Genomic DNA, 110,260 nt, shown 5'->3' with positions numbered 1-110,260 from the left:
AACTCCCAAACACTAAAAATGCCTAGCACTTAAGAGCACTTAGAAGTGTGAAATCCTCCCAGGATAGCACCTCACAGGCTGCGCTTCGGTGCAATCTGTCACCGTTTGTGACCACTGGACATAGCCGATGACTGATCACTGTACCGACCTGCTAACAGTACCATGTGATCACTGTGACCAGTCACAGCAAATCACATAACAGTTGTAAACAATGAATGGCTTCTTTTCATGCCATTCATAACTTACAATTGTGTTACTAGCTGTGACTGATCACAGTGATCACAATACAGACAGGGCCAATCACAGCCCATCCGTACCATGCGATCAACTGCAATATCTACTGAATTAATCAGTTTCATTCAGTAAAAATGGTTGTTTATACCATTGATCATACTGTGTAAAAAAAACAAAACAAAAAAATAAAAACCTAAACACTTGCCCAGAGTAGTACAATGCTACTATGATAACATTGTATTGCTCTAGTCACAGGAGTAAAAAATAATTAAATAAATAAAAAATTTTTTAACATACTGTCACCAATCAGTGTCTCTGATCACCACCACACCAGTTTTATGAGGACATTGGTGACAGTATGTAAAAAAAAAATTGTAAAAAAATGTCCCACCCGCCATATAGTCCAATGAAGGGTGCAAGGTGGTTCTCTCGTTCTGGGAGGACGTCATATGACGTCCTCCCACTCTCGCCGCGCATGCACAGCTCAGGGAGTGCGCAATGCGGTGATCGGCGGTGCACTGTGTCCTTCGGACACAGCGGATCACCGATCCCCGGAAAGAGCTGAAGATGTCAGCTCGGTCATTTGATCAGCTGTGTCCAATCACAGCTGATCGCATGTAAACAGGGAAATGCCGGTTATCAGCATTCCGCAGAGGGGACATGTACACTGATCATCAGGACACAGATCGATGTGCCAGCAGCCTGAATCGATTGTTACTGGGTCAGGTTAATTAGGCAATTAACCATTCACACTGCCACCACCTTATTTTTATTCAGAGAAAGAGGAAACTTGACGTTCAGCTATAAAACTATAATGGTTGATATAATTGACTGCATAACCCGGTCATAATACAGGCCTGTTATACAGAGGGTTAAAACAAACAGTAGCGTCTCTTTAACCACTTCCCGACCGGCCGTTGTATATAAACGGCCGGACGGTGGCACTGCCGGGTCGAGTGGCCGTTTATAAACGGCCTCCCCGCACCCTGCTTGTGTGCGCTCCCCAGGAGCATGCAGCACCGGGATCCAGTGCCTGCTGTGTCCTCCGGACACAGTGAAACACTGATCGTCGGACAGACCTCTGTACGAGGTCCCGATCATGTGATCACTGATTGGCCAATCAGTGATCACATGCAAAGTAGTAAGCAAGATGTCACTTGTGACATCATTGCTTACTACGTGTGAAATGTGTGAATGATCACAGAGGTCACATGGTACAAGGCTATTCACAACAGCCTTGTACCATGTGACAAGCTGTGACCAATCACAGCTCACTCAGTAGTTCTCAATGACTGCAGGAATGCAGACAGAGAGAAAGAGAAATGATTGCTTTTACATCCTATATGGGTGTAATCAAAAAGCAATCAGTGTAAAAAAAAAAAGAAATCTTCATCACCCCCCAAAAGTAGTACAGTGTCACCATGGTGACACTGTACTGCTAGAGTGACAGTATGTAAAAAATAAATAAAAATAATAAAATAAATAATATAAAAAAAAATGAAAATGTAAAAAAAAAAGTTTAAAAATTATAATTTTTGGTTATAAACTAATTTGGCTTTTTTTTTTTTTTTACTAAAAAGATAACGGAATACATTTTGGCCAAGGTTTATGATGAAATATTATTTATTTGCAAAATTTTATAAGAAAAACACTTTTTTTCAAAATTTTTGGACATTTTCATTTACATAGCAAAAAAAATAAAAATCCCAGCGGTGAATAAATACCACCAAAATAAAGTTTTATCGGTCTCAAAAAAATGGTAAAAGATTACTATGGGTACAGTGTTGCATGACCGCGCAATTGTCATTCAAACTGTGATAGAGCTGAAAGCTGAAAATTGCCCTGGTCAGGAAGGGGGTAAAAGTGTCCGGACTGGAAGTGGTTAAAGGCAGGGATTCATAAATTGCAATTAAGAGCTATAGAAACAGTTCAACACTTTCAGAAAGAAAGATTTATTACTAAAAGGTCAAACGGGTGCAATAAAAATATTTACAGAGAAGACGTAACTAAGATATATACATATACAGAAAACAGCATAGCACAGCAAAGAGATAACAGGGGGAAGTTAAAGGGTTAAGTTCTTGCCATTAAGTCTGGATGTAAACAGATCACGTTTCAGAGCGAAAGGCACAGGTCTCCCCAGGTGGTATATTGATGTTAAAATGGGAGATGTCTTCAACTACTACTCTTAGGCCTGTTTCAAAGTTTCCCAGCAGGGGGTGGTTCTGAAGTAAAAGACCAATCCCCTGTTTAGGGAGGGATCGTCAGGCAGAACCCTAAACTGGAGCCAACATCTTTCATAACTCATATTCTGGTCCATAAGGGGAGAAATTGATTTGAGAAGTGTTCATCTAATTCTGTCACCTACGCTGAGCTAGGTTATTAGCTCAGAGTCCCTTTCAACTCTTGGGAAGGCTCTGTTATGTTTTTACGAGGTGTAAAATTACACAGGTACTTTGGTCAGTGAGACTCCAACTCTCTTGGGAAAGCTGCCTTATCTCTTCCTAGGTGAGAAAGGATACAGCTTCCACAAACAGCTCGGCACCTAGCTAGAGATGCCTTGGCCGGCCAGTGACCCATAAACAGTACACACACACTGGCCATGTCTCCTCTCAGTGAGAGGGAGGGGTAGGGGAAGGATAAGGGGGATACCCTTAGCAAGATGGAGTCTGCGTCAGTCTCTGTTGTGCACATTTGCGACAGTAGGTAAGGCATAAAATGCAGGGGTCAGGAGTGTGTAAAACAGACTGCAGGGATCAGGAGTAAGGCACAAAGTGCAAGGGTCAGGAGTGTGTAACACAGAGTTCAGGGGTCAGGAGCATGTAAGAAATAAAGTGTGGGGTCAAGAGTGTTAACAGAGTAGAGTGCAGGGATCAGGAGTAAGGCACAAAATGCAAGGGTCAGGAGTGTGTAACACAGAGTTCAGGAGTCAGGAGTATGTAACAAAGAGTTCAGGGGTCAGGAGTAAGTAAGAAAGAAAATGTGAGGTCAAGAGTGTGTAAGAGTAGAGCACAGGGATCAGGAGTAAGGCACACAGTGCAAGGGTCAGGAGTGTGTAAGGCAGAAAGTGTGTGTGCGTGTGTGGGGGGCAAGTGTATAACAGATACAAAGTGCAGGGGTCAGGAATGTGTCAGGCAGGAAGTGTGTGTGTGTGTGTGGGGGTCAAGATTGTATAACAGGCACAAAGTACGGGGGGGTCAGGAATGTATAAAACATGAAGTGCAAGGGTCAGGAGTGCATTAGGCACAAAGTGAATGGATAAAGAGTGTATAACAGGTACAAAATACGGGGGTCAGGAATTTATAAAGCACAAAGTGCAGGGGTCAGGTGTAAGGCACAGAGTGAATGGATATGGAGTGTATAACAGCAGAGTGCAAGGATCAGGAGTGCGTAAGGCACAAAGTGAATGGGTAAGGAGCGTATAACAGCAGAGTGCAGGGGTCAGGAGTGCGTAAGGCACAAAGTGAATGGGTATGGAGCGTATAACAGCAGAGTGCAGGGGTCAGGAGTGCGTAAGGCACAAAGTGAATGGGTATGGAGCGTATAACAGCAGAGTGCAGGGGTCAGGAGTGCGTAAGGCACAAAGTGAATGGGTAAGGAGCGTATAACAGCAGAGTGCAGGGGTCAGGAGTGCGTAAGGCACAAAGTGAATGGGTATGGAGCGTATAACAGCAGAGTGCAGGGATCAGGACTGCACCATACGTGGTTCACTTGAGCCTCTCAAATTCATTTAAAACTGATACAACATACCAGAGTACAAACGTTTCCGGTATATATACATGGTTGCAAGACGCCATACTGTAAACTCAATGACAGGCTGAAATACACAGCAGTTGTACACCAATATACGCACTTTCCCGCAGTACACATGTACTGCTCACACACACAGACTGCACTCAGGGCAGCACATTTCATCAAATATTCATTTTTTACTGATTATGGCCCTTTCAGGCAGGGCTCTCTGGGAAATTGCCCCTTCTACGCTCTTATAAACCTTGCATTACCCACTGCCAATGAATGGCCAGTTCATGTCACACAGACTGCAGTAATAACAATCATCATAATAACAGAGACAGCACGGCTGCAGGTAAACCGAACGCATGCTCTCCTCACTAAGAGAAGACTGAGGATCGCTGGGAGGGAGGGAAGGGAGAAGTGTACATTCGGAGCCTGCCTTCACATACGGAAAGAGACGAAGTTTAGGCGGGAAAAGTTATTCTCGAGCCAGACATCTTCCCTGAATTACAATGCCTGTGGCAGCGGAGGAGACCGCGTCTGTCCGCCCCAAGGACCAGGTATGGAGGGGGATGAATGGGTCGGTGTGTGCTGTGTATATATTCCCGATCTCTCCGTTCATCTTTCACAGGAGCCACCACGTCATGAACATTCCCCACATGACGAGGAGCAGTATCTGGATCAGATCCGGCATATCCTCCACAGGGGGCACCGCAAGGAGGACCGGACCGGCACCGGGACAATCTCCGTGTTCGGCTTGCAAGCTAGATACAGCCTGAGAGGTGAGAGAGGGACTACAAGTCCCAGCATTTCACTAGCATTCACCGAGATATTCAGCCGTGTCTTATATCCACTGAAGGAGGAGGAGGGTGTGGGAGAGCTCTGCTGCTGTCATACTGAATGATGGCTGCAAAAATATGAACCACTTGTCCTCCTGAGGATTCCCCCCCCCCCGCAGACCATCTTTTTGATATGGCCATCGTTACTTTGACAATTGCACGGTCATGCAACGCTGCACTCATATTACATTTACGTCCTTTTTTCTTAAAAATAGAACTTTCTTTTGGTGTTATTTGATCGCCTCTGCGGTTTTTATATTTTAAAATATAAAATATAAAGAAAAAACTATAATTTTGACTTTTTGCTATAAAACATCCAATAAAGAACTTAAAAAAAAATCAAATTTACGCCAAAATGTATTCTGCGACATGTCTGCTAAAAAAAAAAATCCTAATATGTGTAAATTGATTGGTTTATGTGAAAGTTACAGCATCTACAAATGGCGGTATAGATACTGGAATTTTTATTTTTTCTTTCTTTTTTTTTACACTAGTAATGGCGACGATCAGCAACTCATAGCAGTGCTGCAGTGGGCATTCTGACACTGGGGGGAACTAACTGCCACTGACATCCCCAGTGACACTAATACAGTGATCAGTGCTACTAAAAAGGAAGGGGTTAACATTTGGGGCAATCAAAGGGTTAGCTGTGTGTGTTTTACCGTGTGCACTGTGTTGTGTTTTACGTATCTCCCCTGTCAGCTTTACCTGATGGTCGCCGAGTACCAGCTGGGCCCCAGTGCGTTGCCACCCCATCCCTAGCCACCAATAGCGGTGCAGGTTTGGTGGCACTCGCACCCCCTAACCAATGCAAATCATATATATATTATGATATGATTTTGCGCAGCCCTGCCACTCTGTAGCAGTACTTCTGCTATAGAGCGGTGAAATAGCGGTTAAAGAACGTCAACCCAACCTTTTCATATTCCTTTTATGTGCCCACTGTACCATGTACTTGTATAAAAAAGTATCCTGTTCTCTATGTATTGCATCCTTTGTGATAAATCCTGGGTGTTCCAGCTAGTCCCTCTGCTTTCCTATTATAAACTGACCACACTAGGCTTGAGAGCACAGTGTTGTCAGTTCTGCTGAAAACTCAGCCTGCCCTCCTCCAATGATCAGACTTGTCTTGACAGCCCCCCCCCCCCCCCTCTTGACGCACACTGGGAAGATCAGTGTGCTACTGTAGCTCTTATGCTGCCGAGAACAAAGGGTATGATCACTAAGGTCGCTTTCTTATGGGTGTCGTTCTTTCACTCACATTTTTGCCCCCCCCCCCCCAACAAAAAAAAATTAGATCCAGCGCCAATTCGCACTGGCGCTAAAATGGATGTACATTTCCATCCATTCTGGTCATGCACTGACATCAGTTGACATGCATTGTAGCATGCGTCAAAGCATACTGCATTTTCAAAGAATATCCCGTGAACTATGTTTAGATCCACTTGCATACGTTGTGTTGTGTTAACATGCATACATGTTGTATTTCTGCACAATGCAGATCAGTGCAGCATTATGTGAATAGGACACGCTGGAAATTGTTTTCAGATGTCCTGTTAACCCCTTGCTACCAGGCACTTATACCCCCTTCATGCCCAGGCCAATTTTCAGCTTTCAGCGCTCTCACTTTGACAATTGCGCAGTCATGCAACACTGTACCCATATGAAATTTTTATAATTTTTTTTTCACACAAATAGAGCTTTCTTTTGGTGGTATTTAATCACCGCTGGGTGTTTTTATTTTTATAAACAAAAAAAGAGCAAAAACTTAAAAAAAAAAAAAAAAAAGTTTTTCTTTGTTTCTATTATAACATTTTGCAAACAGGTAATTTTTCTCCTTCACTGATGTGCGTTGATGAGGCTGCACTGATATGCAACAATGATGGGTACTGATGGGTGGCACTGCTGGGCGGTACTGGTGGGTGGCACTGCTGGGCACTAATCATTAGTGTCCTGATGATCCGTCCTCTGATCCGTCCTCTGATCCGTCCTCTGACAATTGCCGCTTATCGGCAATACTTTCCTCACGCTGTGACAGCGTGAGGAAAGTGCAGCTGATAACCAGCAACTGCATTTACCGAGATATGCTGTGTCATTGGACACAGCTGATCATGTGGTAAAAGGCCGCTGTGGTTGGCCTTTTTTTCACATTGTGTCATCAGCTGTGTCCGTAGGACACAGCGATCATGGAGATCGGGTGTGCGCCCCCGGGGGCGCATAGGAGGGTGCATTCTGGAAGGACGACATATGACTCCTTCCCAGAACTGGACAACCATGCTGTAGCCGTCATTCAGCTATAGCGCGGTTGGCAAGTGGTTAATCTGCGTTTTTAAATCTGCGCTGAAATGCAGATCAACGCACTGGTGTGAATTGGCCCTCAGTCACCATCCATCTTCCATTTACATCTGTTTGTCATCCTCTTACATCCTGTGCTTTTTGGCTTCCATTTTTTTTTTTTTTTTTTTTTTTTTTTGAAGTGGGAAAAAAAAATGCAGACTTGCTCTGTTCTAAAAAATGGACCTGAACAGAAGGGGGCAAAAACTGATTTAAACGGACATTTGTTTACATTTGTTTGCCCATAGGAATGCATTGCTGTCTTTCTTCTATATATATTTTTTTGCTATTCATTTTCTATCTTAACCGCTTACCCACCGTTGTATAGCAGATACGGCGCCCGGTGATTACCGGCAATCACCGACGGGGAGGAGAACTGTTTTGTTTACAGTCTTCCTCCCTGTCAGCTCGGGCACACTCCTCAGGATGGCAGTGAACAGCACAGCCATCCCGATAAGTGTGCTCACAGTGAAACCCCCCCCCCCCCATAGTAAAAAACAGTTAACTCTTTGACCACCCCTCACATTAACCCTTTCCTGCCCAGTGTCAGTACATTATCAGTGCTGTTTTTTTGCACTGATCACTGTATTGGTGTCACTGGGGATGTCATGACACCAAGTTAGTTCCCCCCCAGTGTCAGAATGCCCACCGCAGTCCTGCTAAAAGTCGCAGGTCGACAAAATTACTAGTAGGGGGAGAAAAAAAAAATCCCAGTATCTATACCACCATTTTGTAAACGCTATAACTTGTCATGTAAACCAATTAGTTTGCACGTATTGGGATATTTTTGGCAAAGACGTAGCAGAATACATTTTCGCCTAAATTTATGATGAAATTACTGGACATGTTTAATAGCATAAAGTAAAAAATATTTTTTTTCCTCAAAGTTGTTGGTCTTTTTTTGTTTATAGTGCAAAAAATAAAAACCGCACAGGCAATCAAATACCACCGATAGAAAGCTCAATGCTTGGGAAAAAAAGGACATAAATTCCATCTGGCGTTGCATGTCTGCGCAATTGTCAGTTAAAGTAACACAGCGCCGTAATGCACACCCACACTGCCCCTACCGCAGCCGGGGTGGCAAAGTGCTCCAGCAGCTCTGCATTCCCATGTGAATTCACCATACATGGAACTGATGTGGCGAGTGCTACCTGGATGTGTTTGTGGAGAATAAAAGGGGAGGTGTGCACGGGCACATAAAAACACTGCAGCTGACATGCAGTATCTTGTGCAAAAGTGCTCTGTACAAATGTTTGCACAACCCTTTTTTTTTTTTTTTGAATGCAGTGCAAGTTTGCTGATCTTTATGCAGTTGTGTGCATGGCCCCACACAAAACAAATGTGTTCTGATCTGTAAACAGAAAAATGTTTACTGATAGAAATACTGCATTTTTTTTTTTCTTGCCATGGGTGGCAGGAAAGAAAATTGTTAAATTTTTCCATCAACACAGTCCATGTTGATGGGAGGAATCCCTCACATGGTGCTATTACATTCTGAGAGTGTCAGAATACAATGATCACTGCAGGTGGCTATAGCCACCGGCAGTGATTAAATGGAAAAAAACAGGCTGGTTGTATTGAAGTTGATCAACACAGCAAGCAACATATGTAAATGCTTTGCAGACTGATACATGACCAACCCCTCTCCCCCTCCCCCAAGCCTCCTTGGTCAGTGAGCCCATTAATCACATATACAGTGGGGATCGAAAGTTTGGGCACCCCAGCTAAAAATTTGTATTAATGTGCATATAGAAGCCAAGGAAAGATGGAAAAATCTCCAAAAGGCATCAAATTACAGATTAGACATTCTTATAATATGTCAACAAAAGTTAGATTTTATTTCCATCATTTACACTTTCAAAATAACAGAAAACAAAAAAATGGCGTCTGCAAAAGTTTGGGCACCCTGCAGAATTTATAGCATGCACTGCCCCCTTTCCAAAGCTGAGACCTGCCAGTGTCATAGATTGTTCTCAATCATCATCTGGGCAGACCAGGTGATGTCAAGCTCAAAGGTTTTAAATGCCCAGACTCATCTGACCTTGCCCCAACAATCAGCACCATGGGTTCTTCTAAGCAGTTGTCTAGAAAACTGAAACTGAAAATAGTTGACGCTCACAAAGCTGGAGAAGGCTATAAGAAGATAGCAAAGCATTTTCAGATGTCAATACCCTCTGTTCGGAATGTAATTAAGAAATGGCAGTCATCAGGAACAGTGGAAGTTAAAGCAAGATCTGGAAGACCAAGAAAAATATCAGACAGAACAGCTCACAGGATTGTGAGAAAAACAATTCAAAACCCACGTTTGACTGCACGATCCCTCCAGAAAGATCTGGCAGACACTGGAGTTGTGGTACACTATTCCACTATAAAGAGATACTTGTACAAATATGGTCTTCATGGAAGAGTCATCAGAAGAAAACCTCTTCTACGTCCTCACCACAAAAATCATCGTTTGAACTTTGCAAATGAACATATAGACAAGCCTGATGCATTTTGGAAACAAGTTCTGTGGACCGATGAGGTTAAAATTGAACTTTTTGGCCGGAATGAGCAAAGGTACGTTTGGAGAAGAAGGGGCACAGAATTTAATGAAAAGAACCTCTGTCCAACTGTTAAGCATGGGGTTGGATCAATCATGCTTTGGGGTTGTGTTGCAGCCAGTGGCACAGGGAACATCTCACGAGTAGAAGGAAAAATGGATTCAATAAAATTTCAGCAAATTTTGGATGGTAACTTGATGCCATCTGTGAAAAAGCTGAAGTTAAAGAGAGGATGGCTTCTACAAATGGATAATGATCCTAAACACACCTCGAAATCCACGGGGGATTACATCAAGAGGCGTAAACTGAAGGTTTTGCCATGGCCTTCACAATCTCCTGACCTCAACATAATTGAAAATCTATGGATAGACCTTGAAAGAGCAGTGCATGACAGACAGCCCAGAAATCTCAAAGAACTGGAAGACTTTTGTAAGGAAGAATGTGCAAAGATACCTCAAACAAGAATTGAAAGACTCTTGGCTGGCTACAAAAAGCGTTTACAAGCTGTGATACTTGCCAAATGGGGCAGTACAAGATATTAACTCTGCAGGGTGCCCAAACTTTTGCAGACGCCATTTTTTTGTTTTCTGTTCTTTTGAAAGTGTAAATGATGGAAATAAAATCTAACTTTTGTTGACATATTATAAGAATGTATAATCTGTAATTTGATGCCTTTTGGAGATTTTTCCATCTTTCCTTGGCTTCCTTATGCACATTAATACACATTTTTAGCTGGGGTGCCCAAACTTTCGATCCCCATTGTAGCTATTCTCTTGCCAACAGTTTACGCAGTGCTTTACAAAATGAAGGCACAGTACAGCTACAATACAATTTGGTATAAGAGCAATCAGAGGGCCCTGCTCGTTAGAGCTTGCAATCCAAGAGCTATTGAAACTTCGTTAGACAAGCTACACATCAATTTCAGTAGCAGAATTAAGCTCAAAAAAATGTTACTAATTGCTGATGTAGCCATTGGTTTCATAGGAGCTGGAACAAGTGGCATCTTTCAAGCCAAGTAACTGGCAATAGTGATCATTCTCTCATGATCAGACAGAACTCCGACAAGTTGAACTAATCTGATTTACCCCATCCACACTTTCAATGTAGATGAGTGGGAATCCTCCCTGCTGTCTCATTGTAATCTGCAAATGGAGAGACCTGCATAAAAATACAGAATGGCTCTGACCAAGCGAAAATATACTAGCAGGACTGTTAAACAGAAGCCAATTGGTAGATCAACTTCTGCTCAATCACAGTGGCCACACATGGATAGAAATTCATCTGGTCCCTGCTGAACTGGCCAAATTTCAATCCATGTATGGCCAACCAAATTTACTCACTGAAAGAATGAGGTAAAAGCAGCAATAACATGCACATGGTGTGCTTGTACACATTCATTGTCCATAGTGACTTGCATATTTACTTGTTTTCCCCTCAGATCAGTTTCCTTTGCTTACAACAAAGCGGGTATTCTGGAAAGGAGTGCTTGAAGAGCTTCTGTGGTTCGTTAAGGTAACTTTTTTTTTTCTCATAACGTTTTTGTTACTTCGCTCTGAGAGGGACTCCCCCCATCAACACTGACTGTTGATGGGGTAATTGAGCAATTTTTTTCTTTTCTGCAACCAATTGCATTGCCTTTGGATGTCTTAAGGCTTCATTCGCACAAGTGGCTGGTGCACAAAACTAGCTGCATGAACACAATGGCGTTGGCTTGCTAAAGGCAAATAGGCTATTTACTCAGCAAAGGAAAGGCAGTTGGAAAACGCAGCATTTTTTATTGCGCATGATTGGATGATGAAGACAGCACACTTCCCCTCTTTCATTAGGCTCTGGAAAATTCCCTTGCACAGTGAACAGCCTAATCAAGTAATGTGTGTATGTAGGTATATTGAACCCTACTATATTTGCGTTTGTATACCATTCTGAATAACTTGCATTAAAGTGCACGGCACAGTAATGTGCGTTACATTTTCACAGTAAAATGCAGTGTCCTACTGCAATACAGTATTGGGGGGGCCTTAACCTATTATTCATCATGATCTCCTATTGTGCTTGAATATTTGCATTTTTTTTTTCAGGGTTCCACAAATGCAAAAGAGCTTTCTGAAAAAGGGGTGAAAATCTGGGATGCAAATGGTTCCAGAGAGTTCCTAGATAAGCAAGGCTTTACGTCACGAGAGGAAGGGGACCTTGGACCTGTATATGGTTTTCAGTGGAGGCATTTTGGTGCAGAATACAAAGACATTCATACAGGTACACATAAAGGCTGCATGTTTAATGTATGCTGTATTAGCCCATTTAATTTATAATAAAATGTAAAAAAAAAAACCTCTTCTGAACAGTCTCTCAGCTCTTCCTGTTCCCACTTCACTTATTTGTTTTTGCTTACAATCATTCACAGCCCGTCTGTTGGTTTACCAATTTGCACAGTGCCCCACAACCTGTGCTACTGCATAATGTGTGCAATGGCTTGTGGCCAGTACAGTCATGTAACAGCTGACCAACAAGGGGTCATTTCTTTTGTCCAGGAAGTAAGCAAAAGTAACCAAGTGGGTTTTTTTTTTTTTTTTTTTTTTTTTTTTTAGATGTCCTTTCAACATGTACCTGACCCATTTTGGCTAATTCTGCTCTAAGACATGTCTATTCACATCTCTGCATTCTAGTGTGTTTACAATGTTGGGGATCTCTCCATACAATGAACAGTGTGTGTTAACATGCACACAGGTTGTAATCCAGTCACATTCTGCTCTTTTTGTTTTTTTTTTTTCTGTTTTGTAAATCAGTTGTGTGTTTTTTACCTGCAGATTACACAGGACAGGGAGTTGACCAGTTGCAAAGAGTCATTGAAACAATTAAGAACAATCCAGATGACAGGAGGATCATAATGTGCAGCTGGAATCCGAAAGGTTGTCAAGTTTAAACCCCCTTCCCTTTTTAACCCCTTTCATTACCCCCTGAATATAAACTGTATCTCCTAGATTTTGATAGTAAATGTGTTTTTTTTTTTTTTTTTGTTTTATGAATGAAAAGTTCTAGCATCTAGTGAAATTTTGGGTTAAACAAGGTTCATCCAATCGGACAAGCTTAGGATTGCAATTTTTATTTATTTTTTCCCTTTTTTGTAGATCTCCCTCTGATGGCACTTCCCCCGTGTCATGCTCTTTGCCAGTTCTATGTCATCAACAATGAGCTGTCGTGTCAGTTATACCAGCGATCTGGCGATATGGGTCTAGGTGTGCCATTCAACATTGCCAGTTATGCTTTATTGACCTATATGATAGCCCATGTTACAGGACTGAAGGTAATGTTGAATAACATTGGATAACACATATGATTATTCTGTCTAAAGGTAGTAACTATAGTACATGTATTTAGGTGTGTTGTAAATTGTTAAATTTGGCCTATGCAGGCCTGGTTAGGGTGCTTGAGAAGAGCCTGCTCAGGCACTCCAGCTGTCACTTGATGATGGAAATAGTCAGCTCTGTGTAAGCTCTGACTACAATCAGTTTGGAGCTCACAAATGGTTTCTCACGTGTCATATAATTTTTTTTTTTTTATGTATAGATACATCTATTTTTTAAATTTTTTAATGTTGAATTAAAAATAAAGCTATAAAGAACAATGTTTTTGTTATATAATGACATGTCACTGTTTCTTATTCCAGCCTGGTGACTTTATCCATACACTGGGAGATGCTCACATATACCTCAATCATGTTGAACCATTAAAAACTCAAGTAAGTTTACACACAAAATGTGTAGTGTACTACTAATATCCAGCTGAACAAAAGATGCATAGTCTGTGGTACTTAACTATATCCCTGCCCCCTGCTAAATATATTATCTGTAAACTTTGAAGGACTAGGGTAAATTGCCCACATTTCTTATGGAAGTAAATTTGAAATAATTTCATTAGGATTATCAGATGGGTTTGCAGCTGAAACTTTTCAACCCTGTATTGATGAAAATGCCTGGGCTTCTAGGCTACCAAAAAAAAAATATCCATCACATGCACCAGGAACATTTTAAAGTAGTCTCTAACAGGTTCTGAGTTTACTCAACATGTTTCCTTGTCAGTTCTGTCTTTAGCTTTGTGCTGGAGCACACAGACAGGCAAAAGGAGAGAAATTTGGCTGTGTGAATTTGACAGATGAAACTTGTATGCAGCTGCCCATTGCCTGCTGCTACCACCCAAATACCTTTTTTGTTCTGTGACCATAGAGTGGCACAAGAATGCATATTAGACTTGATAGTCCCAGTTATGACTAAAGTAAATTTTGAAAGCAATTGTCATTTAAAGCGGAGTTTCACCCAAAAGGGGAAGTTCTTTTTTAAAGATTGGTTCCCCGCTCCCCATTAAGGATTGGCACCTTGTGGGGAACGGGTACCCGAATTTGACAGATACCCACTTCCAGTTCCGCTGCGATCGTAAGCAGAAGAAGTTGTCCTGCCCTCCCTCCCCGAAGTCTTGGACACGTGACAGGTTCCAGAAGACGATGGGGCCATTCAGGAAGTGCAGCGTTACTTGCGCATGCACAGTGGGCACCCGGCTGTGAAGCCACAAGCGGTCACAGCCAGCTGCCTACACTGAAGATGCCGGCTCCTGGAATGCAGGACAACCGGTGAAACTGGCTCAGCGGGGGCAACACAGGATCGTGGGACAGGTGAGTGGATGTTTTTTAAAAGTCAGCAGCTACAGTTTTTTTTGTAGCTGCTGACATTTATTTATTTTACAGAGTGAGTGGAACTCTGCTTTTTAAGAGTTTAAAACTTTTTATAGTCGGAATGTTTCTGGGTATAAAACTGTTATACAAAAGCTGACTGTTTCTCTTTTTTGCTGTATATTCCAGCTTCAAAGAAAACCTAGACCATTTCCTAAGCTGAAGATCCTACGCCAGGTGAAAATAATCAATGACTTCAAAGCAGAAGATTTCAATATTGAAGGTTATGACCCTCACCCTACTATCAAAATGGAAATGGCTGTGTAATGTGCGGGTTTAATTGTTTGTTTTATACAATAGTCTTTGTATAGTAAACTAATATTTGCAGTTATGTACTAAAGGTCCAAGTTTGTATATCATTTTTATGTGGCAGAATTCTGATGTTTTTATTAAAATTTTAGCAATTAAAGTATAAAATGATTTAAAGAGAAGTACTCCCCTCAAGGAATCATTCTGTTTTATGGGTCTTCGGATTGCTCACAAGGAAGCCAGTTAAAGCCCACCACCTGTCTTGTGGCCTCCTTTACGAGGAAGTAAGTAAATAGAGCATTATGGTCCAATCATGACATGGGTATGATGGAGCAAATCCTCTCCGTGTATCTACACATTGGCTTTGATGTAGGAGAGTACTAAAAGCCCTAGTGTTGGTGCCTGTATTACAGTGAAGTGTAGAGTTGGTCATGAATTTCTTATCTAGGTGTGGGGTAAGAATGGTGTTCTAATAAGTCCAGGGCAATATGGCTGTTCGCAGGTTAGATTCAGGTGGCATGTGTGTTTAGGCTGAATATTAAGTTAGCATTCCCTGAGTGGAATAGGTGGGTATGAGGAAGGGGTTCATCTGACCGGACAGTTCTGTTGAGATAGTAAATAGAGGGGTGGCATTAGTTCAGTTCCGTAGTGTCTTCACTTGGGCTTTAAACGGTGTTGAGGTAGGCACTTGATAGTGATAATGCCAATTCCCAAGTGATTCCATATATAGGAAAAATTGGAACAGTCTTACTATATGCTTTGTATTAACCATTCACGCCTCATACTCCCAGGGATTCAATATATCAGAGCTCGCAACTTTGGTGGAGTAAAGCCCCAGGTCCCTGAGGCATTCTTTAGCTTTTGTTCGCATTGTAACCATATGTTGCTTGCCTTGATCAGGGGGGAAGATCATCCTAAATAGCTCCAGCAGTGCATATGCAGCTTCATTTCAGATCAGTTTTGGATTGTAGATGGTGCAAGGTAAGCAAAAAGCCAATAGGAATAGGCTTGGAATAGAAGAGTGTTGGTCTGTCTGGCCCCATCCATGTGGTTTTCTTTGGGGTGATCGTTATGAAGTTTAACCATTCCATCCCTCAACAGTCAATCTGGAGAATGCCTGGTAAGAGCTCTATGAACTCTGCCTATCTCCAACCATTCACATGGGACACAGTTCTTTTAAACAAGGCTGTGCTCATCACATTAAAGTGTCACTAAACCTACAACAGTAAAATCAGTCTGTATATGCAGTAAAGCATGCTTTTTATACTCGCTGTGGAACTTAAGGGGCTAATCCTCTGCATTGTGTAAAAAGGATGTTTGATCCTGTCTTCTCTGATCCTTCCCTTCTTCCACATTCAACCATTGCATCTCCTGATAGAACACAGCCTAGGGGACATTCTGCACATGCTCAGTTTGGTGTATACTGCTAGAGCGGTTTCTTTTTTCTTGAGAGTGTGCATGTCATCAGCACAAGGCCAATCCACACTGTCCAGAAAGAGGTTATGCAATCTCATAGGACAGTGATGAAAACACCTACAAGCTTTAACCAGTGCTTAACTGGACATTGATAGAAGTCACAAGACTGCTCTAACTGCTGATGAGAAAAGGTATTTTGCAGTTTTTATATTGACTAAAATATTTGCATTTCCATGTAGTGTGAACTGTGGGAGACCGGATATAGTGAACCGGTCCTGGGTTTAGTCACTCTTTCAAAGTAGAGCTCCACCCAGAAGGGGAAGTTCCACTTTAAGACATCCTCCCCTATTTTTGACAGGTACCCACTCGGACACCATTGGTGGCTACAGCTGTCGCTCACCGGGTCGCGGCTGGAGATTCCCCCGCTGGCACCCGGGGATCGCCGATGAACACTGACAGAGCAGAGGTCTATATGTAAACAATACTGATCTCTCCCCTGTCTGCATCAGCACGCTGCTTTGTATTGGTCTGCATAGCGTACAGCGTACTGAATTCAAAGGCACCCTGAAAATCAGAGGGAAAAAATGATGCAGCAGGCTCGTTTAGTTTGCTGAAATGTAATTGCAGCAACTCAAAATGGTACTCGGTAGTTTGTATGGCCGCCACGTGCGTGTATACATTCCTGACATGGGGGCATGCTCCTAATGAGATGACAAATGGTGTCCTGGGGTATTTCCTCCCAGATCTGGACCAGAGCATCACTGAGCTCCTGGACAGTCTGAGGTGCAGCCTGGCGGCGTTGGATGGACCAAAACATTATATCCCAGAGGTGTTCTATTGGATTTAGGTCAGGTGAGCGTGGGGGCCATTCAATGGTATCAATTTCTTCATCCAGGAGCTGCCTGCATACTCGCAGCACATGAGGCTGGAAATTGTGCACCAGTAGGAACCTACCTGTCTTCTGGAATCTCCTCCATGCTCTTGAGACTGTGCTGGGAGGCACAGCAAACCTACCAATGGCACATATTGATGTGCCATACTGGAGGAGTTGGACCTCATGCTACCAGTAGTGACACTGACCCTAGCCAAATGCAAAACTAGTGAAAAACAGAAAAGATGAGTAGGGGAAAAAATGTCAGTGGCGTCCGCCTGTAAAACCATTCCTGTTTTGGGGGTTGACTTATTGTTACCCATCTAGTGCACCTGTTGTTAATTTCAACACCAAAGGAGCTGAAACTGATTTAACAACCCCCTCTGATTTTTAGCTGACCAGATCAATATCCCAGGAGTTTAATTGACTTGATGCTATACTCTGAAAAGTGTTCCTTTTTAATATTTTTGAGCAGTGTATGTTACTGTTTCTGGGATCCCCCTTATCTGAAGGGTCAATTGCCTGGATCTGTTCTTGACATCTTCCGGTTTAAATTGATGGGTTTTGATCTCTAATTTTGAGGGCGTAAATGTTCTATTCATGGCTATACTTTGGTCACATCTTTCCAGTTGTGTGTGGTATAGCCTGGCTTGCTGTTGCTGCCCCCATAGGTGTGTTTTGTGTTTCTGATCTATTGGCACCATCTTGGCACTTGCTCTGGCCAGAACCTCCTTCCTTCTTTAACCAGGTGGGTTTGTGGTTTTTCTTGAAGGTACCAGACATTGTTCCATAGTGTGGCAGGCTATTAAGTAGTGCTCGGGAGCTGATAGTTGCTTAAAGCAGTTGTAAACCTTTTACATATACCCAGTGAAGTGACTGGCCTCAGGGGATACACAGAGATGAAACCAATCCTCCTACATATGTTGTACCTCTTTATCTGCAGTCTTCTCATCTCTACATCTGTTTAAATGCAGAATTTAAAAAGCTAGTCTGAGCTGTCAAAAAAAAAAAAAAATGGCCAGAGAGCTGAAATTTACACACTGCAGAGTTCAGTGAGGAGAGTTTTGAGAGTTGATTGGAGGGAAGAAACACACCCCCTTCACACAGGAATAGAGCTGAGGCTGTCAAGCAGACTGTGCTGGAGAACTGTCCCCTATCTCCATTTTTCTCCTGGTGTCAGGAAAACTTGTCAGAATTCACTCCTGCAGATAGCGGAGCAGGGCAACAGCCATAACTGACACTTATTACTCTGGATAAAGACAAGTACACACACACTATAGAGGTTCACAACTACTTTAAGTTCTGTTTCATCCCCCAGGTAGTGCAGGGCTGGTCTAGATTGTGACCATTCCCGTGTGCGTGCGCAACTCCCCCAGTAAATGTATTTACTTTTTTAACACTGTAGCCTTTGCTCTTTATTTTGAAGCACAGGGCAGAATAAGCATCCATCTCTGTCACATAAGCAAGTCCTCCTCTCAGTGCCTGTAGTTCATGGGGCTAACTTTATGCCACAGCCAATGATTTGGCTGTTGCTGGTCTCCTTACCCATTAAAGCCTTTCCCCAATTCTCACATGTGGAGCTGGCATGAAAGATAAGCCCACATCAATTCCACATCTTGCTTAGTCTAGCCCTGAAGGTGTGAGGCACTGTAATCCCTAACACTTACGGCTAGCTGTATACCTACACAGGTTCAGCTGAGTTGCTGAAACTCAAGTCCATTCCAGCCCTGGCTTCAATAGAATCCAACCAAAGTATCAATCTAATTTGTTTGATAAATGTCATAACCCTGCACCTGTATTTTTGGGCAGCTAACTGTGATAGATTGACAAAGGGCTGTTACATATTTATTACTGAAGTTGAGACTTTGTAGTTATTACTTCAAACATGTCCAAGTAGGAAGTGGTGGGGCTCAGGTTTTATTTTGGTGCAGTTTATTGTGAATTTTAACCTTTTAGTAAATCTGTCTCACTGCTCCTGTTTAGCATTTCCTAGCTGTGTGACAGAGTTGACGAATGTCCCTCAGAGTGTTTTTCTTATACAATAGCACACATGTACATTAAAAAGATATACATTTACAGATTGAGCTTCGTTATTTGGTGTTAGTGATATGAAAAGCAATTTTATTTGTTTTAAATAACAAAATTGTTATACTTACCTGCTCTGTGCAGTGGTTTTGCACAGAACAGCCCTAAGCTGCCTCTTCCCAGATCTCCCACTTGTGTTTCTTGACACCCCCCCCTTCCCTCCTGCCAAGTGCCCCCAGAGCAAGCAGCTTGCTATGGGGGCATCCAAACAGGCTTGCTCTCGATCCACTGCTCTTGCTTGACCATTCACACACAGAGCCACAGTTTGGTCCTGTCCTCATTGACTCACTGGCTGTGACTTACAACAGTGGGAGCCAATTGCTCCTGCTGTGGTCTTAGACAATGAGAAGGGAGAGTCCCCCGGAGAGCTGAGGCTCTCATGCACATGATTGGATCGCGATGGAGCTCAGGTAAGTAGTGAGGGGGGCTGCTGCACACACAAGGTGTTTTTTTTACCTTAATGCATGATTTTGTAAAGTTGGGGGGGGGATCTAAATGGGCTTTTCCCTGTAACTACTGCAGCCAGGGCTGTTCTGTACAATGTTTAGATACAGTACATCTCTGAAGGTGTTTTGTATTTGTAATTTCCTGCACATCTGAATGACTCACTATTTATCCTTTTCTCCTATTAGAACACTTGGAATGATCAAGTGCTTATAGTAGGTAGACCCCCCCCACTCACTGCCCCGGAAGGAAGAAATTACTGGAATGCATGTTAGTATTCACAGAGCTGAACATGTAAAAGTGGCCATACATGGATTGAAATTCATTCACTGGGGCAGCACAGTGGCTAAATGGTTAGCACTTCCGCCTGGCAGTACTAGGGTCGTTGGTTCAAATCCCAGCCATGGCACCTCCTGCCTGGAGTTTGCATGTTCTCCCTGTGCCTGCGTGGGTTTCCTCCGAGTACTCCGGTTTCCTCCCACACTCCAAAGACATGCTGGTAGGTTAATTGGCTCCTGTCTAAATTGGCCCTAGTATGTGTATGTATGAATGTAAGTTAGGGACCTTAAAATGTACGCCCCTTGAGGGTTAAGGACTGATGTAAATGTACAATATATATGTAAAGTGCTGTGTAAATTGATGGCGATATATAAGTACCTGTAATAATAATTAACATTTGCATATCTTACAACTTTTTCTTCAAAGCTGGAATGGCCCTTTAAAGACTCAGTCTGCCCAAATTGGCAATTTCAGTTGTAGAAGCTGGTGAATGTTATCGTCTGCTAATTTCTTATAACTTTCAGGAATTGTTGAGCTACTGTATGTATATATATATATATATGTAAAGCGCTGCGTAAATTGACGACGCTATATAAGTACCTGAAATAAATAAATAAATCTGGTTCAGCAAGGATTAGCTGAATTTCGACCCATGTATGGGCAGGCTGCTTGTACAGAAGTCGATCTACCGATATAACTTCTGTACAACCAGCCTGTCAGGTTTTTACCTAGTGATCAGTTGTGCTGGCAACACTGATCAGTTTGTTCTGATGGTGGGGAGGATCTCCGCCCTCAGAATACAAAAATACAGCGGGAGTGATTACCCCATCCACGCTTAGTGTGTGAATGGGGGATTTTTTTTTTTCAACCCTCTAGTTGAACAAAAAAAAAAAAAAAGTCTAGAAAGATGAGCTAAAATTCTTGCAATGGTTATAACGCACCTAAAAAGGATAACTTTTTTTACGCAACACAATTTACCACATTGAGCATAATAAAATAAATATTTCCCATTTCTTTAAATTATTACCCCAGCATTTGCATTAAATGACCTTCAATGCTACAGGCTGCTGCTGTCTCAAAGAATTAAAAGTGGACAGAGCCAGGCTATTAGCTTGAAGGAGGGAGGAGCAGAAGAGTGCCTTGTCATCTTAGGCTATGGGGCTGTGTGTTTCTATTGATGTACACAGTGCAGGGAGACAATTCTAATCCCTGCATGCAAGAATGGTTCCATATCATGCTGCAAGATTCAGGAGTTACCCTGAAACAGGAAACCTGGGGAAGTCATGGCACCAGTTTAAAGGATGAGTTCACCTTTTGATAAAAAAACAAAAATAATAATAAATGCACCTTTTATTTGCAGGTAACGAATGTGCATTTATTATTATTTTTTTCTGCTGCAGGATCTTGACAAACATTGCACCAGTGATCAGCAGATTGCTGGTGCCATGCAGGTCGCCTGCAGACTTCTCAGTATATCTGCTTGCCTGTATGAGATGTACGGGGAAGCGGATATACTGACAGGAAGACTGAATGAACTACCACAGTGCTCCACAGCGCCATAGTAGTTCATTGAGAAATACAAGCCCACAGCCACTAAGGCTGTCGGTATTTGTAATCCATTCATTCACAGAGGAGTGACATGGGCAGAACCCTGCATGGACACTTTTTTTTTTTAATTTGACAGGAGGGGGGAGAAGATCCCCCCCCCACTAGCTGTCAAAGCGGGGGATCAACGGGGCTGCTGCTTTCATAACATGTTACACCCTGAATATTGGTGTAACATGTTATGAAAGGTGAACTTATCCTTAAAACAGGAACAGAGTCAAGCATTAAGAGATAAAGAAGCTGCATACTCAACAAGTGATTGAAACAGCTACTAAAAATGCTTAAAAATTGAGGATTTACTATTACTTTGATACTACTGTACTGTGATATATTGGGTGATAAGTCTTAGTTGGACACCTTTTGTTTTGAAAAAGATTGTAAGGATAATCTCTAGAAAAATCAGCAGATTCTATGGCCATAACAATACAACCCGTAAGTAGCTGAATTGTAGCTGTTGAAAGCTGTATCATCTTTTTTTTCCCATCAATATTAGCTAGGCTTTTCTAGTCATTGTATATTATCTTATATTCTAATACAGCCTTTCTCAACCAGGGTGCCTTGTCAAAATGCCCCAAAATTGCATACAAGCCAGCAGGTGGATCAAACCTGCCTTTTAGTACACAAAGCCACAGGTTTCATTGTGCACTTTTCTGACCTTCTAGCTGCCAGCATCCTAACAACCAATGACATTATCAGTTGATAAGGAGGACATCAGATGCATGCACATTATCCTTGTTTGCCCCTCTCTCTGTCAGCACTGGGGTCACATTAGCAGAGTGAGGGAGAGAAACAGAGAGACACACTGGAATAATAGTTAGTACCACTGTGCAAAGGTGTATTTGCTTTGGAAGAATAAATCACCTCTAACGTTCGGTGTACTGGATTTGTGTAGAATCGTTTTATACATTTTAGAATGGGGTGCCTTGAGATTGTGCAGAATTTTAAAGGGTGCGTTGACTGAAAAAAGGTTGATAAACACTTATAATAGTACAGGTACTGAAAAGCATTGTTTGTTGAGGTAAAATGAGACCCAAACCATTATTATAAGTAAGGGTGCTATATTTCAATCCTTTCCTCACTGATTAGCTTCTGCCAAACATCTCCATCTGGGAACTGGTACTGTGACACTGATTCTGATTTCATTTCTGTGGAGTAGCCAGGATGCTAAAAGAAACATGACAGATAAAATGTAATTACTTATATTGAAACAAAAAAACCTACCGGACACATGACTAAAAGATATTGCTGTTTTTTAATCACCTATTTAGCTAATAAACAGAAATAGAATGAATAACTTGCCAGTAGTTCCCACATAATAAGTACTGTTACCTTGAACATGTCTTTTAAAAAGAAACTTTGCCCAGAACATACAGTATTTTAGGTAGATTGCTGCGCAACTTACTTGCCTTATTCTATCAGTCAGTCACAGGCAGCTGACTGGTGGATTGCATCCCCTCTGCTGACTCATGCACAGCTATACAGGCAAGCGGCTCGATTGCGTAGCTCTGCAGCGCTGCTCCCTCCAGACCCTCCTCACCTCGCGGGATGGACAGGAAGGGAGGATTGGAGGAGGGGCCAGTGCGGAACAGTGCCACAGAAGAGGACTCGTCACAGCAGTTTTCTCTGCAAATGAAGGAGACCACTGTGCTGCCATTTGCCCTGATCCCATGTAAGGTGCTCTGATCCTACATGCCCTGTGTCAGGGCAGGGCTGTGGAACGAACAGGTAGGCCTAGTGGCAGGGTAACACACTGGCTGACGACAACCACCACCAACAGACTGAAGTCCCTCAGGGCGCGGAGTCTAAGTCCCAGGCTGCCCTTCACCAGGGCCCCTGATGGTGGGGATGGACTTGACGCAACCAGGGACCAGGTCGCGGCCCCCGAGACACCCCAACTGCGGTAATGGCCGCCGCCAATGGCGTGTAGCTGGTGAGAATGACAATAGCGTAGTCAGACAAGCCGGGTCAATAACAACGGGACAAAACAGTACAGAACAGTAGACAGAGAATCACAGGTCACGGGCCTGTTTCAGCAACGGAAGGTCAGATCAAAGGGAAACACAGAGAATGGTCTTAGTACAAGCCGAGTCAGAATACCAGAAGAGTCACGAGCGTATACACAGAGCTGTAGCAAGACAAAGACACAAGACACAAGTGCAAAGAGCATGTGCAGATCCCAGGCTTATATGTACTCAGCCACACCCCTCTGGGGGATGGACCTCAGAGACCTGAAGGCATAAAAGATTCCCATCATGCTCAGCAGAAATCCAAGATGGATGCTAGCACATGGAGTAACATAACCTCTGGGAAAAGGTAGGACCTTGACAGTACCTCCTCCTCAAGGGCCCCACCCCCTCCGCGGCTCAACAAAAGGTTTCTGAGGAAAGCGGGTATGAAACGCGCGGAGGAGGGCAGGAGCATGGACATCCGCGGAAGGAACCCAGGAACGCTCCTCGGGACCATAACCGCGCCAATGAACCAGGAACTGTAATCGGCCGCGCACCAACCGAGAGTCCAGGATCCGGCTCACCTCATACTCCTCATGACTGTCAACCCGAATGGGACGGGGCCGAGGCAGAGAGGTAGTGAAGCGATTGCAGATCAGAGGTTTCAACAGTGATACATGAAAGATATTGGAGATCCGCATCCCAGGTGGAAGGGCAAGAGCATAGGCCACCGGATTCACCTTGCGGAGAATGCGAAAGGGACCGACAAAACGGGGAGCTAGTTTGGGTGTGGGCACCCGAAGATTGAGGTTACGAGTCGACAACCACACCCGATCGCCGACCTGGTATGAAGGAGCGGGCAACCGTCTGCGATCAGCCTGGAACTTCTGACGCTGAGCCGAGTCCCTCAAAGCCCTCTGGATCTGCCCCCATGAAGAACGCAGGGCAGCAAGATGGTTCTCCACAGCCGGAATGTCCTGTGGTGAGAACCTCTCAGGTAATACCGCGGGTTGGTACCCATAGTTGGCCATGAAGGGGGACATCCCGGAGGAGGAGTTGACCGCTGAGTTCCTGGCAAACTCTGCCCAAGGCAGGAGATCGGCCCAATCGTCCTGATGGTCCGAGATATAACACCGAAGGAATTGTTCTAAGGCCTGATTGGAACGCTCCGCAGCCCCAATGGACTGCGGGTGGTAGGCTGAAGAAAAGGAGAGACTAATGCCCAACTGAGAGCAGAAGGCGCGCCAGAATCTGGACACGAACTGACTCCCGCGGTCCGAGACAATCACCTTGGGCAACCCATGCAGGCGAAAAATCTCCCTGGAAAAGACCGTGGCCAGTTCTTGCGCTGTTGGTAATTTCCTGAGTGGAATACAATGACACATTTTGGAAAAACGATCGACGACCATGAGGATGACCGTATGGCCCCGAGACACAGGGAGGTCTACAATAAAGTCCATGCCCAGGTGTGACCAAGGACGCTCCCCATTGGGAATGGGTTGCAGAAGACCCATTGGAAGATGCCGTGGAGATTTATTCTGGGCACAGATCGAACATGCCGCTACATAAGAGGCGATGTCGGCACGGAGAGTTGGCCACCAGAACAACCGAGAGACGACCCAAGACAACTGGTTCCTCCCCGGATGCCCGGCAGTTTTGGAGTTATGGTAGGTACGCAGCAGACGGGTGCGCAACCCCTCGGGTACAAAACATCTACCCTCCGGTCTCTCGGGAGGAGCGTCAGTTTGAGCCGCCAAAATCTGCTTCCCAAGGGGAGAAGTCAGACTGGTACGAATGGCAGCCAGGATATGATCCGGAGGTATGACCGAGGTTGGCTCAGAGTCCTCCCTGGACAACTCAGAGTATTGCCGCGATAATGCATCAGCCCTGACATTCTTGGAACCAGGCAAATAGGAGACCACATAGTTGAACCGCGACAAGAACAAGGCCCATCTGGCCTGACGGGGTGTCAATCTTTTGGCCTCCGAAAGATAAGTCAGGTTCTTATGATCGGTAAGAATGAGGACCGGAACTGCGGAGCCCTCGAGCAGGTGCCTCCATTCCCTGAGAGCCAGAATGATTGCCAACAACTCCCTATCTCCAATCTGGTAGTTGCACTCTGCAGAGGAAAGCTTCCTGGAGTAGAACCCACAGGGAAGTAGGGGTCCATCGGGCGACCGACGTTGAGACAGGAGAGCGCCTACTCCCGTCTCGGATGCATCAACCTCAAGGACGAAGGGCAATCCAGGATTGGGATGAGACAGTATCGGAGCCGAAGCGAAGGCGGATTTCAGAGCCTCAAAAGCTACGATGGCCTTGGATGGCCACTCGTGAGGATTGCTGCCCTTCTTGGTTAGGTCTGAGAGAGGTTTCGCCAGCGTGGAGAAGTTCCTGATGAACTTCCGATAGTAGTTGGCAAAACCCAAAAAGCGCTGAATGGGCCGAAGACCATTGGGACGAGGCCACTGCAGAACTGCCGAAACCTTCTGAGGGTCCATGGAGAATCCCTCCGCAGAAATGATGTAGCCTAAAAAAGCAACTTGGGATCGATGGAATTCGCACTTCTCAAGTTTACAAAAAAGTTCGTTCTCACGTAATCGTTGCAGCACCTGCTTGACATCCTGGATATGGGACTCCATGGAGTCAGAGTAAACCAGGATGTCATCCAAGTAAACTACCACGCACTGCTGCAACAAGTCACGAAGGACATCATTTATGAATTCCTGAAAAACTGCGGGCGCGTTACACAACCCGAAGGGCATCACCAGGTATTCGTAGTGCCCGGTTCTGGTGTTAAACGCGGTCTTCCACTCATCCCCCTGTTTGATCCGTACGAGGTTGTACGCCGCCCTAAGGTCAAGTTTGGTAAAGACTGTTGCCCCCTTAAGGCGGTCGAACAACTCAGTAATCAAGGGAATCGGGTATGCATTCTTAGTGGTGATTCGATTGCGACCCCTATAATCGATGCAAGGCCTCAATTCACCACCCTTCTTCTTTACAAAGAAAAAGCCCGCTCCTGCTGGGGAAGTAGATTTACGAATGTGCCCCCGGAAAAGCGCATCCGCAACGTACTCCTCCATGGCCTTATTCTCCGCAACCGAGAGAGGATACACCCTGCCACGCGGAGGAGTGGCACCGGGTTGCAAGGATATGGCGCAGTCGTAAGGACGATGAGCAGGTAAGGCACCAGCGCGTACCTTATCAAACACGTCCTGGTACTCCCCATAATCAGTGGGCAACGCAGAGTCCGAGGAGGCACACAACACCTTAACCGGCCCACGGATGCACCCGGCCCCACACTGTGGAGACCACGAGAGAATCTCGGCAGTTTGCCAATTGAAGGTTGGATTGTGCATCTGGAGCCAGGGATACCCCAAAACCACCGAATAGTGCGGAGAAGAAATCACCTGGAAACAGGCCAACTCCCTGTTAACAGCCCCAATAGCTACTTCAACTGGCATAGTCTCGTGGGTAACCTGCGGTGGTTGCAGGGGCCTGCCATCTATCGCCTCAAGAACCAATGGGGTAACTCGAGCCTGCAGGGGAATGGAGTGCTGGGCAGCAAACGAGCTGTCCATAAACAACCCGCCGGCCCCAGAATCTACCAACGCCAGGGCCGTCACCGAGCCCTCCGCCCAAGAGAGGACAATGGTGATCAGTGGCTTATCTCTGCGGAACGCCGGGGACGAGGAGACTCCACCCAAGATCTGTCCCCGACAGGATCTCAGGTGCGAGCGTTTCCCGGACGGACCGGACAGGACTGCCGAAAGTGCCCACCAAGACCACAGTACAGGCAGCGACCCTCCCGACGCCGAGCGGCCCGCTCTCCCTCGGAAAGGCGAGCAAACCCCAGCTGCATGGGCTCACCACCAGACAATCTATCCCCAGGAGGCGTGGGAGGAGAGGGAGGAATGGGTGGGATAGAAAACGCAGGTGCCAGTCGATTGGAAGGCCTCCGCAGGCGTTCCTTGGGTGAAGGCCTCTCCCTGAGCCTGGTATCAATCAGGATGGAAATTAGTGCTTCCAGCTCCACAGGCAATTCCTTGGCAGCGATCTCGTCCTTCAATGCATCAGAAAGACCCTGAGAAAACGCAGCCACCAGAGCCTCATTGTTCCAACCCACCTCTGCTGCCAGGGTACGAAACTCTATGGCGTACTCGGCCACGGTCCGTGAACCCTGATGCATAGACATGAGCAGCTTGGCAGCCGAGGCGGAGCGAGCCGGTACATCGAATACCCTACGGAAGGCATCGACAAAACTGGAAAACTCGTAAATCACTGGGTCATTCCTCTCCCATAAGGGATTCGCCCAGGCCAAGGCCTTGTCTGAGAGTAGTGAGGTGAGGAAACCCACCTTTGACCTCTCAGTCGGAAAAGCGTAGGGGATTAATTCAAAGTAAATCCCCACCTGGTTAAGGAACCCACGACACTGACTCGGCTCACCCCCAAAGCGCTGTGGAAGAGGGGCTGAACCGGTCATACCTCTGGACACCGCGGGTGCCGCATCAGCCGCGGCGGTAGGCACAGCAAGCGGAACAGCAGCGGAAGTGACCACCGGAGTGACAACCGGCCTAATAACACCAGGAGTAAGGTGCGCGGTGCGTGCCAGCAGAGTTTGCAACGCCTGAGCGAACTGATCCAACAGGAGATCCTGTTGATCCAGTCTGGCGACCAACATTGGAAGTGAAGGCGTACCTGCACCGTCAGGATTCATGGCACTTGTGTAATGTCAGGGCAGGGCTGTGGAACGGACAGGTAGGCCTAGTGGCAGGGTAACGCACTGGCTGACGACAACCACCACCAACAGACTGAAGTCCCTCAGGGCGCGGAGTCTAAGTCCCAGGCTGCCCTTCACCAGGGCCCCTGATGGTGGGGATGGACTTGACGCAACCAGGGACCAGGTCGCGGCCCCCGAGACACCCCAGCTGCGGTAATGGCCGCCGCCAATGGCGTGTAGCTGGTGAGAATGACAACAGCGTAGTCAGACAAGCCGGGTCAATAACAACGGGACAAAACAGTACAGAACAGTAGACAGAGAATCACAGGTCACGGGCCGGGTTCAGCAACGGAAGGTCAGATCAAAGGGAAACACAGAGAATGGTCTTAGTACAAGCCGAGTCAGAATACCAGAAGAGTCACGAGCGTATACACAGAGCTGTAGCAAGACAAAGACACAAGACACAAGTGCAAAGAGCATGTGCAGATCCCAGGCTTATATGTACTCAGCCACACCCCTCTGGGGGATGGACCTCAGAGACCTGAAGGCATAAAAGATTCCCATCATGCTCAGCAGAAATCCAAGATGGATGCTAGCACATGGAGTAACATAACCTCTGGGAAAAGGTAGGACCTTGACACCCTGTAAGGAATGCCATGCAGGTTTCCAACAAGGATGATCAGATCAGTTGGCAGTACCCTAAGAAATCAGAAACCAGGCTGAATGAAGTTTATTAAAACAAATAAACTTCCAACACCAGTAAACCATAAAAAATAAAAATTGACAAATAAACATGAAATTGCAGCAACCAAAATGACAACCAAGTAGGACAAGGTCATGACAGAGACAAGAAACAAGGGGAGCAGGGTATAGGAAGCGGGTCTCAAGGATCAAGATCAGGCAGGCACATGGCTCACAGGAAGACCACAGTAACACTGAACTACAGTGAAAGGCAGGATTATATACAGTACTCCCAGCAGCCCACATCAGGTGCAGCCTAATTACCCAGAAAGCATGGCTTCTGGGGGACACCCACTGGTGGCCACCGAAACTACACCCTTCGACTCTCAGAACAACAGTGCCACCTGTAGATGACCCAGGTAATGAAACTTGTCCTGACATGCTCTGATCCTATGTGCTATGATCCCATGTAAGGTGCTCTGATCTCACATGCTTTGATCCACTGTAAGCTGCTCTGATCCTATGTGCCCTGCTTAGAGATGTAAAATTTCTGGGGATTATAAAGCCATGGGAAAAAAAAACGTTTCCCTATTTTTGTCCAGAAGAAATTGGAAATGTTTGGAAAAATGTAAAAATATTCAGTGTGGAGTAGTCCTACAAATTGAAAGTTATTTTCTTGCACTGCAAATTGCAGCTTTGCTCTCAGCTGAAATTACACTGTGGACATGTTTCTATCTCTAGAACCTCTGGCAAAAAGTCTGAGATCTCGGACAACCCCTGAAATTATTTTCATATGTACAGCTCATGGAACATTAATGTGATATAAGAACAATTATTCTTAAAGCATGAAACAATAGAATAAATATTAAAACTTACCTCCTTGATGTGAAGCTTGTGCTTGCTTTTTTTTGCATACATGCTCAATTCTGAGTCAAACTTGAGATCAACAGTGTGCAGGCGGTCAGCAGGGCAGAGCACAGGTAATCCAGGAGAGAACAGTATAGGGGAGGGCCTGGAGAGAACTGTACAGGGAGGCAGGAGGGAACAGTATAGGGGGGCCAGAAGAGCACAGTACAGGGGGGCCAGGAGGGAACAGTACGGGGGTCTGCAGCGATTTTCCTCATGCAGAGTAGCTCAGGAAAGCTGCTGGATCATATTTGGCACGCTGATCCCCACCTACCCTCCTCTCTCATTCCTCCTGAGTGATGTCACACATAGGCACCTGGAATGGACAGGAGGGGAGGGCCTGCTGAAATCAGCGCAGTGAAGTTGTTTCCCTCTGTGGCTCTGTAGCTTGACTGTCAGCCATGTGGGGATGCGATCTACCCATCTTCTGCTTGTGATGGAAGGGCTGATTGTGGCAGAAACCATGGGGACCTCTCGTGAAACCCCTATTGAAAAACATTTCTCTAGATGTTAGTCTCACCATTTTACTGAGAGGAGGAAAAGAAACACTAATTTACTGACCAGACTATATGTAAACAAGAGGATGTTTTAAAGGTTGTAAAGATAAACTAATGTGTCAAATTAACCCTCTTTTGGGACTTTAAATATTTGAATGTGGATAGTGGTGTACTGGAACTTTTGATGTGCACCCAAGTGCACTGCACATCAATAATTTTATGTTTTGGTTTGAACCAGGTTATATTAGGACTTATGTCCATAATTGTTGCACCATTTGCACAGTATTCACGGATGTAGCACAGTTTGTTATTATTTGTTTATGCATGCACGATATTTAGGAATGTCTATTTCCCCCTAATCATAGGGATGTACTGAGACCTCGGGGAGGAGGAGCACACTTTAAGCACATCATGTTTTTATATGGTATATAGTTACACATTTATCTGTGGACCACCATCACATATGTAGTGTGGTGGATTTAACCACTAGTGGCAGCGCAGCATTTATTTATGTTTGTACTCCATAATGTGCCCCATAATGTGTCCTGCCCCAATGTAATGTGCCCTGCTGTCCTCCATGTAGTGTGTCCTGACCCCCTGTGCTTTGCCCTGCTGCCCCCTTGTACACTGCTTATCTCAAGTTTGACCCAGAATTAAGCATAAGCAAGCACAAGTTTTACAGTAAACAGGTATGTTTTAGTATTGATTCTATTATTTAATGCTATTTCTTACAATAATTGTTATATCAACAGCTCGCTGATCAAGCCAATATTCACTGAGCTGTAGATCTGAACATTACTTCAGGGGTTCCCTGATATCTCAAACTTTTTGCCAAGGGTTCCCCCAAGAGAAAAAGGTTGGGAAACCCTGGAATAAGGAATGTGGCTGAAATTAAATAATTACCAAGAATTGTGTAGCGTGCCATTACTAACTTCTCCTTTTAAGGTTTTAGGTTGTCTGGCTATTATCCAGTGACTATAGTGTTTTCTAAGGCACCAACTCATAACAGTTATGCAGAATTGGAATTATTACTCCACTGGCTCCATATTTATTGAGGGTCAGTGGTTAAAAAGCATTGAAGGCAGAGATAGCCAGCTAGCTACGATTTAGCCCTGTTAATGGGTGAAATGCTTCAAAGGATTTTGGTAGGGATGTGTTTCAATCACCCTAATCAATAAAATGGATTGCTAATGCTGGAACAGGTGTGTGTGGCAGTTGCCACTGTCGGAAAGTTAGGTAATTAGCATTTTCAAGAAAAGACCAGCAATGAAAGCCTACACATTCCTTAAGTACAGATTACCTTTACAGTGTAACTCTAGCCAACACATTTTTCCTTTTTGGAAAAAGTGCACGACTGCTATAAAGGCAACCAAGTACGGTACGTATTGGGTATATTTTCTCTAAGCTCTCATCCAAGTGACCACTGTCTCTAAGAAAGAAAGGGTTCCGGAATGGAATTTCCTGAACAGGGACTCTTGCAACCATATAAACCTGATGGGTCCTAACCCTACTCCACTATAATATTGCAACCATATAAACCTGATGGGTCCTAACCCTACTCCACTATAATAATGACAATGTTCTTACTGATGTATAGGTGCCCTCTCAATTGCTGTCTTGGTGACCTCTGGGACAAGAATTAAAGTGATTCTAAAGGTTTTAATGATAAAAAAAAATAACAAACATGTCATACTTAGCTGGTTTTGCACTGAGCAGCCCTAATAATTTTTTTGGGTCTTCTGCTGGAGGTCCTGGCTCCTCCCCCCTGCTAAGTGCCCTCAATAGCAAGCCTCTATCTATGGGGGCACTCGAGAAGGCTCACTACCAAGCTGTGCTCCTGTGAATGGACATTGTCCATTCACACATAGAGCATGGCTCGGCCTCACCCCTGCTCTCCCCTTATTGGCTCACTGGCTGTGAGTGACAGCAGCAGGAGTCAATGTCTCCAACTGCTGTGTGAGACAATGAGGAGAGAGAGACGCTTGAGAGCCGTGGCTCCCATGCACATCACTGGATCAAGATGGGGCTCAGGAAAGTATAAGGGGGCTGAGGGGAGAACTACACCCAGAAGGTTTTTCTACCTTAGGTAAAAGGTAAAAAAAAAACCTGCCTTTAGAACCACTTTAAGGAACATTTCTACCACTAGAGGGTACAAAGAACAAGGAAAAACTGTTAGAATATATGAAAGACTTAGAATACCTATAAAAAAAACCCCATTTGACCAGGAGTTCCATTTATTGTAAACTCCATTAATGCATTTGCCCATCAAATAAATGTATGTAGTAAGCTTATGTGCACAGACCTACTCCTAATTGTGCATGGCATAGTTTGTATTTTTATCAATAACGTCAAGCGCTTTTACATACCATTATGTTTTTGTTGTTTATTTTCTCTGTGTTATTTTTATTTTTTGCTTAGTTTTCTAAAAGAAGATAAATTAGCAGCTACCTTTGGAGGCATATAAGAAGCATTCTGGATCACCACTGGATACTTAAAGTGTTCATGGAGGTGATCCACGTACTCACACATCCTGAAACCAACAGATAAAAAACATACATAAAAGAACATATTTTACATCTAGTATCACATATCAACCACTTGTTTACTTTTAGTAACATTTGGTCATAAACAGAGCTATATACATAGATCTTTAGAACAGTTCCTATTAGTAAAGTAAGATATCCCATGCAGTCTTGGAGGCAATAAAGTTGTTTGTAGTCATCTTAACCATTTGAAGACCAATATATTAACTCCCCTTCCCGTCCAGGCCATTTTCAGTTTTTATCACTGTGATACAAGGCATTTTTCTTGGTTCATGTGCATTTCCCTTATTACATGGGGGAGAAGTCAATACACAACACAACACAAGACCCTTCTGATACTCCTGGAAGATCTGATAATTGCAAAGCAGGAGGAGACATCTCAGCTTAAACCCAAAGTGCACGGAGACCTTCTTTTAACAAAAAAGCCATATTAATTTGGTGAGTAAGCACTTTTACCATTGGGTGATCACTTCTGCATGGTTGGTGTGGAAGAGTATAAAATCGCATCTGTGCACCTTAGCAGGATCTACTGGTTTGGGGGACACATGGATGCTTAATTTTAATTCTACATGTGAATGGATTCACAATATTTTTGGACTTTTGACTGGTTTTGCTTGTAGTCATAAGATTTAAAATGCCATTTTTTTTCATGCATTTTTCAACAGAGATTTTACCTGCCTAAGCTGACAGTTTGATTTGCAAGCATCTGATCTGCATATGTGGTGCATAGCAGTAATAACTTGGAGATGGCATACACAGAATCACATTGATTATGAACTGTAGTAGGTCATACGTGAATATTTTGGTAAAAAAGAATACAACATGGTGCACTCTCCTTGTGCATTACCGCGATAAAAAATAATTTATTATAAAATGATAAATGCATACTCACAAACCAAAAAGGTCATAAAACAGAGACAAAGGGCCAAAGATGACGGTTCCAGACAGCAGAGGTCCTTAGATGAAAAAAAAACAAAAACGTTTCGGGAGTCAAACTCCCTTCCTCAGAGCTCTTTGTGCCTTTGTCTCTGTTTTATGACTTTTTTGGTTAGAGTATGCATTTGTCATTTTATAATAAATTCTTTTTTATCACGGTAATGCACGAGGAGAGTGCACCATGTTGTATTCTTTTTTGCTAGTATCAAGATTCCCCGTTCTTTTGTGGGCTGCACCTCAGCGAGTGACAGATGCCGTGTGTTCCTCTGCTGCTTGAAGATTTGAGCGCTGGTTTTAGTTTAGTTCATGTTGTGGATATTTTGGTATATCAGCGAGCATATTTCCTGACCACACGGCTACAGTATATCTAATCATTATATGCTTTATGTTTATCAACTTTATGTTCCCATGTCTATAAGGTTATGTTCTTTGCTTTTAGCAGATGCTCTCCTTGCTCAGACTGTGCTTCATACCACTTCCTTGATTTTGATTTTTGAATGTCGCTTTGCTGTTGGTTATACTTAAGCTGACTGCTTTGCTTTGCAGAATAGGACTAATGATACCATCTGTAGGTTTAACATGTTGGCTATTGGATGCGATCTGTTCTACATAGCCAGTCGCCTTATAGATGCTATGATGTGCATCAGTACAAGATACCAACATCAGATGAATGGGATATATTGTATGCCTAAAGGCTCCATTCATCTAATACTATCCAGCACTTTATGTTTATATTATTATTTCATTGTTATTTATCTATAAGTAATCAGGTTTTTACTTACATGACTGACATGTGGATTACAATGAACTGATTTTCTATCATAGGATTCAGCAATCTAAGTGATGACATTTGACAACCTCACCTGGAGTTGATTAGTAACAAGTGGTATCTCTTAAACAGATCAGTGTATGGGACTATATCTCCATAAAACAGATTGCAAATGTTTATTATTGATTATCAATATAATGCATTGTCATTATTAATGTAGGCATTAATATACTTTACACTTAGGAGTAATATGTTTGGATTATCGTCTACTGGGTCAGATTGATACAATGTATATGACCAAATGTTCTAGCAATAGGGCCCTGCTGCTATGTTACTTTATTGTGGTTTGTTTTAGGGTCTCTGTGCAACACCGTGTGTATGTATGTGTTTTAGAATATAAATCAATAAATACCTCATTTTATTTTGGCTATTTTGTGAGTGTTGATGTACCAGCCTTGGTAAAAGTCCTTTATGGTTTGTTCCCTTGCTAACATTTCATTTTAGCTCTGAGTTATTAGTGAAGACAGAGCACAACATTCAGTTAACCAACCTGTTTTCTAGGCTTCCCGACACTGAAATGTAGTCAAATATAATCAAATGCTGTACCAGTTCACAAAGACCAACTCCACCGGCATGAGGGCAAACAGGGACTAAAAACAAAAACACAATTGACACATACCATTGATTACTACCAGATTTATACAAACTGATTAATAGAGGTCTCGTTTCTATTGTGTATCAAAAAGTGATAAACCATACAAAAATTATAAAAGTGCCTACTTCATGCAACAAAATAGCAAAACAAATGTGATCTATATGCTGCCTAAATAAAAGTGCAGCTGCTTCTTTAAGTGTATTCACACACCTTTAAATTTAAAATTTGTCAAAGTAAAGTGATCAACACATTATGTGCACAACAAAACTATAAAAATAAATATTGTGCCCAGGGTTGGCACCAATGTAAAGAGCTTTGTATAGGTGTCGGCCCGCCGTTTCACTCTCTGAATGGTGTGCGCTCCAAAGACCAGAAGTCTGGGCCCAGAAGTTACATTAATAGGAACTGAAAGTGATGGTGTCACGGTTCAATGCGTTTTGCTGAACCAGTGTCTTCAGGAAGCTCCTAAAGACTTTGGTTCCTATTGACATCACATACGGGCACAATAATACGTGGGTGGGCATTTGTATTGTTGCTTTTAATGTATACCTAAATAAAAATATACTACACTATGAGCAATTTCCTTAGGCTTGGTTGACTGAATATGGGAAAGCAATAGAGCGCAGTGTGGAGGAATGAATTATCAGTGGAAACCATTTGAACCCTGACAGATGACATCTTTATTGAACAGCGCTATATGACCTTTATTTATTTAGCGGTTATGGTCCTGTGGGGAGTGCGTGGTCTGTATGTGATGGTGGTCGTTTGGTGCACAACACAAAAGGAGTATGTGGAAGAACTGAAAGTGTCCTGGTGGTTCGCTCACATAAATTTCTTGTGTTTATTTTTATAGTTTTGTTGTGCACATCATTTGTTGAGCACCTTACTTTGACATATTTTACATAGTAAAAGTGATTCTTTTAAGTTTTTGTGGGGCTTGATAGTTTTCAGGAAAGCCTTACAGCAATTCTAAAGGTTTATTTTTTTTTAAAAGAAAAAAATAACAAATATGTCTATACTTAACTGCTGTATGCAGTGGTTTTGCACAGAGCAGCCCGGATCCTCCTCTTCTTGGGTCCCCCGCTGGCGCCCCTGGCCCCTCCCTCCTGTCTGGTGCCCCCACAGCAAGCAGCTTGCTATGGGGGCACCCGCTGCTCTGAGTGTCAATTCACACATGAAGCTGGAGCTCAGCCCCGCCCCGCTACCCTCTCTCTATACACTGGCTGTGATTGACAGCAGTTGGAGCCAATGGCTCCCGCTTCTGTTTCAGCCATGAGAAGAGGAAGTCCCAGGATAGCCAAGACTCCAGTGCACATCGCTGGATCAAGAGGAGGCTTAGGTGAGTATTATGGGGGTGATGCTGCACACAGAAGATTTTTTACTTTCATGCATAGAATACATGAAGGTAAAAAACCTTCAGCCTTTACAACCACTTTAAATTTATCTGATCCTTTCAGTTGCTTCAAATATAGCAAGAATATGTAATTATGGAAAAACATAGGTAAATTATTCTTTTAAAAGCCTTAAACTTAACTCCAAGAAAATAGCTAAATGCATAACTGAAATACTGTACATGTGTGTGACTAGTTTCTACTCCCAAAACACTTATAATTTTGCTCACCCAGTTTTGTGATAGAGGCACTTCTAGCCATCCCAGCCAAGTCAGTGGCCTCATTTTTCTCCATTAAGGTGGTTGACACTGAAGAGCCTTTCTTCCTCGATCTGATTGTCTGTCATCTACTCTGGCCGCCTTTAGGCAGTGGTAAAAACTCATCTCTTCAGGAAAGCCTATGCCACCTCTTCCCAATGCCTGAACTTTTACTTTCTCTCTTAACTCTTTCCCACACAGTTATTACTTTTGTATCACGTGCCCCTCCTTTTTACATTGCAAGCTTTCATGAGCAAGGCCTTTGCAAATTTCCTGTATTGTAACTGTACTGTCTCCCTTTATATTGTAAAGAGCTGTGTAAACTATGGCCAATATTTAAATCCTGTAGTATTATAATAATAATATTCTACCCTCCTCTAGGCATGTTTTCAATGCTTTACTCATTATATAAAGAAACAGAACCTTTACTGGCTCAGTGCGCTACCCCAACTCCCAGTTTGAATGTTATGGTGCAAGAGATTACAGGAGGATGAAATCAACTGAGAATTCAGGTACCCAGAAAGGCTGAACTATTACACATTAATGTATTTGCAGACAATTTTGAAAAAAAAAACCCTATATTTTTGACTTTTTGCTATTATACATGTTCAGTAAAAAAATTAAAAAAATCTAATTTCTTCATAAATTTAGGCCAAAATGTATTTTGCTACATATCTTTGCTAAAAAAAAAAATCCCAAATTCATGTAAATTAATTGGTTTACGTGAAAGCTATAGTGTCTATAAATGGCGGTATATACAGTCAGGTCCATAAATATTGGGACATTGACACAATTCTAACATTTTTGGCTCTATACACCACCACAATGGATTTGAAATGAAACGAACAAGATGTGCTTTAACTGCAGACTGTCAGCTTTAATTTGAGGGTATTTACATCCAAATCAGGTGAACGGTGTAGGAATTACAACAGTTTGCATATGTGCCTCCCACTTATTAAGGAACCAAAAGTAATGGGACAGAATAATAATCATGAATCAAACTTTCACTTTTTAATACTTGGTTGCAAATCCTTTGCAGTCAATTACAGCCTGAAGTCTGGAACGCATAGACATCACCAGATGCTGGGTTTCATCCCTGGTGATGCTCTGCCAGGCCTCTACTGCAACTGTCTCCAGTTCCTGCTTGTTCTTGGGGCATTTTCCCTTCAGTTTTGTCTTCAGCAAGTGAAATGCATTCTCAATCGGATTCAGGTCAGGTGATTGACTTGGCCATTGCATAACATTCCACTTCTTTCCCTTAAAAAATTCTTTGGTGGCTTTTGCAGTATGCTTTGGGTCATTGTCCATCTGCACTGTGAAGCGGCGTCCAATGAGTTCTGAAGAATTTGGCTGAATATGAGCAGATAATATTACCTGAAACACTTCAGAATTCATCCTGCTGCTTTTGTCAGCAGTCACATCATCAATAAATAGAAGAGAACCAGTTCCATTGGCAGCCATACATGCCCACGCCATGACACTACCACCACCATGCTTCACTGATGAGGTGGTATGCTTAGGATCATGAGCAATTCCTTTCCTTCTCCATACTCTTCTCTTCCCATCACTCTGGTACAAGTTGATCTTGGTCTCATCTGTCCATAGGATGTTGTTCCAGAACTTTGAAGGCTTTTTTAGATGTCGTTTGGCAAACTCCAATCTGGCCTTCCTGTTTTTGAGGCTCACCAATGGTTTCCATCTTGTGGTGAACCCTCTGTATTCACTCTGGTGAAGTCTTCTCTTGATTGTTGACTTTGACACACATACACCTACCTCCTGGAGAGTGTTCTTGATCTGGCCAACTGTTGTGAAGGGTGTTTTCTTCACCAGGGAAAGAATTCTTCGGTCATCCACCACAGTTGTTTTCCGTGGTCTTCCGGGTCTTTTGGTGCTGCTGAGCTCACCGGTGCGTTCCTTCTTTTTAAGAATGTTCCAAACAGTTGTTTTGGCCACGCCTAACGTTTTTGCTATCTCTCTGATGGGTTTGTTTTGTTTTTTCAGCCTAATGATGGCTTGCTTCACTGATAGTGACAGCTCTTTGGATCTCATCTTGAGAGTTGACAGCAACAGATTACAAATGCAAATAGCACACTTGAAATGAACTCTGGACCTTTTATCTGCTCATTGTAATTGGGATAATGAGGAAATAACACACATCTGGCCATGGAACGGCTGAGAAGCCAATTGTCCCATTACTTTTGGTCCCTTAATAAGTGGGAGGCACATATGCAAACTGTTGTAATTCCTACACCGTTCACCTGATTTGGATGTAAATACCCTCAAATTAAAGCTGACAGTCTGCAGTTAAAGCACATCTTGTTTGTTTCATTTCAAATCCATTGTGGTGGTATATAGAGCCAAACATTTTAGAATTGTGTCGATGTCCCAATATTTATGGACCTGACTGTATACTGGAAATTTTTTTCACTAGTAATAGCAGCGATTAGCGACTTATAGCGGAACTGGGGCGGGCATTTTGACAATGAGAGGAACTGACTTGGAGTCACTGTCATCCCCAGTGACAACAATACAGTGATCAGTGCTAATAAAATGCACTGACACTGTACTAATGGCACGGAACATGAAGGGGTTAACATGTGGGGCAATCAAAGGGTTAACTGTGTGCTGTTTTACTATGTGGGCTGTGTGTGTTTTACACTGTAAGCACACTGCTTTGTATGACTCTGCTATGCAGAACCATACAAAGCTGTGTGCAGGAGCTGACAGGGGAGAGATCTGCATTGTTTACATACAGGTCTCTTCCCTTGGAAATCCTCAGAGATTGGCGGGGAATCACCAGCCAGGTCCCAGTGATTGACAGCTGAGGCCGCAAATACCTGGAACTGCTAAATCATGTATATATACACATGATTTTGCACACCCATGCTGCCCTGTAGCAATATTTCTGCTATAGGGTGGCACAGAAGCGGTTAAAGAGTAACTCAATTTTTCTTCCCCTCCAGATGTTCACTGTATATTCCAAGGATTTTTAACAAGCTTTGTTACAGATTTCTACCTTTTTCTGATCTGTAGAACTAGTTCTTTGTTAGATCATGTCTTGTGCAGGACTGATTCTGGAAGGGAGTGATGTTTTCAATATTGAACAGCTGATATACTTGCAGGGATTTAATGAGGAGACTGGTAGGGTCTGCATTCCTTTGGAAGTAACCCTTTGGGTGCATCTCATCAAAAATGACATTTTTTTTTGCAGAGAATGCCTAAAATCTGACTTGTATCTTAGTGCAGACTTCTGGAAAAATCAGTGAGCCAATCAAACAAGCAGTAAATTACATCTCTTGGGGCATTCTATACACCAAGTGTGTACAGAAGGCCTCTAGGTTGCCACATTGCATTGAATTTTACATTACAGCGCCGCAGACTGAAAAGGAAAGGTAAATTTCAATACCAATAAATTACAATATGGCTTGTGTTGCAATTGTATGCTATATTATTTTTTTCAATTGCAATATTTTTTTCTCACGAAAGTGGAGTTACCCTTTAAATTCTTGGGTGGTAAAGATGGCAGCAGACAGGTCAGTTTTCATGAACAGTCATAGAACACAAAAAAAACCCAGAATATCACCTTCAATAATGGGCAAATTCCAGTTTTTGAGAAAAGAAGCAAAATGCAAGGCACATATCATAGCTAGATAACTAGACAAAGGTCTACTGAAAATAGACAAACATGAACAGAAAAAAAACAACTAGAAACACAAGCAATTGTGCATTAAAATAGCACTGCTTTGTGAAAAAAGTAAAAAAAATAAAAAACAAAGATTTCATGAGAATATTATATATGCAATTATGCACATGTTGATAATGAACTGATAGTAACTGTGTTCACATCTTCCAGGAATGTTTTGAGAAACCGTTGTTGAATATGTTGATATGTGCACATAATGAAAATAATACTATGGAGGATACATCCTAACCCTTAACACTGCAGAAAATAAAAGCATACTTGTGTACTTTAGGGCTAACAAAGGCTAACATTTGTCATTAAACATATTTATGTCTCAACAGTTGTGTGGTTTCTGGAATGTGTATATAGCCTTACCATTGTATTTCTTTGCCATGAGAAGAACAGAGAGGTTTTCATTCACACTTCCCAATCTGCAGCTGTCAATCTGAAGATACTGGAGAGCACTGGCTTGTAGAAACTGTTTAAACATTACTCTGTTCTGACACTACAGACCAAAAAAAAGTTTAATCTTAATGTACATAAAGAAGCAATGGTAAGGCCACATACAGTAGTCAAGGCAAGATTAGAAATAAACAGATAGTTAAATATTCTTGGAGTCTGTAATAGTTAGCATTTAAATGGAAATGATAGTGTCATTTTATTGAGCACATTATGAGTTATAACAGTTCCTGAAAATATATTGTGATATCCACACGTTACATGCCTGCATATTTTTATTTTTCTATTACATGTAGAGATTTGTTGCCACTAGAGGCAGTATAGATAAGCTACAAGTGTTACTTCCTAAAAACTGTTGAAATAAGATAAGACCAGGGGCGGACTGACAACTCATGGGGCCCCCGGGCAATAGGGGATCATGGGGCCCCTGTGCCCTTCCCCAAACTCAAAAAAGCCTATGAAAAAGGTACCAGGGGCATCTCATGGGGCCCCCTACTGACCCTGGGCCCTCAGGCAGTGCCTGAGTTTCCAAATGGTCAGTCCGCCCCTGGATAAGACACACAATATTTTCATGTTTTTTAAAGAGTTGGTCAACTAGTAGGCTTGCATTGTGATAGTTTTGCTTTGTTTTCAGAGAAGTCATTCATAATGTGCTATTATACGATGCTTACTAGCACATTATGCTCTTAGCTTGCAGGGAGAAGATTTTTTAGAATTTTTTTTGCAGTTTACTACCTTTATTTTCTTAATCAACCCTAAAACTTTTAAAGCATTAACACACACTAATGAGGTTATAAATATTATACTCATCTTCTTTACATGTGTAAAAAACATTTTAAAAGATTATACATTCCTCAGTAAAATGCACTGGTCTGTGGATATATAGATAAATGTCATTCCTTTAAACACTCTGTGTGCCTGGTTGCTGCCGAACACGGCTGTTACAGGCAACATTTGATCCCACTAACAAACGGAAACCAATTGGAGTTCCTAATCATGTGGTCACTATGTCAGATATGACATAATAATCAAATACAAGTTAAAGGCTTTATTCAGAAAATAATGATTTCAGCCTGCAGAGGCAACTGAATCCGACGTGCCTCTGTTTAATACTGTAATTGTTTTATACAAAAATAGTAATAAATAAAAATGATAAATACAAAAACATTCTAATGTAAACAAGGAGCTGAAGCCTTCTGTTTACAATGAAAAGCTGGAGGGCTGCCAAGTCACCACAGGGAGAGAAAAGTGATAAAGCTGCCAAGAATTCGACTACAGCTGGACCAGGGAGCCTTTCTTAGGAATGTTGAGGACACATTTCTTCACAGTGCCTGAAGCTACAGAGGTCAGAGTTTATTTATTCCTTACTAAGAATATATCAATACGTGAAGCTTTATAGTCTGGTCACAGGTGCACTTTAAGGCCCCACCTAGCTATTCTGGGATGGTATTTTAAGTTACTATTTTCCAGTGCAAGCTGACTACTGGATTGTGACAGACTAATATTGTTCCTAACTATAGTTGTAAATTTCATTAATTTTGTGTCCAGGATACATGATAAAAAGCTGAGAGGACACTACATAGCTGTGTGCAGCAGCAGCTTTATTAGAGCACTATACATGCTAAAAACTCCATACATTGATTTGCCAAAAGATTTTTGGTTAGGTGAGAATTTAATAAATGATGGTTGATAGTGTAGAGAGGAGTAGAATTAAGAGGAAGTATGAGTTACTGTATTTCAGATTTTTTGTTCTAATGCCTATTTCTCTTTCTTCACTGATACAGAACAGAACAGAAAAGCAGAGGCAACAAACATAAGTCTTTCTACTTGCTAAGTTACTTGTGGATTTAAGTTTGTAGTCATCAGAATAGACAATGATCTTGGTGGTTATTGGTACTTTCAGCTGTAAACAGGCACCCCTGACTTGACAGGTCTTGGGGAAAAAAATGGATTTGGGCAGCACAGTGGCTAAATGGTTAGCACTTCTGCCTGGTAATACTAGGGTCATTGGTTTGAATTCCAAACCATGGCACCACCTGCTTGGAGTTTGCATGTTCTTCCTGTGCCTGCGTGGGTTTTCTCCGGGTACTCTCTCAGTCCAAAGACATGCTGGAAAGATAATTGGCTCCTGTCTAAATTGGCCCTAGTATGTGTATGTATGAATGCAAGTTAGGGACGTTAGATTGTACACCTCTTGAGGGTTAGGGAAAAGTGTGATACTGTTGTATCTAACATTTCTACTTCAGTTTTAAAATCAGAAAGCAGCAGTCTTATATCTTATGCACTGAAAATCCTTGGACCTCTGGCCACTCCTTTCACTATATTATGCCAATAGATATCAGAGCAGAGCTGGGGGAGGGGGGGGGACTTATATAACATCATAGGAGACAGATCTGCTCAGTTATAGGAGGAGGAAAAACTAGTGGCCACAAAACTTTTCCTTGTGATCTTAGCTGCTCGAGGGATAGCGGTTTTCCACTCAAGGGGTAGTTTTTTTTAAATAATATTGATTTCTGAAACAGAATTTTGTTTTAGCACGTGCTTAGTGGACTTACTTTTTAACTAGTTTATGAGACACAAAATACTTTTTTGTTGTCCTTTATTAACCCCTTTTTTTAACCAAAGTTTGTACGATAACCAAGTCAAATTTAGCAGTATCAGTAAGGCACAGTTAATTTTAAGAATTACATGACTAATTTGTAATTTTGAAACTCAGGCTGAGAATTAGGAAAGTGCACTTCCTAATTCTCTGCTGTAGTGATAATCAGTGTTTTCATGACACTATGCATTCCATTATGAAACACTCTTGCTGGAACTGGGATCTCTCATTATTTTGATTTTTAACAATCTTTGAACTTACAATTTGACTGGAAGCAGTACATGGCCATCCCTTGAGTGTGCAATATAGACACATGAAAAAACACTAAAAACTTACTTGCTCTCCTGTGGCAACTCCGATCCCTTGTGGAGCTAAAGCCTAAACGGGAAATAACACCATTATGAAATATGTTTTTACTGTATGTATTTTGATCAGCTACATATTTTACAGTGTATATGTATATAATAGGTAAATATGATAAAGTTGATTTATATAGGGTAGATATTTTTCAATTATGTCATTTTAAGCTTAAATGAAATCTCAGTGTGCCATGAGAAATTGCACTAAGGGCTGTGAACTTTAACATCCCCAGTGACCAACCAGACTACTAGCTGCACATAGCTTGTTGCGAATTTGAATTTCAGTTTACCTGCCCAAATCATCAACTGAACCATGTGAATCTACCCTTTCTCAAAGTCAGTATTCACATTTCCAGTCCTATCTCAACACAAATATCAATGCTCAGGCCTGGTGATAGGTCTTCCAAACACCACACTGGACACTGTGTGCCTCTTGTTTTCATACCCAGAAGAGGGGTTTTTCAGGGATTTGAATGAAGCCCTGGGAAAGCAAATTATAACAGTAAAGGGGTGAGATTATAGCACCGGGGTGCTCAACCCATGGCTAAATGTCGCCCACGGAGCCCTCTGATGTGGCCCACAACCTCAAACCAGTATGGCGCATGTCCATGCTCTGAGATGGAAAACGCAGATTGTGATCAATGGGTTGTGGACCCCCCATCCCAGAGCATCAGAGATGGCAGTGGAGGAAGCAGGAGGCCGCAGAGGGAGCAGGGGCTGCATAAGCCAATGCTTCCTCTGTAGTGCCTACTCCTTTCCCAGGTGATACCAAGTGTGTGGGACCTTTCTTGCAGCCTGGAAAGCGATGCAAGCAGAAGCTGGAAGGGGAAGAGGTCAGTGTATTGAACATCACATAAACTGTGCTTTTGTAATGGGAATTTTAGCAATTTTAAAAAAGGGTTATTAGGTTGCTTTCACACTGACCCACAGGTGCAGTGAACCTGCGGCTTTACTGCAGATTAGCTGCACTGAGCCATAGACTTCTGTTACTGTATATTCTGTGGCTTTGGTGAGCTTTCAGAATGTGCACCACACCCGCAAGATGTAATAAAAGTCTATGGCTCAGTAGAGCTAACCAGCAGGCAAGCCGCAGGTGCACGGTGCTGCACCCGCAGTGTGGTGTGACAGCTGCCTTATAAAGGGGCTCAGGACAGTAAAGGCTTATTTGCATTTCCAGTTTGGTGGGCGACTGGTTAACAAATCACTTAAATGGCTCTCACTCTTCAAAAAGGTTGAGCACCTCTATTATAGCACTTTTCTTATAGCAGCCATAACTGTAACACCCTGCTATTATTCAGACTGCAGGATGTTAAAAGAGACACAAGGTGGCAGTGTCCTGAAACTTAGTGGCACACATCCTGGTGGAAAGCTTTATGGATTTTGTAGGCTGAACCGCAGGACTTTGTTGGAAGGCAGCGAATTGGGGTACTACATTTCCCAGAGGAGCTGGCATGTCGGCGGAGGCATATAAAAGGTAGAAGCCTGGAAACAGAGGCAGGAAGTGAGCTGGGAGAGAGCTGGAAGGAAGGTGTGAGGAGGAAGCTGTGCGGAATGCTGGCGGACTGGAACAGGCCGCAGAGTGGGAGAGCGGAGATAGAGTGGGAATAGCCGACTGCTGACATCGCCAAAGAATCTGGAGGACTACCATGTCGACCAGAGACCTGGGAGGCTGCTGTCACCAACAAACTCTGCAAGAGAGACCACAGGACCGCTGCCCCTCCCAATCTACAGCGAGACCACCAGTGACTGATGATACCACAGATCAGGTGAGAGAGTCCCAATCTCCAGACACGTAAATTGTCACTGACATTCTATAGAATCAGCCATTCTCTATACAGTTACACAAGTTGAGGCCTAGTTCACCAGACCTATTAGCAAACACTTCTCCAGCATAATCCAGTCATTGGAGTCAATTGCAGTGTCTGCCCTCTGCGGGCCAAGCCACACCACTGTTTCCTCTTCAATTGGTCTACATCCATCAAGGGACACTTCTCATTGTTGCCATTTGCTAGAAAGGAATTAACCCTTTGCCAGTAAGTGCTTCTGCCCACCTTGGAAACCTTTTGCTGAAAACTTGCATCTCATCTTGTGCCTTAAAGAGGTACTGCCCAAGTTAAATACCAGTTAAAGAGATAGTGTCTGTGCTGTCCTAAATCCCTTTGAGGACTTCCACCTGTTGCAAGCAAGGAAATCTGAATTCTTGTAGTGCACCAGCTGGGCCCCAACAAGCATGCAGAGGATCTTTCACTGCAGTTAAAAGGACTTTAACCTTCCTAGTTAAAGAGCTCTCTTTCTTTATCTCAGATTTGAACCTTGTAATCAGCTTCTGAGGGCCCAAAGTAAGCCAGCCTTATTCTTTAGTAGTTTTTTTTTTCTTTGTTCACTGAGGTCAGAAACATCTCAGAGTTAAGGCCCTTGATTAAATTCTGACTTGCAGGAATTCCAGAACTGACTGAGATTTTTGCTGCATGTGTTTTTTTTTTTTTTAAATTATATATTTTGAATAAGTTTATATTATAAATACAACACATTATTCAAACATTACAATCACATAATCTCCAAATAAAATTTTACAAAATCCCTTCCCCTCCTTCTCTCCTAACCCCCCTGTCACCTCCTTCTATTTTCTCTTTCTTCATCACACCACTCTCCTTCCCTACCTACCAAACAACTTAAAAAAGAAAACCATAATTCTATCTTGTCTCTACCCCTCCTTTACAGTCCGATGAGTTCTAAAAATCTCTTGGATGTTTTAAAATCCTTCCACCTATCCCAAATATTCCTAAACTTTTCAATTTTATCCTCTTCAATATGGTATAGTTCCTCCATCCTATAGATAAACTCCACTCTATTTATCCAATCTTTTATTTTCAGGGTTTCCTGCATCTGCCAGAATTTAGGGATCAATCATTTCACCGCATTTATTAAATAAAATACCATCATGCTATTATATTGTGCCACCGTCAGCTCAGATTTGTGGAATAAGCAGACCCAGGGATCTTTAAGTATACTAATCCCTGTTATCTTGTGTATTTGTTGTAATATTCCTTGCTAAAATTCCTGTATTTTGGGACAATCCCACCATATATGTGCCATTGTTCCTTTCACCCCACACACCCTCCAAAATAAAAGTGAACTCTCTGCTCATTGATTATATGCCACACTAGGTGTAATATACCATCTTACTAAACATTTATAATTAATTTCTACTGTATTCATATCTATTGCACTATGTGTTAAATTAAATATTTTCTTTTTTTCTTGTTCACTTAATTTTGTCCCAAGCTCATTTTCCCACTTTTCCAAAAACAGTGGAGAGGTTGATCCATATATACCAGTAAGGATCTTATATACTGTATACACGAGGTAACAAGGTTTCTTATTGTCTCCAAACTAAAAAAACTGTTCAAAGGAATACATGTCTTCCACTGCTCTTAGTGGCTGCAGGAGCACTGCAACAAAATGTCTTAATTGACAATAACGCCACTCATCCAACATAAAAAATAATTCTCTCTTGTTTTTTTAAATCTAAGAAAGAACACAATTTCCCCTTATTAGTGATATCTTTTAAACATGCATTTCTATATTTGATCCATTTACCTGCAATATTTTCTTTCCCCGGAGGGAAGAGTTCTGTTCCCCCCAGTGGTATTAACAGTGAATTATACACCCACCCCCTTTGTTTATGAATTTTATCGCATACCCTAAAAACATTCAGTGTTAGAACACTTGTGTTCTCAGAAAAAACTCAAAACTGTTGTGGAAGCCAATTAATCTTATCTAATTGTGACTCACTCAAAGTGCTTTCTATCTTTACCCAACTTTCCGCCCGTGAATTATATATCCAGTCTGCTATTCGTGATACCAGCACCGAACAGGAATATATCCTAAAATTCAGCGCATTTAAATCCCCATTAATTCTATCTTTACACAGAACCTCTTATTTAACTCGTGTTTTTTTATTTACCCATATATATTTAAGGATCATCCCTTTAATTGTCTCGAAGAATGACCCCGGTAAATATATTGGGAGCATATGAAATTTGTACAGGATCTTTGGGACTATCACCATCTTTAGCATATTTATACGGCCAATCCACGAGAGTGGTCCTATTGATATTTTCCTTAGTTTGTCCTTTATCTCATTTATCAATGGAATATAATTTATCTGTTATATATCCTTTATGGAAGTGGTTAACTTTACACCTAAATAACTCAATTCCTTTTCCCTCCATAAAAAGGGAAAGCATTCTGTAGTATCTGTTCTATCTTCGGAACATTAATATTTAATATCTCCAACATCGATGGATTAATTTTCAAGTTTGATAACTCTCCATAATATTTTAAAATTTTCATTAGGTTGGGTAAGATTACTCTGGGGTTTACAATGTAAAATAACATGTCGTCTGCATATTCTGCGACCTTATGTTCCACGTCTCCTATTGAGATTCCCTTAATATCTATATTCCTTCGTACACTCACTAATAACGGTTCCAAGGATATAACAAAAAATAGAAGGGATAGTGGACATTCCTACCTTGTTCCGTTATAGATTTTAAAAGACTGACAGTGTACCAATAACCTTTACTGCTGCTGATGGACAACTATATAACCTTTTTATCCATTGTACCATTTTAGGACCAATTCCTAGTACATCCAGTGTATCAAACATAAATCCCCAATCTACCCTATTAAAGGCTTTTTCAGTATCAATCGTCAAAACTAACATCGGGTGACTCTCTTACTTTTTTGTAAAAGAATCTATGATCTTAATCCATTATTCTTTCCTTCTCTCCCTAGGATAAAACCCACCTGATCTAAATGTATTCACTGCAACATCAGCTCTTTCATCCTATTTGCTAAAACCTTTGCGCATAATTTTGTATCTATATTTAATAATGACATGGGTCTGTAACTGGCACACTGAGACAGGTCTTTCCCCTCTTTCGGTTTGATTGTAATATATGCCTGCAATGACTCCTCTATCATTTCTGTCCCCTCTCCTAATGCATTCAACGTGTATCCATCTGGTCCAGGGCTCCTTCCTGCAGCTGTGCTCTTTAAAGCAGCATAAATTTCCTCTTGCGATATTGATCTATCTAAGGCTACTAATCTCTTTCTCTAGTCTAAGTAGTCCAGCCTCCTCTAAGTACACCCACCTTTTTCCTTTCTTTCTTGTTCTAGCTCCATCAGGTCTTTAGATTTAATTTTATATAGTTAACCATAGTATTTTTTAAATGTTTTTGCGATATCAGTAGTTGAATATACCATTTCTCCATTCTCATATTTATTTTTTCTGTATAATTTCTCAATTGTTTTTCTCTTAACCTTCTCATTAGATATTTTGCTGGTTTATTCCCCCACTGATATCTTTAGCAATCCTGTTAAAGATTCTTCTCGTTTCTTGTTCCTTTAAGTCTTTTAACGCTTCTCTTTTTTGAGTTATCTTCTGTTGCATCTCTATTTCTAGTTTCTCCTTATGTAGTTGTTCTAAATCGTGTAGTTCCTCAGTTAATAATCTTATTTTCTTTTCCCATTCTTTCTTTTTTCAACCCCTATTGAGATCAGAATTCCCCTGATATATACCTTATGTGCTTCCCAGACTGTACATCTTCAGTCTCATTAAATGTAAAATATTGCTCTAGTTCCTTCTTTATTCTTTTCTCCATCTCAACGTCATGTATAAGTGTCTCATTTAATCTCCACATGCTACTTCTATTCCCTTCCCCTCCCCACCTTAACATTGTGACAGGTGCATGGTCTGATAGTGACATAGCCTGAATTTTGGAGTTTACCAAAGACTCCAACAGTCTGTATTTTATCATTATATAGTCCAATATTGAATACATCCCGTGCGCTGGAGAGAAGAAGGTATAGTCTCTATCTCTTGGATGTTTAATTCTCAATCCATCAGTTGACATTGATGCAACATTTTTTGACCAACTTTAGATTTTTACTACCATCCCTCTGCGCCTGCGATGTGTCCATCCAATGATCCATGTAAAAATTAAAATCTCCTGTCACAATCAGATAACCTTTTTTAAAATCCAGGAGTTTTCTTAACAGACCCACCAGATATACCATTTAATTCTTATTAGGGCAATAAATATTTGCTAATGTACATTCTATTCCTTGTAATTTCCCTTTCAAAAATAGAAACAGGCCTTCCGGATCAACCATTCTGTCTTCCATACAAAATCTTATATTTTTTGCTAGCCCAATGCTACCCCTTTTGCACGTTTTATTGGTGAATCTGCATAATACCACATTGGGTAATGTTTAGAATATAGCTTAACATTAACATACTGAGATAGATGCCTCTCCTGCAGAAACATTACATCAATGGAACATGATGGATTTCTCTTACTATCTTATGCCTTTTAATTGGAGTGTGCAGACCTTTCATATTATACAGTGAAGGAAATAAGTATTTGATCCCCTGCTGATTTTGAATGTTTGCCCACTCACAAAGAAATGATCAGTGTAAAAATCGAATGGTAGGTGTATTGTAACACTGAGAGACAGAATAGCAACAAAAAATTCAAAAGAAATGCATGTCTAACAAATTATGCACTGATTTGCATGTTCATGAGGGAAAGTAAGTGTTAAGGACCGACTGGCGGTAGCCTCTAGCGACCCACAGGCCGGAATCCCTCAGGGTGCGGAATCTAAGCCCCAGTCTGCTGTTTCACCAGAGCCCCTGATGGTGGGGATAGACTTGAAGAAGCCTGAGAACAGGTCGCGACCCTGAGTTCAACCAGCTGTGGTAGAGGTGGATTTGCCAGTGGTAGGTACAAGTGAGAGCCAGATGTGAAGGGGTAGCATATAACGTAGTCAGATAGGCCAGGTCGGTAACAGCAAAGGCAGACGGTACAGATCAGCAGGCAAAAGGATAAACGGGTCACAGGCCAGGTTCAGCAACAGGAGGTCAGGTAAACAGGAGAAAGCAGAAGAATGGTCAGACAAGCCAGGGATCAGGGCAGGTGAGAATCACGATAATCCGGGTCAGGCAGGTTCAGCAACAAAGGCAATCTCAGGTACTAGGAACAGGAACACAGGAATAAGACCATACGGCAATGTGAGCATTGCAAGAGCTGGTTTAAATTGCCAGCCCGGCACTGACAGGCGCGCCTGGGTCCTAGTGCCTACCAGCACTGTCATTGGTCACAGGCGCGCCTGGGTCCTAGTGCCCGCCTGCCTCTATGTCTTGTCGGAATCCTACGCATGTGCAGATTCATGCGTCGTGGCGATCTTCTCGTTCCCTGACATTGCCCCCCCCTTATGGGCAGCCTCCGGATGCCCAACTGACTCCTCTTTTGTGGATGGTTCCGAAAAAATTTTTGAATTAGCCTGGGAGCGTGGACATTTCGGGCTGGTTCCCACGAATTTTCTTCTGGCCCATAACCTTTCCATTTTATAAGGTACTGTGTCTGACCCCCTCTCTTCCTGCAGTTTAGAATTGCTTCTACTTTAAATTCCTCCTCTCCCTGAACGTCTAGGGCCACTGGTGGCTTTGATCTACGGTCCAGGAACGGATCTGGAGTGGCAGGTTTTAGCAGGGATACATGAAACACTGGATGTATTTTGAAAGACTCGGGCAGAGCTAATTCAAAAGCCACTTTGTTAATTTGACGCTTCACCTGAAATGGGCCCACGAACTTGGGTGCCAATTTCCTCAATGGGCATGCCATCTTTAGGTTGGTAGTTGCTAACCAAACTTGATCCCCTGGGTGCACGACCAATTCCCCCCTTCTTCTTTTATCAAAGGCCCTTTTGCTATCTTCCAGAGCCTTTGCCATTGCCTCCTGTAACAGTTTGTTGTTGGATGCAAAGAAATTTAAGGACTCTTGAGCTGCAGGAACCGGGTTTTCTGGGATCAAGTCTGGCAAGAAGGTGGGGTGGAAACCATAATTGGCAAAGAATGGGGACTGCCTGGTGGCAGAGTGATTTGCATTGTTGTAGGCAAACTCCGCCAGGGGCAAGAGTGGCAACCAGTCGTCCTGTAGGAATGAGGTGTAGCATCTGAGATATTGTTCCAGCGTTTGATTGGTCCGCTCAGTCTGCCCATTCGTTTGCGGGTGATAGGCTGAGGAAATGGACAATTTCACTTCCAGACTTTCGCATAGCGCTTTCCAGAATTTGGAAGTGAATTGAACAACCTGATCTGAGACTATATTTTTGGGTACACCATGCAGTCTCACTATTTCCCTGATGAAAACTTGTGCTGTCTCGGAAGCAGACGGGGTACTTTTCAGTGGAAGGAAGTGGGCCATTTTTGAAAGGCGATCCACCACCACGAAAATTGCAGTATGATTCTGCGATGGTGGTAGTTCTACTATGAAGTCCATGGAGATCATGCTCCATGGTCTGTCTGGCACCGGTAAAGGACGTAACAGGCCCCAAGCCTTGTTCCTGGAGGGCTTATTCCTGTTGCAGACTGCACAGGTTCTTACATAGGCCTCGCAATCTTTGGCCATACTTGGCCACCAAAATGTGCATTGCACCAACTCTAGGGTCTTGTGTACTCCGAAATGGCCCGCCAACAGATGGTCGTGGCAATAGCCCAGGACCAAGGTCCGAGCTCCTTCCGGTACCATGATCTGTTTCCCTTTCCATAAGAGACCCTCCCTACTCTGTATTGGAACTCCAGGTAAGTTGGGGGGCTCCAGGGACGCAGCCTGTAATTTAGACAGGAGCTCTGATTGTAGCAATAGGAAATTACCTGCTGGCAGGATGGTATCTGGTTTGGGCATTTCCTTGGGGTCCTCATACATACGCGAGAGCGTGTCAGGTTTTGTTTTCTTGGACCCTGGTCGATACGTAATGTGGAAGCTGAACCTCGAAAAGAATAACGCCCACCTGGCTTGACGCGGTCTGAGGCGTTTAGCTGTCCTCAGATATTCCAAATTTTTATGGTCTGTGTAGACCAGAATGGGATGCAAGGCTCCCTCCAATAGGTATCTCCATTCTTCTAGTGCTGTTTTAATGGCCAACAATTTCCAATCTCCGATGTCATAATTCTTCTCTAACGCGGTAAGCTTCCTGGAGAAAAAGGCCACCGGATGCATCAGTTCTTTTACACCCTTTGTGACAGGATGGCCCCCACTGCGTTTTCTGATGCATCTACTTCCAATATATAAGGTAGCGACGTATCAGGGTGACTTAAGATGGGAGCTGTCGTGAACAGCTTCTTTAGGGATTCAAAGGCGGCCTGTGCCTCTGGTGTCCACTGAAAGCGTACTCTGATCTTTATGAGTTGGGTGATAGGAGATACCAGACCTGAGAAATTCTTAATGAACTTCCTATAAAAATTGGCAAAGCCGATAAATCGCTGAACCCCTTTCTTATCTGTGGGTACCGGCCATTCCAGGATGGCCGAGATTTTTTGAGGGTCTATAGCAATTCCAGTGGTGGAAATAATTAACCCCAGAAATGGGATGCTGCGCTGCTCAAAACTACACTTTTCTGCTTGGGCGTAGAGCCCATGCTGGCGAAGTCGTTCCAACACGCTCCTGACGTGACCTCGATGTGCCTCCAGAGATGATGAAAAAATCAGGATATCATCTAAATAAACTATCACAAAGATGTCCAGGAAATCTTTGAATATGTCATTCACAAAGTGTTGAAATGTGGCTGGTGCGTTACATAGCCCGAAGGGTATGACTAAATATTCAAAGTGCCCGAACCGAGTGCGAAAAACGGTCTTCCACTCATCCCCCTCGCGTATACGGACCAGGTTATATGCACCCCTGAGATCCAGCTTAGTAAAAATAGAGGCTAATTTCAACCTCTGAAATAACTCGGGGACTAAGGGCAGAGGATAACGGTTTTTAACTGTAATCTTATTCAGATCCCTATAGTCAATACAGGGCCTCAGGGATTTGTCCTTTTTCTCCACGAAGAAGATTCCGGCCCCTGTCGGTGACGTGGACTGACGGATAAATCCCTTTCGAAGGCTTTCATCAATATATTCCTTTAAGGCCCCCAACTCCCGTTCAGAGAAGGGGAAGATTCGGCCGAAGGGAATTTCAGATCCCGAGAGAAGGTCAACTGGACAGTCATACGCCCTGTGCGGGGGAAGGATGTCTGCTCCCCGTGGACTAAAAACGTCAAGGTAGTGGAGGTATGCTGTAGGAACCGTTTGTGCTAGCTCAGTGTCTGTGTTTATACACAGCAAAGTCTGGGTGTCTGGTGGTGACCTGGGGTAGCAATGTTCCTGGCAATAGGGTGAATTAAACTGAATTGACCCAGTCCTCCAGTTAATTTGGGGGTCGTGTGCACGTAGCCAAGGAAGCCCCAAAATAACTGGGAATAGTGGGGACGCAATGGCATCCAAGCAGAGGAGTTCTTGATGATGACCAGCCATTATAGTGCATATAGGAGGGGTCTCCCGATCTACCAACCCAGACTTAACTTGAGTCCCATCAGCCAAGAGGATGTTCAAGCCATGCTCCTTGGTCAGTAAGGGAATCTGCTGTTGCGCTGCAAAATTGAGGTCAACAAAACAACTACAGGCCCCTGAGTCAATAATGGCCGTCACCTGTACGGTTCTTCCAGGGAGTTGAAATGAGATTGGTATGGCTAAGTGAGAGGGTTTATCTACACAAGCAGGAGTCATAGAAAAAGTAGGAGAAGAGCACTTACTTAACCTCCTTGGCGGTATTCCCGAGTGTAGCTCGGGGTAACATTTCAGTACCAAGAGCGGTAACCCCGAGCTACACTCGGGAATACCATGCAGCACTGCTCCGGCATTTGTTCTTCACTTACCTTACCCTGCGCTCCCACGATGTCCCTCCTGCAGCGTCCCCGGCCATCTCCTTCGGCCGATGCCGGCATCCGGTTTCTGTGTCCTGTCCCTGTGACGTCGGGACGCACGGGCGCCGCCGGTGGCGGGAAATTTAAAAATTTTAAATAATGTCATTTTTTTTTTTTTTACATTTTACATAGTAAAACATTGCTGTCTCAACCAATTTCACATACATTTTGTCCCTAGTGCTTTGTCCTGTGCCCGCCTGCATTTTGTCTGTTCTTTCTGCCTGGAAACTGAGAAGCGTCCATGGAGTCCAAAAAGTGTCCCTTTAGGTCAAAAGCGGTTTAGATCAGCTAGAGAACAGCGATAGCAAATCAGAACCACTTGCAGAATTGAGTAATAATGATTTGTGGGGAAATTCGTCATCAGACACTGAAAACGATTTTGCGACTTTGCTCAGCAATGTGCGAACTTATTATGGCGCTATATTTCAAATTTCAGTGTTTTTGGTTTGATTATATTATTGAATTAACTGTATTATTATTATATTATTATTTTTTATGATTATTTATTAAATTATAATTTATGATTTTGTGTTTCAATTTCTATCATACCCGGGATGTTTAATAGACTCTTGTTCGGACAGATTTCAGTGAGTTATTCCTAAAAATTACAGCCTACAATAAAAAAACTACATATTTCCATGCAAAATAATGGTACCGCTTTCAGCACCAAAAATCTGAAATAATCATACCGCCAGGGAGGTTAACTTCTCCGGGCAGGAACGTACCACATGGCCTGCTGCTCCACAGTATAGGCAAAGGTTGTTTACCCGGCGTCTCTGGCGCTCTTCAGACGTTAGGGAAGGCCGCATCAACCCAAGTTGCATTGGTTCGGCTCCCTCTGCTGGTTCCGGATTCCGAGTTTGGAATGGTCAGAACCCGTGGTAGCATCCATGTGGGTTTTAACCCTTGACTGGATCTTTCAAACCTCCGTTCCCGAAGCCTGCGGTCAACCTGAATTGCCAGAGTTATCAATCCTTCCAAGGAGTCAGGTACCCCTACTCTGGCTAGCTCGTCTTTTAGAGGTTCAGATAGGCCTAGGCGGAATTGGTGACGCAAAGCTGCGTCATTCCACTGGGTGTCCCCGCTCCAGCGCCTGAATTCTGAGGCATAGTCCTCTGCTGCCCGGCGACCCTGCTGCAAGGTATGTAGCACTGCTTCAGCTGAAGCAGCTTGTTGCGGGTCATCGTATAATTCTGCCATTGCTCTGAAAAATGAGGAAACTGAGTCCAGATGCGAATGGCGACTCTCCAGCAGGCGGTGGGCCTAGCCTTGGGGTTCCCCCTGCAGTAAGGATATAATGAATCCCACCTTTACAGATTCTGACGAAAAAGTCTGTGGCTGTAGGTCAAAGTACAACAAACAGGAATTCTGGAAGGCCCTGAACTTCCCTCGATCCCCACTGAACTGCTTGGGTTGGTACTCGAGGTTCTGGCGGAGGCATGGCGAACACTGCTCCAGCGGAAGGTTCTGCTTGGCCCCTGGCCGGAGGAGGATCAACTGGAGCTGATGGTGTGGTTGCTGGCGTAGTTAGGGTCTGAATACGTCCCTCCAGGTGGGTGTAGCTTTCTTGGAGTGTTTTGACAGCCGCCACCTATTGGCATATCTCATCCCAGGGTGAGGGACCTCTTCCCGGCTCAGTCATGGCCGTATGGTTCTGTTAAGGACCGACTGGCGGTAGCCTCTAGCGACCCACAGGCCGGAATCCCTCAGGGTGCGGAATCTAAGCCCCAGTCTGCTGTTTCACCAGAGCCCCTGACGGTGGCGATGGACTTGAAGCAGCCTGAGAACAGGTCGCGACCCCTGAGTTCAACCAGCTGTGGTAGAGGTGGATTTGCCAGTGGTAGGTACAAGTGAGAGCCAGATGTGAAGAGGTAGCGTATAACGTAGTCAGACAGGCCAGGTCGGTAATAGCAAAGGCAGACAGTACAGATCAGCAGGTAAAAGGATAAACGGGTCACAGGCCAGGTTCAGCAACAGGAGGTCAGGTAAACAGGAGAAAGCAGAAGTATGATCAGACAAGCCAGGGATCAGGGCAGGAGAGAATCACGATAATCCGGGTCAGGCAGGTTCGGCAACAAAGGCAATCTCAGGTACTAGGAACAGGAACACAGGAATAAGACCATACGGCAATGTGAGCATTGCAAGAGCTGGTTTAAATAGCCAGCTCGGCACTGACAGGCGCGCCTGGGTCCTAGTGCCTACCAGCACTGTCATTGGTCACAAGCGCGCCTGGGTCCTAGTGCCCTCCTGCCTCTATGTCTTGTCGGAATCCTACGCATGTGCAGATTCATGCATCGTGGCGATCTTCTCGTTCCCTGACAGTAAGTGTAGGATGGTGTCAGCAGGGGTTGGGCTTTCAGAATGGGGTCAAGAATGACAAAGAGCCCGAAAATAACTCAGCGACCCTTAAGGGGTAGTGCTACATATGCTAGGTTGTTGCAGTCTACATTGCAGGTGTATTTTAAACTGTTATCTTTTGCCCAATGTATTGAGATCATATATCCATAATGTTAAGATGGTTCAAATAATTATATTTTGAAACATATTCACCCAATATTTTTATTTGAAGAAAAAAAATTACCTTGGAGATTGTTGCATGGCCAAGAATATCATCCGGGGATGTGGGTTCCTCAATCCAGAGAGGTTTGAAAACAGCTAACTCTTTCACCCATGAAATGGCTTCATTCACTTCCCACCGCTGGTTTGCATCAAGCATCTAAATGTAATGAATCATATTTAGCATCAACTTGTATATTTGGCATGTCTAAAAATATAGTGGGTCTAGAAGGATTAAAGAGGAACTAAAAGAATAGAAATGTAATCATAAGTAGAGATTTTTGTTTTTTTTTAGAAGATAGGTAAACGTTAGGTTAGGTTATAAAACTTTTCTTTGTATTCACTGCCTCAGGCACAAAAACAGTGCAGTCCCAGCTCCCTTCTAGCATTCTGCATGTGCAGGACTTAGATCATCATCAGCACCCCAATGGCCAAGGGATGAGAGATGATGCCTGACTGGGAAAAGATGGCAGCAACAGTGGACAAAATGATGAGAAGGAGCATGGACCTATCATTGCTGAAGGGCACACTAGGGGATAAGTGTACCATAATATGCATGCTTGGACATAATGGCAGTAGCTCTGGGGCAGCTGTAGATTTAGCTCACCTTTAACTCAGCTCAGTATGTCTCTCAACTACTCAACAAGCAAATAATTTGGGTTCCCAAACTGACATGTTGCTCACATGTACTCATAACTCATTTGATCCAATAAACATAGCCCAGGATGCAACAATAAGAGAGAAACGTTTTAGCTTTCATTTTGTCACTTAAGGCCTTCTATATGAAGAAAAAAAAGCAAGATGCTGACAGGGGGGTGTGTTTTAGAATTCATCTCTTGTATCACAAAGACTTCTCAGACCACAAGATTACCAACAAAAGGGATGCCTGGATTAAACATTGGTGTACGGAGCAGGTAGACTGCACACATTTCATTATCAACTTCATTTTTGTTTGTAACTGGAGTGTACCTTTTTGCTGCAGTTCTTCATTAACAATAGGATGTCACAGATTTTATTTGTCACCTGGAATCACCCTTGAACTGTCCAAATTGCATGCTTGCAATGAGAGAGGTTTCACTGAACTGAGTAAAATCTAAAATAACTCTTGGTCCCATTAACACTAAGGACCCATGGAATTAAGACCATTTGAGTTAATGGATTGCAAATTAAATGAAGCTTATCCTGAGACAAATATGTAGACTGCCTTTGTTGGCCTCTTTATGAATACACTAGGTGCGTGCTCTCTCTGGCTTCAGACCTTCCGAGTCACTGATCTGCAAAAATGATGCAGCCAGAGGAGTCAGCAGTCCATGTTTGTTCTTGGTTAGTAAGGCTGGCCATACACTATACAATTTTCTTACAGTTTCTGTCCAATTTCCTTTAGATTTACCTTTAACTATGTAGTGCAAGGGCTTGCCTAATTGGATACAGTTGAAAATGTTGTTTAGGTTTGACCTCATATTATATGGTTTTTGGTAAATCTAAATTCTCAAGAAAATTGTATAAAGTATGGCAAGCCTAAGTCTGAAATCACTGAAGTGGCATGAAAGCCAGCCATATAGCATCTTCAGGAAGATAAATAAATAGTAGCCATATACTTGCATTAAAATTCAATTGTACCTTTCTTTATCCAATTTAAAACTAAATTAGTTCACAATATATGAGCATTGTGTAAATGGTTAAAATACATTTTGATTACTCACCAGTTTATTGTCAGGCCCAATCATTTCTCTAATAAGTTTGCACCTTCTAATATCATCTTGTAAGTCTGCCCCTACTTTCACTTTAAATCTAAAAAGGATAAAATGAGAAACAAAGAATATAAATATGAAAGTGCTGTAGCAGGTTGATATCAGTGTTGATAGTACTTCTAAAACCTGCTGGCATCATAGCAAATAGAAGCTAACTTTACTTATCCAGGCAAAAAGGGAAACCATATATTCAGAATATACATGTATTTCTGGTATGTTTACCTGTCAGCATTGGTTGCATCTCCACTTAAACAAGAATGGCAAAATAATACCTTAGGGGTCTATGTGTAACACATTTGCTGTACGAATGTGTCAATCATTTGAGCAGACACAACAAATCTTCACATAATTTGCTTAATACATTTATTTCCTAAAATTATCAGTACCATCTAGTGGCAATAATGCACTATTTTATTTTTTTAAATCAGTCACAAACAAATACCAAAATTATTGCCACTGTATGGAAATAAACATATTAAGCAAATTACGGCAAAGATTTGTTGCAAATGACTGACATTCACACGGAAATTTTTTTTATACATAGACCCCTTATTGGCTAGATAGATAGCAATGATGCTCAGAAAACCTGCGGACTTGAGTTTAATTCCCCCAAGGTTTATTTGGAAGGAGTTTATATTTTCTACACACTTAGTGATGCACGTGAATGTGATAGTTTCCTTAACTTTCCATTTTACGTGTGCGTTGATGTATACCCATAGTAATGCTAACTCCAGACAAAAAACTTTTTTTTGGTTTTCAATTGAATAGGGAAGGGTTACAACCTTTTCAGTGTCATCTTGTTGAACAAACTTCTCCATACATCCTATACTTCTGTCACCTCAACAAGAAGTTAAAGTAATTAACAGAGATTAAACTACACATTTAATATAGAGCGGAAAGGATAAGATCATTTTCAGGATTTTTTTGCTGTCTGTGTCCATATTGGTACACAGTAATTAAAACTTGACAATGATTTTAACCCTTCACTAATCTATCCAAATGCAAAGAAAAATGTTTTGGCTACAGCAGAAAAGTAAAACTGGACATAAAATGACAAATAAATAAATAATATAAAATTATATGTCATAATAGTTATATATTCTCTGGAAAATTGCAATAGCTGGGTGCTGGCAAACTCCCAAAATGTTTAACATCATCTATAACATACAAATTTAGAAAATAAAATATTTAAAAAATACCTTGTCCACCCTTCCTTCAGTGCATCTGTACACAACTAGAATATAACAGCAAATGTTAGAATTAAACCTATACAATCAATGCTTTGAAAAAACAATGACCTATAATTAAAGCAGTATTAAACCCAAAAGCAAACATTATATTGCAGCTTACCAATTCTTAGATGCGATTACTGCATTAGTTTTCCTTTTAAGCTTTCTTTCCCTTAGTTTCACCTGTTGATCAGTAGGCCAGTTGTTTTACAAATGAGCTAGCTCCCTTGTAGATGTAGTAATTAGAGGCATGAGGAAAAGCATTTAACACTGACAGGGGTGCTTACAATGACTAGCTTTTATTTATGTAAAACCTTTATCCCAAAAGGAAAAAAAAGAAACTGTTGCTGTAACTACTTATAAAGTGTGAGCTGGAGTTTGGCTTCACTTTGTTAATGTCTACATTTGCTAATACATCTAACACTATCCTTCCTCCAGACTGACAATGCCTCTGTCCAAAAGGTGCCCCCTGTGCTCATTAATCCAAAGTGGGAGCAATTTAATAGAGGAGGTGTGTTACTGGGATCACCAGGAGAAAACAGGGAAAACAGGCCTAAAAATAGAAAACGAATGCAGCCACCACATCCCTGTAATATATATATTTTTTGGTTTGTTTTGAGTTTAATACCGCTTTAGAGACAATATATATATATATATATATATATATTACCAGCATTTTATTTTATCTGGTAAAAAGGATACCTACAGTCTCCATGCACATGCTTTAGATGTCACTGTTCCTGCAGGAACAAATTAAAGGAGAGACTGTACCATGTTTGAACCAGTATGTTCCATTTATTGAGGTCTGGAAGAAGCCTAAAGTAAAGCCATTGTCCCAAGAGTTCACTCTAGTGCTGACCAAAAGACTTTCTAAGCAGCACTGGCGGACTCTTCAATGGATATCTTCAAGAAGAATGCAGGGTCTCATTTAGTTTTTGTGTTGCCTGTAGGGGATAAGGGTGACAAAAATCCTAACCAGTTCAGGATACACCTTGAGCATACAAGGTTCACCCTATAAAAATTATCTAAATCCCTAGGTGTACTTCGTACTTTTCCCCCACAACTTCTAGTATACAGTAATCAGAGAACTGGCTACACTGCTATTTTTCTCAGGAACTGCTGGAGTGGTTTCTGTATATAGAAATGTTGCAAAAACTGTCTACAGCTTCACTGATCAATATCTTGTAGCAATATTACAGTTATATTATATGTAGAGAGGTTATTTGATGTGCACATCAGATAAATGTCTACTGTACTGCACATATCATCAGTTAATAAAACCTATTTAACCTAGTATTACATTTGCAGTTAACTACTAATCAGCCTAAATAACTAAATTTTTTTTCTTCTCCCGTTAGGTATATCAAAGTAGAACTATAATTTTTTTTATTTTGGATAGAGCAAGCACTGTCAGATTTTTTTTCTTTCATCATCTGTGTTCCATTGCAGAGATTTCCTCTCACTTCCTGACCCATAGTAAGACAGGAAGTGAGGGGAAATCCCTGCAAATTAAGGGAATTTCTTGGGAACACCCACATCACCAGAACTAGTGTCCCCATTGGAAGATTACTCTATTACTTTTCTGGGGACAACCCAAAATTTGGGATTTTCAATAATAATGGTAAACAGGCCAAATAGAGAAGGTGAATCTCCCTACTTCTAATTTGAATCCATCTCCACTCCATCCACAACTAAAACAAAGTTTTGTCTTTAGTTACACTTTAAAGCTGATTTCATTTATGTATAATATTTTTTTTAATCATTCATATGTAAACTTAAATATCAATGGTAAAAAATATAGTGTTTTTTTTAATCACACACATTAGCAAAAAAAAAATCCTTTATTGTAAATCATTATCCTTCATTGTAAATCAATTATAATGCTCTGTACCTGCTACATATTTTCAGTGCAATTTTAAACAGGACAAATTACAGAATTAAATTTGTATTTAGAATAACTCATGCAACAAATACATCCATAAATTTAACAGAATCTATCAAAATATTTTCATAAGCCCCCAAAAAATTAGTAATTAAGGTCACCCTTATCACCATGCCAAAATATTGGTGGCTGCCTGCTATGTTGATATGACAGTAATCACTGGGCAAGTGTGTTAGGTGGAAAGGGCCCCAAAATAGTGTGGGACACCGCTCATTGTAAAAAAAGAAGCTGTTGCACTGCAAATGGATCACTACCCCCCCCCCCCAAAAAAAAAATGAATAATGGAAACATATGGGAGGTTTATGCCCAACACAGCTGATATTGGTAACCCCCTGAGCCCAGTAAGCTAATAAATGGATACAATTTTAAAAATAAATAAATAGATACTGTAAGCAATTTCAGAAAAAAACAACAATATATAAAAAGTAAGAGGTTTTAAATACATATACTCTCTCTTTGCAATACCTCCACACTTCCTCCCCTACTTTTCGATGCTGGGAATGTAAAAATCCTTATTACCCAGGAGAACCATGAAGGTTTTTGAAGGTGCCCTATCTTTCTTAAAATTCCAGCTTAATGCTGAAAGGAATAAGGGTCAGTGTCAGAAAAATACAAGTGGGATACCCTCTTGTTTCTATAGTTGAATAGAATTTCAGCTTGTATTTCTGGGGCACCAGGCTTTTTGATGAAAGCCTTTTAAAAAAGAAAAAAAATTAGGGAACAGCAAATTTGAACCTGGTGGCAAGGAATGCAGGAGTGCATTGGGCAACAACCAGCGAAGTGGATTTTTAATCATTTACTCATTTCCCTTAATTCAGTTAAAAAAGTTATTTTGGGGATTCTATGAAGTTATTGTATTTAAGCAATTCTACAATGATCACACTAAAAATAATGGAGGATATACAGGCAAAGCAAGGAACAGATAGATCCCATATCACTAACTCAAACCTTTTTTAGTTGTTCATCTGGATAGCCTAACCAGGCACATGATGTGGTATATGCAGGGTATCCATTCTTTACCATGTACTGCTCTAACAACAAATAAAACACAACCCTATTTACTTTATATACTGGTAAATTTTGTAATTATCATTATAATTTTATTTAATGTATTACTATGTGTATCGGTTTATCTATCCACAAATACATATAATAAAGTAACATCTAATCAATATCAAGTAATGCTGTTATACTGTATACAATAATGGGAATTACCCATAAATCCTAACATCACTGGAAAAAAAATGAATCAGTTATTTTTCTCTGTGGCATAAGTTCCTAGAAGAAAGATGAAGGGCAAGGACCATGTGTTTTTAATTTAAGGTAGATAATACTTGATGCTGGAAGTGTAAAAAAAAAGTATATATATACAGTATATATATATTTTCATTTTTTTTTAAAGAGTCAGATGGATAGTTATTTCCTTAAAATAAAGCTCACGTTTAAAAAGTGTGGCTTTTATATTTAACCTTTCTATTTTGCATATTAGTTTTTGGATAAAGGATCCAAAGGACCCTTAAGCCCAATCATTGGGATAGGGTAGCAACGTACCTGGTGTCTGCCTACACATGGGAACAGGTAAGTTACAGATAAAACCCAGTTTCTCTTTTGGAATCTCCCACTGGACCCATGGGTGTGTGTCATGATGATGGATATACGAGCTGGTATGAGTGTGGTGGGAGCCTATACACATGCATCCTAATTTTCTATACACACGAATCTTTGATTTTAGCAGTGATTTCAAACTTAGGTACGGTATATTATGACCAAGCATGACAGAACAACGAGGGTGCCTTAGCCAACACAGTTTTCCTTATCTAGGCAATTACTCAAGCCAGCAAAGTTTCTTCCACATTGCCCATTCTTTTTCTCTTTTTATGTATTTTTTCATCAGATCTACTATAATGGATCTTGCCGACAGAAACATTAAAAGTGGGACAAGTCATTTTTAAGGAGTCTGTAATTAGTACAAATGTGGAATAATTGATTTGTAAAGAGACAGTAATAGTAGTGATCTCTAGCAGTCTCATGTAATGTGTCTCCATCTTATGACTGACTGTCTCCTGAAACATATCCCCAGTCTTCAATAACCTCTATAGCATATTTGCAGTCTCTGACCAACTCCTGCTGCACGCTCATAGTCTCTGACAGAGTTTTTTGTAACATTATACTCAACTCCTAGATTGTAAGCTCCAAGGAGCAGGGCCCTCTAATCCCTCTTGTATTGAACTGTATTTGTACTGTCTCCCTCCATTATGTAAAACGCTGAGCAAACTGTCGGCGCTATACAAGTCCTGTATAATAATAATATGTGCTTCTTTTTGGTTACATAATGAATAGAGTGTATTTTGACAAATATAGATCATAAACACATGTACAAGTGCACATAGCAGCTTGGAATGGTTAATGATTTACCTCTGGTTTCTTGTTCTTGTTTCCCATTTTGAAGTATTTCTGCAAAACATTATTGCATATAAAATATTCCCAGTGTGGTAAATATAATATTTTCATATTGTGACCCTAGTGTACAATGTGGCCTACCAAGAGCTTCTTCCTCTGTCAGTGCATCTGTTATGTATCTGAAATCAATGCAGGATACCAGCTGCTCTGGAGTCTGTTGGATACAAAAGAAAAAAACCCATGATGATTAACATATAGTTGTAATGAAAATGAAACAGCCTGCCACAAAATTAAATAGCTCAAGGGGATGCTGAATCCCAGGCAGATATAAAACACATACATTAATGCACATCTGTATTCATACATATTTACATGTATTTTTGCACCTGAATTTGATTTAGTATCAGCCTCTTGCAGTATTCGTACAGTAGAGCTCACAGTAGGAGAGGAAGAAACAGCACAATCAGTTCATGTAGTGAAAAAAGCATGCTGAGAGGAGGAGAAAGTAGAGATCCAATTTCATCATTGTAACTTCTCCTTTAGGGTATGTCAATGACAACCTGAGCTCAGAGGAAGTGAGTTGAATGTTGCTGGCCCTCATTCAACTTAGAAGACTGGGGACATATAGTGGTGAAAAAGAAGTACTGATGTGTACAGTTCCTGGATTGAAGGAGAGAATTGTTGCAAAAGCAATTTATGTTGTCTTTAATGGGCTATTCATTTTTTTTGTTTGTTTTCTTGATTGTGAAGGTCTGTTTTAAGACTAAAATATAACAGACTAAAAGACTATAATAATATAACATCTCATTCTGGAGCTCCACCCTGGTCCTTAGACAGTGCCACTATTCTCAGTAAAGCTATATCCGAGGTGTAACAATTTAATTTCTGGAATTCCCGTGGTGTAGTACTATTTTGGGGAGTCACACAGCCATTCGCACTTGACCGTGTTCTGTCATGTTCTAACTTGCACTCTCCTGGGTCACAGACTAGGTGATTCAGACTTTATGGAGTAGTAGAAGAAATAACGTGTGTGTGCATTCAGCTTTTGGCAGAAAATGAATGACAGGACTCTGGAGCAGGGGATTAACATCAAATTTTGCCTGAAAATTGGCAAAAGTGTGAGTGAAATTTTAGGTCTGTCACAACAGACTTATGAACATTCCATGAAGAAATCAAGTGTTTTTGAATGACATTGGTGGTTTAAGGAGAGGCGGGAAGTTTTTCATTATGATGTAAGAAGTGGGCAGCCAAAAAAGCAAAGGACGAATAAAAATGTGGACAGAGTTTGAGCCCTCAGATTGATGCAATTAATGTCAGAAGAATTAAACGTGAAGAGGGAAACAGTATGGCAAATTCTAACGGATAATTTGGGAATGAGAAAGATTTCCACAAAGATGGTGCCTCGAATCTTGACAGAAGATCAGAAAGAGTTTCATCTTCAATTTTTATCTGATCTTTTGAAAAATGCAGAGGTGTTTGATAGGGTTATTACTTGTCCATTCCAGGAATTAAATTGTTGCACGTTGTACATTCAGCTGCACTGCTTTAGACCAAGTATATGTTTCAAGAACCAGAGAATAAGGTAGATATTAAAATACAATCTAGCTAGGTAGTCATTAACAGTTATTAACAGGGCTGGGGCAAGTGAGGGCAGGAGGGGCAGCTGCCCTGGGTGCAGACAAACAAGGGGGCAAAGAATAGATTCAAGTTGGTATACCTATTCTATGACATGTACTAACAGTCGGGGAAGGGATGCAATTCTGGATCCTTGCCCTGGGCGCTGGACGAATCTGTCCCAATACTGGTTATTAACTGTATTTGTATATATCAGCATAAATACTTAAATTTGTTTTGCTATCAGCCTCTTGTAGTCCTTTGCATAGAAGCATTCTGACAGGAGTACCTAGATCAAAACACTGGCTGCACAGAACCACAAAAACTGTATTTAACAATTTACCTGGAGTTGGGCCCTGCAAAAAGCCTTACCATGTCAACCAGCAACTTCCAGAGGGGCTAGAACACAAAAACAAAACACAAATAATTATACATGTAGTAATAATAGATTGTTTTTAATATATTTATTGCTCTTTTCTCCATTCACTCATTATATTCAGAGACTAATTGTGTTTGTAGCAAACTCAAGGACATTTGCTTTGCTACCTGTTATGTAGATGTGCAATGCAATTGCTTCACTATGCAAAACAGACATTTTCACCTTTCTGGAAGAGGGTAGCTGAAAGAAACTTCAGGGAGACATCCTTTGGATTCTTTAGTCTGATTCTTTTGTTTGGTGCCTGTGGGACAACACAGGAAGGCTGGAGAGAATTCCAACTCTTTCTTCTGTTTGCCTAAGAGGACTGGGGAGAGCTGGCTGCTGCATTGTAAGTGCCACAGGGTTTCTGTAAAGAATTTTCTAGTGCTTCACTGCTTATCGCTCAGATTTCTAGAATTGCATAACTCTGTTGCAATATTAAATGGCCATATCTTCATCTATTTGTTCATCTCTTCAGGAGATAGTGTAAAGAACTGAATTACATCGTCAAGGAAAGACTGTTCAGCCACATACAAAGGATAAATAATTGTTTTACAGCAGTGTCTGCTGGATAAACTATCTAGGAAGGGAGTGTCAGGGAAAACGTATGCATGGTCGTGTGCGAAGATGTGCGCATGCTCATAATAATTTGAGTGACAACTAGACATGCCCTAACTCACGCGCCCTTCCCTTTGCAGGTGTGCACGCGCATTAGAGTAAAACACGTGCAAATACTTGGTGCCCGCTTGCCTATTTAAAGTGGCTCCAGAGACTGGAGGATTGCTGAGTGGTTGTCAGCTGCTATCGTTTGTGACCTGATCCTTGTTTTGACCATGCTTGTTCCTGATACCCCATTGCTGATTCTGGCTTGTGACCTGACCCTGCCTTCTGCCTGCTATTTTGGTACCTTTCCTGCTCTACCAACACCAAACTGCCTCTGACTGTTTTGGTTCCTGATGCTGCACCTCTCTTGCCTGGCTGATATCGACTCTTGTCTGTGTGACAACCTGAGATCCTGCACATGCCTGCTTGCCAGCCTAATGTTCTGTACCTGCTACAGTGCCTTCCCATCTGCTAGAGCAGTGTTTTTCAACCTTTTTTTCAGTCAAGGCACCCTTTCAAATTATGGACAGTCCTGAGGCACCCTTTAAAATTATAGACAATCTTGAGGCACCCCATTCTAAAATATGAAAAACTATTCTAATAGTTTTATATAACACAGCAACATCCACACATGTAGGATATCCAACATTAGAGGTCTTTTATTCTTCCAAAGCAAATACACTTTTTCACACTGGTACTGACTAGTATTTCAGTGTTTCTCTTCTCTCTCAGTTTTTCTCCATCGCTGAACTAATGTGACCCCAACACTGATGGAGAGAGGCAGGGGAGAGCAAACTAGGATGCTGTGTAGGCAGCTAATATCCTCCTTATCAACTGATGATGTCATTGGTTGTCAGGATGCCGGTGGCTAGAAGGTCATAATGGTGCACAATGAAAACCTGTGGCTTTGTGTAAACCTGTTCCACCCGCTGGCTTGTATAGAAGTTTTGGGCAATTTTTAGACATTTTGCCAAGGCACCCCTGAAGAAACCTCAAGGCACCCCAGGGTGCCTGGGTACCCTGGTTGAAAAAGGCTTTGCTAAAGTATCCTACATCTGCCTGCTGTTCTGTACCTACTACAGAGCCTCTGCATCTGCCAGAGTATGTTACATCTGCCTGCTTGCCCGCAGTTCTGCACCTGCTGCTGTGTCTTTGCATTGGCCAGCTCATCAGGTCGTCTGGTGCTTGGCACCTGCTGCAAGGTTCTTCTTGCAAGGATCTCCTATAAGGCACCCGTGCCACTCTGTGTCTTGGTATTCCCTGTCACCACCTCCAGGAGAAACAGGACAGGAGCTGTAAGAGAAAGCCCTTTCATCAGCTCGGTCTCAACCAGGTATGTGACAGGGAGCTTCTCAAAGTAGATTACCCTTAAGGGACCGCACATCTGTTTCTTTCTGTGTGTAGTATCTTAATAGGACAGTACATCAATTAACACTTTGTTGTTTTGGAATTAAATTTGTTAGTGTTACTAAACCCAGGATCCTGCAGCCACTATATCTGGTCTCCCACAGTACACACAACATGGAAGTGCAATTATTTTAGTAAATATAAACTGCTAAACACCTTTTCTCATCAGCAGTTAGAGCAGTCTTTTGACTTCTATCAGTGTCCAGCCCAGCACCAGCTAAAGCTTGTAGGAGGAGTTTTCTTTCTGTTCTAGGAGGATGGGAATTCCCTGACCTCTGTCTGGACAGTGCTGATTGGCCCTGTGCTGATCCCATGCATGCTTCCAAGAAAAAAACCTCTATAGCAAAACACACCAAACTGAACATGTGCATGCCTACGGTTCAGTCTGAAGATAAGTGGTGGTCGCTTGAAAAAGGGGAGGAACAGAGAAGAAAGGATCAAACAGCCTTTTTACACAATGCAGAGGATTAACCCCTTAGGTTCCAGAGTGAGTACAACAAAGCTTTACTGCATATACAGACTGATTTTACTGTTGTGGGTTTAGTAACACTTTTACTGTGCAATTTTTCAAAGCCCTAATACAGACCTGTGAGCTAACCAGCAAAGTTTGGGACTTATATTATAGCAAGCTTAGCTTGTTGATGTTTAAATGGCAATATTGTGATTTCACTTTTAATGATTGAACTTGTTGCCCTGTTTGTACTGGATGTTTTTCCTACTTCCAGTGTTCAACTGCTGAATAACATCGCATATTATTTACAACAGGACTAAACAAGTCCTCATTTGGACCAGATTTTCAGTTAGGAGCTATACCTGCATGCTTATTAAGCTCAACACCTATGGGTAAGGTATAAGTACATACTTATACAGTGATTATGCAGTCGCCAACTGTCTGCCAAGTCAATAGCTAAAGACCTCCAAACTTCGTGTAAGATTTCGTAACTTCGTTTAGATTAGCACAATAGTGCGTAGAGAGCTTCATGGAATGGGTTTCCATGACCAAGCAGTTGCATCCAAGCCTTACATCACCAAGTGCAATGCAAAGTGTCAGATGCAGTGGTCCAAAGCACGTCACTACTAAACTCTAGAGCAGTGGAGACGTGTTCTCTGGAGTGACAAATCTTGCTTCTCTCTGTTTCGCAATCCGATGGACGTGTCTGGGTTTGGCGGTTGCCAGGAGAACAGTACTTGCCTGACTGCATTGTGTCAAGTGTAAAGTTTGGTGGAGGGGGGATTATGGTGTTGGGTTGTTTTTAAGGGGTGGGGCTTCGCCCCTTAGTTCCAGAGAAGGGAACTCTTAAGGCATCAGCATACCAAGACATTTTGGACAATTTCATGTTCTCAACTTTGGGGACAGCCCCTTCCTGTTTCAACATGACCGCACACCACTGCACAAAGCAAGGTCCATAAAGACATGGATGGGAGAGTTTGGGGTGGAGGAACTTGACTGGCCTGCACAGAGTCCTGACCTCAACCCGATAGAACACCTTTGGGATAAATTAGAGCAGAGACTGCGAGCCAGGCTTTCTCGTTCAACATCAGTGCCTGACCTCACAAATGCACTTCTGGAAGAATGTTCTAAGATTCCCATAGACACACTCCTAAACATTATGGACAGCCTTCTCAGAAGAGTTGAAGCTGTTATAGCTGCACAGGGTGGGCCAACTCAATATTGAACTTTACGGACTAAGACTAAGACTAGGATGCCATTAAAGTTCATGTGCGTGTAAAGGCAGGCGTCTCTATACTTTTGGCAATATAGTATATGTAAAGCACTGCGTAAATTGACAGCACTATATAAGTGCCTGGAATAAATAGGATCATAGCCTTTAACCACATTATCACAAGATTAAAAACAAAAAACACAACATTTGTGTAGTATAGGCATAAAGCAAATTGCCATGAACATCTATAAAAAATCATACAATACCTTTCCTTCCTTTTTAGCCCACAGGTCCCATACTGCATTAAGTATGGCAGCAGTTGCCAGCTGCACTACACCCTTCTCAGGACCAATCTGACAAAAATAAAAAATAAAGTTATACCCAAAAAGATGCTTTTTTGCAGCAGCTACATTACATACAAGGCCTGGCATTTTAAAGGATTTGTTCATCACAGTATCACTACCTATACAAAGAACTGTCTGTGTTGCCCATATAGTAAAACAGAGTTGCAGATTCTATTATAAACTGGAAGATATAAAATACAGTATTGTAAGGTAGCTTACTAGCATTCCAACACTCGTTGATCTGGAAGATCATTGCATGGAACCAGCTTTACACTAAACTGGCTCCCATTTCTTCCCTCCCAAAATGCTTACATTGGTACTGGGTGCGTAGACTAAGATACATCCTGGACCATGACCAGTAAAATTATACACCAAGCACCTTATCATTAAAGACCCTTCAAATTATCATACATATGTATTGAGTTCACCTTGTGATCCCTTCGTAAATCAAACTGACCCAAATCAGATGAAGCCTGGTATGACTGGCTTGCAAGACACTGACCACAACAAGCAGTGAGTTGTGGACTTATGTTTGTCAGTCAGGGGACTGTAGGATTTGCTTTATACACTGAATAGTTCTTGTACAACATGTTGATAAATCACAGCAATTACCTCTGAAGCTCTGCTGCTTTGTACATAGAGATTAACATTAGCTCCCTGCTGCTGGTTTGAATCTTGGCCGTTTCAGCACAGACAGGCCAAGATTCGATTCCTCTATGGGCAGGCTGATTGTACCTTTTATTTTTTTTAATTTTCAGTGGATCTCCACTTTAACATATATCTGATACTAGATCCACTTTCACAGCCAAGAAGTGGATGTAGTATCAGATATATGTTAAAGTAGAGATCCAGTCAAAATGTACAAAAATAAAAGAAAATGTACAATCAGCCTGCCCAAAGATGGATCGAATCTTGGCCAGTCTCTGCTGAAAGGGCCAAGATTCAAACCATCTATGGCTGGTTAAATGTTGATAGAACAACTTCAATATAGCCACTCAGTAGAAGGGAGCTAATGTTAATCTCTATGTACAAAGCAGCAGAGATTAGGTTTGGATATACATGCCTGCAAGTGCATTTAACAACCATTGGCCTACAAGGTGAAATTTCACCAGATATATACTTACATGCATATCTGTTCAGGTCACTGGTTTTAAACATTAGGTAAACACTGTTCAACTATTTGGAATATCATTTTACTACAAGTGGGGAAACGACTTTATTGTTCAGCTGCTGCCTAGTTCTAATTTGCAGGGGTCCAGAGCACTTCACATCTGCTGTCTATAATTTGAAGTATTTACTTAGCATATTAAAAATTTATTAGCATGCACAACACCAAAACCTGAATTCATCCTAATAATACAGAGGAAAGGTTTTATTTACAAAACCCTATAAAAGCCTCTTGTCACTCATACTGCTAAATAAATTAGAAAAAAAAATTAAATTGTGAAAAGCCAAAAAAAGGGACGTCAGAGTTTAGATGACTCAGCCTATTAAATTACCTAGAACAAAAGTTCAATACAATGAAATATGGGTGGCTAAATCTCCCAATAGCATCATAACTATGATTCATGATATTCTTTGCTGGAAAAGCTTCTGGTTGGAATTGTTCTACAATGTAATTGTATTTGGCACTTAGGTATTTTTGCTATTGCTTTCCTCTGCTAGAATTCCTAACTTCCTACCACATTCAATCAAAGAAATACTGCCAAGACATTTATCTGTATTTTTAAAATGGCCAAGGATTTTTTTCTTTTAGTTTACCTTTGTGTTTATGGATTCAGAATTAATGGTTGCAACTTAGCATTGTAGAAAGAAGAGTTACGCAAACTGGCGGCCCTCCAGCTGTTGCCAAACTACAAGTCCCATGAGGCATTGTAAGGCTGACAATTACAAGCATATCTCCCAAAGGCAAAAGGTATGATGGGACTTGTAGTTTCGCAACAGCTGGAGGGCCACCAGTTTGACACCTCTGTGTTACAGCATTCACACAGTGGCTAAGTGGTTAGCACTTCCACTGAGCAGCACTAGGGTAGTTGGTTCAAATCCCAACCACGGCACGACCTGCCTGGAGTTTGCATTTTCTCCCCATGCCTCTGTGGGTTTCCTCCCACACTCCAAAGACATGCTAGTATGTTAACTTAGCCCTAGTATGTGCATGTATGAATGTGACTTAGGGACCTTATCTTGTAAGCTCCTTGAAGGCAAAGACTGATGTGAATGTACAATATACAGTTGTGTTCAAAATAATAGCAGTGTGTTGAAAAAAGTGACTAAAGCTCAAAATCCTTCTAATAGCTTGTATTTTCATAAACACAAATGCATTGGGAACACTACACATTCTATTCCAAATCAAAACATGAAGAAAAATATATCAAATTTATGTTGTTCCTCTAAACAAATTGAAGAAAAGTGAATATTAGACTGTTCAAAAAAATAGCAGTGTTTGTATTCTTCCTTACAAACTCAAACATTCACTATATAAACTGAAAAATATTTGAAGATTTTGCTTTCCTTTGAATCACTTAATTAATATTTAGTTGTATAAGCACTGTTTCTGAGAACTGCTGTACATCTGTGTTGCATGGAGTCAACCAACTTCTGGCACCTGTGAACAGGTATTCCAGCCCAGGAGGATTGGACTACATTCCACAGTTCTTCTCTATTTCTTGGTTTTGCCTCAGAAACTGCATTTTTTATGTCACCCCACAAGTTTTCTATTGGATTAAGATCCGGGTATTGGGCTGGCCACTCCATAACGTCAATCTTGTTGGTCTGGAACCAAAATGTTGCACGTTTACTGGTGTGTTTGGGGTCGTTGTCTTGTTGGAACACCCATTTCAAGGGCATTTCCTCTTCAGCATAAGGCAGCATGACCTCTTCAAGTATTCTGATGTATTCAAACTGATCCATGATCCCTGGTATGCGATAAATAGCCGTAGTATGAGAAACATCCCCATATTATGATGCTTGCGCAACCATGCTTCACTGTCTTCACAGTGTACTGTGGCTTGAATTCAGTGTTTGGGGGTCGTCTGACAAACTGTCTCCGGCCACTAGACCCAAAAAGAACAATCTTACTTTCATCAGTCCACAAAATGTTCTCTTTAGGCCAGTCAATGTGCTCTTTGGCAAATTGTAACCTCTTCAGCACGTCTTTTGTTCAACAGTGGGACTTTGCAGGGGCTTCTTGCAGATAGCTTGGCTTCACATAGGTGTCTTCTAATTGTAACAGTACTCACAGGTAACTTTAGACCTTCTTTGATCTTCCTGGAGCTGATTGTTGGCTGAGTCCTTGCCATTTTGGCTATTCTTCTATCTATTTGAATGGTAGTTTTTCACTTTCTTCCACGTCTTTCAGGTTTTGGTTGCCATTTTAAAGCATTTGCGATCATTTTAGCTGAGCAGCCTATCATTTTCTGCACTTCTTATACGATTTCCCTCTCAATCAATTTTTTAATCAAGGTACGCTGTTCTTCTGAACAATGTCTGGAACGACCCATTTTCCTCAGAATTAGTAAATTAGTAGTAAATTATTTGCCATGTAGAAATATCATTTCTACCAAAAACAGTGATTGATCAGGTTAGTGATGTCTGACTGCTATTATTTTGAACACAACTGTATATGTAAAGCGCTGCATAAATTGCTGGCATTATATAAGCACCTGTAATAAAAATCCATATGTACGACTGAATTTATATTCACTTTTAAAGAAAATGCAAGCTCTATAATCACTGAAGACTTTCAGAATCATTATAAAGCTGGCCATACACCTGGAGAATTTTGTTAGAAAATGCTAGTTTATGGAATGTTTGTTCAATTTTCCAATAGTTAGTGGGGGTCAAATTGAGAATTGCTTTTGACCATAGGATGTACATTTTTTCTTAAACAAAATTCAAACTGTGAATGTGATTTACATTTAGAAAAAAAAACAGATTTGTGATGCATGTTCTAGGCACAAAAGAAACCTTTTTAAATGCGGTTTGGATTCTTTTCAAGGATGAATGTTTAAGGGCTTTCTGATGAAATTAGTTGACTCAGTCATGACAAGATCAAATGCTTAGATAAAACATTTTTTTCCCCGAATTCCCATACAAACGTTCTCATAAAACGTTACTAGTGTTTTGTCAGTTTAAGACCTTCATCAGCATGATTGGTGATTGGTTATGTAATTATTTACTTTTCATGTTAATGCCATCTATGTACAATGACATCATTGTATTAATTATGACACTAATGAGCTTATGAGATAATAGCAAAAAAAAAAAGTTTGCAATTAAATTTTGCCTGGTTTTTGCCTGAGCTGTGGAGGCAGAACCCAGCTAATGAAGTTTCTGATCATATCCTATGACTCACTACTTCACTTACAGAAACCCCATACTTACTGAATCATTGACACTTGCTGAGCTAAGATAGGGATCTAATGTCTTTACACAATAATCTAGGAAAATGGATCAGGTATTGAACCCCTGAAAATTGTGGTCCTGAATGGGTCTACTGGTTTTTGGGGTGAGCAGTGTAAGACAAGACAACTACAAGTTATTTTTTTTTACCATATTTACTAATATTATATTAATATCTTATATGGTCTTTTTAGCTACCATAGTTACAGGTGGTTCAAAGTTTATAGGGTGTATATATAGTCAAAGCATTCTCTAAAGATAGAGTAGGGAATAATTTGAACCTCTGCTTTAATTGCAGTCTGTTTTCCTGTAATTAGATTCAGCTTCTCTTTTTTGTCCATGCGATCACTGTCGCTGAGACAGAAAGGGCTGAGAAATCAAAACATTTTAGAGTTGTCAACAGAATAAGAGGTGAAGGTAAATCTGCCAATGGGGAGACCCAATCCAGTGACAGCTGCCTGAAGGGTGAATTCCTCTAATTTTTTAGAGGTTTCTACCCACTTCCTGTTACATCTCCAGGACAGGAAGTGGAAAGATATCTCCTCAACAGGACAGAGGCAGCAAAAAAGAACTGGATTGGGATTTTAACTCTTTCCTACTCTATCCAAAATGAAAAACAAAATGGCTTTAGATTTACTAGAACTAACCTGCCAATTCTCTTCTCATGCTTTGTGTAGCTATAAAAAGAGGTAATTGCTGCCTTTGCGGTTTTAGAAATGTCAAATCTGTAATTTTCAAACCAATTCTTTTGGAGGTAAAAAATAGTTACCTACAATATCACGTGTCAGTATGTCTGAGTGAAATGTGTACAAGTGTATGTTTCAGCAAAATAAACAAAGGAAAAAAAAAACATTCAGTGTAGCTCTGCAATACATAGACATTTCTCTATGTTTAGAAATGCTGAAAGTGCATGACAATACCTGTTAATTCTGTCACAAATCTAGTGAGTGCCTACTGAGCTGAGCACTCTCTCTGTGGCCTCTGCTGTACTGAAATTCTCTGCCTGAGTTCTACCTTTTGGAGAACACCTAACATTTGTGCTATGGAGATGAGAAGAGGGGAGCATGTTCTGTAGTTACAGGATTGGCTGATTAGACCTACAAATTCTTTGGCTTGCAACACAATTCATAATATGTGTTTATCTGACTGCCTGCTTCCAGAAGCCTAAACCTACATAAGTCATTGAATATACTTACAGTATGTATGATTTTCCAAAGAAGTTATTTTTCTAAACATTTTAAACCAGGAAGACAGAAAAAAAGCTGTCAAGGTTCACCATACCCATCGCAGTTGCCCATCGCTGCTTAGTTCCCTGTAGAACCCTCTGAAATTGTTGACAATGTCTTCAAATGCTCTTCCCACCACATGTCTTGAAAGAGCTTTCACAGCGCACACCACTGCAAAATAGCATATGATTTATTATGTCAAGGCATTTAGCTGTTATTATAGAATAAGTGGTTGTTTGTTATTACAATGAAACCTCTATACATTGCAGTTGTATTGCAGCTGTCATGGTTTTTATAGATTGCACCTGTTAACTGCACAGTTCAGTACGGTCTGTGATATACAAATGTCTATTTGTAAAAGGTACGTTGGATGAATGTGAAAAGTATTTGCCCATCTCTAATGAATTCTGGACATATTTTTCCTAATACAGTGATCTATGATCGTCAGCTCCATCTAGCAGTCATAATGCAGTATTTTATCTGATTGAAGTATTTAAGGAAAAATCCCGTATTATGGCCACTACATGGAGCAGATGATTACGGGAAATCACTGTATCAAGAAAATGATGGCCAGAATTCAAGGATAGGTGAATGCTTGTAACATTTGTCCAATGGATTTTTGGTAAACAGGCCTCAAATTGTATCAGCACTGCTTGAATCGGCAAGAAGGGGATACACTCCAAAAGCTTATCTTGAAAATTTAACAGCTCATGCAAACAAAAATAGTATCTCAAATGGTATTTAACCATGTTGTTGCAAGTGCAATAACGTTTATGGAGAATAATAAAGATTTTGTACAATCACTGACCTTGGCAATCCCAGAAAAATAGTATTAGCAGACATATTAGAATAAAATATCACTGGGCTAAATGGCTGGTTTCTGATGAGATGTATTTATTATACGTAAGTTACATTGGTTTAGCATAATTTAGTAACCCCAGAAAATATAGGTTTATTCAACCATAAGATATTCTACTTATGTTAGGCAGTTTTTGTTGTCAAACAAAAGGCAATTTTTACTAATCTGTAAGATGAAACAGAGTATATCTGGAAAGAAAAATGGCACCACCTAGTACAACCTAAAGAAATGCTCAACTCAAGCGTGTCCATAATGCATGATGGGTATACATATATAAATAGGGAAACAAATACAGTAGCATGTACACTTAGTCATATACAGGGCTCCTGAAAAAAAAAGATTCAATGTTGTGTTGCAAGCATGTTAATGATGTATATGGTTCAAGTGACAATTTAACAAGGGTATGCTATCCATAGAAAAGCTGCACATAACATTTTTCCCTTTAAAATCTTGGATCAAAAATAGAATCATGCTGTATTAATATGGCCAAATATTTATGGACACCTGACCAATACACTTATATGAGCCTGTTGGACATCTCGTTTGAAAATCATTGGCATTGATATGGAGTTTCCCCCTTCCTTGTTGCTGCAACAGTTTCACTCTTCTGGAAAGGCTTTCTACTAGATTTTGGCATGTGTCTGCATAAATCTGCGTCCATTCAGCCGTAAGAAAAATTAGAGAATTTGTGAGATCAGGTATGGATGTTGGATGAGAAGACCTGACTCATTTAGACCAAGAAAAAGCGTTCAGATCAGGTTTGATTTCATTCTTACTTTCCTAATGCTTGCTCTTAGTAACAAACTACTGAAGTTAGAGTCTGCCTAACAATTAACAATCTTGGATAGAGTCAGTAATGGCAGCTCCCATATTTCTTCTGGTATCAGATTCCTTTAAAACCATTTTCAAAGACACTACACAGCACATTTCAAACACGTCAAATCTCAAACACGTCAATGGAACACACACTAATGCGTGTGTTTTAGTGTGAACGTGCCCTTACTTGAGTCAGAACAAGCTGAGATCATGCAGAAATCAATACGAGAATTTAACTTCATGCTGCAATTGTTATGTAATCAGCCATGGAAAATCAGTGGATATTAACTATAAAAAATCCAATCAGCTGTATAACATCACAGTTTTAGACTTTTTCAAAGGAGTGCTTGAACGCTACCCACAACTTTTATATTGTAACACCAAGAGTAAATGTATTATTACATTGTAACAAAAACATCAATAGTCAATTAAAGTGGTTGTAAACCCTTACATATACCCAGTGAAGTGACTGGCCTCAGGTGATACACAGAGCTGAAACAAATCCTCCTATATATGTTGATCCTGTTTATCTGCAGTCTTCTCTACATCCATTCAAAGTCCAGAATTTATAAAGCTTGTCAGAAAGTTCAGAAAAAAAAAGGGGTCGGAAACCTGAAATTAAACACTGCAGAGCTCAATGCAAAGAGCTCGTAGAGCTGAGGGAAGAGACACACCACCTCCATGCTTTTTTGGCCATGCTTCTCTTAGGGGGTACTTACTTTTGCTCCCCTGTGTCCCAGACTTAGCTGATAGAGGGTTGTAACCCATTATCAGCCAACATCACACAGCTGCTCCATGCTCTGGAAGGATCCCGACCATATTGTTGGGATCCACCCATGTGCCTCGTTGACAGCTGGCCCTGACTCTCAATGCACAGCTTAGAGCTGAAGCCAGCTGCACCCGCCCCCATCTCCTGCCTGGTGCTTCAGTGAGCACTGGTGGGACAAAGCAGAGAGGGCTGACTGCCACTGCTCTCTGCTCCTAAGACAGTTCTCTTAAAGCCAGTATGGGACAGCTGCAGCATAGTGGCGAGTTTTTTTAATTTTTTAGCAAAGTATAAAATGATTAGAGCATTTTGCAGTTCTTTCCATGCCTCTATTGGAGGCTTCCATTTACTATCATTACATGTGACACCCTGTACATCAGAATGTGACAGTGTCACTAGGACAGGAAATAAGGTAGGAACACACCTGAAACGGGTTTTAATCCTTCTCCACTCTATATAAAACTTAATAAATGGTTGGGTTTAGTTAGTCTTCCATCCAAACAGTGTGGGGCAAGCAAATGCTCTTGTATAGGCGATGGATTGTCTTTAAGCATTGGTTCCTGTTATTTTCTAAAAAGAAAAACCTCTTTTGGTGTAAAAGTGAACACATCCAGACTGATTACAACATACTCAGTGTCATACTTCCCTAATGTATCTCTTATTCTTGAAAGCAAAAATGAGAAGTTCAACATGTCTGCTAAAAAGAAAATAATTGCTTACCAACTTCTGTGCCTCTGCCCAAAGTAAAGGTTAAGCCATATCCTTTTATACCATCCGATGCATCTGTTTCTAGAATCACATATGCTGCAGAGTAGTCAGGGTCTGTGTGCTGTGTTGTAGGCAAAAGGGAAGATACACCGAAAGTGTTACATTCTAAATAAACACTCACACATATACAGTATATTAATAATTTTCTTTACGTTAAAGTTTAGTTTTGGAGAGAGCATGAAATTGTTCAAATCCATGTGAAGATTTTTTTGCTGGCTGTCCCCTGCTGAGCATATTTTATTCACTTCCTCTCTTGGAAGCACAAAAGTAAGAGGAAATATCTATAAATTAAATCTGAATTCCAGAAACCTTCACCCACACGGGATACACTTTTACTTCCCTGATCCTCTGCACCCCCAGGAAATGGTGCTCCCCTCCACTCTAGTAGTGAACTGTCCCTCTGGGGAGATTAATAGTAACCAATCTGATTCTAACTTTAGCTTGTTCAATTAGGCTTTGGCAAGAAAATCTGGAATCTGATTGGTTTCTATGCAGAACTGCACCAGATTTGCACTCTCCAGTTTTTGTAAATGGTGCCCTATGGGATTTATTTACTAAAGCTAAAGAGCGCAAAATTAAGCTCGCTTCTGCATAGAAACCAATCAGCTTCCGGGTTTTATTGCAAAAGCTTAATTGAACATACTGAGGTTAGAAGCAGATTGGTTTCTATGCAGAAGTGAGCCTAATTTTGCACTCTCCAGCTTTAGCAGTGCAGAACTATGGGCTCTGTATCGGTCTTGATGTCAGATAACCTTAGACTGAGACTGTCAGAGCACAGGGGTTGAGAGGCTGAAGGAACCTGTCTAGCAGTTCGGCCTGCAGGAGTATAGGATCAAGTAAGTGAAATTGCTTTTTCATGGTCCCCTAGGCATAATTGATCAGTTAACTGCTGCAGTGTGGGTGTAGCTCCACTGCAAGGGAGGTCTTTTTAGTTTTCCGGAGTTCAGCTTCAAAGGAAATATTCTCTTGGGCATTTGTAGTTGGAACTCAGAATTTTGGATTTTCCTCACCTTTAGCCCTACTGACATTGGCCAACAAGACAAATAGAGAGGGTGAATCTCCCTAACGGAGACACAGACAGCAATTAAATCCTTACAGAGGTTTTTACTCACTCTATATGAAATGAGAAAAATTTGGTTTAGTTACTAGGTATATTTCTTCAAATGTTTAGCATAAAATGTAATGTTCAAAATTGAATGTAAAACTCCAGACAAGTAATCTGTTTGCTTGTGGTCCAGTAGAGAAAAAAAAATTAATTAATTAATTCTGGTTTTTATTTTGTGGGTGACCATGTTGTTAATATTTCCGATCACTTCTTGTCCTGGTTACATGACAGAAAGATAGAGGAATTCTTCTAAAACGTCAGAGGATATCTCAACTGACAGCTTTGTTTTGGACACATGTCCACTTCAAGAGACTTCCCCTCCCCTTGTCTTCACTGGCAATGGCTTATTAAACACAGAGACCTTTTGGTTTGCTGTTCTATGCAAGCAGGTCCCAATCTATTTGCATCTCCTGCAAAAAAGAGGATGGCTTTTTTTTTTTATTGTGAGAATGCCATTAGCAAGAACAATGACCACAACATTTGGCCAGCAAGTCAAATCAAGAAAGACAATATACAGTATGTTAGTATAAGATGGGAGAGGCCTAACAGTGCTGGGTCTAATAAGGTATATTTAGAAACATTTGAATGAATGGCGGTCAGACTACTAGGTAGCAAGTAAAGGGAAGAGGGGGAGGCCTCAATTTGTAGATTGATAAGTGCAATTCAAATTAAGAGGGAGGTGGAATGTCAATTAGAGGATCATTGGTTAAGAGCATGATGAGATATCATTGAGAATATTGAAAGCATTGCCTTATAGATTGTTGAATTTCTACGAGCACGGTTTGAGTGAACAATTCCCAAATGTTGAATACATTTTGAACCTGTAATTCCCTATGCAAGGAGGCCTCCACCCAGGAATGATTTGTTTAACTATAGGTATACTGCTACTCCACACTGCCCAAATCATGGTGATCCTGGTAGGCTTGAAAACTGACATCTAAAACATCTACCCATCCTAAATACTATCATTGTCCATTCTAAATTCTACGGCTGCTCCAAGGAGTTACAGTTCAACTTTTTCCTAGGGAAACTTTTACCAGGCTCACATGAGACACGAGAAGAGTGATATGCATTACAGATTGGAGTGCTGCAGTGAACAACTTTTTGTTAGGTCTACACAGAAAACTTGTTGGCATGTAAAGACCTGGTTGGTTGGTATGGCCATGTAGGATGGAAGATAACAAAAGGAAGGACAGAGATAACTTGACTTTTGACTGTTGGCAAACTAGACAGGAATTGGAGTTTTCACAGGATTATCACGCACGAAAGAGAAGTGCATAATACAGTATATCCATTAATTGTGTAATAGTTGACCAACTGACTGTAAATCTGGAAAAGATTTCAACAAAAGATTTTAAAATATACCATTCTGGTTGTTGTGTAACCTAGAATGAACATTGCGCATTTCTGATAGCATTATTTGGATCTCTACAATGTCCTTGTACAAACCAAAATAGTTTTGTTAGCTGCTAAAAACATGGTTTGTTTGTATAGAAGATTATTTTATTTTTATGTTGTAGCAGAAAGAATGTGCATACGGCTTTAATGGTCCACCTAACAAGATAACTGATATTTTCTTAGGAGTAAAAAATGCCTAGGGGTAGGATAGTGAATTATTACTTTCTACAAGCAATGTAAGGTCAAAGTTCAATATCAAGTCTCTTCAACATTTAGTCACTGTGAAAGGCAAAGGTAGTTTTTGCAAACAGAATTTTAAGAAATTCACAGAGAGTAACTTAGTTGTGCAATTTTGAAAGGGCCCAAGAAAATACCATAAGTCTATCTTATGATGTTGAGGTTCATTTAGTTCATATGATGGTAGGTGGACATTTGCAAGCTCAGACTGACAATCTGAATATTTTGGTATTTTCCACAAAGGCTGGCCTCTCAGTCTGTGAGAGCTCCAGTGGGGCACTCATCATTCTTCAGTTAACTTTCAATGAAACTACAAATGGAACTGAACCCTTTATACCATTTATCCTTGAGCACAGCATTGGCACTGAGTGAGAAGAGGACCAATATGTAAGCATCATCGCTGCAGCAGGCTTTGATTATGGATACAGAGATAGGCCGTGTAATTTATATACCTTAGTTGCTTTTTGTAACCATCCAAACCTTGAACATCATTGTATGTTTTTTTACAGATTGTTAATGAACCAGGAAAAAATATTGGTAAATTCAACCTCGACTTATGGTTATTGATGCCTGGCCAAACTTCATTCATCATCTTTTAGGATGCCTTGTGAACCATGAAACTTGGACACTATTTTCAAACCTACTTAAGAGTTGGCTCTTTGGCCTAATCTTTCCTTATTTCAAGCCTCCTTACTAGCTTGTCATTGGAATAGGTGGCTTTACTTACCAGACCAAATGCCCAAACTTCTTGGATGCAGCTGGTATTTGCATAATAGAATGCTCCCACCTGGGTTTCAGGGCACAAGGCTATTCTGGGATTATTGCAATACCATTCTGTTGTCAGGTTACATTGCTAAAAATAAGTACTATATATCTTTGTTTTATATATATCTTTGTTTTATCTTATGCAGTCTTAATCTTATGCAGTTCAGCCAGTAAAATTAAGTGTTTAAAGCACCAAGCAACAACTAAAATGTCTCAACCCTACCTCCCAAGAAAGTCCACTATCCATGACCCTCAATGCCATTTTCTGCTGTGGGGACTACTGATCCAGATGTGAATGTCCCCTACCATCCCTCACAATGACTAACTCCTCTTTTGGATCCCGAGAGTACCCTGCCACTTCTGGGACCCAAAAATCATGTGACCTTGGATTTAGGCAGGAAAAATAGTTTTAGATATGTTTTTTTCATTCCACCGATCAGGTAGTGGGAGTTAAGAATGAAAAGGGTTGTATTTTGTCTGATTAGCAATAAAGTTCAGGCTCTGCACTAAAATCAACTATACCATTCCTCAAATACAGTTGTGTTGTGTAGCAGTGTGTTGAAAGTGAATAAAGCTCAAAATCCTTCTAATAGCTTTTATTTCCATACACACAAATGCATTGGGAACACTACACATTCTATTCCAAATCAAAACAAGAAGAAAAATATCAAATTTGTGTTGTTCCTCTAAAAAAATTGGAGTTGGACTTTTAAGACACCCCAGGTCTGAAGAAGAGACCTGAGTTATCTTTAATACTTGCTGTTTTTATAAACCTAACTCTACATTAGCATGCTTCTATCGATGGAGTACAACACTCTGCTGCTATGGGTACATTTTGAAAATTGCTGATTTAAGCAGTAGTAACTGCGAAAAACATTTCTAAAACATCTTCTCCCTGCAAGCTAAGAGTATAATGTGCTAGTATGGAGAGCATACTAGTACATTATGAATGACTTACCTGAAAATGAAGCCCTCCAGCAGAGTGCTATCACGGCTCCCAGAGGCTTCCATCTTCAGCTTGTCCTCCTTCCGGGTTCGTGGGTTGTGGCCATCTGATCGGCTGGGTTGCGATGTTGCAAAGGGAGTTTTGGGCCACGGCATGGCTCTCTCAATGGACAGTATGCCGTTCATTGAGAGCACAGTGCACATGTGCTGGTGATATCACTGGCGCTTCTAGAGTAAATACCTCCTAATTGGTGCATGTTTAAGAGATATTCACTGTACCTACAGGTAAGCATTATTAACCCCATCATGCCTAAGGGTAAAACAAATCTAAATGCCTAAGCACAATTTTGCAACGTTGACATGTGTTAGTAAAACCGTACATATCATCCAACTACTTTCTGCATCCAGGTGAATTATACTGTGTTTTTTTCAGGATTGGGCTTTTATTTGGTGGTAAATTGTAATGGATATCTCCTGATTTTTTTTATCATCAAAGGAAAACTGGCCCAAAATAGTAAAAAAAAAAATAATTTTTTTAAATTTAGCTGTGTGTTTCTATAACCTACCACCAAAGAACAACCCAAAATAAATGTTCCAGCTCTTGACGATCGCAGCGATACCATATATATGTATGTTGTTTGTACCCGTAGTACAGCCCAGAAACAATAGTGCGCATTTTCTTTTTTGTTTACCTAAAACACACTGACACTGACAAAAACTGAGTCTAATACCAATTTTTTTTTTAAACCTGACCTTTGACCTGACCTTGACCCAAACACTTACCCTGGCACTGAACTAGACCAAATCTTGATCTAGGTATTTTTTCTTTATTTTTTCATATTTTTTATCTTTTTTTTTTTTTTTTTCCCTCCGTGCCAGGAGTTAGAGAGATACAATATATCTGTTTCCTACATTCATAGAGAGAGGAAAAAAACAAGGGGGCTGGGCTGTACAGTGCGATCATGTGACCTGGAACCGGGAGTCCCAAGTCCCGATCATTAGAACGGGACCTTGGGCTCTCAGTGACACCCTGGTCTTTGTGCTGGGAGTGTGCTGTGCTCCCAGCACAAAGACAGGTACGCAAATATGCGGCCCCCACAGAAAAAACCCAGTTAAGTGAGGCCGCATATTTGTGTGAAGTCGGCGTCAAGGGGTTAAAGGCTTACCTGTATGTAAAAAATGCAAAAAGAAGTTTACTTCCACTTTATGAATATGTAACACAGTCGCTAAATGGTTAGCATTTCCACCTGGCACTACTAGGGTCACTGGTTCAAATCCCAATCACAGCACCATCTGCCTGGAGTTTGCATGTTCTCCTGTGCTTGCGTGGGTTTCCTTCCGGTACTCCAGTTTCCTCCCACACTCCAAAGACATGCTGGTAGGTCAATTGGCTCTTGTCTAAAATTGGCCCTAGCATGTGTATGTATAAATGTAAGTTAGGGACCTTAGATTGTATGCCCCTTGAGGGTTAGGGACTGATGTGAATGTACAATATATAAGTTAAGCACTGTGTAAAATGACAGCACTATAGAAGTACCTTAAATAAATAAATATAATGTTGCAGGATGCAATGAGAGGAACAAATGTAGATTGTAAGCTCTAACGAGCAAGGCCCTCTGTTTCCTCTTGTACCAAATTGTATTGTAACCGTAATATCTACCTTCATGTCTTACCTTGTAAAGTGCTGCGCAAACTGTTGGCGCTATATAAATTCTGTATAATAATAATAATAATAATATATGTGTGCTCAAAGACTGTTCCCAACAAGAACTGCTAATAGATCAAGTGGTGTTCCAGTATTGGGCAAATTGTGTCATTTAGCACTGTGCCCAAATCTAGAGGAGACATGAGAATAAATATTCAGCCAGGGGCGGACTGACAACTCATGGGGCCCCCGGGCAATAGGGGATCATGGGGCCCCTGTGTCCTTGCCCAAACTCAAAAAAGCCTATGACAAAGATACCAGGGGTATCATATGGGGCCCCCTACTGACCCGAGTTTCCAAATGGTCAGTCCGCCCCTGTATTCAGCTATACAAATGTGTTGATGCAGGTTTGCTTGTCAGCCAATCACTAATATATAAGTACCTGTCAGGGGTGTACTGACCATTCAAGCACTCCGGCACTGCCCGAGGGCCCGTGGTCAGTATGGGGCCCCATGATATGCCCCTGGTACCTTTTATTGGCTTTTTCATAGGCTTTTTTGGGTGTGGGCAAGGACACGGGGGTCCCATGATCCTCTATTGCACGGGGACCCCATGAGTTGTCAGTCTGCCCCTGGTACCTGTAATAAATAAAATAAAGTAATACATATAATCATGTATTTGAGCCTATTATTTATCCTTATGTCAACTGGCTAGACAAAGTTTTATACTTTAAAACTGTTGGTGCTCTATAAATCCTGAATTATAATAATAATAATAATAATAATTTGCTACGACACCAAAACTGAAGTGAGCTATACAAAAAGGCAACAGAAAGCCCAATGAAGAAGTGGCAGGGACATAACTGGCTTAAATCAGTTCAAAGTGCAAACGGTTTCTTATTCTTACCATAGCATCAGAGCCGTGGTGACCCAGAGAAGTCGGGAACCGGACGTCGGTGACTGTTAGTTCAGTAATCTTTTCTTTAACCATAGTGCTTTGATTTTAGCTTTCTGACTGCAACAGGAAAAAATAAATGTCAACACAGTGGAAGCTAGCAGCCTGCACAGCCTTGAATGCAGCACCCAGGCTTCCTCATATGCAGATTAGCCAAGGTCAGGTCCCCTCCCCCTGCTGCTGACTTGTGTGCACACTGTAATGTTTTAACCCATGCATTCCTGAAAATCAACCTGTTTTATTTTCCCAGGACGAAGATTCTTCAGCATCTTTTCAACTGACTTCTAGCTAAAATTATTATTATTATTATTATATTTATTATTATTATTATACAGGATTTATAAAGTGCCAACAATTTGCTCAGTGCTTTACAATATAAAGGGAGACAGTACAGCAACAATACAGTTCAATACAAGAGGGTTAGGAGGGTCCTGCTCCTTGGAGCTTACAATCTAGAACCAATAAATCAAACAGAATATTTTCACTTTTATAAAAACAGCAATAAAAAAACACTGACATCTGAGAAAAGTTTGTGAAAAAAAACAACTTTCATATATTTAAAGCAACCCTTTCTGGCCAGTAGTTGCGGTAACGGCTGTAGTAGTAATAACTGATAAATACTGTATGAAGGGATTCTGCTTATAGGCAAATCCCTGATTTTTAAAGTGGAATTAAACCCCTAAAAATGTAATATATCGCTTCAGGTATGATCTGTATTGCATACTTACATTGATGCCATTGCCCATCCTCTCCACCTTGTCCAATCAAAGAATGCTTTGATTTCACTGACAAAATTCAAGACATTTTGTGAATGGCATCAGTGCTGAACAGGTGATCCCCTGTGGTCAATTTGCGGTGGGGCATTTCCTTGGCACAGGACCTGGAAGATTGTGGTGATCATTGTAGTAATGACGGGCTGCATGTTCGGGTCAAACCTAAATTCGACTCGAACATGGGCCGTTCATGTGTTTGGTGAACACACAGATGGTAAGGGCGTTTGGCAGGCTGTTCGCCCGCTGCACCCCACAATGCACTGCGCCCTGACAGTGCATTGTGATTGGCCAAAGCATTACACCTGACCACAGGGCATGGTGATGTTACAAGGGGGCAGGGGTGATCCCGCCCCCTTGTGATGTCATCATCCTATTTGAGAACTGTCATCGCGGTGCAGCTGTCACACAGCAGGAGCCAGTGTTGAGGGTCTTTTTTCAGGTCAGTGGTGGCAGTGGGCATCATGATTGACATTGGATCTACGTCAGGGGACATTTTTATTTTATTTTTTATGTCAAAGACTGTCTCTTGTCTTTTTTTTACACTACAATTAGAGGACAAACTTCTAACACAAATCCTTATAGTTGCAGGCATACATAAAAGTCCCCAAAAGGTCTTACTTACACTGTCTCAGGAACTGTGTGCCACCCAGCCTCCACAAGTAGATCCTCTGTGAGGGCAATTAACTCCTTCCCACCCAACCTATTGTAACATGACGGCCGAGTGGGGTCCCTATTATCCTGGGAAGATGTCATATGACATCCCCACAGGATCGCACCTCATGTGTGCCCCATGAGCTGTGCTCCGGCATGATCTGTCACTGGCTGTGTCCATTGAACACAGCTGATTACTGATCACTGCACCAGACCACTGCTGGTACCATGTAATCGCTGTGACCAATCACAGCAGATCAAATGACAGTTGTAAACAATGAATGGCTTCCTTTCATGCCATTAATCGCTTACAATTGTGTTACTAGCTGTGATTGGTCACAGTGTTCACATGGTACAGACAGGGCCAATCACAGCCCATCTGTACCATGTGATCAGCTGTGGCCAATCACAGCTGATCTCAACAGTAATCCAGTTTCATTTAGTAAAAATAGTTGTATACCAGTGAAAAAAAAAAAATCCTGATCACTTGTCCAGAGTAGTACAATGTAACTATGGCAACATTGTATTGCTCTGGTCACAGGAGTAAAAGAAATGTAATAAAAAAAAATATATATATATTTTTTTTTTTACATACTGTCACTAGTCAGTGTCCCTGATCACCACCACACCACTTATATGATGATGCTGTGCTGCACTGGTGAAAAACAAAATTTAATTTCTTCAAAATTATGAAAAAAAATTACAACTTCAAAAAACTCACCATGCCTCTTACTGAATACCTCAGACTGTCTACTTTCCGAAAAGCGGTAATTTGGGGGGGTATTTGCACTGTCCTGTCCTTTGGCCCTCAAGAAATGAGATAAGCCATGGGTACATCAGAACTGATCTATTTTCAGATATATACCATAATTTGTAGACTCTATAATTTTCCAACAGACTAAATAATAAACACTGATTTGGGTTATTTTCACCAAAGAAATGTAGCAGCATACATTTTGGCCTACATTTTTGAAGATTATTTATTTGCAAAATGTTATAACAGAAACAGAGAAAAACACAATTTTTTTTTCAAAATGTTTTTGTTTATAGCGCAAAAAATAAAAAACACAGTGGTGATTAAATACCACCAAAATAAATCTATATTTGTGTGAAAAAGTATAAAAAATTCATATGGGTACTGTGTTGAATGACCACGCAATTGCCATTCAAAGTGCGACAGTGCTGAAAGCTGAAAATTGGCCTGGGCAGGAAGGGGGTTAAAGTGTCCAGAATTGAAGTGGTTAAAGATCCTTCTCCAGACCAGGATTTCAGAACAGTGCCCAACAGCAAAAATCCATTATCTATCTCCTCCAGGCCCTCAACCCAGCTCCTGCTGAAGCCCAGACTGCAATTCTTGTCTCAATGTAGCTGCCTCCTGGGGGCAGGGGCCCAAGGAGAACTGGAATCTTCCCAGAAGAGGAAAGAGCTCTCTGGAAATGCCTCACAAATATTTATCACCTCCCCAACCACCTTCTGGACACCTTCTATTAGGGATTGCCTGGGTCATGATGAACATTCATACTAGACACTTGACTCTCCCTACCCTATATTCTGGAAACTTCTTCGAGAGGCAGGTGGGAGAAATCAAATACCCAGCCCAGGAAGCCCCGATCAGACAAAAACGACAGATCACTGCTCCACTGGCTACAGTGCAGCCAAGAACTAAATTTAATCTAGCAGGCCAACTAATGCAGGGAGCTAAAAAAAACAAAACAAAAAATACAATGGAAATCTCCTACAGTATGTTAGCTGGTTTTCTTTTCAAGGAATGTAAATACAGTGTTAGATAATTTGGATGAGTGAAACATTTTCTTCGCATTTTTACCTAGCCAAAAAAAATTCTTCTTTTAAATTGTATCAGCCTAACGTATTAGGCATTTAACAAGAGGGCTGCAAAGGTGTGAGCCCCCTGCCTTGTTAATACCAACTTCTTTTCCTTATATGTCAAGCAGGTGTCTGATAAGAATGTAGAATGAGGAGAAAGGACAGAATAAAATATCATTCTCTTGTGATTACATTTACTGATGTCAGCAGGTCCTCATTCAAAGTCGGATCCTACTTTTTCATTTCTTATCTAATAAGCCCACCGGAGGACTCTAAAGTGGAGCGTGGACTGAAGTCTTAACATAAATCTCTGTCAGCAGCCTTGCTGGGATGAATACATGAAAAGTAATCAAAGGAATAAAATGCTTACCTTTCCTCAGAAAAATGCTGCTATATATTGCTATTGATTGTAAAGGTACCGTATATAATGTGCAATGGCTCCAGTAACTGTTTTTCTGATGTCTAAATGCCTTTATTTTTAGGGAACTAAGTGCAAGAAGTTCCTTTCAGTGATGCATATTTGGCTGATAGTGGGACATATTTATTAAAATTTGGACAAAAATGAGGAACCTGTCCTTAGCAATTAGGTTTTCTTTTTGATTCTCTGGGATAACTAAACAATAAATCTTATCAATCACTACAATCAAGTTCATTTTTTCCATCACAATGTTTAAACAGCCCAAAGTCATTCTACAATTTACTTGCATTTACACTATACTTGCATTTACTTGTATGAAAATCTAATACCACTAGAGTGTGCTATAGTATTCAATATTTATTATTTATTTATTTATTACAGGTACCTATATAGCGCCATCAATTTACGCAGCACTTTACATGTGCATATACAGTTAGGTCCATATATATTTGGACACAGGCACAATTTTTATATGTTTGGCTCTGTATGCCACAAGAATAAATTAAAAGAAAACAATCCAAATGAATTTGAAGTGCAGACTTTCAGCTTTAATTCAAGGGGTTGAACATAAATATCAAGCACACATTTTAGGAACTGCAACCATTTTTATAAACAGTCCCTCCATTTTCCAGGGCTCAAATGTAATTGGACAAATGAATATAAAAATAAATAAAATGTTCATTTTTAATATGTTGTTGAGAATGCTTTGCTGGCAATGACTGTCTGAAGTCTTGAACCCATGGACATTACCAAATACTGGTTTTCCTCCTTTCTAATGCTTTGCCAGGCTCTAACTGCAGCTGTCTTCAATTGTTCTTTGTTTGTGGGTCTTTCTGCCTTTAGTTTTGCCTTCAGCAAGTGAAATGCATGCTCAGTGGGGTTGAGATCAGGTGATTGACTCGGCCATTGCAGAATATTCCATTTCTTTTCATTCAAAAGCTCCTGGGTTGCTTTTGCAGTGTGTTTTGGATCATTGTCCATCTGTACTGTGAAGCGCCGTCCAATCAATTTTGCTGCATTTGGCTGAATCTGGGCTGACAGTATATTTCTAAACACTGCAGAATTCATCCGGCTGCTTCTGTCTTCTGTCACCTGTCACATCATGCCCATGCCATCACACTGCCTCCACCATGTTTTACAGATTACGTTGTGTGCTTTGGATCATGAGCTGTTCCAAGCCTTCTCCACACTCTTTTCTTCCTGTCATTCTAGTACAGATTAATCTTAGTTTCATCCTTTCAAAGAATGCTTTTCCAGAACTGGTCTGGCTTTGTTAGATTTTTTTGGCAAAGTCTAATCTGGCTTTTCTATTATTCAGGCATATGAATGGCTTGCTCCTTGTGGTGAACCCTCTGTATTTGCTCTCATGAAATCTTCTCTTGATTGTTAACTTTGACAATGATATGCCCACCTCCTGGAGAGTGTCCTTCACTTGTCTGGATGTTGTGAATGGGCTTTCTTTACCATAGAGAGGATCCTGCGATCATCCACCACTGTTGTCTTCCTTGGATATCCATGCATTTTTATGTTGCTGAGCTCACCAATGTGTTCTTCTTTCCTCAGAATGTACCAAACTATTTATTTGGCCACTCCTAATGTTGCTATCTCTCTGATGGATTTGTTTTGTTTTTGAAGCCTTACAATGGCCTGTTTCACTTGCATGGAAAGCTCCTTTAAACTCATGATGTAGGTTCACAGCAATAGATTCCAAATGCAAATACCACACTAAAATTCAATTAATGAAGAAATAATGAAGGAGTAGCCTACACCTGGCCATGAAACAGCTTTTGATTCAATTGTCCAGTTACTTTTGGTCCCTTGAAAAAGGGGGGATAGCTATTCTTAAGAGCTGTAATTCCTGAACCCTTCCTCCAATTTGGATGTACATACCCTTAAATTAAACCTGAGAGTGTGCACTTTCAACCCATATACATTATATAACTATAGCTTGAATATGTTCTGGTAAATACCTGAAAAAAATAAAATTGTGCCTGTGTCTAAATATATATGGACCTAACTGTATATAGTACATTCACATCAGTACCTAACCCTCAAGGAGCGTACAATCTAAAGACCACAACTCACATTCATACATACTATGGCCAATTTAGACAGGAAACAATTAGCTTACCAGCATGTCTGTGGAGTATGGGAAGACACTGGAGTACCTGGAGGAAACCCACACAGGCATAGGAAGAACATGCAAACTCCAGGCAGGCAACTAAGTTGTGAATGCCATAATAAAGACATAAGCAGTGGCTTTATCAGTTGCATTAGTAAGGTGCCAAAGTTTTGGAAAAATTTTAAACATTCACCAGGAATGGTAACATAACAAAAATGTGCTTTGTTTTGCATAGGAGCCACACACAGCCCAGCCAATTTAAAAAGTGTCAGCTGCTGCAGGGGAGAAGAACCCCTGCATGCTGTCAAGGGGGAAGGGGGGCATTCTGATCCGTACAACACTGATCCGTGTAGCAGAGGTGCAATACAGAGGTTCTTGCATTGCTTATCTCCAGCTCTAGGCTGTAAGGAAGTACAAACCATCTGTGCGGGTCTAGAGGAAATAAAGAATAAACTACAAATAAGGTGATGTCACCTCCCTACAATTGTGCTCTGCTTAGTCCCTCTTCCAGGGTGACAGGTGGCACTTCATAATAGTATCTTCATTGATGGATCCTCCTGAATGCTTGAAGTACCTTGTGATTCAGCTAAAGACACGAGTTAAAGATCCCTTTGACATGGGGTAGACTCTATCCCCGCTCATCCCCACTGAACAGGCGAATAACTGGTCCATGTCTGCTCTGCTTATGCAGAGCGGACACAGACACAGCCCACTCTCCTCTATGGGTAGTCTGATTTAAACGGACCACATGTCTATTTACACCCAACTGCCATCTGATCTGCTAGATAGAAGGGTAACCCCATCTGTCTGTTTTTAGCATTTCGGATTGGATGTAGGCGGGTGTAAACAGACACATGTCCGTTTACACCCATTGCTGAATAGAAGACAATGGAGGGTCTGATCGGGCCACCTGGAAAAAAAATTATAGGCGGATACGATCGGTTTGCTCATGTGAAATGGGCTTTAGATATAGAGGATGTTGTATGTGACCATGTTACACCTAAATATAGGTGTAACATGAGACTTCACCTAAAAGGTGGACTAAGCCTTAACACCTTGACGCCGATCGCACGCAAATATGTGGCCTCTCTGCATCTGGACCTTGACGCTGAGCGCCCGCATATTTGCGTGCAATTAAAAAATACATATGTGCTGAGAGTGACATATACTCTTAGCACCAGTGTCTAGCCAAAGAGCCCGTTCAACTTCCCAGCTCTTCTGGTGATCCCCACCAAACCATTCTAGTTGGGTAGACCCTGAACCACTCCATTTATCTTGCTCTGCTTAAATGACCCCGGGTCAGTCCCTTCCTCACTGGTTTCCCCCACAGATTCACTTTTCTCTGTTGCAGTGTTGCAGGCTCCAGCTACTCTGCGATACAGGATACAAGCATCACAGCAGCCACTGGCTTCTCCTTTAATGATTCCACTGCAACCTTGGCCTTTCTGGCAGATGCAGGTGATTCTGGTACCCTAGGAATTCATCCCCTTCTGTTGCTGCAAGTGTAACCTCTCATTCCCAGTTTCAGCCTTTAAGATGATCTGGGTCTCTCTTGCTTAGAAGTGTGTATGAGGCTTGTAGTCTCCATCGGGCAGACCCTGGTACTTCTGCGCAGTTGCCTGTGCTCCAGTTCACAGTGTATGTAGTGGATGGCAAGCAGCTATGTACCTCCTCCATAAATGGCTCCTCATAGTGTCTGCAGCAGATCCAAGCCTTTGCAACTGTTGCAGGTTTCTGGAAGCGTCCTCATGCAATGGCTATGTGCTCTGACCCTTTCTCAGTGCTCAGGGCCAAGCATTCTTTATGCTTCATGCAGATATCTGTGTTCATGAGCCACTCTCCCCACAGCTCAGCAAGCCAATTAGGATGTTCTTGGGCAGCAAGATCATATTGAGACTGTACGGTATAAATATAACTGGTAGAGACACTTCATAAAACGTTTTTCTTGGCTGCACCTGGGGACTGTGTACAGTATTTTATTTTTTTCACTCATTTGTTACATTGATCACACCATATACACTTACCTTATAATAATTTGGTTCCATTAAAAAGTTCATTCTTCATTCTTAGCCTAGCTGCAAATATTGAATACTTCCCAATTTTCTGAGATAATAAAGAGGGACAAAGTGCACTCCCTTTGTGACACCTCCAGTTGTAAGGACTATGAAAATGAATTACACAAAAATGATTAGGTAAAGCTGAACTCTAGGCAGACATAAAAGACACATACGTATTAATGCAGCTCTGCGTTACTAGCACATCATTAAGAAAAACTTAACTGTATCTGTGCACCACAAACTGAAAATGCTTTTTAATTCATGTTTGTATATTTAAAGCATATAGTAAAAAACAAGTAACTCTGGTGCACAGGAGTAAAGTAGTGTAAGGGTGAAAAGGACAAAAATTATAAAGTAAAAGATGATAATGGCAATATTGGCATACAAGTACTTAAAACAGGATATGTAAATGCATTGGTGTACAATAAGTCCTTATAAGAGTCACTCAGGCAATCTGCCTGGAATCTTTTTAGCACAAAAAGATGGCAGCCATCCTCGGAGCAAGCCAGGATGCAGGGACAGAAGAAAAGAGACAGGAGGCGCCGTCTGAGTGTTGTAATAACTCTGTATTTAATAACAAAGGATTAAAAACACTCACAAAGGAAGTAATAGTGTATATGAGAGATGGCCATTCCTCAAAACGTCCAGCAGGCACCACCAGTGGTTGGTGCAGTAGCAGCTAGGCTGATGGAGATGGTGAGAGACACTGTAGTGGTCAATCCTACAGAGTGGTGGTGTTGTAGAGCCGATCCAACGGCGTTTGTGCAGGAAGGAGCCTAGTAACCAGCCTGGAGCACACCGGCAGGATGTGACATCACAGGAAGAGGCAGAGGGTCAGTGGGGAGGAAGAGCACAGATGTGGGAAAGTCAGGCTATGCGCTCGGAGCCTCTAGCTCCTTCTATTGGCCTCCTTTGCTATTAAACACAGTGTTGTTACTACACTTAGACAGGCGTTTCCTGTCTTTTTTCTTCTGTATATTTAGTGCAATATCACAAATCCATGCACAACTCCATGCTTTATTATGTTGAGAAATAATTTTGAAAAACATCCGTCTAGCATTTCTAGTCATGGCAATCTTGAGTAAGGGCAGATGATTCATGCAGAATTTACTTCCTTGAATCCATTTGCCCTAAGCTCAGGCATGGCAGGAGGGTGTGCTTAGCTGAGAAAGCCCCTTCTCCAGATGAAACACAAAAGTGAAGACTCCTGGAATGTATGACTTCATTTAGACTCAGTCCAGAAACCAGGGAGCAACAGAAGACATGTAATAAAAAAAAGGTTTAAAACAAGTAAATATAATATATCCTCCTATCTATTTACTAACGCTAGCAGCATAAGCATTAGAAATAGGTAATACTGATTGATAGTTTGACTTTAAATATGTGTTTTACATGCATGCAGCATACATATCTTCATTTGATCTGGTATTAGCCTCTTGCACTACCTATACAGCAGGGCTGGAATGTGGGAGGAAGAAACAGCTCAAGAAATATATCAGCTCACATACCCACAAGAAGTGTACTGACAGGAAGAGAAAGCAAAGTGACAGAGATGTGGGACCATCACTGTCCTGCTTCTGTTTTCACTGTCCAGCTACAGACTGGAGTCCGTCCAAGATAACCTGGGCTATGATTAAGCTGGTAGGATTATGCTGAGAGAGGACATCTAGCAGCAGAATGTATTGTGGGGGAAATCTCTAGACTGAAGCTGAATATTGCAGAAAACGATGGTTTTGTTATTTTATCTTTTAACCGCTATCAACACTTTTCCTGTCCAAGCCATTTTTCAGTTTTCAGTGCTGTGATACTTTGACTAACAATTACTTGGCCATGCAACACTGTACAGAAATTCATTTTATATAATATTTGAGACAGTTAGAGCTTTCTTTTGGTGGTATGTAATCACCACTGGGGTTTTTATACTATTAAAGGATTAAATTATTTGGACTCTGTGAAAGTTATAGTATCCTCAAACTATGGTATTTTATTTAAAATGTATTACCCTGATGTTCTTACTGTCTATCTCATTTCTTTAGGCTCTAAGATGTGAGGACAAAACAACCCCCCCCAATTATTATTATACAGGATTTATATAACGCCAACAGTTTGCTCAGTGCTTTACAATATAAAGGGAGACAATACAGCAACAATACAGTTCAATACAAGAAGATTAGGAGGGCCCTGCTCCTTGGAGCTTACAATCTAAGAAATCTAATCTAAGATAATTGAATAAATCAAAGAAATTAGCCCTTTTTGAAAAGTAGAGATTTCAAGGTTTTAAGTAAGAAGCAATATGAAGATAGTTTTTTTGCCACAAATTTTTGTAGAAATTGCGGAAAGAAAATGAAAATCATTTTTATATCCACAGTTGTCAGTTAATAAGATCATTTATAACACCTAGCATGGGCATACCTAGAATTACACCTCAAACCACATTCTTCTACATCTCCCAAGTATGGGGATACCACATTTGTGAGATTTGGCAGTCTAGCCACATAATGGGGTTCAAAATCCAAGGAACACCATAATTGGCTGCCGCGGTCTGGTGACACTGTGCTGGTGGGGCTAGTGAACAGGGACACTATTGCATGCTGCACTGGCCTGGTAACACTGTACTGTTGTGGTGGTGATCAGGGACATTGTGGCTAGCTGCAATGGTTTGGTGACACTGTATTGGTGTGGCAGCAATCAGGGACACTGTGGCTGGCTGCGCTGGTCTGATGATTGGTCACAATGATCACATGGTAAAGGGCCAGTTTTATTTGGTCTCCTGTTTGCAATGGGGAGTGCAAGCTAGAGGATGCACACAAGCACCTCAAGAGGAGGCTGTTTTAAAAGCTATTCATTTAATTTTTTTTATTTTTGGCTGCTTTAACCCCATAAGCTTTTTCCTGACTGCTTCATTTTTTATTGATTTTGAAGGTAGCAAATATAATCATATGGAGGTTATATGAAAGAATAAGTGTAGTATTACTATTTTGATGGTAAAATAATTGATTTTTAATAGAGATCTACACATCAGACCAAAAATAGAGACAACTGAGGAGAAAAGAGGGGCAGAGATACTTGGTTCCAAGGAAGGACAGTCTCTTCAAATGAGAGGCAATTGGGAGCATTAGTACTGGTGAGATTAGGCTTGAAGGAAAACTATACTTTTTAATAATTATCCTTTAAGTCACTACCCCTCAACAGCATCTCCCAAAGTCCTATACTCTCTCATCAACGTTTCTGTTAGACCCATGCTGTGCAATATGATGGGTAGTGCACAGCTTCCTTGGCTTTTATAGGGTTTAGATCCAAGTTATTTTACAATAAACATCATTTCTGGTAAATTAATAGTTTATTGCAATTTTAATTTTAGTTGGAATACAGAATCTTTATATAAAATTTAATTTAATAATTTCTCCATGTAAATAATTATGTGCAAGGTCTCCTCAATGATAATATTTTCTGATTAACTGTAATGGGTTGACAGCTTAGATTAGTATTGTATATGAGAAATTACAGTGTCATCTGTCACAGTAGTGATGTTCAGTGACAAGACTGATGCTGGCTGCCAATTCTGTTAATTAAAGAAATTCAAGTGATGCAGAGTTGATCAAATTTAACAATTGTGTTTTAAAAGTCTGGACAGGACTGTGCTACTGTTGGGCCTATCCCTGATTGTTTTTGTATATGTAAGAATGGAAGAGGGGTCAGAGAACATATACTGATTGTTTTCCAAGGTTAGAGAGCACACAATTCACTCTTAATGAGATGACAGCACAAATGGATAAAACCAATATGATAATGGTGGCTGCTCTGATGTGGATTGTTTATATTGCCATTGCCAACTGTATACCTCCCTACTTTCTGAGTAGAGAAAGAGGGCACCTTTAAAGGCTAAGCTAACCTTTAGGGAAATAATGAAAAAATCACATTTTTGCATTGAAAAAAATATGCATTAATTATTTTTTTCCTCGGGAGTCTGCAAAACATTGTACCCATGATCAGTGAATCACAGGTGTAGTGTTAGGCTCCTGCAGCCTGTGCAGGCTTTCTGTTAGAAAGTTGGAGGAAATGTCAATGGACTGTACACTATAAGGAGGCTGGACTTGTAGTTTATTCATTCACAGATCCTTGTGAATGAATGACGCACTAACTTTAAATGTGACAGCAACTGCAGGGGAGAGAAACATGTTCCAAACATGAACTTACCCTTTAAGCACAAAGCATGTAGGTGAAGGACATGCCCCTGCCACAAGCCTAGATACATAGACCACAGAGAACTAATACTCAATTATATCATTGGTCAATTATGTAAATTGGGATACCGGCTTCTTTGTTTACTTTTAGTGTCTGCGACCTGAGTTGTCATTCGGGTGAGTGCCAGGGCAGACTTTTTTTCTTTCATGGGGTTGCCAGGTGTTGTTGATCGTGAATGAGTGGATATACATTGTAGTACTTCTTTTTTTTATTTTTTATTAACCAACTTGTCAAAAAGTGTGGTGTATTTATTTACTGTTTACTGTTTATTCTGTAAAAGAGTAGGGGTGTCCCTATGTATCCCTTACTCATTCACATAAGGAAGGCTGGTCTCTGGAGGCCCACTTACTATAAAGGGGTTGTGGGGAAGAGGTCCTTGTCCGCATCAATGTAAGTACAAGGTACTTTGCCAGGGTGGTTTCGCCTGGTAAGGTACCAATCATGTTTGGGGCATGTGGCCTGATATGGTTTGGGGGGGCATATGCTCAATCTCCATTTTTTTAGCCAGGCTGCATGCTCTGCCTCGAAAAAGGGTCTGGTATGGATTTTGAGTACCCTCTTTGAGTCCACCCCGTCATGTATACTATATCCTCATCAAGGAGAAGGGTCTGGTATTGATTTTGAGTACCCTCTTTGAGTACCCCCACTGTCATCTATACTATATCCTCATCAAGAAGAAGGGTCTGGTATGTATTTTTAGGGGGAACCGTAATCCGTTTTCTTTTGTGCGGTGTCCCTCATTAACATCTGTACTAGACCCTTATCTAGGATTCAATGACTGAGAAGGATCTGGGTGTTCTGGTAGATCATAGACTTAGCAATGACATGCAATGCCAAGCGTAGATTCTAAAGCTAGGAAAATATTTTCTTGTATTAAAAGAGGTGTAGACTCCACAGAGGGAGACATAATTTTGCCCTTGTACAAATAATCAGTAAGAATGGATCTGGAATATTCAGTACAGTTTTGGGCACAAGTTCACAAAAAGCATATCAAAGAACTGTAAAAAGTGCAGAGATGGGCAACCAAACTGATAAGAGTTCATGAAGGAGCTCAGCTATAAGGAAAGATTAGCTGAACTGATTTTATCCTTTCTTGAGGAGGGGTGATATGATCACCATGTATAAATATGTAGGTGGTCCATAGAGTGAACTTAATGTTGAGTTCTTCTCTTTCAGGTCATTACAGAGGACAAGAGGACACATTTTATATCTGGTGGAAAAAAATGTAACCTCCACATATGGAAAGGCTTCTTCACAGTAAAAGCTGTGAAAATGTGGAATAGACCCCCTCAAGAATGAGTTCTGATCAGTTCAGTACATTGTTTTAAGAAAGAGCTGGCTGCATTCCTAAATGTACAAAATATAACCGAATACTAACATTTATAGGTAATCCAGAGAATATGCAGTTGCCTCCTGGGGTATCAGAAGAATTTTTCCCCCTACTGGAGCATATTTATTCATGATTTATTTGATTGCCTTCCTATAGATCAGCTATGGGATTAAGATTGTGTAAATTGAGGTTTAGACATGACTAATTATGTAAAAAGACTTAATTCTCAAAGGCTAAACTGAAAAGAATATTCTCATTTCCAAGAGTTGAGTATCTTTTTTAAGAGGTAGACAGGGTAGGGGTTAATCGGGGTCAAGGCAAACAGTAGGTTACAAACTGCATCTGAAATTTAACATGAAATCCAAAAAGGGTACAAAGAATTGAGGTTACATATCACAAGAGAGCAAAGAATAAGTAACTGGGTCAGTGACTTGTACCCTTTGATGCTTAAAAACAAATGACATCAGTTTATCAATTTTCTAACTAAATTTCTTAAAAGGTCCTTTCACATGGGCGTTCTGTTTTTTTCATCAGTTCAGTCATGTTTTTTCAAAGAAATCGGATCAATTGTTCACTAGTTTTACATCAGTTTTTTTTACATCCACTGCCAATGCGAAAATGGATGCAAACATGGACCATTTGTCCGTTTACATCCATTTTTTGACTATTCCAATTTTTTTAACAGAACAAAAAAGGGATGTTGACGAATGATCATCCATAAAGATGCATTGATGTACGTTTTGCATCAATCAATGGATGGGTGCAAAATGGACAAATGGAACATTCCGCAGTCAGGTGAGTGGGATAGCCTCAGCCGCCGCTCCAACCACACTCTCTGATGCGTTTATCCCTGCCCACCAGTGCTTGGCCACTCTGGCTTCTGTGACCATGCTTCGGTGGGTGGGGCAAAACACGCCAGGAAGTGTGGCTGGAGCAGCGGCTGAAGCCATGCCACTCATCTGATTCTGTGGGTCAGTCTTGAGCAGCATCCGTCCCTTTATCTATCTGAAATCGCTGGAACCCTTTTGGGATGCTGCTCCCTCCTTTTTCTTTGCCAATGGGGTGATATCCTTCTATCTCCAGCTTGGAGAGGTGCCATTCAAGTTTTTCTACGGTCAATATGTCTCTCCAGTTACAAATGTTGCACATGCAATTGCATCACCTATAAAAGGAACCAACCCCAAGGCACCAACAAATTTTTAAGCCACATAAGAATCTAAGTCCAAAGTAATTCACTTTAAGGCAATAGCATTCTAACTTGGTTTGAGAAGTCATTCCCTGACCTGATGCTTAATCACCACTTAGTTGCAAAAAAGTATTACACAAAATGTCCTTTTAAAAAGCACTGGTAGAAATGGGGGGCAGTTAACAGCTTCACCAAGACGATCAGTCCTGGGAAAAGAACACCCCTAACTAATTACAAACTAGATAAATAAAGAATCAGCGAGCGCTTATAACAAAAAGCAGCTGTACACTAAAAGGAAACCATAAAACCTTCAGAAAAACATATATAAAATTTGTGCAGCACTAAAATGATGAAATAAATAATGAAATAAATAATATCCTGATGTGTGTCAATTAAATAACAAAAAATGTAATAAATATAATCAATGAATAAATTAAAGTCCGTAATAAAAGATATGAATCAATAAAATAAAATAAAATAAAAAGAGGCCCAAGGTGACACAGTTATTTCCGGTAGTATATCAATCAGCAGAGTTCTGTGAGCGGCGACAAATAGATAAAATGCGCACTCACCAGATGCGCAAATATAATGAGCAGTGTATAAATCAATGGAGGTCTGCCAGGAATCCCTCTTTAAGGTGGTACAGGAAAAACAGCCCAGGATAGGTGAATATCATCAAGGTGTTGTTATACCCAGAGGTCCCCTTTAAGGACATGAATGCAACCTCTTCTGAATACAGGGATGGTCACCAGGGGGGGCTCTGGGGGATTTTCTGGAGGTTGGAGGCTGGTTTACATCTTTGTCTGGAGTAGGGGAAATACATATATATCCGGTGATTGGAGGCTTATTGACTGGGTCTAGGATCCCCCAAAAAAACCCCTAAAAAGGTTTTTTTTGCCAATATCTGGTGAGTGCGGTATGTTATTTGAGCACTATTACGGTGTCAGTATGGGTCAAAGGCTCTTTGGAAAAGGTTTCTTCTGAATTTATTTTTCACTTTATTGATTTGGAGTGGGACTTATATTTTATTTATTATTTTTTATATTTTAATATTTAAGTTTTCTTGGCAAATTCTTCACAGGAGTTTATATTTATATTAATTATATTTTTATAATTTATTTTTTGTTTATATGTTTGCGCTGTTTTGATGTTTTATATATTTTTTTTGGTGTTTACACTAATGAGCAGCAGCATTTATTTAGGAATTAATTCATGTTTTTGGCTCTGGTGATTTTTTTTGTATATAACTTCTTTGCTCAGTATCAAGGAGAGAAAGGGTTTGGGGTACATGATACCAAAAACAGCAGCAAAAATCCCTCAGCTTAGTAGAATCTCATAGTTTCTTTGCCATAGACTAATATAGAACAGGGGAGGCCAGCTGGACAGCTACCCTAAAATATCTTTAACCCCTCTCACAGTCTAATAGTGGACTTTTAAGTCAAAATGAGCACCATGTAGTACTGGACCTTGAAGCCAAGACTGGCAATCGACTGCGAAAAACTCTTCTGAAAGTGCTTCTTTAGTAGCTATATTCCTGTATCTCTAGGCCCTAGCATAGGAAAATTAACAATTCTTTGATCTTGGCACTGGAATTGTATCTTCCCCAGGCAGCAAACCTGGGAGGCAAAGGACTTCTGGATTCTTCTCACTGTCCCTAGGCAGTAGGCCTGAAAAGGCAGTGCGTGGATTCCTCACATACATGTCCTCTCAAAGATCCTAAAATCCTATAGTTACTGTTGGTCTTGTCATATATAGAAATATACTTCATGATAGACATTATATCCTCTGAAGCAGTCAGTCCAAAAACTGCCCCAAATGTTTTAAAGCACATGTGGATTTCTATCATTATTTATGGGACTATACTAAAAAAAAAACATTTTAAAGACAAATGACACAATGTACTTAATCTGTCCATATTTTGACCTGTCTACCCTTCTCTCAGAAAGCATTAGGGTTGATTTGGCTGAACAAAACAGCATGAAAGTAACCAATGGAACCAAAACAATTAGCTTTAATATTGTCAACAGTAGCTAAAAAAAACTAAACCTTCAACTTTCAGGCAGTTCTAAAAACAAAGGTAAATTGTATTTCAGAATGGACCACATTGAGACATCATTAAAATAATTAGATGCTTGTTTGATACTTGGCAAAGTTATATTAATTATCTTCAGTAACTAAGCAGAAAATCCATAAATGCTTTCAACACACATTGTGCTTTATAAATAGAGTTCTCCGGTTTTAAAATATCTTATTGGACATTTTACATTTCTGAATTCCTTATAATGCTTTCAGATTACTAATGTGCACAATTACATGCACACGTATGTTCTGTTTTTAAATGATTTTAAAGGGAATGTATTGTACCTATGAGTATTGTGTATATATATTTGTGTATAAATGATCTTTATTGTATTCATAATCTAAAAACAAATGGTAACAAATATTTTCCTATTTTTAATCAGGCAATTATAAAAATTTAAATGTCCTTAAATATGATCAGCACTCAGGCCCTCTAACAATTATTTAGTTTATTAAATGATTTTGCTACAAATAGTGAATCACATATAAATATAAAGTGCACCAATTCCCACAAAAAGTACAAAATATGCAATAAATTACTATTTTGCTCAATAAAGTGCTTTATAATGTAAAACCAGTGTCCATAATTATCACTGGAATAGTGTTCATACAAAGTGTCACACTTCTTGAATGAATAAATGTGTCTGATCTTCCGAAGTCTAAATGTGCTCCAATTACTGCAACATTCTTACTAGGTTCCAGCTATCTAGTTTGAGGTGTCAACCAAGTTCCTGAAGCTGCTTTTGCATAAGCGCTAGGTAATAACACCACACCTTTACAGTATGGCTGGATTATTTCTTTCAAAACACTTAATAAAACTAAAATAAAAAAAATAACAGCCATGGCTTTAAACTGTGCTTAAATGACAATGTAATTCATCTCTAGATACCTACAACAAAATGTGCAAGGTTTACAAAGCCTTACTCTATGTATATTAAACCATATTTAATATACTGTATATTGACTGTAATAAAGTTCTGTTTTTATAGAGATATTGTCTATCATTTTATTTTTTTCACTATTTGCTGATGAAATATTGTGACCTCAGGTGTCTGTGTGTAAGATATCATTATCCTTGAGTCATGCCATTTACTGGAGTCAGATACTATTGTGTGTACAAATGGGTATATACACTGTATATATACAGTGGGGCAAAAAAGTATTTAGTCAGCCACCAATTGTGCAAGTTCTCCCACTTAAAAAGATGAGAGAGGCCTGTAATTGGCATCATAGGTAGATCTCAACTATGAGAGACAAAATGAGAAAAAAAATCCAGACAATCACATTGGCTGATTTGGAAAGAATTTATTTGCAAATTATGGTGGAAAATAAGTATTTGGTCAATATCAAAAGTTAATCTCAATACTTTGTTATATATCCTTTGTTGGCAATGACAGAGGTCAAACATTTTCTGTAAGTCTTCACAAGGTTGGCACACACTGTTGCTGGTATGTTGGCCCATTCCTCCATGCAGATCTCCTCTAGAGCAGTGATGTTTTGGGGCTGTCGCTGCGCAACACGGACTTTCAACTCCCTCCAAAGGTTTTCTATGGGGTTGAGATCTGGAGACTGGCTAGGCCACTCCAGGACCTTGAAATGCTTTTTAAGAAGCCACTCCTTTGTTGCCCCACTGTATATACAGTCATGGCCGAAATTGTTGGCACCCTTGATATTTCTCCAGGAAATCATGTATTTCTCACGAAACGTATTGCATTAACACATGTTTTGCTATACACATGTTTATTCCCTTTGTGTGTATTGGGACAAAACAAAAAAAGGGAGGAAAGAAAGCAAATTCGACATAATGTCACACAAACCTCCAAAAATGGGCTGGACAAAAGTATTGGCACCCTTTCACAACTGCGGATAAATAAGAATGTTACAAGCATGTGATGCTCCTGTAAACTCACCTGGGGCAAGTAACAGGTGTGGGCAATATAGAAATCACACCTGAAAGCAGATAAAAAGGAGAGACGTTCACTTAACCTTTGCATTGTGTGTCTGTCTGTGCCACACTAAGCATGGACAACAGAAAGAGGAGACGAGAACTGTCTGAGGACCTGAGAACCAAAATTGTGGCAAAATATCAACAATCTCAAGGTTACAAGTCCATCTCCAGAGAACTAGATTTGCCTTTGTCCACAGTGCGCAACATTATCAAGAAGTTTGCAACCCATGGCACTGTAGCTAATCTCCCTGGTCGTGGACGGATGAGGAAAATTGATGAAAGATTGCAACGCAGAATAGTCCGGATGGTGGATAAGCAGCCCCAAACATGTTCCAAAGACATTCAAGCTGTCCTGCAGGCTCAGGGAGCATCAGTGTCAGCGCGAACTATCCGTCGACATTTAAATGAAATGAAACGCTATGGCAGGAGACCCAGGAGGACCCCACTGCTGACACAGAGACATAAAAAAGCAAGACTACAGTTTGCCAAAATGTACTTGAGTAAGCCAAAAGCCTTCTGGGAAAACGTCTTGTGGACAGATGAGACCAAGATAGAGCTTTTCGGTAAAGCACATCATTCTACTGTTTACCGAAAACGGAATGAGGCCTACAAAGAACAAAACACAGTACCTACGGTAAAATATGGTGGAGGTTCAATGATGTTTTGGGGTTGTTTTGCTGCCTCTGGCACTGGGTGCCTTGACTGTGTGCAAGGCATCATGAAATCTGAGGATTACCAAAGGATTTTGGGTCGCACTGTAGGGCCCAGTGTCAGAAAGCTGGGTTTGCGTCCAAGATCCTGGGTCTTCCAGCAGGACAATGACCCCAAACATACGTCAAAAAGCACTCAGAAATGGATGGCAAAGAAGCGCTGGAGAGTTCTGAAGTGGCCAGCAATGAGCCCAGATCTAAATCCCATTGAACACCTGTGGAGAGATCTTAAAATTGCTGTTGGGAAAAGGTGTCCTTCCAATAAGAGAGACCTGGAGCTGTTTGCAAAGGAAGAGTGGTCCAAAATTCCGGGTGAGAGGTGTCAGAAGCTTATTGATGGTTATAGGAAGCGACTGATTTCAGTTATGTTTTCCAAAGGGTGTGCAACCAAATATTAAGTTAAGGGTGCCAATACTTTTGTCCAGCCCATTTTTGGGGTTTTGTGTGACATTATGTCATATTTGCTTTTCTGCCTCTGTTTTATATTTGTTCCAATACATACAAAGGGAATAAACATGTGTATAGCAAAACATGTGTTAATGCAATACCTTTTTTGTGTGAAATACTTGATTTTCAGGAAAAATATCAAGGGTGCCAACAATTTCGGCCATGACTGTATACGCTATGACTTTTATATTATTTTTTTTCAATCTGCACTATTGTTTTTTAGATATATGACCTTTTACCTTTACATTTAGGACCTTTGTATTTGTTCTTGATTTATAGCCCTGATAAAGGGGGAGTGTGATAAGCCCCCGAAACATGTTGGCTCTATTCTTCTATGAATCAATTTTATAATTAAATTACCTTAGACTAGGGGTGTCAAACTGGTGGACCTCCAGCTGTTGCCAAACTACAAGTCCCATCATGCCTCTGCCTTTGGGAGTCATGCTTGTAACTGTCAATTTTGCAATGCTTCATGGGACTTGTAGTTTGGCAACAGCTGGAGGGCTGACAGTTTGACACCCATGCCTTTAGACTATTGAATGTTTGTTTGGCTCTCTCATTGTATCGTATGTGTGTGAATTCTCAACTCTGGTTCCTTTCCCTTTTTTCTAAAGGTGGTCCCTATTTTGTGGAATGATGGTTAACTGGAGCCAGGGTGCCCAATGACAATTTCGGTGGCCCTTGCAAAATCCAAATCCAGCACCCTGTCTATTCTTGTGTTTGTTTTTTTACTCTGTATATAGGACATAGGAACATTTCATGCTTTGAACACCAAGTGCTAAGCAAAGCTACATCTGCTTTAATAATTTCAGTGTTCAGTCAACTATGTGTCAAACTTCACCTGACAGGACTTCATCAACATTACCCAACAATGAGCAAACGTCTCTTGTCCTTAAAATACTTGAGGTGATTGTAGCTGTATTAGTGCACTTGCAACAAAAACAATTGAGCACTGCTTGAACCTTGATGAAGGAGGTACACCCCAAAAGCTTGTCTGAACATTTGGATGTTAGTGCAAATAAAAAAAGTGTCACGGACAGTACTCAATTGTTTTTGACCTTAGAATAGTAGAACATTTATCTTGTTAACCTTGTGAGGTTGGCACACAACAAGCCTTTTTCTGTATCACATTTCCTTAGCCATGCTGGAATGTCCTGACTCGGCTTTTATGTCAGAGTATTGGTGTTTGTTTTCTGAAAATATTTTGTGGTCATTACTTTGACGTTGTACTTGTTACATTCTCCATCTGTATTATGAAAATTCCTGAACGGAAACCTCACGGAGGCTGAAGGCACGGAAAGCTGGAAAACATTTCTTTCTCTGTTCCGGAAATAAGACATTTCATTTTCAATCCTACAAGGCATCTCATAGAGAAAAAAAATCAGTGGAAAGATACAAGTATGCAGAGGAAAATATGCCACTATACAGTGTTTCCTGAATCAATCCAAGTGGCTGCATTAATATCCATAGTGCACTCCATGATATAACAGTATATACCAAATGATCCTCAAGGCTCTACAGAAATCAAAGGGGAAACGATGAGACTATATAAATATATTTATACATTTCTCTTAAAGTACAAGCATCTCTTTGGCAAGACTCAGACTTGTGAAAAGGTCACTGAGGTTTGGACTTAGAGCAGCAGTTAGAAGAAAAAACAAAAAATTCATCCCTGTCAGTGGTGAAATAACCATCATGATTGGCATCCAAGGTGGGGAGGTCAAGGGTGGGTGTAAGTGGTCTTCCCCCGGAAACTTAGGAAAATGCGCTTTGATGTATGCTATTAAAATACTTTATCTTGAAACTCCTTGGTGGTTTCTGAGGATGCATGAAAGTGATCCTGCATTCAAAACCATAATACTGCCCGGAGAAACATAAGGTGTATATATACACACTAAGATACATTTGATAGACAGTTGTGTTCAAAATAATAGCAATCAGACATCACTAACCTGATCAATCACTGTTTTTGGTAGAAATTATATTTCTACATGGCAAATAATTTACTAGCAGGTGTAGTAGAGTAATAGAAATCCAACAGACCCAACAGTCATCACATGCATGCTGCTGATTCTGTGTAATTGAATCACTAATTGAAAGGGGCATGTTCAAAATAATAGCAGTGTGGAGTGCTATTAGTGAGGTCATTCATTCTTTGAAACACAGGTGGCAATTACTGCCCTTATTTAAGGAAGGAAGGCAGCAAATGTGGTACATTCTGGTTACAGTGCATTTCTCTCTGAAATTCTGAGCAAAATGGGTCGTTCCAGACATTATTCAGAAGAACAGCGTACCTTGACTAAAAAGTTGATTGGAGAGGGGAAAACATATAAAGAAGTGCAGAAAATGATAGGCTGCTCAGCTAAAATGATCGCAAATGCTTTAAAATGGCAACCAAAACCTGAAAGATGTGGAAGAAAGCTAAAAACTACCATTCGAATGGATAGAAGAATAGCCAAAATGGAAAGGACTCAGCCAACAATCAGCTCCAGGAAGATAAAAGAAGGTGTAAAGTTACCGGTGAGTACTGTTACAATTAGAAGACGCCTATGTGAAGCCAAGCTATCTGCAAGAAGCCCCCGCAAAGTCCCACTGTTAAAAAAAAAGATGTGCTGAAGAGGTTACAATTTGCCAAAGAGCACATTGACTGGCCTAAAGAGAAATGGCGCAACATTTGGTGGACTGATGAAAGTAAGATTGTTCTTTTTGGGTCTAGTGACCGGAGACAGTTTGTCAGACGACCCCCAAACACTGAATTCAAGCCACAGTACACTGTGAAGACAGTGAAGCATGGTTGCGCAAGCATCATGATATGGGGATGTTTCTCATACTACGGTGTTGGGCCTATTTATCGCATACCAGGGATCATGGATCAGTTTGAATACATCAGAATACTTGAAGAGGTCATGCTGCCTTATGCTGAAGAGGAAATGCCCTTGAAATGGGTGTTCCAACAAGACAACGACCCCAAACACACCAGTAAACGTGCAACATCTTGGTTCCAGACCAACAAGATTGACGTTATGGAGTGGCCAGCCCAATCCCCGGATCTTAATCCAATAGAAAACTTGTGGGGTGACATCAAAAATGCAGTTTCTGAGGCAAAACCAAGAAATAGAGAAGAACTGTGGAATGTAATCCAATGATCCTGGGCTGGAATAGAAGTTGGTTGACTCCATGCAACACAGATGTACAGCAGTTCTCAGAAACAGTGCTTATACAACTAAATATTAATTAAGTGATTCAAAGGAAAGCAAAATCTTCAAACATTTTTCATTTTATATAGTGAATGTTTGAGTTTGTAAAGAAGAATATAAACACTGCTATTTTTTTGAACAGTCTAATATTCACTTTTCTTCAATTGTTTTAGAGGAACAACACAAATTTGATATATTTTTCTTCATGTTTTGATTTGGAATAGAATGTGTAGTGTTCCCAATGCATTTGTGTGTATGGAAATAAAAGCTATTAGAAGGATTTTGAGCTTTATTCACTTTTTTCAACACACTGCTATTATTTTTAACACAACTGTATATATATATATATATATATATATATATATATATATATATATATATATATCTCAAATATATATATTTTTTTATATAAATAATTTAGTTTTTCATGTGTTGGGGTGGATGGCAGTTCATTTTTTTCTCCCTAACAGTGTTCTGCAATGTGCCTTACCACATGAAGCATGTGCCGCAGTGCATAATGGTATGAACAGGCCCTCACAGTGCAATTACTACTGATATTTTAATTGTATGAAGTTGAACCCTTTGTTTAGCTATTTATGAGGCTGTAATCAATGCACCACAAATTAAGTAAATGACAACAAGGAGTTAAATCTCTTGCTAACAAGTGATTAAAATCTCACATCTAGTTGAGCCCTTAATGTCTCCACTGATGAAACTGCTATAATGACTTTAGAAAAAAAAAATCTTCTACATCTGCCAGTAATGGTTTGGTGTATTATTAAAATGTGTACAAAAAAAGTTTGTTGCTAAGAAACAGGACATGTTATTATGTAGTTGGGCAGATGTTGTACAATCTGAGTAGTATCACATATACTCATGTCATATCAGTACTGT

General features: G+C 41.0%; 2 protein-coding genes across 2 annotated transcripts; one reads left to right on the top strand and one right to left on the bottom strand.

Annotated features, from left to right (window-relative positions):
- Window positions 1-4,371: 4,371 nt before the first annotated feature.
- Window positions 4,372-14,836, top strand: TYMS (thymidylate synthetase). The gene is made up of 8 exons (XM_089678273.1): window positions 4,372-4,529; window positions 4,601-4,751; window positions 11,124-11,197; window positions 11,764-11,938; window positions 12,490-12,591; window positions 12,811-12,986; window positions 13,350-13,421; window positions 14,535-14,836. The coding sequence occupies exons 1-8, from the start codon at window positions 4,482-4,484 to the stop codon at window positions 14,670-14,672; spliced, it is 936 nt and encodes a 311-aa protein (XP_089534399.1). The 5' UTR covers window positions 4,372-4,481; the 3' UTR covers window positions 14,673-14,836.
- A 7,326-nt stretch (window positions 14,837-22,162) lies between these two features.
- Window positions 22,163-86,512, bottom strand: LOC149473444 (mitochondrial enolase superfamily member 1). Its single transcript, XM_089678261.1, has 16 exons — window positions 86,332-86,512; window positions 79,283-79,391; window positions 76,177-76,292; window positions 70,417-70,503; window positions 66,431-66,457; window positions 64,586-64,658; window positions 64,460-64,498; window positions 62,993-63,075; window positions 60,073-60,107; window positions 58,826-58,913; window positions 57,148-57,282; window positions 43,729-43,770; window positions 40,710-40,839; window positions 34,900-34,999; window positions 32,550-32,631; window positions 22,163-22,518 (listed from the first exon to the last, which is right to left on the bottom strand). Exons 1-16 carry the CDS (start codon window positions 86,413-86,415, stop codon window positions 22,411-22,413), a joined length of 1,338 nt encoding a protein of 445 aa, XP_089534387.1. The 5' UTR covers window positions 86,416-86,512; the 3' UTR covers window positions 22,163-22,410.
- Window positions 86,513-110,260: the final 23,748 nt, after the last annotated feature.

This window comes from Staurois parvus, unplaced genomic scaffold, assembly GCF_062004578.1.
Source record: "Staurois parvus isolate SC_StPar_1 unplaced genomic scaffold, SC_StPar_1.0 ptg000015l, whole genome shotgun sequence".
Classification (NCBI taxonomy): Eukaryota; Metazoa; Chordata; class Amphibia; order Anura; family Ranidae; genus Staurois; species Staurois parvus.
Note: the sequence above shows the minus strand (reverse complement) of the source record. Positions and strands in the feature narration are given on the sequence as shown.

Excerpts from the sequence above, each read along its gene's own strand:
- LOC149473444 (XM_089678261.1), bottom strand. The coding sequence starts at position 86,415 with ATGGTTAAAGAAAAGATTACTGAACTAACAGTCACCGACGTCCGGTTC. Across the intron at positions 63,076-64,459 it reads ACAAGAACAAGAAACCAGAG|AGCAGTACATGGTAAAGAAT; the intron begins GTAAATCATTAA and ends ATTTGTTGTTAG. Across the intron at positions 58,914-60,072 it reads CTGAAGGAAGGGTGGACAAG|ATTTAAAGTGAAAGTAGGGG; the intron begins GTATTTTTTAAA and ends TATCCTTTTTAG.
- TYMS (XM_089678273.1), top strand. The coding sequence starts at position 4,482 with ATGCCTGTGGCAGCGGAGGAGACCGCGTCTGTCCGCCCCAAGGACCAG. Across the intron at positions 11,198-11,763 it reads AGCTTCTGTGGTTCGTTAAG|GGTTCCACAAATGCAAAAGA; the intron begins GTAACTTTTTTT and ends TTTTTTTTTCAG. Across the intron at positions 12,592-12,810 it reads GTGCAGCTGGAATCCGAAAG|ATCTCCCTCTGATGGCACTT; the intron begins GTTGTCAAGTTT and ends CCTTTTTTGTAG.